At 34.5% G+C, this 140,474-nt stretch overlaps 17 protein-coding genes, 2 long non-coding RNA genes, 1 other non-coding gene and 4 pseudogenes across 43 annotated transcripts in view; 10 read left to right on the top strand and 14 right to left on the bottom strand.

Moving 5' to 3' along the window:
* Positions 1–2,125, top strand: part of LOC140972840 (uncharacterized) — a 3,897-nt pseudogene extending 1,772 nt beyond the window's left edge.
* A 7,202-nt stretch (positions 2,126–9,327) lies between these two features.
* On the bottom strand, positions 9,328–19,665 carry LOC140972837 (probable alpha-mannosidase At5g13980). Its single transcript, XM_073435289.1, has 29 exons — positions 19,192–19,665; positions 18,762–18,845; positions 18,577–18,665; positions 18,238–18,412; positions 17,892–18,011; positions 17,640–17,726; positions 17,482–17,553; positions 17,149–17,262; positions 16,194–16,294; positions 16,013–16,106; positions 15,763–15,930; positions 15,570–15,659; positions 15,262–15,327; positions 14,865–14,921; positions 14,383–14,599; positions 14,139–14,278; positions 13,876–13,941; positions 13,731–13,790; positions 13,572–13,643; positions 13,006–13,053; positions 12,793–12,912; positions 12,570–12,635; positions 11,338–11,450; positions 11,091–11,175; positions 10,776–10,886; positions 10,608–10,700; positions 10,462–10,509; positions 9,882–9,950; positions 9,328–9,787 (listed from the first exon to the last, which is right to left on the bottom strand). The coding sequence occupies exons 1-29, from the start codon at positions 19,393–19,395 to the stop codon at positions 9,569–9,571; spliced, it is 3,048 nt and encodes a 1,015-aa protein (XP_073291390.1). The 5' UTR covers positions 19,396–19,665; the 3' UTR covers positions 9,328–9,568.
* A 6,678-nt stretch (positions 19,666–26,343) lies between these two features.
* LOC140972838 (ADP-ribosylation factor GTPase-activating protein AGD3-like) lies at positions 26,344–40,925 on the bottom strand. Of its 4 annotated transcripts, XM_073435292.1 has the most exons (20): positions 40,539–40,920; positions 39,457–39,533; positions 38,429–38,529; positions 37,665–37,735; positions 36,639–36,701; positions 35,880–35,924; positions 34,786–34,851; positions 34,619–34,666; positions 34,414–34,509; positions 34,289–34,330; positions 33,237–33,452; positions 33,005–33,136; positions 32,684–32,917; positions 32,430–32,516; positions 32,036–32,350; positions 31,707–31,852; positions 31,540–31,630; positions 30,282–30,432; positions 29,954–30,191; positions 26,344–26,767 (listed from the first exon to the last, which is right to left on the bottom strand). In XM_073435292.1, exons 1-20 carry the CDS (start codon positions 40,581–40,583, stop codon positions 26,653–26,655), a joined length of 2,379 nt encoding a protein of 792 aa, XP_073291393.1. In that variant the 5' UTR covers positions 40,584–40,920; the 3' UTR covers positions 26,344–26,652. The 4 variants fall into 4 exon arrangements, with proteins under 4 accessions (XP_073291393.1, XP_073291392.1, XP_073291391.1 ...); XM_073435291.1 differs by having other exon boundaries at positions 29,954–30,432; positions 32,684–32,911; positions 40,539–40,925; XM_073435290.1 differs by having other exon boundaries at positions 29,954–30,432; positions 40,539–40,923.
* Positions 40,926–45,624: 4,699 nt separating this feature from the next.
* Positions 45,625–48,872, bottom strand: LOC140972836 (uncharacterized). Of its 7 annotated transcripts, none has more exons than XM_073435282.1 (7): positions 48,712–48,872; positions 48,392–48,435; positions 47,957–48,112; positions 47,711–47,869; positions 46,949–47,040; positions 46,227–46,582; positions 45,625–45,889 (listed from the first exon to the last, which is right to left on the bottom strand). In XM_073435282.1, the coding sequence occupies exons 1-6, from the start codon at positions 48,860–48,862 to the stop codon at positions 46,507–46,509; spliced, it is 678 nt and encodes a 225-aa protein (XP_073291383.1). In that variant the 5' UTR covers positions 48,863–48,872; the 3' UTR covers positions 45,625–45,889; positions 46,227–46,506. The 7 variants fall into 7 exon arrangements, with proteins under 7 accessions (XP_073291383.1, XP_073291385.1, XP_073291386.1 ...); XM_073435284.1 differs by having other exon boundaries at positions 45,625–45,728; positions 46,229–46,582; XM_073435285.1 differs by having other exon boundaries at positions 45,625–45,730; positions 46,234–46,582.
* Positions 48,873–54,495: 5,623 nt separating this feature from the next.
* LOC140972833 (uncharacterized) lies at positions 54,496–61,006 on the top strand. 2 transcript variants are annotated; one of them, XM_073435280.1, is made up of 8 exons: positions 54,727–54,867; positions 55,161–55,269; positions 56,466–56,985; positions 57,696–57,849; positions 59,252–59,296; positions 59,511–59,676; positions 59,839–60,209; positions 60,494–61,006. In XM_073435280.1, exons 3-8 carry the CDS (start codon positions 56,490–56,492, stop codon positions 60,813–60,815), a joined length of 1,554 nt encoding a protein of 517 aa, XP_073291381.1. In that variant the 5' UTR covers positions 54,727–54,867; positions 55,161–55,269; positions 56,466–56,489; the 3' UTR covers positions 60,816–61,006. The 2 variants fall into 2 exon arrangements, with proteins under 2 accessions (XP_073291380.1, XP_073291381.1); XM_073435279.1 differs by lacking the exon at positions 55,161–55,269 and having other exon boundaries at positions 54,496–54,867; positions 60,494–61,005.
* An 864-nt stretch (positions 61,007–61,870) lies between these two features.
* LOC140972835 (homeobox-leucine zipper protein HAT4-like) lies at positions 61,871–64,007 on the bottom strand (annotated as a pseudogene).
* Positions 64,008–65,977: 1,970 nt separating this feature from the next.
* Positions 65,978–67,051, bottom strand: LOC140972025 (uncharacterized). 5 transcript variants are annotated; one of them, XM_073434503.1, is made up of 2 exons: positions 66,947–67,051; positions 65,978–66,792 (listed from the first exon to the last, which is right to left on the bottom strand). In XM_073434503.1, the coding sequence occupies exon 2, from the start codon at positions 66,761–66,763 to the stop codon at positions 66,140–66,142; it is 624 nt and encodes a 207-aa protein (XP_073290604.1). In that variant the 5' UTR covers positions 66,764–66,792; positions 66,947–67,051; the 3' UTR covers positions 65,978–66,139. The 5 variants fall into 5 exon arrangements, with proteins under 5 accessions (XP_073290604.1, XP_073290602.1, XP_073290605.1 ...); XM_073434501.1 differs by having other exon boundaries at positions 65,978–66,804; positions 66,943–67,044; XM_073434504.1 differs by having other exon boundaries at positions 65,978–66,782; positions 66,947–67,044.
* A 3,023-nt stretch (positions 67,052–70,074) lies between these two features.
* Positions 70,075–71,047, top strand: LOC140972024 (protein VACUOLELESS GAMETOPHYTES-like). Its single transcript, XM_073434499.1, has one exon. The coding sequence runs from the start codon at positions 70,090–70,092 to the stop codon at positions 70,876–70,878; it is 789 nt and encodes a 262-aa protein (XP_073290600.1). The 5' UTR covers positions 70,075–70,089; the 3' UTR covers positions 70,879–71,047.
* A 3,411-nt stretch (positions 71,048–74,458) lies between these two features.
* LOC140972831 (citrate synthase, mitochondrial-like) lies at positions 74,459–81,995 on the bottom strand. The gene is made up of 20 exons (XM_073435278.1): positions 81,861–81,995; positions 81,219–81,292; positions 81,019–81,081; positions 80,193–80,234; positions 79,944–80,009; positions 79,779–79,844; positions 79,515–79,628; positions 79,212–79,275; positions 78,794–78,876; positions 78,187–78,236; positions 78,033–78,110; positions 77,799–77,927; positions 77,664–77,706; positions 77,420–77,506; positions 76,657–76,758; positions 75,741–75,848; positions 75,600–75,650; positions 74,990–75,063; positions 74,822–74,873; positions 74,459–74,722 (listed from the first exon to the last, which is right to left on the bottom strand). Exons 2-20 carry the CDS (start codon positions 81,267–81,269, stop codon positions 74,624–74,626), a joined length of 1,422 nt encoding a protein of 473 aa, XP_073291379.1. The 5' UTR covers positions 81,270–81,292; positions 81,861–81,995; the 3' UTR covers positions 74,459–74,623.
* Positions 81,996–82,966: 971 nt separating this feature from the next.
* LOC140972830 (uncharacterized) lies at positions 82,967–84,742 on the bottom strand. The gene is made up of 2 exons (XR_012174544.1): positions 83,501–84,742; positions 82,967–83,205 (listed from the first exon to the last, which is right to left on the bottom strand). It is a non-coding gene; the product is annotated as an uncharacterized lncRNA (long non-coding RNA).
* Positions 84,743–84,809: 67 nt separating this feature from the next.
* LOC140974625 (probable E3 ubiquitin-protein ligase RHC2A) lies at positions 84,810–85,616 on the bottom strand. The gene has a single exon (XM_073438177.1). It carries the CDS (start codon positions 85,614–85,616, stop codon positions 84,810–84,812), a length of 807 nt encoding a protein of 268 aa, XP_073294278.1.
* Positions 85,617–85,887: 271 nt separating this feature from the next.
* Positions 85,888–85,969, top strand: TRNAS-GCU (transfer RNA serine (anticodon GCU)). The gene has a single exon. It is a non-coding gene; the product is annotated as a tRNA-Ser (tRNA).
* Positions 85,970–88,905: 2,936 nt separating this feature from the next.
* Positions 88,906–93,006, top strand: LOC140972832 (uncharacterized; annotated as a pseudogene).
* Positions 93,007–93,361: 355 nt separating this feature from the next.
* On the top strand, positions 93,362–99,144 carry LOC140972829 (serine/threonine-protein phosphatase PP2A-2 catalytic subunit). The gene is made up of 11 exons (XM_073435277.1): positions 93,362–93,686; positions 94,598–94,654; positions 95,398–95,481; positions 96,166–96,237; positions 96,361–96,432; positions 96,852–96,892; positions 97,679–97,745; positions 97,998–98,189; positions 98,277–98,366; positions 98,465–98,572; positions 98,758–99,144. The coding sequence occupies exons 1-11, from the start codon at positions 93,594–93,596 to the stop codon at positions 98,821–98,823; spliced, it is 942 nt and encodes a 313-aa protein (XP_073291378.1). The 5' UTR covers positions 93,362–93,593; the 3' UTR covers positions 98,824–99,144.
* A 297-nt stretch (positions 99,145–99,441) lies between these two features.
* LOC140972023 (protein SOSEKI 1-like) lies at positions 99,442–102,206 on the bottom strand. Of its 5 annotated transcripts, XR_012174420.1 has the most exons (8): positions 102,071–102,206; positions 101,619–101,758; positions 101,435–101,504; positions 101,153–101,271; positions 100,342–100,987; positions 100,058–100,165; positions 99,693–99,901; positions 99,442–99,618 (listed from the first exon to the last, which is right to left on the bottom strand). XR_012174420.1 is itself a non-coding variant. In XM_073434495.1 (7 exons), exons 2-7 carry the CDS (start codon positions 101,749–101,751, stop codon positions 99,784–99,786), a joined length of 1,194 nt encoding a protein of 397 aa, XP_073290596.1. In that variant the 5' UTR covers positions 101,752–101,758; positions 102,071–102,206; the 3' UTR covers positions 99,642–99,783. The 5 variants fall into 5 exon arrangements, 4 of the variants coding, with proteins under 4 accessions (XP_073290596.1, XP_073290598.1, XP_073290597.1 ...); XM_073434495.1 differs by lacking the exon at positions 99,442–99,618 and having other exon boundaries at positions 99,642–99,901; XM_073434497.1 differs by lacking the exon at positions 99,442–99,618 and having other exon boundaries at positions 99,642–99,901; positions 101,619–101,755; positions 102,071–102,146.
* Positions 102,207–103,610: 1,404 nt separating this feature from the next.
* LOC140972022 (uncharacterized) lies at positions 103,611–104,573 on the bottom strand. The gene is made up of 3 exons (XR_012174419.1): positions 104,425–104,573; positions 104,240–104,341; positions 103,611–104,115 (listed from the first exon to the last, which is right to left on the bottom strand). It is a non-coding gene; the product is annotated as an uncharacterized lncRNA (long non-coding RNA).
* A 1,785-nt stretch (positions 104,574–106,358) lies between these two features.
* On the top strand, positions 106,359–108,254 carry LOC140974624 (beta-hexosaminidase 2-like; annotated as a pseudogene).
* An 817-nt stretch (positions 108,255–109,071) lies between these two features.
* Positions 109,072–109,431, top strand: LOC140974623 (non-specific lipid-transfer protein 8-like). Its single transcript, XM_073438176.1, has one exon. The coding sequence runs from the start codon at positions 109,072–109,074 to the stop codon at positions 109,429–109,431; it is 360 nt and encodes a 119-aa protein (XP_073294277.1).
* A 1,080-nt stretch (positions 109,432–110,511) lies between these two features.
* Positions 110,512–113,413, bottom strand: LOC140972828 (chromo domain protein LHP1-like). Its single transcript, XM_073435276.1, has 6 exons — positions 112,992–113,413; positions 112,842–112,867; positions 112,618–112,704; positions 111,667–112,446; positions 110,953–111,013; positions 110,512–110,785 (listed from the first exon to the last, which is right to left on the bottom strand). The coding sequence occupies exons 1-6, from the start codon at positions 113,334–113,336 to the stop codon at positions 110,738–110,740; spliced, it is 1,347 nt and encodes a 448-aa protein (XP_073291377.1). The 5' UTR covers positions 113,337–113,413; the 3' UTR covers positions 110,512–110,737.
* A 2,859-nt stretch (positions 113,414–116,272) lies between these two features.
* LOC140974622 (non-specific lipid-transfer protein 8-like) lies at positions 116,273–116,632 on the top strand. The gene has a single exon (XM_073438175.1). The coding sequence runs from the start codon at positions 116,273–116,275 to the stop codon at positions 116,630–116,632; it is 360 nt and encodes a 119-aa protein (XP_073294276.1).
* A 1,080-nt stretch (positions 116,633–117,712) lies between these two features.
* Positions 117,713–120,614, bottom strand: LOC140972827 (chromo domain protein LHP1-like). The gene is made up of 6 exons (XM_073435275.1): positions 120,193–120,614; positions 120,043–120,068; positions 119,819–119,905; positions 118,868–119,647; positions 118,154–118,214; positions 117,713–117,986 (listed from the first exon to the last, which is right to left on the bottom strand). Exons 1-6 carry the CDS (start codon positions 120,535–120,537, stop codon positions 117,939–117,941), a joined length of 1,347 nt encoding a protein of 448 aa, XP_073291376.1. The 5' UTR covers positions 120,538–120,614; the 3' UTR covers positions 117,713–117,938.
* Positions 120,615–126,303: 5,689 nt separating this feature from the next.
* Positions 126,304–129,346, bottom strand: LOC140972020 (uncharacterized). Of its 2 annotated transcripts, XM_073434493.1 has the most exons (3): positions 129,253–129,346; positions 126,555–127,400; positions 126,304–126,450 (listed from the first exon to the last, which is right to left on the bottom strand). In XM_073434493.1, exons 2-3 carry the CDS (start codon positions 127,177–127,179, stop codon positions 126,443–126,445), a joined length of 633 nt encoding a protein of 210 aa, XP_073290594.1. In that variant the 5' UTR covers positions 127,180–127,400; positions 129,253–129,346; the 3' UTR covers positions 126,304–126,442. The 2 variants fall into 2 exon arrangements, with proteins under 2 accessions (XP_073290594.1, XP_073290595.1); XM_073434494.1 differs by lacking the exon at positions 129,253–129,346 and having other exon boundaries at positions 126,555–128,150.
* Positions 129,347–131,536: 2,190 nt separating this feature from the next.
* On the bottom strand, positions 131,537–136,401 carry LOC140972826 (uncharacterized). 4 transcript variants are annotated; one of them, XM_073435271.1, is made up of 13 exons: positions 136,261–136,401; positions 135,994–136,180; positions 135,799–135,906; positions 135,486–135,575; positions 134,804–134,857; positions 134,494–134,639; positions 134,268–134,415; positions 134,029–134,166; positions 133,231–133,302; positions 133,084–133,157; positions 132,852–132,993; positions 132,662–132,740; positions 131,537–131,923 (listed from the first exon to the last, which is right to left on the bottom strand). In XM_073435271.1, the coding sequence occupies exons 2-13, from the start codon at positions 136,150–136,152 to the stop codon at positions 131,826–131,828; spliced, it is 1,308 nt and encodes a 435-aa protein (XP_073291372.1). In that variant the 5' UTR covers positions 136,153–136,180; positions 136,261–136,401; the 3' UTR covers positions 131,537–131,825. The 4 variants fall into 4 exon arrangements, with proteins under 4 accessions (XP_073291372.1, XP_073291374.1, XP_073291373.1 ...); XM_073435273.1 differs by having other exon boundaries at positions 136,257–136,297; XM_073435272.1 differs by having other exon boundaries at positions 136,253–136,271.
* Positions 136,402–138,775: 2,374 nt separating this feature from the next.
* Positions 138,776–140,474, top strand: part of LOC140972825 (AUGMIN subunit 7-like) — a 3,782-nt gene continuing 2,083 nt past the window's right edge. The window contains exons 1-5 of one of the 2 annotated variants that reach the window (XM_073435269.1): positions 138,776–139,011; positions 139,093–139,178; positions 139,703–139,764; positions 140,199–140,290; positions 140,396–140,474. The exon at positions 140,396–140,474 is cut by the window's right edge and continues 47 nt beyond it. In XM_073435269.1, coding sequence (XP_073291370.1) covers positions 138,878–139,011; positions 139,093–139,178; positions 139,703–139,764; positions 140,199–140,290; positions 140,396–140,474 — 453 coding nt within the window. In that variant the 5' untranslated portion in view covers positions 138,776–138,877. The remainder of the gene's footprint in view (positions 139,012–139,092; positions 139,179–139,702; positions 139,765–140,198; positions 140,291–140,395) is intronic. The other variant, XM_073435270.1, reaches the window with a different exon arrangement.

Raw genomic sequence — 140,474 nt, 5'->3', positions numbered from 1 at the left:
TTTATACGGCCATGATTGATGGTCTCTGCAAACATGGGAACACAACACTGGCCTTTTCTATATTTAGTCGTATGCTAGCACATCGATTGCTTCCAGATGTGCAACTATACAGTGTACTTATAAATGGTCTTTCAAAGAATGGGAAATTGATAGAAGCAATGAGAGTTTTTCCAAATTCTGCAACAACAGATTTGTGCCTGATGTTTGTACTTGTACATCCCTCATCTCTGGCTTCTGTAGGCAAGGTGATATGATTCAGGCTTTCAGGCTTCATGATGAAATGCATCAGAAGGGCATCAATCCTAACATTGTCACTTATAATGCCTTAATAGGTGGGTTGTTTAGATGGGGTGAGAGAAAGAGAGCTGAGGAAGTATTTGCTGGACTCTCTGATCTATGCTTAAAACCAAATGTGGTGACAAACGCCACAATGATAGATGGATACTGCAGTCTGGAAATTTGACAAAGCATTTCTACTATTGGAAGAAATATCGTCAACATGAGTTCAACCTGATGGTTTTGTTTACAATTCTCTTGTCAATGGGTGTTGCAAGCAAGGGGATATGGAGAATGCGTTGTTTGTGTTCGATTGGATGATGGAGAGGGGTATTGCATCTGTACTGACTTTCGACACTATGATTGACGAGTTTTGCAAGTCGGGAAACCTGAGTTGGTGAAAGTTATGGTTGATGAGAAAATCACGCCCAATCACATAACCTTCACAATAATAATTGATCATCATAGTAAGAAGGGCATGATGAAAGAAGCAGAGAAGCTTCTTCTAGAGATGCAAAACAGGAATATAATGCCCACAAATGTAATATACACATCCATTTTACATGGCTATGGAAAAATAGGGGATTGGCCAAGATGGTTGCTCTATTTAATGACTTGATGAAAAAGGGTATTCAGCCTGATTAGGTGGTGTGCCGATTGATTATCGATGCACAATATGAAGATGGAAATTCAGAAGAGGCATTTAAGGTTTTGAATGAACCTTTTGACAAGGGTGTATTGAAAGGAAAGGTAAGTGAGATATTGATGGGGGCCTGGTGTGGAAATGTAGACACTTCAGATTTGTTGGCATCTCTCGATAAAATGAGAGAGGAAGTGTACAAGCCCAGCACTGCCACATGCAGTACCTTGGTCTGCGGTTTGAAAAAAGCGGGTTATGGTGAAGAACTTGGTATAATTCTTGATGCTATGGTGAGCTTTGGGTGGGTACCGAATACCTTGAGTTTAGATGAGTTAATCAGACAATATCGAACAGGGGACTTTGATAACAATATAGACCTCTTTGGCCAGGCACCAATAGCAGTTACTTGTCAGATTTAAATTTAACGATCAAGAGGATGTACACAGCAGCAATTTCATGGAGGTAGATTTGTGAAGCTCTCTCAGTACCTGTACATATGTGGCATAACTCATGCCATCCCATGTCGCGAATATTCTCAAATGACACTTTCTGACTTTTTTAGGTTCAGGTAATAAGCTATTATCTCTATCTATCATTACACGTTTGGTGTGGTGGTGTCTAAGAACCTGATGGTATATATTTGGGCCTAACCAAGTGACAAGTCTAGCTGATATTGATCTCTTCTTTCTGTTAAAAAATGTACAACTTCATACTTACTTTTGCTTGTTATGACTTTCTTGGAGATAAATCTTTACTGAATGAAATGCACAGCGGCAAACACTTGTGTTCTGCTTGCCCTAATTTTCCTTTTTATGACTTCCAGATTCTGTACATTCTTTCCTTAAAATTGTTCTTATCAGGCCATTTGTTTAGGAAATTCAAGATTCCTTTACTTTTCAATTTCGTTGACAATTTAATTGTGAATTTGCCAGCATCAGGCTATTCAAAGAGCGCAAGATGTATTCTGCAAGAACCAATGAGAAATTGAGAATACAATGGTACTTCCCTGTTTCCTGTTAATTTATGAAATGGTATGTTAGGACATTAGCATGCCCGGATTGTTGATCAAGGGTGAGGTTTTCTAGTGACTTTTGATAGGGAGATCCAAATCTTGCTCTTTATTATTCTTCAAACATATTGTAATGTTGAAATCTTGTTCTTGGAGAATCTTGCACGTGAAATTTTATTTTTAGAGTATTTTGAAGTTAAGTTGTCTCCTTGTGTTAATCAATCGAACTCCTTTGAGAACCTGCTTTCTTTATTTTCTTTAGAATGTTGGTCAAGCTTAGAAAGGCATCTACTCTAGTGACTTTTTCCATTCTCTTGACTTGTAAAAATTATTTTGGCAAATGCATTTATGGTGGATTACAATCCGTGTTGTTGATCCCCACAAGTTTTCTTGCTCTTCCCGCAACCTCAGTTTCTGAAGTTTTGGCCAAAATTGAATTTCCACCAGGGTCATTTTTCGGCTTCAAGGAGCCCAAGATCATTGCATGTAATTTGTAAATGTCAAAAACTAGGAAAGAAAAGAGGTGGATCTTATCATGCTCATACTGGATTCTTTCACTACGCAATAACTAATAGAGTTTTCAAGATTTTCATGGTTTTGTTATTATGATTCGGCTTCGTGAACCTAAACAGTGATGATGCATACTCGAAGGTTGAAAAACTTTACGCTGCCTCAAATGGTAATCGAAATAAAAGAATGCGATGTTTTTTGGTGTAATACTTGAATGATCGTTCCTTTCATTGATGGCCATTTGAAATTCAGGTTGGGGGAAAAGAGCAAGAAAACTTGGGGAAGAATTGCCAGTATTTAGATTACAAAACTTCCTATTCTAAATATCTGCGACATCTTCAAGCATCAAGTAACTCAAAACAGGGCACATATTACTAAATGAGTAAATGGCCCGGGTCTTCCTCGTTGCATCTTCAAGGAGAAAAATAATTAGCTGCTCAACATCTCAGTCCAGAAAGATGGCAAGCAAAACTACAACAAACCATCTCCGATATTTTTGGATTCGATTTTCTTGCTAACATAAATATAACAAACAATGCTATCTATTTGCATGTTTTAAGAAAGCGAGAAGCTCAACATCATCGAGGGCCAATTCTGCAATGAGCTGAAAAGGAGTTTTACCTTCTTTGTCAATAGCTTCAGGATTTGCTCCCCTGCAGAAAAGGAAAATGTACCATAGTTAGAGAGATTATGAGCTCAAAACAATCTTAAACCGAGAATGTCCCAGATTCCTGTTGGAATCACATGTTAAAAAGTCAACATAAAAAACTATGAGAAAAGAAAATTTCACATAATTAATCCAGACAACCCTACCCTATAACATGATCTCAACAAAGAAATCCCAAACCAAGATCTTCCAAGGCTCCAACTTTCATCATGCTAGATCGAAGTTGTATTAAAAGTCAGGTAGCACTCAACTGTGAGCACTAGTGTTTGTCATGGTGCTGATCATTTTGAATTCTACAAATAACATCACACCTTCCTAAAGTAAAATAGAATAGTATTCCAATAATTGTGATAGAAAAGGGTTTTTGTGCGATCCATATATATTTTTGAGTCTACTCGTATCACCGAGCCCAACCTCAAGAAAGTAAAGAATCCAAATAATCGAACATACTAACATGATTTATCTACAAGTCTAATTATTACTTATTTATTAAACAAAAATAACATGTCATCAACAATTTAAAATTTAAGAAGGAATGATAAAATATAATCCAACACAATCTTATTTATCTAAAAAATTTATTTGTCTAATAATTGAGGTGTTATAGATTTCCCTTACAATTATACTAATTATAGTGAATTTCAAATCTATTATTGAAGTTATTTTAAATCCATTGAGATGTGTGTGATTACATTAGAAATCAGCAAAATATTAATTTGAGTTTCCTCGATTTAACTTGTCTAAAAATGAAAAAAAAATTCGTAAGTATTATAGATTTCAAATGTCTCAATCCATATACAGTATTTCCTTCTCCTCTTATTTTTATTTTATTTTATACATACAATTTGGTAAGATGAATGACTGTTGTGTAGAGACAAACAAGTAGCTAGTTATTTCTCGTATTTAGATCCACTCAAAGTCTCAAAACCAAACCCGAACAAAAGCGTATCGAACTAATCCACATACATATATATTTAAAAAAATAATCAAACATTTGAATTTAAATAAACCAATTATTTTGAAAAATAACGAATATTATTATTCATGGCTTCTTCGCCCGCGATATATGAGTACATATTAAAAAAATTGCTTTTAATGTTTTTTTTTAATTCGAAATATTATTTTAAAATTTAAAACTTTAAAAATATTTTTTATATTAAAATTTTATGTTATGAGTTATATAATTATTTAACTTAAATATTTTATTTTATTTACAAAAAATAATCTCTCCATATACTTGTTAAAAATTTTGATTTTTTTAATTAATCGGTTATATATATTGTGATGACTATTTTTTGGTGTATTCTTCCTATATATTGGATTTTTTATTTTATTTTTCTCCTAAGTTTTATGCATTAGATTTGTATGCTCAACATAATGATTTCAAACAATGTAGAGTTAATTGTACTGATTTCAACCATTGTTTATTCTAAAAGAACATATGAAGATTGTCATTATTTGTAGGAGCTATAATTTTTGTTGGTTCGATGACGAAATTACACGAAATAAATGCAATTGTTCGTAAAACAAACTTGGCAAAAAACTTGTGTGAGACGGTCTCACGGGTCATATTTTGTGAGACGAATCTCTTATTTGAGTCATTCATGAAAAAGTACTACTTTTTATGCTAAGCGTATTACTTTTTATTGTAAATATCGGTAGAGTTGACCCGTCTCACAGATAAAGATTCGTGAGACCGTCTGACAAGAGACCTACTCAACAAACTTTATATCAAGTACATTTGTTAGAAGGAAATTGAAATATTGATTTAAGATTTGTAGATGACAACGGATGAAAATAATTTCTTAAAAATATGAAAGAATCTTGAAATACAAGTTTGGTAACACGTGACTTAAATTGATGATTAATTGAATTCTAACAATAAGTAATAGACGTATTAATTTTAATAATATTAAGAATGAACCACTTTTAGGTTGATTTTCGATCTATCTTTCGTTCGTTAATTTCAAGTTTTCAAATTTCCGTAAAGAAAAACCTCACTAAAAGGACATTATAGTACAATGATCCTTGAATTTTGTTTTTAATTAACTAAATGCAATCTATTTAAAATTATATAATATTGTTTAAAATAGTGAATTATGTTTACTCATAGCCAAACATTGCCAACTTTCAGACACATTTAAAGTATAAGCAACACTCTCCTATAATAGAACACAAATTTCATAATAAAGTTTACAGTTTGAACTCAGTACTACAAGAACACTTTAGTAGAAATTAACATGGCACATCCATAGCTATTCACTCCCAACTTTTGTAAATTATCAACACCCTTGAAAATCACAGGAATTTGGACTCATAATTTGTTAGTCCAACCACCACCATGACGAACAACTGAGTTAATACTTCTCATCTTCTGAATCATCCTCGTCCTCAGAGCAGACATCGGGGGCATTTCGAACCGTTGTACATTTGACCAAAAAAAAAAAAAACCAATAAGAGAAGACAACACATGCAAGAAGGCAACACCCAAAAAATGTAAACATGTTTCATTTTAAAAAGAGATGTTAAACATGTAAACATTCATCCAACATCTAGGCAGCACAATCACAATCCCCATCACTGAAATTTGCAAACACGACACAACTTTTATGATTATTATCAACTGCGGTCAACGCATCCCTAACAACGGCTAGAATGTACGACTTTCCTGTTGGATCAATTTTATTAAGATGGACTTATATGTGAATAATTATGCGTTGTGGGTTGTCTATTAAGTTAAGTCTAAAATAAAGTGATCAACTAAGGTTTCGAGTTATTGGGCTTTAATGTATCTAATATGTTGTGGGTCTTTAATGTGTAGAGACATAAGTATAATTTCTATTTTTATGATGGGCTATAACAGAAATATCAGAAGATAATGATAAATATTATTTATATATATGAGTCACGGTACCCAGATCACGCGTTATCAAGTTTCCTATTCTCTTCTCCATTAAGAAAATAGTTCTGAAGAGAAAATTAAAGGTTTCTCTCAAGGAAAGAGCGCGTAGACATTGAAGATCACGACACGTTCTGAAGAATTCAAGATTATGGCTTCAGGTACGCTTCTGCTTAAGTTTTCAGTCAAATTATTAATGTTTCAGCATGATGGATTCTACGGTTTATGGATTTTCCTCAAAAGTGGTATCAGAGCTTTTAATGCTTGAATCATTGAGATTTGTATAAAGTTTTTGAATATAATTTGGTTCCAGATCTGGAAAAGAAAATTTTGTTTAAATTCTTTTATTATATGGTTTTAGATCTGTAAAATATTTTGGTTGAAAACCAAATCTTTTAAAGTTTCAGTTTTGGTAAAGAGATTTTGGTTGAAAATTTTAAATATTCGGAATAATACTTCGATTTTCCGTCTAGTTTTGTTCAACAAAAATTATTTTTGAGGAAATCGAAAATTTGAGTGAGAAAAAAAAAAACCGTTCAGATTCGGGTCGACCCGTACGGATTCGGGTCGGACCGTAGAGACTCAGGTCAACCCGTAAGGATTTTCGAAAAAAAATAAAAAGAAACTTGGATAAAAAAAACATTTTATAAGTAATTGTTCAAACATAAACTAAATATAAAAAGAAAAAGAGAGAGATAGAAAGTATGGACCACCAGTTGAAAGGTATCAGATATACAATTGTTTGTATAATTTTGCTTTTGTTTAGTTGAATTATCTTCTAATGATTAATATTAATTGTTATATTTATTGTAATATATATTTAAAGAACAACAATATTTACGCATGCATTAATTGAACTGACATGGATCAGCGTCTCCATATCTCATCACTACTTTTAACGAAATTATATTATAAATTCAGTCATCTCATGAGATTATGTTAATAATAATTATTTGATAGTGAGAAGCGTAAACATATCTTTTTTTTTTTTCAATCCTTTTGTAATTAAATGTTGATTTTCGTTTGTAAGAGCATGACTTTGTGTTCATGTTATTGATGAATATGGTTCTCCATTGTCTTTATTTCATTTGGGGTTTGACTAACGAGATTAGAACTGACGACCAACTTCGAAATTCACATCTTCTTTGATTTCTATAAGTTATATTTTTATTATTGTCACAAAATTGGTGTCAAACAACAATTGTTATATCCATAAAATTCAGAGCAAAAACATATTATACAATGAGTAATTTTATTTCATTTGCATATTCTGACGACTCCTTCACTAAATTTGTAGGGCAACATAACTAACATCTCAGGACATGTTTGGTAGAATGGAATGAAATGAGAATCGAATAGAAATTCTCAATGACATTCCATTCTTTTGCTTGGTATATCTTTTAGAATGGGAACACTCATTCCAATGGAAATCCTTATTCTCATGAACATTGGAATAGACATTTCTGCCATATTGGTTGGGTTTACCCATTCTCAATTTTCCAAATTTANCTATTTCATTTTATTCCATTTTTTTCTCATGTCAATTATAGGAATTGAATAAATATATCATTCAATTTCTATTTGTCATTCAATTCTAAAATACATTCTATTCATATCTTATTCCATTCAACCATACCAATTCTCATCTCATTCCCTATGTTCATACTTGGTAAGTCATTCCAATGAGAATGGTTATTCTCATATTCATTAGAATGATTGTCACATCCATTTTGTAGGGGAATGAGAATGATCGTTGTCACACTCAATTTTTTTCTATTTTATGAAAAGTTTACCGTATTTAGTTTAACTAATTTAAATACATATCTTCATCACAATGATAACAACAACAACAACAAGAATAAATAATTTATAATAATAAATAATATATATTATGATTATTATTTTTATAATAATTACAATAATAAATAAAAAAAAATGTGGGGAAGAAACATATTTAATCTCAATATCTATTTGTGGTCGGGGGAAGACCAACTCAGGAAATGGCTCAATGTTCGATTGACTACCGATGTTAGAGTGGAATGGAAACACATCTTCGTGGAACACGACATCCCTCGAGATAAAAACTTGATTGTTCTCAAGATCTAGAAGCCGATATGCCTTCATACCAGGTGGGTAACCAAGAAATATACATTGTCTGGCTCGAGGTGCAAACTTTGTGCGATGATGAGACAATGTGGATGCATATGCCAAGCACCCAAAGACTCGGAGGGAATCATAATCAACTGGTAGCTTGTGTAACCTTTCGAAAGGTGATTGGTTGTGTAGAAGACGAGGAGGAGTCCGATTGATCAAGAAGGTGGCTGTAAGAACACATTCTGTCCAGAATATTAGAGGAATGCGAGCTTGAAAAAATAAAGATCGTGCCACATTCAAAAGGTGCTGGTGTTTTCTCTCAACAACAGAGTTTTGTCGAGGACGTTCGATGCAGGATAGTTGATATGTAATGCTCTTTTGGTCAAAGAAAGCAGTGAGATTCAATTCCTTGGCATTATCCGACTGTATGATCTTGATGTTTGGCTTGAAATTGAGTGAGGTCCATATTATAAAACCGAGGAATAACATGAATAACGTCTGATTTATGCTTGACTAAGTAAACCCATTTGAATCGTGTTGCATCGTCAATAATTGTTAGAAAATATCGGTAGCCACTATGAGATATTGTAGCAAGCGGACTCCAAACATCACAATATATTAAATCAAAAGCATTTTGAGTCATGTGGTTGTGGGAAACAAACAGTAGCCTCTTTTGTTTTGCCAACGGACAAATGTAACAAGGAGTATGAACTTCAGTTTTTGGAGTATCAATATATAAAATCTGTTTTAGTACATCAAGTCTTTGATCAGACAAATGACCTAATCTGTTGTGCCAAAGGTGCACAGAAACTTCACTAATTACAGTATATGAAGTGTTTTGCACAGGTGACTTCAAAAGACTGCAGTCGAACACATATAAACCATCAATGCAACTACCCTTGCCAAGCATCCTCTTGTTGGTGACATCCTGAATTAATATTTGAAACCGTTCCAGTTCACATCGATAAATACTGTAACTATCTTGACTAATTAACTAACCAAATCTTGGATTTACTAGCTAATTCTGTATTTTAAAGGTCTGTTACTAATTTTTTAAGATATGATTCATTAATTTTTTTGGATGATCGATTTATTTCGTAAACATAGAATGTCTCGATTTTATACCAAAAGGGTAGTTGAGTTTTTTGACAGAGAAGACTACACCTATGCCATGCACGTATTTTCTCACAAACATGATAACTCTTATCTATACGAGTGGCCGTACCATAAAATAGAAAACATTTAATGTAATATAAACATACATAAAATACAAATAACACAACTTTTTTTCTCGGTTTTTATCACGAGATGTATGATTTCATGTCATTGTAGTCAATTTCAAACCACCTAATAGCACAGCACCGACTTTGAAAGTTTTATCATTGACAGCATTTCTGAAATATTTATCACAAAAACCAGCTTTTAGTGTTTCCAAATTGATGAGCAGATCTAAGTCAAATGCCTCTCAAACTCTCAGTACAAGAAAACTTTAGAATTGAAGTCGATAATAAAGGTTCGAATTTCCATTGGCGCAAGCTCCACCACCAATTCTGCGGGATGTACGGGGCCTCCTCTTGGCCCGGGAGATGCTTGTTTATTGGAGCCGCCTTCTACTTTCCAAGATAGTCTTTTCTTCTCCATTTCTTCTCTTTCTTGATTAGCAGATAGACTCATTTCATGAATATCGTATATCTGACAAGAGGACATTGCAAAATTACCAGCCATGGCAATTAAAGAAAGATATTAGGATAAATGGAAAGAAACATGTACTTAGTGTTAGTCTTACTTTCTTGTTTGGAAAAACTCTCTTTAATTCTACAGTGGTCATGACTGATAAGTCCTTGTCCTCGCCAACCTAATAAATATATAAATAAAATGCATGGACAACAATTAGCATGTCGGTTGTAATTTGTAAACCAAGAGGGAAATCCAATCCCAAAATATCAGCCTCCCAACAATTAATCACTGTCCAAGTTGTGAAACTGACGTCAGATCACACCATCAACCCGCGCACACTAAATAGGTCTCATTCACCTATCAGTATTCAGCACATCCACCTTAATCTTACCAGTAATGTGGTACGGGCTACATTACTAATAGTGATCAGATGGTAGCCCTTTTACAGACATCTATTCTTCTAGGTCGACTTTCAACAAGAGCATAAATGATAACCCATAAGCCCCAGAGACGAATCCATATAAAATAGAACAATTGCTTGCAAAGATAACAAAGAACGGTATGAACTCATGGCCCAAGATTGCATCTTTAAACAATCAACAAGTTTTGCATAAATAATTTCTATTGGAGAAACTTAAAAATATCTCGAGGAAAATTGGGAGAATAATGCAAAATTAAAGAATTCAAACCTCGAATAAATGAGCTAATCGGAGTAAAACGGTTTGATCTTCAAGTTCCTGAGGCATTAGAAGTGACCAATAGAATTAAATCATTAATAAGTACACCCAATGAGAAAAAACCTTGCAGCCACCATCAGTTTCTGAGCAGATAATACCTGTAGGGTTAGTATGACGACGCTATCAGGAAGACTATAAGAAGGATCCATTGCTGTAAAGGTTGGTACGGAGAAATTTGTAAACTCCTTATCCTGCAAGTAAGCACGCTGTCTGAGTTAAAGATATTTACCATATAGGCAACCAAGAAATACAAATGTACAAGATACCTGCTCAGAAAAGGCTAAAAGGAATGGTGAGTATATCTCCTGTCCAAATGATCGACGCCACTTGGATCCCTCTCCTAGCAGATCAAACCTAAGATAGTACTTCCCTTGGACCTGTGAGAAATTTAGCAAGTAATATGAACAGATTGCATGCCAGTAAGAGTGATAGAATATGGAAGTGTGTGTTAACGGGAATGGAAGAAAAGTCGATTACAGTTAAATGTTACTTTAAACATGTAATTCTTTCACATGAAACAGAACTTGTTGAATAGGACAAAGCTACTTGGGCAGATTGATCTAGGTAATCAAGATGCTTACAGTTAAACCCGCACACTTCTCAAGAATGCAGACTGTCTCATTTAAAGCCTCATCAACACCTTTACCATCATCATAAAGCAATCTCCTACAAAACAAGGGTTGGAGTTGATTTCTCGAAGTACAGTGTATAGATGACAATACATATTCTTTTTATTTTTGCAGGAACGTTATCATGGCAAAGAAAAGATATCAAAAGTTTATAGAGATAAATCAGTTTATTGAAGAAAAACAAGAGCATAACTACAACCTATGGAGCATCAACTCCAACTGCCCATCAGCAATACTCGATCCTCCAACTGATCTATCCACCAAGATTGAAAACTCGGTGGTTTTATCTTTGATGTAAATTCCGAGATTGATCTGCAAGAATGTCCAACTAAATAATGAAGCAAAAACAAAAAAACACGAAAAAAAGAAAGAAAAAGAATAACAACAATAACAACAAATGACCTGAGTTGAACTCCATAATATTATTTCTGTGACCAATTATAATGGTTAAAGGTAGGTGTGAGCAAAACCGGATAGGTTCGGTTTACAATAAAAACGCGAACTAAACCAATACTAGCGGTTTTGAAAAATTGCAAACCAAACCGAACCATTAATAATTAAAAACCAAACCTAGGTTTCGGTTCGGCTTGGTTTAGAAGACCAATTTTAAATTTTTGTTCAAATAATTTTTTGAATATTTTAAAACATAATTTAAAATTTATAAACTAGCTATTATATTATAAATAGATAAATATCAATATGCATACAAATATTAAACAATTTAACATCATAATGTATGAAAATGACATTACGAATTTCCTTTAAAAAATATAACTTCTCAAAATGATATAGTTTAGCTTTAAAAAAAAATCATCATCATCTGCCATTACACTTCAAAAAAGGAGAGTTTTATCTTCGATGCCCTTTCAACTTCAATTTAAATCATTGGCAAACTTAAAATTTATAAAAGTAACATCTATTATCAATTTTCCATGATATTAATGATATGATATAAACTAAAAAATAAATAATATATTTATATATAATTGAAAATATTATATGATTATACAATCGGTTTGGTTCGGTTTTGATGGGATAGTTTTAGTAAAAACTTTGAACCGAACCAATGTTTTTGGTTTTATTAATTTTAAAACAAATCCAAACCGTGATCGACTAAAAACCAATCCAAACCAGTGGTTTGGTTTGGTTCAATTTGGTTTCTGCTCACCCCTAGTTATGGATCTTATGCTATCTAGAAATTCTGAAATTTGAGAAATTTTCTGGGATTTTACAGATTCCTGGTTAACCCATGCACGATCATTTTAAGACACAAGAATAACATTTTTTGAGGTGATCAACACAGTTGTTACGTTGACACTTTCAGATATTCCTGTCCTCGAGATTTTAAAGTACTGGAAGTGCTTCGAAAAATTCATTTCAAATAAACTAAATGAATATTTTCTGGAAAGTACTGCTCTTGATAAAACATACAGGATAGTAGTTTCCAGCAATTGGTTGGTTCACTTGAAGGTCCCAATCAGCTCTGTAGTCTCTGATCTACAAAACAAGACAAAAGCTTTAGGTCTACGCATTACATTATAAATCCCAATAATTAATTTCCAAGCTGTGATGCTGATGAGATTTATACACAAACACATCATGCCATGGAAAAAAGATGATTTGCCCCTGGCAGAAATGAATGGATGCAACCCACCCGTTCAAGAAAATCACGCCCATTAGAGTCTGTATAAAATGTTTTGTTGTTTCCTACAGTTGACTTTATTTGAGTTACTATCTCCTTCCCAATCCCATCTTCAATGGGTATCGGACCAACCTGTGATGCCAGACATTATGGGTAGCTCGGACATTAGAAGTTTCAACTGTTTTTATTATGAACAGCTAAAAGAACATATGAAGGCTGACTTACCATGAATTCAACCTCAACATGTTCCTTTTCCTTGTACACTCTCGTGATCTGCAGATAAGTATGTTAACGACCGGTAACAAAGAAATGAAAAATGGGAGTTTTTTTGTTTCCAAGAAGGGTCAAGTCTCGGTTCCCTAATTCCTCACAGGCGACGAACAATGCACTGATATCCATTTCTAAGTTTGTATATGTTTCTTCCATTTAAGCTTTTGCATCACATAATTGATTTTTGCATAATTTCTCACAACTTCAACTTAATAACCATCGGAAAATACTTTCGAGATCCTAAATCAGTAAATTGTCAACACACATCGAGAAATTTTGTAATGTATGCATCAAAACATATATGACCCTCATAATTGACAAACATTCAATGATTCATTACTCATATATTGTTTTCCATACCTTGGGTCTAACTCAAACCCTAAATGAGATGAAGAGATACCCATGTGGAAGACATATAACAGGGGAACCTGATGGTTTTGGGGATTCTGGTTCTTTGGAGTGTGAATATCCTATTATATTTATATAATCTGAGTAGAATAATTAATGATTCTCGGACTAACATGAGATATCCATGAATTGAATGTCTGATGAACTTCATCAAACAGAGGTCCTCGAAAAACTGCAAGTGGAATCTGCAAAATAAGATAAACAATTCATTGTCTAACCGAGAAAACATAGATCATGCATTGAATGGTTGACTTTGAAGAGAATGTATGTACCTTTCCTTCAGGTTGTATTGGAAATGTGCCATTTGGGCGAAAGATATATGCTCCCGAGGCCTTTCGTAAGTAAATGAAATTTTCCATCATTCTCAACAAGTATCATTTTAGGAGAGAAAAATAAGGAACATATTGCTAATATTACCTGAGAATCTTTACTCCCATCATCTCCAGCATAATAACTGTATGATTGTTCCAGAGATATGTTCACCTATATCATAAAATATGACTCAAGAACATTTAAATTTGCAACAAAAGATTAAAAAAAGGAAGGTCAGCAGGCTGAAGTTCAGGCAAGGTTACATCGACGAAGACGAGTAATACAGCAGCATGCATTTGACCAAACATAATTAAAAGACAGAAAGATGTGAAAAGACAAGCCGATGTGGCCATTCCTATATGGCATACCGAGCTCCTGCTATTAATATATTGCATAAGCTTCCCATCAATTCCCGAGTATAAAAGCTTCAAGTTTCCTGAACCTACTTGAACATCACTGATTTGACTTCCATCAAAAGGGTAAGAAATTTGTTCTACAGAGGCTGGAGCTGCGTATGTAACAATGTAGCCAACGGAATAAATTGCAATTACACCCTGGATTAAGCAAACATCATTTACTAACTGATAAAAATCTAAAAATTCTGCTAAAGACCTGCCAACTTTCCACTTGATATCACATAAGTGCTGAAACCCAAAGGCTGAACAGTTGCTGTAAATGCGAGCCAATACACGGGAATGCTGGAGGATTTGCCCACATAAGCACTGGCATAGAATTTCCTAGTGTCTCTTGAGGAACCAACTAAAGGAATAATCTGTGACACAATCACTTGTCCAGCGGAATCATGAACAGTGACATTCTCATCAATAACCTGCATCGAGGTAATGAAGCAAGATGAGATCACACCCAGTTGACCATCTATATAAATGCAATATATATGCATTCATACACAAAAACAAATACTACACAGACACAGATGCATATAATTGAGAATTCAGTTAGAATGTTTTTTGAGGAATCATGAAATAATTAGCATCCAGAATAAACCATGTTTCATCAAGAAGAATGGATGAGTGAAATCTTTTAGATTGATCTGAGTTCACCTCATTAAAATGGAAAAAAACGCAACTACTCACAGGAATTCTCACAACATCTGTTCTTCTCCAACCAAGAGAGTTGTAGACAACCACCACCTGCGGAAAGTAAGATACTTTAATAAAATATTGAATTCTAACACCTCCGCCCCCTCATTAAGTCTACCATTTTCCTTTTCAGGATGTCTTAAATAATTTTTCAATTCCTAAAATGAAATTTTTCTTCATAACCAGCACTTTTAGTTGATAAATAAGCATTCTAAATCTTTTACTTCATTCTCATCTGAAAATCCAAGCCACAATTGTAAACTCAGACATGATGAATGGAATACTGCAGACAACTGTTAAAGGAGGCCTGGAAGATGATTCACGATTTCCCACAACTGAGAGTTAACTTCCTTCTTGCAAAAGGCAGATCATGAGAAATCATTTCACTTACTAGTTTTTTCCCAAGTGAAAGATCAACTTCTGTTGGAGGGCAATAACTTATGTTCAGAAGTGGGCACTGGAAAGAAGATAAGATATCAATTCCCATACATCTACATAGAAGATCACTTTAACATAAGCAAAGAAAGAAATCTTCAAACATTGAAGCGAGTAAAAAAACACAAACCGAATATGAAGAAAATGGATTTGATGCAAATTGAATGCAAAATGTTTTTAGCACGAAACTATGAACACTAATAAATGCTATTCCAAGTTTCACACAGAAAGAAAAGGGAATATGGAAAATGCTCAAGTGCCTGCCTGCAGGAAACTTGTGGTTGGACTTTTGCACCTGGAAGTTGACGAAGATTGTGTCAAACAACCAAGTGAATTTGCAACAACCTCCTCTGCCTGCAGGTATTGTAAATTGAACACATTAACTTGGATCATGATTCGTAAGTGAAGGGAGTCAACTTTGCTGACCACTAAGACAGTAATTTGAAAAGGGCTTCACCTCCTTGTAACCAATTGAAAGCCGTTTCGCATAGTCATTAGCCACGTGTTGCTTTTCAGTACCAGAAACTGCATCGTGATGTTGGGCAAGGGCCAATGCATCACCTAAAGAGTCGGTGTTGGGACCTGATTTATTTCTTCCTCTAAAAAATTCTAACTGTCTTGCTGCCTAATAAAGTATAAACGGTGAGATTTCAAATTCAAAATGATCCCATCAGTAAAGAACCTACACAATTACATTCATAACATACCAAATAGTAGCCACTCATCATTCTGACGTATCTTTTGATGGCAGGCCTGCTAGTGAAATATCCAGTCCAATAAGAATTTACACGGTCTGCGTATCTAATGCAAAAAAATGCATGAATCGTCAATCTCATGAAATGGTATAATTCCTTGGTGTGATAAGCATACCACGAAACTTAAACTCACGGTAAAAAGTCATCGATTTTAAGAGGCCAGGACTCATTTAGAGAATATTTGGCATCGGTATACAAAGATGGGGTTGAATAAAAAGCATTGACACGGCCATCCTGCAAGAAAGGTAAAAAAACGTTAGTCGCACGAACTAAAACAAAGACAGTTAGCAGATTCATCCAGGAAAATGGTATGGAAAAAAGTTTTAATTCTAAATTCCTCAAAATCATGCTCCATTGCCATTCAATTATGAAATGACTACAAGTTTGAAACAGATGAAACGTATTATTGACAAAGCTTTAAATGCTAAACCATAAAGAATGCCAAAACTACCAACTAAATATTTTCAAGTAATAAATATTCTTTGCTAGAATTATTAATGCCCAAATCATGAGATTGATTCTATCAAAGAGTGACCTGTTCAATTTACAGCTAGGAAAAAATTGTTTATGGGCATTAATCATGTCAGCAGCAACCAATTTCTAGCTGGCTAGTCTTAAAGCTTACCTCTCTGATCCCTGTTTATCCATCCTCATATGAAACATATCGCTTCCTATTCGATCTATATCTTTAGAATGCAACATGCTGCAACTTTTCTTTCACATTTTTTTTGCTTCAATTTGAACAATTGAATTCACACTTTCGCGTTCAACTTCAAGGAAAACCACAAAATCAAATAATGTATTCTTGAATTATATTTGGTGATATTATGGTATATATTTTAAATGATTTGTTACGACTCAATTGAGAAAGATTTTCTACGGAGTTTGTTTCCAAGATATTTTCACTTATACATAGAAGGTAGAAGGTGATACTCATGTCAAGGTAAGCATGATTAACCAGTGTTTTAGTCCTTTGTGCATGAAATAACGGACATAGGCCTTTATTAGCGATCATCAAAAAGTCCATTGTTGAGTTTCTTTCTCTCTTTCTTAATCCATCTCGTGATTAAATATTCAAAAATACTAACTTCATTGACATAATGAATGAGCTTATCCATGTTCCGAAACCATGTGGTAGCATATTGATACTTGAAATCTGTTCCCATTGTCCACATGACATGATTTGATCGAGTAACATTAGCCTGTGAATAAAACAATCAAAGATGGTAAGAATAGTTGTTTTCAGTGGTTCCATAATACAAAAGATCGCGACAGTCAATCTTGAATCATTCGAAAACATGAAGGGAAAAAAATATTGCATCTTTCAAGTATAATAATTTTTGCAATAACTGTCCCAGCATAGCTGTCCAATAAATAGCAAGTTTGTAAAGCAGGAAAAGAAAACTTCAGAATCATTTTACCTGTGCGAGTGCAGCAGCTACAAAATCATTTACACGCTCTTGGACATTGTAATCGAATAAATTGATGTCATCCTTCAGTCAGAGAAAAAATATTATATGCCATTACAATCCATGTGGACAAGTTTCAAGGCAGGCATTATATGCATTTATAGATGTACCTGGACAATAGGAGAATCGTCATTCACTTCAAAGTAGAAACCAGTTGGAGGCTCGTAATTCCCAGCATAGAAAGCACCTGCAAATATCTGAATATAAGACATAAGTTTGGAGACTTAATTTTCAGAGTGGTACATAAGATAATGAACAATCAAAAGAGAAAACTAAACATAAAACACCTAGGTATAAACACTAAAGCAAATATTAACTTACTAATAAATGGTACAGTAAAATTATTGGAAACTTTAAATTACCTGAGAGGATGAACCACGACTCTTGGAGCCATGCCAAATGACCTCGAGCGTCTTATCATCTCTTCGTTTAGCTCTATCTTGGTAGTCAATGCGACCAAAGAAAAGTGAGTCAAATCCAACCTAAACCAACAGGATGAATGAGGTCAGTACGATATAAGTAAGAAAATCAAGCACTGATTCTGCATCTATCAGGTATAATTACATCCCTTTCACTTGATGAATGTTTTATCAATGGCGCTGCAAAAGTTACCCAGTACAAAAGGTGATGGATAAAAGAAAAGGCTCGAATGATGATTCCGGAGTAATGGGAGGACCCTAGCCTAAGAGCACAAATTTATAACAGTACCTCTGCCCCTAAAAGGTACGCCTGCACAGCAGTATGTCCAAAGGGGTCAATTTGCCAACCGATTCTAGGAGCCACATCAAACTCTTCCTTTAAAAATCGATGGCCTAGTGTAGTCTGATCTATCATGTCAATGTAATGAGGAGCTGCCTCATCATGCATGCACATCCCACCATTTCTGAGTAAGTAAAATTCGCGGGGTGGGGTTGTTGAAATAAGAAACAGAATCACCTTCTGTGATATTCTTGGAACTAATAAGTAAGACGTTCTCTATAAATTCCATAGATCATGTTAACTCTTTATTCGTTTAAAGAACCAGTAAAGGTGCAAATTAGCCGGTACATGAATTCAAGTTGACCCGAGTTGACAAGCTTTTTAACTGTATCCTGCATTGTTTCGCTCTGCTCCCTCCACCAACGCTGGAAAAATGCCTGAACAATAGAAAAGGTATGACGGCAACGTTCATTTCAGGAACAATTACATAGAGATGATCAGATGAACAAACACAAAAGGGCAGAGAAAATTACCATTTCAACGTAAATAAATTTCCTGTTTTTATCAGCCAACAGTGCCGGGATTAGCGAATCCAAAACATTCTGTACACACGCTCCCTACACAACACATGCAACTACTTTCAACTCATGAAATCTCCAACATAAAAATCCACCCAAAGTCCAAATAAAGCAGCTTATCGGTGGTGAACAACTGTCCGAGGCATCTAGTGGAGTAGAGCGCCAGCGCAGGATGGCAAGATCGCGCGAATTGATGTATTTTGTTTCTAAGGTAAAACTCATATTTTAAATTTTTAATAAAATTTGAAAAAAAAAAATTCATTCGGCACAAATGTCATCTCGCCCCACTGGTCGGCCATGCATGTATCGCTTTGGAAAATGTAAGTTTCAAGTTTCCACATAAACAATAAGAGTTCAACTCTGAATTTACGCATAAGAAGAGAACCTGGATTGAATTATTCGATCCAACATAGTACTGATCCACAGTCTTCAACCAGCCGACATCGTCATGCGTATGAGGAACCAAATGAACATTAAGCTTTCCATCGACAATACCTTGCGAAGTGTTGTAAACCATGAATTTACAATCAACCAACGCAAGGAGTAAAACCACAGTCAAAACCCCGGAAAAAACTCGGAAATTCGCCATCGCTGGAACTGAAGCAGCCAAATACTGTTGTATCCAGCACCAACCAGTTCGAATAAATAGCCAGGAAAATATACCTAAATCAGACGAGGCCGAAACGGCGACAATCCCAATGAAGAGATTGATAATCCGATTTTGTTTGTTAACATTTGTCCATGGAATTTGATTTGGGTAAAGAACAAAGCTGAAGTTTTTGTAATCTGATGACGATGATCTGGAAATCTGTCTAATATGTTTGTGGGAATTGGAGTTGAACTTTTGGAGTGTGACTCAGGTCCTAGTGTCAAGTTTATCCATTTTGACGGGTACGAACCCGGGTCAATATTATCCGTTTTAGCATATCCGGGTTTTACATTTTTCATATAGGTAAGAATTCCGATGAGGGTAAAATTTGGGAGTCGAAAAAATAACTTTTTTAGGTTTATTTTCTATTTTCATATTTTTTAGGAAAACATTACTAACATTTAATTTTTTTTTCTTCTCCTTCTCTTAAAAACTCACAACAATCCAAGTTTTTTAAAAAAAACAAAAATTTCTTCCACCTTTTTTATTCCAAATCTCAACTTCCAAATTAAGTCTAAAGACAAGATATATTTTATAGGTCAATATTAGTTTTTTTGTAAATAAAAAAACGATATTTTAATTCAAACAAAAGCAAACGAACAAATACAATCGTCATTTAGAAAAAAAAACATTAAGCAGAACTAACATAAGAACAAATCACTGAGTCAAAGTATGAACAACCATGTCTATTTGTCGTCACAAAACAAATTTGAAAAGAAGATTTGCGAGAAATGATATCTCCGCGACTTTATATAATTGTTCCAAATTCTGTAACATTGCGTTTGGATATAAAAATTTCAATTTTATGGATTTTATGGTTAACAATAAAACAATATATCAAATTCTAAGTCCAATACTATTTATTTACACATTAGTTATATAAAATAAAATAAATTTTAGATGACTCCATTATTGGATGAATTTAAAATTCATCATAGTTAACATAAAATATTATATAAACATGAAAATAGCGGATTTGAAATTTATGGTGTACGATTTTAATCCTATATGTTCACATATGACCAAAATTCCAGAGTAACGAAATTACGGGACCAAAAATGCATTTGTTTCAAAAATAAAATACCATTAATGGTTATTTATTTTATTTTACGACGAATTATAACGTTTTCTATGCCTAATTATAATATTAAATTATTAGTGCAAAATTAACTATGTTACTATATATCAACTTATATACATCTTGTATATGAGAAATACACGTGTGATATATATTTTTCTCAATATGGAGGAGAATTTACGGAGAAATCGATGATGTTAACAAGGTTGATATCAGGCTCGGGCGTTCAAAAACTGTCGAGAATGCAATGAAAATGCTTCTGGTTGAGGGGCAGTCGAATGGGGTTACGGTTTGCGATGCTGGTGGGGAACGGGTTCGATGTCTATTCCGTTGGCCAAGGAGGGAGCCATTGTGTCAGCTTGTGATATTTCAGCTTCCATGGTTGCCGAGGCTGAGAAATCGGTAGAGTAGTTGTGATCTTTTGTGTTCTTTGGACTAAATTGATTGTGTCTTGAAATATCTTTGGTTGTTTTATGTGTTAATTCTGCATCCGGATACAAAAGAAAAAACAATGCTTGATTATCTTTGAAATTAGAAGTAAATAAAGTCCCAGCTGGAAAACTATTCCATGATCACTAGAACTAACAAGATTTGGTCAAATAATTGATATCTATAGCTGGCGAAATGATTTACTGGCTATTAAAATAGCTGTACTCACCATGTTCCCATTCTTATTGGCCGGAAAAAGGATTTGATTCTAAAGAAGTTAACTCATATAAGCGCTTCTACAAGTCGAGGATGAGATATCCCCAGGACCCTTATTACCGACTTTTCAAGCCAAGGATTTAGAGAGTGTGGATGGTAAGTATGATACAGTAATTTGCTTAGATGTTTTGATACACTATCCACAAAGCAAGGCTAATGCAATGATTGCTCACCTTGCTTCCTTGGCCGAGAATCGGTTGATTCTGAGCTTTGTTCCAAAGACATTTTATTATAGTCTTCTAAAAAGAGTTGGGGAACTATTCCCTGGGCCTTCCAAGGCAACAAGAGCATACCTCCATTCCGAGACCAATGCGAGCGGGCATTGCAAAAGGTTGGTTGGAGGATAAGAAAAAGAGGGTTTGATTACAACACAATTTTACTTTTCGACGCTTGTTGAGGCTGTTCCTGCATAGTGGTGCATATAGAGGTTAGGTATGTATAGTCATGCCTTGTTTTCTTCTCAAGTGGCTGGTATATAGGAATTATGGACAATTTTTTTGGAATTATTGCCCAGTTTTTCGAACTATTGATGTTTTTTCTTATTTAATTTGATGCATACCGTAGATTTGAGTTCTCTGATATTGATGTGCTTGGAGTTGCTTGTGTGTATTAGAACTCTAATGTTTTTATCCCAAACAATGCATAACTTTTGTGTATACCTATTAGTTTTGAGTCAAGATTCTTAGAATCGAGTTCTTTGAAATAAGGATTATACTGACTCTTTTGCATTTTTTAGAACTATCAATTGCCACATTCAGAAATCAGATGGGCACATAAGTTTGACCAAACAAATGTTAACCATTGTTATCTAAATAAGGTTAGATGCAATTCTTGGACATTATAAGATATCGCACGAAGTAGTTTAGGCATCTTTGGTTTCTTGATGTCGCAACTTGTCTCCAATTTTTTAAAGAGCATCTGTAAGCTTGGTCAGAGCTGCATCTAAAATGTTGTGACAGTCCTTTTGCTCCACTCTGTCCATTTGACTGATAATCTTTTGCTCTTCTAGCTTTGCAGTCAGCAGATAATCTTTTGCTCTTCTAGCTGTGCAGTCAGCATGCTAATACTTTTTTCAAGAGCTTTGATCAATTGGGTTTCCACATTGAAGTTTTGGCAAGCACCTGATGTGTGTCTTCTTCTCTTCGCTCCCTCGTGAAGCGTTGATCCTTGCCAAAATTGTGGGCCTGGTGTCTCTTGTTTTCTGTACCTTAACATCAAAATCATTAGGAATGTACATGTCTTGTCCCTGACCACCAAACAGGTTTTATTCCAGAACCAACGAACCTGAAAAAGATGGAATATTTTGTTAAACTAGGAATGTACACGTGCGATGCACGTAGGAGATTAATAATGAAAAATATAATCACGAGAATTAGATAATGTTTAAAGTCGTTTGAATAATATCATGTTTATAAGGATTTATCAATCTAAATATATCAAAACACAATAAATAAAAATACATCATGACAATAAATCATATATATTCACTTATTTATATGACATTTTTCAATCCGCGACATAATACAGCTCTCTTAAATGATAAATCAGCAAAAATAATTTTCATTCAAATATCATTCAAAATGAAAAAAACAATAAAAATAAAATTAACAGGATAGTGAATTTTACCAAAATCAAAACTAAAATTTACTTAGATAGAGTACACATAGACAAACGTCAAATAAAATTCTCTTAATTTACTAAATTATCATAATAATGTTAAAATAAAATCACAATTAAACACGAAGGCCAGGTTGCAAGGAGGTCTATTTAAGATGGAAAATTTTGCTTACCAAATAAGCACCACTGCATTTATTGGTGACGTATTCATCACCCAATATGCTAAAGATTTCGTCGTAAGAATGACCGAGAAGCAACACAATGTTATTTGAGTAACGGAAAAAAAATAACCGACACAAACATTGAATGAGCACATGTACGTTGCAGCTCCCCCGGAGATCTAATAAAGATGTATAAATTAGCTTACCAAATAAGTGCACTGCATTTATCGGTGACGTATTCATCACCCACTATGCTAAAGATTTCGTCGTAAAAATGACCGAGAAGAAACACAATGTTATCTGAGTAAGGGGAAAAAAAAATTAGCCGACACAAACATTGAATGAGCACATGTACGTTGCACCTTTACTGCAGATAGCATGACCTATCTCCTGGACTTGTAACTGATATGAAAGGTATTCAAAAGGCTTACATTTTCCAAGTTTTCCAAGTTAAATGATAACTGGCATTAAGTGACAAAAATTCATATTTAATAAGGGCGTCAAAGTAAATTCACAATTGAAGTGACATATATGTTATCTGAGTAAGGGAAAAAAAATAACCGACACAAACATTGAATGAGCACATGTACGTTGCACCTTTACTGCAGATAGCATGGCCTATCTCCTGGACTTGTAACTGATATGAAAGGTATTCAAAAGGCCTACATTTTCCAAGTTTTCCAAGTTAAATGATAAATGTCATTAAGTGACAAAAATTCATAATGATAATATGTAGAAAAACGGAAAAATTATTTTTTATGTATATAATTTCATCATATACAATGAGAAATTAATTAATAGGTTGAAAATAACAAACAAGACAACAAATCAATACACACACACACACAAAAGAGTTTCACAAATTTATAGATATTAATTAATAAAAATAATTTAAATTGAATATATAAAAATTATAAAATTCATAAAAAATAATATAACGTATTTATAATAGTATGAAAAAACTGAAAAATAGAGTTGAAGAACACACAAATTTTATTAATTATATTTTAAAAAGTAAAACAATCATTAAAAAAATATTATAGTTATTGTGAAATAAAATCGATGGGCCATTAATGTGTATTATCAATGACACATTATGATTTAAATTTTCTATGCATATAATATTTCCAACAATGTTAAATAAAAACAATAAGCACAAAAACACCCGCAAATATTAAAAATATATATGAGAAAAAAATAGTGTTACAAAAACAAAATGACATATTTAAATTAAATAAAAAAAGTATGATGTTTCTTAGTTCATATTTAAAAATCAACTTATTATTAAAGTGATATATTTATATGTTAAATAAAAGAAAAGACAAGATAGAAACATTAAATATTTATTAGTAACCATATAAAAATCAACTCATTTTAGCAACCAATTTTAGTAGCAACAAAGAAAAATCATTAGTAAATTGATGAATTCAATATGCATTAATGTCCAAATTCATTTAAGATGGACAATGAATTACAAAAGAACTCATTAAAAAACTATTGATTTAATTTGCTAACTTAAATGAATAAGGGTATATTAGAAAATTCACAATTAGAAGTCATATATTTATATGTATGTTAGATAATTTATGTGCCAATCAAAAGTGGAATTGATCGATGATAAGTTTTTGAACAAATAAATAAGAATTTCGATTTGGGAGTGACTTCTTCCCCTCTAATTGCAGCAGTTCTATAATCACTTCCTCCCAGCAAAGAAGCAAAAAATAATAGTGAAATGACATTTGTGAAATTTTGTACCAACTATTGTCTTCGGTGAAGATACTTTATACTCTGTCAATATATGCTTGTGAAATGCTCAAGTCCTTTGCCTTTCATGGTTGAAAATCATCATAAACAATATATATGGTGCTAACCTGGATTTATGTATGCCTGGTGATGATTGATACCTCATCTCCGCCAACAGTACAAGTAGTATCAGCATCACAAATCACGCGGGCATCATTTTTGAATTTGTTAGAATATCTGATACAATAAATTTAGGTAACATTTACATGATGTAAGGTTGAACATCGTCTATGGTACCTGAAATAGGCTCTGGAGAAGGAATTGTATCTGCTTTATCATCCTCCGGAATGCTTTCTTTTTCTCTGCTTCTCCCAATTTCAAAATCTTGATGCGAACCATGTTAGAGTAGGTGTCCAACAAGCAGCTCGTGGTTTGAAGGTTATTGACTCTTATGTAAAAATTATCTTTATTTTAATTATATTTTACGGTTTTATCTAATTATGACATCAACTTTATCTATATAATCATGCAAACTACATAGATAAAGTCATTGAATATACAAATAGATATCACGAAGTCTGCCCTTCAACGTAAGATCATGAAACTCATTAAGAAGTGTACCATATATTCTAAATTAGTTCTTAGTCGATTCAGCCACCTAAAATGAGGATAAATGTTGCTCAAGCTTTAGACTAGCATCTATGATGTAAACGTCATGTTTTATTTGTAAGAGCATGGAGATGTTCAGTCATATAGATGTATGCTCATTTGATGAGGCACTGAACAACCTTCCATCGACTTTTGTAAGTAGTTATCACTTATCGAATGAAATAGTCAGCGGTTATGATTATACACTGTTAGCCCTTAGATCCGGGACAACATAAATACTCTGCGTACTAGAAAGTATACAAAATCCATAAAGGATTAAAAGTTAGCAAAAACACAATTGAATTAAACTTTATAACAATTTTAGTGGTTTTATTTTAACAATAATATGCTAATTTTGGTTAATAAAGAGAATTTTTTTATTATGACTTATAATTTTGTGTGCTTCATTTAAGTATACTGTGATTTGGGCCATAATAAAATTCATTACTCTATTAATTTATTTTTATTGTTTTTCTTTTATGAATGGTATTTGGATGAAAATTTTTTTTTCTGGTTTGACAAAGTTGTTATTATGTCATAATCACGTTGATTTAAAAATTTGTCATATGAACAAGTGAAAATATATGTTTATGGTCAAAGATGCTATTCTATCTATTGTGTTTTGATCTATTTAGATTGACAAATACTCTTAAACATAATTTTATTAAAACGATTTTAGACATTATCTAAATTTCATAATTATATTTCGATCGTTTATCAACCACGTGTAACGCACGTGTACTTTCCTAGTGGTAATCGAAATATAACAAAAAATGCGATGTTTTTTGGTGTAATACTTGATGATCGTTCCTTTCATTGATGTCCATTTGAAAATCAGGTTGGGGGAAAATAGCAAGAAAACTTGGGGAAGAATTGCAAGTATTTAGATTACAAAACTTCCTATTATAAATATATGCGACATCTTCAAGCATCAAGTAACTCAAAACAGGGCACATATTACTAAATGAGTAAATGGCCCGGGTCTTCCTCTTTACATCAACATAACATCGATAGTAAAAATTACAATCCTGTATTTACGGGAGAAAATAGCAATATTGTATATCCTGGTAACAAGATTAAAAAAAAAAAAACATACTCCTCCATGCATCTTCAAGGAGAAAAATAATTAGGTGCTCAACATCTCAATCCAGAAAGATGGCAAGCAAAGCTACAACAAACCATCCCCGATATTTTTGGATTGGATTGGATTGGATTTTCTTGCTAACATAAATATAACAAACAATGCTATCTATTTGCATGTTTTAAGAAAGCGAGAAGCTCAACATCATCGAGGGCCGATTCTGCAACGAGCTGAAAAGGAGTTTTACCTTCTTTGTCAACAGCTTCAGGATTTGCTCCCCTGCAGAAAAGGAAAATGTACCATAGTTAGAGAGATTATGAGCTCAAAACAATCTTAAACCGAGAATGTCCCAGATTCCTGTTGGAATCACATGTTAAAAAGTCAACATAAAAAACTATGAGAAAAGAAAATTTCACATAATTAATCCAGACAACCCTACCCTATAACATGATCTCAACAAAGAAATCCCAAACCAAGATCTTCCAAGGCTCCAACTTTCATCATGCTAGATCGAAGTTGTATTAAAAGTCAGGTAGCACTCAACTGTGAGCACTAGTGTTTGTCATGGTGCTGATCATTTTGAATTCTACAAATAACATCACACCTTCCTAAAGTATTATCTACAATTACCATGATGTGGACTAACAGATTGGAAAGGGAGGATGGATCGATTACAAGTAATGAGGATGAAATTGTATCCATTGTTTTGAAGTTTTTCGAGGAGTTGTATGGTAAGACAAATGTGACGAGTTGGGGGGTTGAAGGTGTAAAGTGGTGCCCCATTGATGAAGTTTTGAGCCGAGAATTAGAGAAACAGTTTTCAGATGATGAAATAAAGAAAGCCGTTTTCGAGTGTGATGGTGGAAAAAGTCCAGGGGCTGACGGATTTACTTTGGCTTTTTTCCAGGAATGTTGGGATATAGTTAAGGGAGATATTAAGATAGTTTTTGATTAATTTTATCAAACGGGAATAATAAATGGTATTACCAACGAAACTTATATTTGCTTGATACGGAAGAAAACAGAATCTATCAAAGTTAAGGATTTCAGACCGATAAGCCTCACAACAAGATTTAATAAGATAATAGCAAAAGTTTTAACTACAAGGATCAGGAATGTTATATCAGATACAATAACAGAATCCCAAAATGCTTTCATCGAAGGAAGACAGATACTCGATTGTGGTCTTATAGCGAATGAATTGCTTGAAGAAGGAAGGAGAAAAAAGAAGAAAGGGTGGGTGTTTAAGGTGGATTTCGAAAAGGCTCACGACAATGTGAATTGGGACTTCCTAGATTTTGTGCTGATGAAAAAGGGGTTCGGAGAGAGATGGAGAAAGTGGATCAAAGGATGTGTGTCGAATGTTTCTTTTTCGGTAATGATTAACGGGAGGCCAAGAGGAAAAATTAGGGCGCATAAAGGGTTTAGACAGGGAGATCCATTGTCTCCATTATTGTTTAATTTGGTAGTGGATGTTTTGGGAAGATTGATTGATAAGGCTAAGGAAACAAATATGATAAAAGGAATTGAGGTGGGTAGAGACAAGATAGAGATTTCTCATATTCAGTTTGCGGACGACACACTTTTCTTTGTGAAGAATGAGGATCATATTAGATTTTTAGTTCGAGTTGTGAGATCATTTGGTATTATGTCTGGATTAAAAGTTAATTTGGAAAAAAGTGCATTGTTGGGAATCAACTGTGAACCAAGTGAGGTTGAATTGTTGGCTCAAGAGATTGGATGTGGGAAGGAGAATTGGCCTATTACATATTTGGGAATGCCTTTAGGTGGAAATCCATTAAAAGCGACGTTTTGGGAACCCATTGTGGCTAAGGTGTCCAAAAAACTAGCAAGTTGGAAAAAAGCTTTTTTGTCTAGAGGGGGAAGATTAACTTTGATATCATCAGTTTTGAACTCTATTCCGATATATTACTTGTCTCTTTTTAGAGTGCCTAAATCTATTGCGGAGATGATTGAGAAGATTTCAAGAGATTTTTTTTGGGATGGAGCGGACGGAGATGTGCATAGCCACTTGGTCGCGTGGAAACATGTGTGCAAACCAAAGGACAAGGGGAGGCTAGGTGTTGGGAATATCATATTGAGAAACAAGTCCATGTTGGGAAGTGGTGGTGGATATTTTATACCGAAGATGGAACACTTTGGAAGAAAATTGTTGTCAGCATGTACGGGTTACAAGAAAATGGGTGGGATGCGGGTTTGGCGAGAAATGTCACGTTCAAGTGCCCTTGGAAGTTTATTTCCCGAATCTACTCGACGTTTCAGCGGCGTGTGTCATTAGAGGTGAGAGGAGGTAATAAAGTTAGATTTTGGGAAGATAGGTGGTTGGGGGATTCTTCTTTCAAAGATCTTTTTCCTGCTTTATTTCAGTTATCAACAGTTCATAATATGCCAATCCCTCACTATGTCTTTTTCAATGATGACTTGTCTACTCCATCTTGAGACTTTCACTTTAGGAGGGCATTCAGAGATGATGAACTCATTCAGTTGTCCGAGTTATTAGGGGTGATAGAGAGGGTTAGGTTGATTGAGGGGTAGACGATTTCCGAGTGTGGCGAGGGTCTAATTCATCTGGGGTTTTTACAGTCAAATCATTCTTCGAGTCTTTTTCCAAAGTTCTACCTTTCAACTTTTTCCTCTACTTGATCAAATTTGGAAGGTTCCGGTCCCGAAAAAAATTCAGGTATTCTCATGGATAGCTGCGCAGGGTAAGCTACCGACCTCGGAGGCGATGCAAATAAAGTGGCCCTCAATTGCTATTTGTCCAAGTTGGTGTGTTTTGTGTCGAAATGACTCAGAGAGTCAGGATCATACGCTCATCCATTATCCATTCACGAGAGGTTTGTGGGCTAAGGCATTGAAAGAACTTGAGTTGATATGGGTGATGCCGGAATCAACAAGTGATTTATTTGCTATGGATCTAGGACAACTGACAGGCACCAGGGGAAGAACTTTTTGGCGTGTCGTGGTTCAGTGCATTTGTTGGTTTGTATGGCTGGAAAGAAATAGAAGAATTTTTGAAAACAAGGAAGAAACAAGAGAACAATGTTGGGAAAGAATAAAGATATCGGTGGCCATGTGAATCGGCACTCATGAAGATTTCAAGAATGTCTCCATATTTGATACAATGCGAGATTGGGCTTTTGTTTATCATTAAAATGTAACGTGTCGTGTACTTCTCCATATAGTGGATCACTAGTCCACTAATGTAATTTGACACAATATTAATAATAAAAATATTGTTTCTTATAAAAAAAAAAATAGCAGCAGCAGTCATAAGTCATAACCTTAAGTTTTCGAATGAGGGAATTTGTGAAACTCAACTACAAAAGAATTTTTTTGGTTTGCATGGAAACTGCATATTGTTATCCCTTCAAATTATTGTTTCATAGATGACATGACACACACACACACACATAACATAGCAGAGAACGCAAAGCATATCACCTGGCAAGCAGCAGTTTTGCGATTCCAATTCTTCCCCTAATAATACTATGATGCAGTGGAGTATGAGCTCTTAGATCACAAGCATTTATGTTTGCCCCGTGCTGCAGGAGCAGTTCTACCATGCCAATATCGGCAGTTTGACAGGCAAGATGAAGCAAGGAACATCCATCAAAAAGATCACCAATGAATCTGTTTTCATCTTCTACTTGTGGTTCTGGAGATCTTGAAGTACCATCATCTACAGCATGAAAATTCTGATCTGGATTTGTATGCTCATATAATCTCATTACATTGGCTAAAGTAAAAGATGTCAGGGGTGAGGCCTGACCATGAATTGAATTGACATCTGCTTCCCATGTGACAATAAGGTGGTATACTGCTTTCTTGTCGTTGGCACGTACACCGCCCCACAACTGTTCGGCAACTGAAAGAAGACGCTGGCTGTCCTTTACCTTGTGAATGTAACGCTTTTCTACATACTGCAATCAAAGAGGCAATATGCTTTAGGTTAGATATGAAACATAAAAATTAATTCGAGAACTATATATAGCCTTCTTATACCACCAACTTCTTCCATGTTCAATATTTCAGCAACCGATGATTAACATTTACAGTGAATTCTTGATCATGATTAATATTTCTAGTGAGTTCTTGATCATAGTTAATTATAAAATAAACAGCAACCATGTTATGTTATCATTTTACTTTGCAAGGATTAACACACAACTAGAAACAAATCAAATATAGTACTACTAGGGCTATCTGTAAATTCTAGGACTATAACATAAGGTTCATGATATATTAAGTTTAGTGCAATCCCAATCTCTGGGAAGTCAGTTGTATCAACGTCTACAGATACATTTTTGAAATGACCATTGAACACCACAAATACGTTAAATTCCACAGGCTTAGCTAAAGAATTTCAACCATAAACTTATGCCTTTTTGTTTTCTGCGAACCTAACACAAATTATACATTGCTAGAGAAAACCTTTTTGGTGGCACCAGAGAAATGAAAGTTTGTGTAAGTATGTTTGCACATAAATGCTTGATGGAAATGTAACAATTCAGCTTTCGCGCACAAAAAGCCAGAATAAACATAAGTTTGAACATTTAAAAGACTGAAAAGTCGTGGTCTTCACAAGAAACGGTTGCTACTAGGATAATGGACAACTACTAATATCTATTATGGCTGATAGTGCTCATTCTTCAACTCTATTTTAGGACTGGCTTAGCTTATTGAGAAAAATGATTGCACTACTTCCTATGTGAAATAAGTCCCATGGAAATCTGAATGTTAGTCATTGAAAACAAAGGCAGGAAGTTTGGCATTAATGCCATTTCCAGAAAGAAAAGCTTTAAGGTCTCGATCAAAGGGCAATCGCTCGCTCCACACATTCCTTGGAAAAAAGTTTTCTCGTTTATAGTAGTTCGTGTCATATCACTATGCCTTCTAAGCTGCTTAAATTCTGAAGATATATAGAGATTGCCACATTTACCTATCGATTACTGCTCAGGCATCACTATTCCTAATAGGATTGAAAGCAAAACCACAAAAAACTGAATATTAATCAAATGAGGTGATACCTTTGCATGAATGAACTTCTCTTTCACTGATATATGATCGCTATGCTTTGGTTTGCTATAAAACTTTTTGTGTTTGTCAGATTCAAAAGACCTGTGGTATAAATATCATACTCGTTATAAACAAATATGAAGAACATGACAATAATGTTGATTGCGGAAAACTTTACCTTCTTGGTATTTCATCTGCCTGAACAGTTCTACTTGCTTGCAACAATCCCTCCCATATTGAGTTGACAAAGAAGTTGCCAAGTGCTTGAAACAAAGTAATGACAGAAGGTTCCCAAACTTTCACATCAAGTGTTAAGGATCTTACCTGCATTAAAAGTTTGGAAAGCCATGAGATGAGTGTATAGATGTCAAATATTTTTTGGCTCATGATTAACATCCTCGGTAGAAATCAAACACTCCCTTGGACTTACATCAACATCAAAATAGAAAACAATTGAATTCGTGGACAAAATTATTTAGGCGCAATGAGGAAGCTATGTCAACTTGCCTTGGATATATGCACACCAAGATTGCGATGAACGCCAGAGCATTCAATACATATAAGAATGCCAAGATTCAAGGAAGCCCAATCTGGTTCAGGTGCACCACAATCGGCACATTTATCATTTCCAGGCAACTTTTTCAATGCATTGACTGGCTTTTCATTTTTTGAGCTGCTGGGTATTTGGACTGAACTTTTGGATACTCGCATAATATTTCGTGATGAAAGATCTTTTTCCGATGCATATTCTTCAATGGTCCTCGCATCATGGTCAGGACTTCCAATGGGACTGCTTTCACTAACTGGACTACAACAGAAATGCTGAGATACAAATGAATTATGATTACAACAATGAGAATACAAATGAAAGAAACTGCCCATTCAATCACAATTTGTTTACCCTCTCAGGAGTCTGTGAACTCAGCAAAGAAGTAATAACTCCAGTTATTTTTTCAATCCAGTCCATTTGGTCTGCTGCATTTTCTGCCTGTATCAAACAAGGAATTGCCAATTATCATATCCTTATGTCCACGGAGATATATACTGTTGAAAAGTATGTGCAGCACAGAAACTAAACCTCGGACATATCAGCCACTTTAGAGTTTTTGTGAAAGAGATAAAACTCAGAATTCTATCTGATGCAAAAAAGTTAACCTGTAAAGTGTAATTTTTTGTCGGGGAAATAATCCTGAAGCAAAATCTTAGTTCAGATTGCTCTGCGTCAACTTTTATTGTTGATGTCAGCAGGTTCACAGTGTGACGTGCAACAGATTTTTCATCATGCACACCACCATGGTAATGAGATGAAAGCCACCGGCTTAACAGTCCAGAACCAGGTTCAGAGGGAGAACTTCTGTGTATGGGAATAGGACCGTTAGAACCCTGAAACTGAGTGCCAAATGATCAAGTTAGCAAAAAGTATCATAAACTGAAACAACATGCAGGGCACAGTGAGTTTGTTATTCCATGACTCACAGTTGGCCTGCTCCATTGTTTGCGATAATAGAATAGCCTTCCCCGGCTGTCAAGAACAAAAAATCTTCTCTTCCAATCGCCTCTCAAATTGGAGGATCGTTTCGAGAGATATCCTTGTTTAATGGTTTGTACCTACACTATTGAAGTCTTAGTTACAGAAATGACATCTCTAAAAGAAATAGAAGTCTAGAAAGAGAATATTAGAAATGCAAAGGCAGTATCAGAAAACAACCTTTCCCTCAGAAGCAGAGCGCATCACTGCATCTATCATTTTATGGGAGTTTCTGGAAAAAGACTGTATACCATCCGTACTTGTGGGACCATAAGATCCACTAAAAGACCGTCTGTTTTCTTGATCAACTTGTCTTTGATATTCTTGCATACGATCATTGAGTGCTGCTTGCTCATAGTTAGAATTTTGTCTTGCTTGTTGGGCATAAGCCAATACCTGTAGTATAGTAGCAAAATGAACAAAGAGCGGGTGCATGTTGAGATGAAAACATTATATACAGGAGCAGCTAAGAGTACCACAAATCGAAAAAAAATTCCTAAACCGTGAACACTAAATCATATACTTGGATAACAATTATCTATAAATGCAAATCAACTCAAATCAAGAGGCATTTGTCATAGCTTTGAGTAACTACATCAGTCAACAAATTCAATCCTTGCAAATAACTACATTGTAAAGGATGAATAATTGCTGCCAAAACCAAAAGGTTGTGTAAAAATTTAACGGACTATCCTCCCCAAATATAATCTTGATGAGGAAGATCTAGATATTAAATATCTACATAAAGCCTCCAAACCAGGTTTGATAAAAAAAAATTAAATTTTCTTAACTCATCCTCATTTTAAGGGAAAAACTATCTGCTGGAGTACAAATTGTCCTTTGCGGGGAAAAATAAACTGCATCGTCTAGTATATAATCATTTGATTTTGAATTCATGCTAGTTCCTATTCCGTTATCATGGCAGGACCATTCCTTGTCATACTTATTTTCTCTTGCCATTTTCAGTACTTTCTACTGCTAGTTGTTCAATATCAAATTAAGAAATTCCTCTGTACATAGAATCTAAAGGAAATCAAAAAATTCAGATAGGCATTGCTGTTGCTTTTTCCTTGACAACAATCATCTTTCTTTAATTTTTCCCATATATTGGGTAAATCAACTGCAAATCTATTCTTTTTTAAAAGAAAAGTACAATCTACACACGAAAAATAAGAAAAGATATAAAGAAATGAGGGTACAACAGAAAAATACTGATACAAAAACAAATACACCTGATTAATATAAGGCTCCATTTGGTGCAACAGTTCGTACCCCTAGCATAGAGAGGAACTTCAGAATAAGTAAACAAACAACAATGCACACCATAAGAATGACAATTTCTCATTATGCCACAAACCTGTTTAAAGTAACGAAGATGAGCATCCATTGTACCGCCAACAGCCTCTAAAAATTCAAACCTCTTCTTTGCTTCTACAGCCGAGAGGGCACGGACCTGAATTTGAAAGGGTGCTCAAAATCTTCCCCTTCCCAACTGAATCCTTCAGCATTGCTATGTGATATAGAAAATTTGAAACTAGATGACTTGGAAGAGATTATCAAACCAGATTGAAGCGCGTTTGTTCAAAAGTTGATCTTGCATTGTGGAGTTCCTGGAAAATCTTGATGAATTAGAATTCAACAGATTATGGTTACCCATGGCAACTATCTGATAGTTACAGCCACAGGAATAAAGTGATACTGAATTAGATAGGTATTCATGGTCAGATACCTCCTCTAGGGCAGTAGCTATGTCTATCCTTGCACTTTTCCTGAGCGATAAAAACTTTTCACGAACCTGAAACACGACAGGGATATGCATTCCAGTATATCAAGTACCAGTCTATGTCACAGAAGTGAAACAAACCAACACTGTTTTTTTCTTGTTTCAAATATGTAGGAACTAGACTGCTAAAGGATGGTTGGATTTTATTCAAGTCTATCTTATAATAGTTGCATAGAGCGAAGCATACCATTTCACTGTCCAGATATAAAAGGGAAGCAGTTTATGCTGGATTTAATTTCTACTGAGCGAAACAACACCAAAATGGTACTAACAGAGAGATATTCGCTATCTTCCTTTGTATCGTTCCCTACAAAGGATAAGTAGCTGTTCCTATCTTTTATTGAGGAATTTTAATTATTAAGTTGATCCTTGTAATAACTCTTATGAACTTGCACATGAAGTGTTAAATTCGGTGAGAAAAGAGAATACCATAAAATCAATATCAACTCCAAGTTCACAACAAAACAAGCCTTCTGTTATGTAGAATTGTCAAGGTTTAATTTATCTGCCCCATATAAACGTCTCCTATCAATGCAATCACTTTGAGTCTTCCTTTTTTACTCACCTTTTGATGGAAAAGTAAAAAGGCAATAATGGAAGGACTAAGGAATGGAGATGACTTCAATCAGAAAGAGTTTTGGATAAGTAAGTGATAGTAGTTCTTCTGTTTTGACGCTCATCTACAGTGCAGTATGTGGTCACTTCCCTATTTTGCAAATAATAAATCTACGACACAATGTGCATTTGAAGTAATTCCATTTGGACATTTTCGCTTCTGAGACACCATAGCCACCCTGCAGGTGTTTTTGTCATTCTTCTGAGTTACTCATATATCCTTCAGATTCATATCCTTGATATAGTATGCTTGTGTCTTTTATGCTAGTATCTTTAGCACAACTTAGGCCCCCCACACCGCCCACTTCATGCTAATCAAGTAACAAAAGATTAAGGACAATTAAAAGACACCAAACATCAAATTCAGAGAAAAATCACACTTGAAGTTATAATATTGACTTCAGAAATAATGACTCGATCCACACCTGGTCATAAATTGCATTGGCTTTGTCAAAGCGCTTGCGGGCTTCCTGTGTTTGATCAAATAACAACAATGTAAGATACAAAATTCCTAGGAATTACGTGAGAGGTGGGGAAAACTGCAAAAATAGTAGAAATTTTTTAGGTGCATGACAGAGGTGTAAATGTAGGTAGCCACATCCTCCCAAATTTTGATACAGCAGAAATTAACATCCTTGAGCTCAGTACAAAATCTTCATTTTCTTCGACAGATGGTCCACGAAAAGGTCAGGTTAAAAAAGGAAGAGCTACAGATGGTATGTACAATATCCCAGGCTCAACCAAGTACATATCTAATCTATTGTTTGAAACTAAGCAAATATGTAAAAATTCAACTTTGCTGCAAGTTCATGACAGTTGAAGAGTAATAATGACTTATTCATCAAAAAGCATTTATAAAAATATGTGAATGAGTTTTCACATAGAATCACTGTATTTTTATTTCTTAGGATGATCCGTCATGTTCTTCATCCATAGCTTTTTACTACACCCCATCATCTGGATACTAGTCATTAGCTTATATCTAATTGCGTATCTTAGCAGAATTTAGCAGTTGCTGGAAAATGCACGCTTGCAATCTAAACTCACATGACAATAAAATGAATGCATTAGTACGATGATGTTTTCTAGTGATTAATGCTGTCCTAAAATCAGGGCCCGCCAATAAAATATAAGGACCAGCAAAACATAAAATATGTGTAACACAATTGTGAAATAGGGCATACCTTGACATCTTGAAGATCAACATTAGCAAAGTGCAGAAGTTTGTCATTCAGCACGTGCTCTACCTAAAAGGGACAAGTGAAGAATGTCAGCAAGAAGCCACAGAAGGATAGAAGTCGTTTCACATACTTAATGTCAAAAAGATATTTTCAGAGCCAAACATCTTGATAAGGAAAGTGCACAGGGACGATACAAGCTCAGAGGACAATGATTACATTGAGGCCCCATAAGATTTCTATCATTACTCACTATTTATTCAAAGATTCCTGCTCACAAGTGCTAAAAACCAATATATTTCCACTTATCAATAACATCGATGGGTGACTAGGAGTAACTGTAGGGGACAAGAACCAAATTGAAGAAACACTGAAGAACGCTAAAGTCTCTCCAAGAAGTTTAAGATATGGATCATAAAAGGGGAAGATAAGCACACTTATGACAAAATATTGCTTCTGATTTCTAGTGATGGTATAAAGTATGGCCTGCAGACTACCATAGGTCCAATTCATGGGGTTGTAAAGCCTTCATTGTTCGCCAAACATGTAGCCATCCGAAGTACAACACTTCGAGAGATCACAACTCAAATTTGCAGTGGAAGTCGATTAACATCTAAATTTGAAGCCTAGAAACCCCGCAAATGATTAATACGGAGCATAATTCTAGAAACTCCTTGGGCATTAAAGTAAACATGAGAACATCAAATTTTTTTTGGAAAACATAATATATGAAGGGGATAAGACTAGAATCAGTTCCTTCTATGAAGATCTAACGTGGTCTCCTATATTTGATCTGTGATTCTTGATTCCAAGGTGCCTTGGACTTTTCCTTCTTAACTAATTAGCCTAAACTCATCAGCCCCTATCCATGCGCACCCGACACCTATTTTTTCAATAAGCACACATATATCACATATCCTGAGACATTGACAGAGCATATTAGTAGTAAATCACCAAGTTATCCAGCTATTGCGCTAAATTGTTTACCAACAGCATGAGCTATAATAACATAAGAAAGAGAAAAGTTTCCACCTGTGACCGAAGAATTTCCTTGTAAGTTCCAATTTCTCTGAGTGCAATTGCAAATTTTTCCATATCTGGGCCTGAAATATAACTAGACTTAAACCAACATCACGAAGACTTGAATATACAGAATTAATAACAAAGAATACGCAACAATTATTTATGACATATTTTTTATGGGTTAAATGTGGTGCCATTTGATTTTTTTTTCTAGGATCTTCTCATAGTCGAATCTTAGCAGTTCAGAGATGTCCATGTCTAGCCACTAAAGTGATCGGATGGCTTAGTTATTGTATATATAAATCTATAGCTACCAATTCAGCTTCGGCCCATAAGGCCTCTTATTATGATGCCTAGCCCGACCGAAATCAGAAATCACAACTCAAAAACTTTGACTTGAAGTTTCGTTGAGCACAATATTGATTAATCCGTTGCTGTCAAGCCAAGCCATCTAATAATTTATAGAATGTGAGCAGCTAAAAACAATTTTTATAATTTCTTGACTTTTTCTCTCCATCCTCTGTCTGGCAAGCCAGTCATATCCAGCCAAAACATTCCTGCTATAGATTTCTTCTTCTTTACGACAAAAATTTGTACAAGAATAAGAAACAAAAACAACTAGCAAGCCCAACTCTCTGTCACTGCCTTATTTTATCTCTTCTTACTTTTGGGGTGAGGAAGATTGAGAAATGTGGGCAGTTGACGAACTTTGCCTCCTGATTTCCATTCATGAGCATGGAAGAGTATCTGTATTTAGAAAATTAAAAATATACCTCCAAATGCTACCGCTATTGGATCATTATGTCCTCCAGAAAAACTTTCAAGGGAGCTTGCGAAAGCAATGTCCATATCATATGCTTCTCCAAGTCCGTCTCTATGTATCCAATAAAAAAAAAAGGCTAGTGACAATAAAGGAAAAGTTTTGCAAAACAGCATGTAATTGAAAATTTATTACATGATAGAAAAAGTTAGAGAACAGAGAAATGAAGAAAAAATCTCGCATTTTCATCTGCCAAAACAAAACAAAACAAAACAAAACAAAACAAACGCTATTATCTATTTTATCCTCTTCCCCCATTTCCCACCTTGTCAATCCGCCCAACATAATCATTAATTTTAAATAATTTTTTCTCACTTCTAAAAAATATGCTATTGTTTATTATATTATAAATTCAAAACATTAAATTTTCAATTTAAAATAATATATCCAATAATTTTTTACATAAATTAGCATCCACGGCAACAATTCATTTTTCTCAAAACCAAACATGAATTTTATTTCCCCGAGATTTTCCCCCAAAACTCCAAAAAAAAAAAGAACCAAACAACCATCCATGTTTCATCAATGCTCCATTTTACCCCAAAAAAAAAATCATGAAACAGATGACCATATGCTAAATTTGACAAGATTTCATCAATTAGAAAATGAAGATAACAAACCGATCTACTTGAACCAAAGTTAACGATGTCCCAGAGTAAATATGTGAAACAGAAAAGAGCAAATCGGTCAAGCAAAGAAGGAAAGAAGATGTTTAAGATATCAAGTATAATTTTATCCATCTATCCACGTATTCATAAGTGACACAAGCTGCATCCAACACATATATTCACGACCACAACAGAAAAGTCATCCAGAATTTCGCACCAAACAACTGTTTTTGCACAATATGTTTAACTGTGCTAAATAATGCACATACGATACTTAAAAGATATCGTTAAAATAAAATTTGATGCATAAGCTGATGACTATTGGTAATAAATTATCGAAGATGTGAAAAAAAATGCGTAGCTCGTAAGTTACATGTACTTCCGACATCCTTTATGAAACTTAAGACTTCTATCTCGTAATGTCTCAGCAGTGTCTTCCAGCAACTGGATCTGCATGGTCAACAAAGACTATGTGTCCATAAAGTTCAGACATAAAAATATACGTGATCTCTGTACGTTAGATTGGGTATTTCAATGAAATATAAGAGATGAAACAAGTTTGTGTTTTATGTTCGAAAAAGAGAGAGAGATGAACCCCTAGAGCTATTGAAAAAAAGTGCTACGAATAGTTAGAAATATTGCTGATTTTTTAATCAATACCATAGTTAATGACATGATTATTATCATGGTACACTTGCACCCAATCGGCTGAAGCCAGGAATCAATGACTACTGTCATGCCCATATCTTAGGATGCATGTCTCTAATAGAAACTACACTAAAATTTTCCATTAGACACATGAGCTTGTATATCAAAAGTAAAAGGCAGTGGGTCCTTTTCAATCTTTGTCTGTAGATTCTTAATGCGAAGCCGGTCATCGATAGCCAAACCACTCCTCTCCTTTAAGTCGAGCTACAACCCGGCCTTGCTGTCTTTCCAAGTAGGCCCAGACGGGAAGTTTTATAAGATTTTCATGTTGAAGGAACCTCAAGAAACTGTTTAGAGTTTAATCAGAGACTAGCTTACTGCAGATACTAGTATGTAATAGAAACTGCCACTAAAATTTTCCATTATACTACTTTTTCCCTTTCTTCTTTTTTCTCCAACTTTGGTCTTGAAAATTAAAAACCCTGCCAAAATGCCTATTGCCCCAATTAAATTTCACTTTCAACATTTTGTAACAAAGTGTATCTAATAAACCCCAATACTGTAACGCGGCCAATATTCATTCACTACAACACTGCTCTCTAATTACAACCGATTTCTAAAGGTTACCAAAGTAACTCTGCACTAGTTATTATTCTTCAAAAATAGGCATTGAATAAAATGATAAAAAGTAAACAACCCCCTCCAGTAACCCACACAATGTAGAGAATTGAAACTCTAAAGGAAAGTCTTGAATGTCTGGGGAGTACACTTGATACATACAAAAAGAAAACAAGACATGAAAATAACCTGTTGCCGAAACATAGGCGAATCATCTAGCCTGGTGAAATACATATTTGTCTCCTGCGCGTAATCCAACGTATGACAGCCTATTTTACGTCATTAATTGATCCCATTAAACCGTTTAAGGGAAAAGACACAAAATCCTAGATGATATCCGAGCAAACCACATGCCCACAACGCAATCGAGGAGTCAGCGATCAAAAGATCATATCTTGATGCAAATTATCGGAGTCAAACCTGTCTGGAAGAAGGAATTCAATAATATATTGAAAAAAGAGAGAAATAAATGATGGGTTTGATTCAGGAGAGGTGAAAATGGAGGAAGAATTGGGAAAGGGGGACCATCTTTTGCGGTATTTCATGGCTGTCACAAAAGAGAGCTTTTTTTTATGTATATGTTCTCCACTTTTACATATTGTTGGTTTAAATTAATATATATTACTATGCCTTTCGTTTCAACTCAGAGCGCGCCAATTTCTATTCCTGTTTGTTGGCATGCGCAAGCTCTGTCTGCCATCGGCTCACGGACAACATATATTCGAGGTAGGATTGCTTTTTGTTTCTGTTGGAAAACAGTTCATTATTGTATTTTATGTCAAAATTTTTATATAAATTCTGTTATTTAGAAAAACGATCAAATGAAATGGATGGTGAAGTGAAATTTGTGTTTTTTTCGATGTTTTTTAAAATGTCAACTGATACCTCATCAAGCCCCCACTATCCATTGCTCATCTCTAGCCCAAATGGAAGACAGAACCAAGTATTTTCCTATAAATATCAGGTTTGAGTGTCTAATTCATTTAGATTCACTATATTGTTTTCAGCAGCACAATTATCTGCTCTCCCTTTATATCCCCAGTCTCTAACTTGAACGTTGGAGAGGCTACACCGGGACACCATCCCGGCCCTCTTCTAACGGTTTTCTTCATGATTTCAGGCTCAGTGCAAATTCAAAGCATGCGTCTGGACTAGTGTTACTTGCTGGAATCGACCCTAAATTTTCAGCGAGTATCACCAACTGTGTGTTGTTAATTTAAAATATGATTCATTAAATTTTATTTTTTTAATTTAATTAAAGAAGGGTGTCAAATCTAACAACGAAAGTGCATATGGATGTGTGATCCATTTATGAGTTTAGTCTTGTAATTTGTCAAAGTTTGATTTTCATCCAATAACTTTGCTTTTTTTGTTTTGGTCATTTTTCACTGGAAGTCATTAAATCTATTAAAAATATTGTTTCTTTGGCACTAATTCTTTCTTACATGGCTTAGATATGGTGCAAATAAAACTATTGTTATACACATTAAACTTATGTTCACCACGACAACATATTAAAAAAAAATTTCACTGGAAGTCATAAAATCTATTCACCATGACAACATATGATATTTTAAAATGTGAGGGAAAAAACTTGTTATTTTGCTTAGTAGATTTTAATATAGGTTTTATTATTATCGGATTAGTTACTTAAAAGAATATCGATGTCAAATTAACATGATTCATTGAATTCTGAGTAGTTTCGTGTAAAAAATACTAAAAACCAAGTTATTTGATGAAAATTAAACTTAGACAAGTTACAGTACGAAAATCCAAAATACACCAACTTACATAACAAAAATATTAATTTTCTCGTCAATAATATTACTCTAATTTATATAGTACGTTTTTTTATTATTATTCATATTATATTTTATACATAAAATAATAATGAATTTCAATGAATTTATCCACAAAAATAATACATTTGGCTCCGTTTGGACAAGTATTTATAAAACGTTTTTATAAAATTAATTTTTTATAAAATATTTTAAAAATTATTTTAAAAATAAATATGTGTTTGAAAAACTATTCTATTAAAACATTTTAACATTTTAAAAGTAATGTGTTTTGATTTTTATTTTTGTCTTCCATTTTAAAAACATCTAAAAACAATTCTCAATTTTTCTTTAAAAACTATACTTGGAGAACACTTTTTTAAAAATATTTTCAAAAATATTTTACAACAATTTTATAAAACACATATGATGTAACCAAAATTTACCATCTTCGAATCTTCAAATATTTGAGTCGGATAGGTAAAAAGGGGTCTGCAAAGACGAAAATAAGGTTAGGGGCGTCTGAGATGTTTTCGACGTGATCTTCTGATGTTTAAGTCAGAGCTCCGATCATGAATGCAGGGAACAAGGAATATAATAGTATTAAGAAAGCAAGAGAGCGAAAGGAAGTAAATGTGTAAAGACACAACAAATACCTAGTATTTATAGGAGCATGATGAGTTGATTAACCTGCTGAAGTTGAATCCTTGTTGAGGTAGAATTTTGCCCAAGATAGGAGACCTCTAAGTGTAGGATACAGTTGTTACGTGGTAGGACTCTTATCAGATTTGGTGGATTTGGCCTTATCACGTGTTTATTGGGATTTCTTCCCCATCATTAGAGATTTCCAAGTGTTTTCCATATTCGTGAGATACAACAAATCTAGGGTTGCATTTAGTTAATGGGCTTGGGTCGGCCTTTCTTCTTGGTATAACTGGGCTCGGCCACAAGCCCATGTTCATGGGCTCTGTTCTGACTCTTGAGCTTGCTTTTTCCTGTGCTCGACCCGAACTCTTGGGCTCGGCTCTTTCACTTGGCCCACATGGGCTCATTTACATATTCATCTTTATGGGCTCAGACCATCTTTAAGACTAGTGCAAGGTTTAGAACTTTACGAGATAGGGTCAAATCGAGTTTATTAAGGGGAATGGCCTCGGATTAGTCCAAACTCAATAATTTTAGGGGCTATCAATAGTACTCATTTTTTTTTTATCTAAAAGAAATATGAAGTTTACACCAAGAGTTTGGCCGGATCCCGATCCATGGCTAGCGTCTCTTGTGTTTGTTATGTGCTTGTTCTGCAGGTTGACATGGCTCGACGGATGACCAGGATTTGATCCGAGTGGCTGTTCCACATGGTCATGAATGAAGGGCCAAGATCATGCCAGAGCGGAAACGTTTCATGCAGATTGTTGGTTCACTCCCTGTGGAATGAACTGGAAATGATATGAAAAGTAAAAAAACATGAACTAGAAACTTGAAATTTGCAGTGTTTGCAATTGTTGGTGTTGTTTGTGATGTTCTTTCTCTGCCCGTTGATCCTTTTTTTTTTTTTAATTCAAACTCTAGCAAGTTAATTTTCTTCAATCCCCACTTTCACTTTTCATGATCTTTTTTACCCACGATCATTTTGTGTTTGCCCGCTATTAATCCATTCAAATTTCTTTGCATAACTAATGGGCTTTTCTTCACTATTTCTTGTTTAATTATTTTATCGGGCTTGGACTTTTTCAAAAATATTGGATCTAATATTATTTTTTCAAAAAGGGTTTTTGTGCGATCCATATATATTTTTGAGTCGTATCACCGAGCCCAACCCCAAGATAGTTAAGAATCCAAATAATTGAACGTACTAACAGGATTTATCTATAAGTCTCATTATTACTTATTTATTAAACAAAAATAACATGTCATCCACAATTTAAAATTTAAGAAGGAATGATAAAATATAATCCAACACAATCTTATTTATCTAAAAAATTTATTTGTCTAATAATTGAGGTGTTATAGATTTCCCTTACAATTATACTAATTATAGTGAATTTCAAATCTATTATTGAAGTTATTTTAAATCCATTGAGATGTGTGTGATTACATTAGAAATTAGCAGAATATTAATTTGAGTTTCCTCGATTTAACTTATCTAAAAATGAAATAAATTCGTAATTATAGATTTCAAATGTTTCAATCTATATACAGTACTTCCTTCTCCTCTTATTTTTATTTTATTTTATACATACAATTTGATAAGATGAATATTGTTGTGTAGAGACAAACGAGTAGCTAGTTATTTCTCGTATTTAAATCCACTCAAAGTCTCAAAACCAAACCCGATCAAAAGCATATCGAACTAATCCACATACATATATATTTACAAAAATAACCAAACATTTGAATTTAAATAAACCAATTATTTTGAAAAATAACGCATATTATTATACATGGCTTCTTCGCCCGCGATATACGAGTACATATTAAAAAAAAATTTGTTTTAAATATTATTTTTGAATTCGAAATATTATTTTAAAATTTAAAACTTTAAAATTATTTTTTATATTAAATTATTAAATTTTTATGTTATGAGTTATATAATTATTTAAATTAAATACTTTATTTTATTTAACAAAAAAAATCTCTCGATATACTTGTTAAAAATTTTGATTTTTTTAATTTTAATTAATCGATTATATATATTGTGATGAATATTTTTTGGTGTATTCTCCCTCTATATTGGATTTTTTTTTTATTTTTTCCTAAGTTTTATGCATTAGATTCGTATGCTTAACATAATCACTTCAAACAATATAAAGTTAATTGTACTAATTTCAACCACTGTTTATTCTCAAAAAAAATATGAAGATTGTCATTATTTGTAGTAGCCATAATTTTTATTGGTTCGATGACGAAATTACATGAAATAAATGCAACTGTACGTAAAACAAACTTTATATCAAGTATATTTGTTGAAAGAACTTGAAATATTGATTTAAGATTTCGTAGATGACAATGGATGAAGATAATTTATTAAAAATATGAAAGAATCTTGAAATACATGTTTGGTAACACGTGACTTAAATTGATGATTAATTGAATTCTAACAATAAGTGGCATAAATTGATGATTAATTGAATTCTAACAATAAGTGGCAGACGTATTAATTTGAAGAATATTAAGAATGAACAACTTTTAGGTTGCTTTCGATCTATCTTTCGTTCGTTAATTTCAAGTTTGAAGCTGTGAAAGTATCGTTAATCTCAAGTTTGAAGACCGTGAAAGAAGATACTGCTGACATGAAGAAGAAAAACCTCACTAAAAGGACATTACAGTACAATGATGTTTGAATGTTGTTTTTAATTAAATAAATACAATCTATTTAAAATTATATAATATTGTTTAAAATAGTGAATTATGTTTATTCATAACCAAGCTAACTTTCAGACAGATTTAAAGTGTGTTGACTTTCACACAGATTTAAAGTATAAGCAACACACTGCCCATAATATAACACAAATTTCATAATAAAGTTTCCAGTTCGAACTCAGTACTACAAGAACACTGAAGTAGAAATTAACATGGTGCATACATAGCTATTCACTCCCAACTCTCGTAAATTATCAACACCCTTGAAAATCACAGGAATTTGGAGTCCTAATTTGTTAGTCCAACCACCACCATGACGAGCAGCTGAGTTAATACTTCTCATCTTCTGAATCATCCTCATCATCCTCGTCTTCAGAGCAGACATCGGGGGCATTTAGATAGCTTGTACATTTGACCCAAAAAAAAACCAATAAGAGAAGACAACACCCAAAAAATGTAAACATGTTTCATTTTATAAAGAGATTTTAAACATGCAAACATTCATCCAACATCTGAGCTCGCGCACTACCGAGGCACTTCACCTAAGTAAAATAACTAGCCAGCACAATCACAATCCCCATCACTGAAATTTGCAAACACGACACAGCTTTTAAGATTATTATCAACTGTGGTCAACGCATCCCTAGCAACGACTAGAATGTACGACTTTCCAATTAAGACAAACTTAAAGCAAGAATGTATAAATTCCCATCCAATGACAAAAGAATAAAAGAGTTACACATCACGGTGCCATTCGTAAAGAGGGTCATCTGTCCCAATTGCTAATGGACCAGGTACACCATCTACGTGGCCAGCTGGAATCGTAATTTCACAATCGCCATCCTAAAAACGATAACAAGATTAACTTCCAAACTTCATATGCAAATAAAAAGATAAATAAAGATAAAAAGTAAGCCTTTGAGGATGCATTTATATTCCTCTTTCGCCTATTCAAGCCCTACTCCAAAATTATGGCGAGAGATATTAGTTTCAAACTTGGTCGCAGGCTCCACTTATGCTTAGGGCGAAGTCTCATCTTCTGAATCATCCTCATCATCCTCGTCCTCAGAGCAGACATCGGGGGCATTTAGATACCTTGTACATATGACCAAAAAAAAAACCAATAAGAGAAGACAACACATGCAAGAAGACAACACCCAAAAAATGTAAACATGTTTCATTTTAAAAAGAGATGTTAAACATGCAAACATTCATCCAACATCTGAGCTCGCGCACTACCGAGGCACTCCACCTAAGTAAAATAACTAGCCAGCACAATCACAATCCCCATCACTGAAATTTGCAAACACGACACAACTTTTAAGATCATTGTCAGCTGCAATCAACGCATCCCTAGTAACTACTAGAATGTACGACTTTCCAACCAAGACATACTTAAAGCAAGAATGTATAAATTCCCATCCAATTACAAAAGAATAAAAGAGTTGCACATCAAGGTACCATTCGTAAAGAGGGTGATCTGTCCCAATTGGAGATGGACCAGGTAAACCATCTACGTGGCCAGCTGGAATCGTAATTTCACAATCGCCATCCTAAAAATGCATAACAAGATTAACTTCCAAACTTCATGTGCCAATAAAAGGATAAATAAAGATAAAAAGTAAGCCTTTGAGGATGCATTTATATTCCTCTTTCGCCTATTCAAGCCCTACTCCAAAATTATGGCGAGAGATATTAGTTTCAAACTTGGTCGCAGGCTCCACTTATGCTTAGGGCGAAGCCTCGCTCTAGCATCAGACAACATCAATCCGTAGCGAAGAGAATCTTCACATATTTAATCAAAAGCACCCTGCCAAATCACCCGGCCGCAAGAATACCACCACATTTTAAAACAATATTTAGATCGTATTGACCTACATATTCCTGCTTTGTCATCTATGTCAACTCTCTGCAGTTTCATCTCTTATAGTTAATTGCTTGAACATGTGATTTATAAATTCACAGAGCTCTCGTTCAATTAACAAAAGTAACGAGCACCTGTTTTGAAGAGCTAAAAAATTAGTTAAATCCAAATCCATAATGAACACACGGGGTTTTATTTCATTCGATCTTTGTTCGAATTTCGTGCCCGACACTAGTGGCACTGGAGATTGGTATTTCAAGATTGTAAACCAGGAAATTTCGGCCATCGCCATCAACACAAGACATATCATTGAACATTCAAATAAACCAGGAACAATGATAAAATGGCGAGGATGGTACCTTGATCTCACATAGCAATACATTACCCCGACAATAAACACCTCGAAAAAGACGGCACTCATCATTTTCGTCCCTCTTTGCCCAAAATGTCAAGCAGAAAATAGCACCACCAGATACACGGTTAACCTTGACAACCTTATCGAGAACGAAATTCTTTCGCTGTAACCAACCAAAAAATACGCAAACAAAACCATTACCAGTATTAAGCAAACAAGACTATTAACAACATCAAATAATTTCTCTAACTCTTTTCTTATTGTAGAAGTTTAAGGCCGTTTCCGCTTTGTCCTTGATATGAGCTAAACCACCGACATGAAACAGCGTCGTCCCTCCACCGCATATAGCTTTTCTTGGATCTCCACAGCATATAGATTTTCTTGGATCAAAATATTCATCACATAGCTGTCAACAAATTTAAACAAAGTTTAGTTTCCGACATTCATGTCTAAAGATGGGGTGTGCGTGTAAATTAAAGACGATACGGAGTGTTAATCACAAATAACTGTCAAATAATAATACAGTAAAAGACTCAAGTGTAAACTATTGTATATACTCATAGCCTAGTAAAAGAATACTATAAATTCGTCTTTCCCCAATTCATGTGCATGTGCATCTTCACCGGGAAAGCTAAAAGATCCAAAGGATCGAATCACATGGATTAGAAAGCAACGAACAACTTACATCACGTAGCCTTGAGTATGACAGCGATCCCATTGGATGAAGCCCTGCAAAATGAGGAACCCATTAATTTGAATCCACTCTCTTTGATTCTCCACGCTTTATATGCACACAAATCCAATTTTTTTGTTGGGGCCCTAGGTCTCGTAAGGAAATTTGGATGAAAAAGTTTTCAAACATTTACAAAAGCAAATTGAACACATCAGAAACTCAAATTGTATTTTCTATTCTATCCTTTCGGCTAGCGTAGCATAAATTCCACACAGAGTGGGTTAAAAAAAACAAAAATAAAACAAAGAAGGAGAAGAAAACCAAACATTTACCGCCAACTATCACCGGCTTTGGCCTGCGAAGCGGAAATACGAAGAGATCGAAGGGGAGATACGATCCCGATGGGCGCCCTAATCCTCCACGCGTTCTGTTCTCCAGGTCTTTTAATAGAAGACGTGGGCCGGATTTGGGGCAATGGGCCATAACAGATGGACTCGCTGGGGAAATGGGGAAAAAGGGAGCGTAGTACGTGTTTATTCAATAAAAGGGAGTGGAGAGGAATTTACTTTTTTATCCTCTACTTAAAATCTAATTTTTTTAATTAGTAGTGGGTCGAGACTTGATATTTTGGGTTGAGTCTCGACCCAATTTTTTATTATAACACAAAACAAATTTTTTTTTTTACAGACTTATCCCTCTCTTCTTCGCGACCCACTCTTTTTCACCTCAACCCAAGATTTTGTTTTCCTCATCTGCTGCTGCTGCACACTCAAACCATCTTCCATCTTGCATCATTGTTCTGGTTTTTTGCTAAGAATTAACGATGAGTCTAGAAAATATTCATCTGCAAGAAATCCAACGAGAAATTTTAGGCATTATTGTTGTTGTTGTATTTGGGATAAATTATGGTCGTTGGATTAAAACATTTATATGATAGTTGGATTAAAACATTTATATGATACTTTATATTGATTTTTAGTTAATTTATGTGATATTTTATTACTACATTCGATCTAATAACGATCTCATACAAAAAATATATTTAGAGAATGATTCATCAATTGATCAATTATATAACACCATAAAAAATGAAAGCAAGTTGTGATTTGAATTGTATTAGGATTATTGTTTCTAGTCACACAAATTGTAGCTCTTTGGCTCGACCCACTCTACCCAATTTGGGTTGAGTGGGTCGCGCCACACATATATTGTGTGGCGCAACCCACTCAACCCAATATTTGTGTGGCGCGACCCACTCAACCCAAAATTGGGTTGAGTGGGTCGCGCCANTGACCCACTCAACCCAAAATTGGGTTGAGTCTCGCCACACAATATACTCAATTTTTTGGTAGAGTAGTTTAATTTGAGTCGAGTCTTACATGTTATGAGTTTTTTAGGTTCTATTATTATGAAATTTGTTAAATATTTTATTGGAATTAAAAAATTTGTTAAGAATTTTAGTCGAGCATAAATTCAACCCGATAAGAGATACATTCGTCTAATATTGTTATGATTTTTTTAACCAACACACTTAAATTATAATACATAACTCATATTAAAATGTTTACACAATTAAATTTTTTTTATATATTTACGTTCTAATCATGTATAGAATGACTTATGTATTATGAAATGATCAAAATTCAAAATCTCTCTGCCACTCGACCCAAACTCGTCCCAAACTCGACCCAAACCCTAAACCCTAAACAAAACTCTAAATCAAACCCCAAACACCACCACTCTACCCACTCGACCCAACAATTTACCACCCACTCGACCCAAACATGTTCCTCGACTGTAAATACTCACACAAACTCCACTCACAAAAATTCAAAAAAAAAAAAATCAGAACTAAACTGAAACAAATATAGCAATACAGAGCATTCGAGTATATACTAACTTGTCTACAAATCTTCAAATTTTCAAATGATTTTTGATTATTTTGTCGTGAAGAACACAGAAATAACGGGAATAAATGAAAACTCAAATCGGAGAGGGATATATCAATTAAAAAAAATATTTTTTAAAAAAGTAAAATCTAACTAACTAATTAATGACCTAATAAATTAACTCACCTAACTAACAGCAGTCAACTCCCTTTTTTCGATTTAAAAAAGTCAAAATCACTTTTATTTAATTAAATTTAAAATGAGTCGTATATTTTTTATTGTCCCTGGACTCGCTCCTATTACTATTTATTTTTATTTTTTATGGAAACCTAAATTCATCTTTATTTATTTTTTTTAGAAAAATAGATTCATTTATATTATATTTATTTGTATTTGTATTTAGCGCACATAATTAAATTTTTTAACTTAAAATTTTTTATTTTATATAGATATCATAGCTTTTTGTTTTTTGTATTTTTCTTAAATGAACTCGATTTATAATAGGATCATATTCATATAAAATATTATTTAAGAGTAAAGTTCGAATTGATATGGTTTTCAAAATTTTGATTTTTTTATTAATCGGTTATATATGTTGTGACGAATCTTTTTGGGTGTATTCTCCCTCTATATTGGATTTTTTGTTTTAATTTTTTTCCTATATTTTATGCATTAGATTCGTATGCTTAACATAATCACTTCAAACAATGTAAAGTTAATTGTACTGATTTCAACCATTGTTTATTCTCAAAGAAAATATGAAGATTGTCATTATTTGTAGTAGCCATAATTTTTGTTGGTTCGATGACAAAATTACATGAAATAAATGCAATTGTTCGTAAAACAAACTTTATATCAAGTATATTTGTTGAAAAAAATTGAAATATTGATTTAAGATTTCGTAGGTGACAATGGATGAAGATAATTTATTAAAAATATGAAAGAATCTTGAAATACATGTTTGGTAACACGTGACTTAAATTGATGATTAATTGAATTCTAACAATAAGTGGCAGACGTATTAATTTGAAGAATATTAAGAATGAACAACTTTTAGGTTGCTTTCGATCTATCTTTCGTTCGTTAATTTCAAGTTTGAAGACGATGAAAGAAGATACTGCTGACATGAAGAAGAAAAACCTCACTAAAAGGACATTACAATACAATGATGCTTGAATGTTGTTTTTAATTAAATAAATACAATCTATTTAAAATTATATAATATTGTTTAAAATAGTGAATTATGTTTATTCATAGCCAAGCCAACTTTCAGACAGATTTAAAGTATAAGCAACACACTGCCCATAATATAACACAAATTTCATAAAAAGTTTCCGGTTCGAACTCAGTACTACAAGAACACTGAAGTAGAAATTAACATGGTGCATGCATAGCTATTCACTCCCAACTCTTGTAAATTATCGACACCCTTGAAAATCACAGGAATTTGGAGTCATAATTTGTTAGTCCAATCACCACCATGACGAGCAGCTGAGTTAATACTTCTCATCTTCTGAATCATCCTCATCATCCTTGTGTTCAGAGCAGACGTCAATGGCATTTAGATAGCTTGTACATTTGACCAAAAAATAACCAATAAGAGAAGACAACACCCAAAAAATGTAAACATGTTTCATTTTAGAAAGAGATTTTAAACATGCAAACATTCATCCAACATCTGAGCTCGCGCACTACCGAGGCACTTCACCTAAGTAAAATAACTAGCCAGCACAATCACAATCCCCATCACTGAAATTTGCAAACACGACACAGCTTTTAAGATTATTATCAACTGTGGTCAACGCATCCTCAAATTCAAGACTATCAGCCCATTACAATGCTAATGCTTCAGGTTTTCGAATGTCAAGTAGTTTATTTTCCATTGCACATTCTACACACCATAAAACTGGCCATGAGAGTCACAAATAATTGATCCAAACAAAAAAGTGAATGGTAAATCTATATGATATTTTAAGAACAATAAAGAAATAAACCAAAGTCCAGAGAGATTAAATAGTTATTTTATGTGTTTTCTATAAAAATAAATAAATAAATAATAGAGATTATTAATTATGACTTTAAAAAAAAAATACATCCTAGAAACCAGGTTGATTTAGCTCAACTATGTTAATTCGAGATGTTAACTAAGGATAGTTTTTTTTTAACGTGAATCGGATCAAACCTACAACAAAGCATCTTATTTGATCTTTTATATATTTGTTTTTGTAAGATTTTAGTCCTATATGTTCACAGATGACCAAATTAAATTTCCAGAGTAACAAAATTACATGACCAAAAATACATTTGTTTCAAAAATAAAATACGAGTAAATGTTATTTATTTTGTTTTACGACTAGTTATAACGTTTTCTATGGCTAATTATAATATTAATTAGTATAAAATTAACTATGTTACTATATATCGACTTATATGCATCTTGTGTATGAGAGATCGATACACGTGTGATATGTATTTTTCTCAATATGGAGGAGAATTTACGGATCGGAGAAATCGATGATGTTAGCAAGGTGCAGCTTGATATCAGGCTCGGGCATTCAAAAACTGTCGAGAATGCAATGAAAATGCTTCTGGATGAGGGGGCTGTTCAATGGGGTAATTAACGTTCAAATGAGTGGAAATTTTGGTTCAGAAGCTAAAACTTTTCCCGACTTAGTTATCAAAGGATTAGAAGAAAGATAAGTATTGATACATATGAATTCCGTTTTACATCTGAGAATCTCTCTATTCACACAAGTCTATGTTGACTTCATAAGTTGATCAAATAGGATCATCAGCTTCACTAATTTATTTCAGTAATGGGTTAACGTACACCATGCTTCTTGAAAATCAGAACAGTTGGCAAAAGACCTTGAATTATTTTCTCAGCATGGCACTCACAAGTCAGCGAGCACGAAAGATGTCATTCTTTCTGGTAAGATTCTGATAAGTCATATGAAGTGTTTTGCAATAAAATTCAAATTAATCAACTTTGTTTTACAATATTTTTTTATGTGCTCATATCTTTGCTGTGATTGTAGATTAATTTAATCATATAACTCTACATGGTCTGAAGCCTTGTATACTTCCATGGCTAGAAATTAACCAAACTGTTCGATTAGATTATTTATGTCGACTCACCCTCAGTTATGATATTTGTATTTAGAATTCTTGAAATTGCTTACATTTGTTTCAGCGCATCGTAATGATCATCTTGCTGCATTCCTAAGGTCCTTTTGCTATGATTTGAAACAAATAACACCTCAATCTGAGAAGAAGAGAAGGAAGATCACGAAAAAAGAGGACAAATCAGCTGCAGAAGTTCTCCATATTGCAGATCTCTAGCTCAAAAACACAGGAGCATTGTCCTTGGTCCCAACATTTTCTCGAATAGTATATACTGCTTAATTAAGACATGTGTATTCTAGTTAAATATTGTTATTGTAATTTGTGAATTGGTGAACCGGTTGTATATATTTTTAAAAAATGTTTTTAAATGTATGGTATAATAAACTCATAGAAAATATGCTAAAGTGAAAATTTTATCAACTATATATAACTCAACAAATAATTTAATTTCTTTACTCAAAATATATTTTAATTGCTAAAATACACAAATACGAAAAAAAACAATAAAAATCTTAAAATAAAATGATTATTTTATAATTATTATTGAGTATTTGAACTGGTCGAAGTTATTTGTATATATGATAAAGAAGTAGAAATCTGGTTGTAAATTCTATCAATTTCATGTTAAGAAAATATCCTCGAGCTAACAACTTGAATCAACATAATCAAGCCGGTGTCTAGGATTGCGTTTTCAAATTTCTTGGTTTCAATTTGCACTCGTACTTCCAAATGTCCAATGGATCATAATTAGTAATTTCTCATATTTTTATAGAAAACTTTTTATAGAATAACTATTTAGATCTTTTGGACGTTGTTTTATTTTTTTTCTTGCGTTTGAATGAAATGATTTAAAGTTATAAATTTCAAATATATTTGATTACTTAGATGAATTTATGTTGATTGATAATTTGTACTGACGAAATAGTTTCATCCAAACAAACCTTATCATTTTTAAAAAAGTATATACATTTACATTCAATTTTTTTCATGACACTCCACTTTATGTATAAAATTTATATGCAAAATGGTGTGATAAATAAAAAGTGGAGTTCAAATATATAGAAAAATTATCTTTTATATTTTACTTGTTTGTTTTGTTTAATTTCTTTTTTTATGACGCCAAGTAGCGGGCTCGGGTCGGGTCTTTATGCCCGCGAGGGTTCGAAAACCGGCTTTCTGAAAAAACTTATCGTGCTTCCCGCCGCCTCCTCCAGTTAGTTGCGTATCAGTCCACCAAATTCACGGCAGAACGCGAGGAATCTTTTTTGAAGGAAGAAAATGAGAGGGCCACCGTTTCCGAAGAAGCCCAAAATCGAAATTGTGAAATTAGAAGACGAAGAAGAAGAATATGGAGATGGAACAACGGAGGAACGGAGTTGGAAAGACCTAGAAGCAGCACTAGAAGTCCTTGTTGAACTACGTACCAAAGAAGTGGAGCAGCTTCGTGAGCGCGTTGCTTATTACAAGTTCCAGGTTTTATTTTCTTCTCAATGTAACACTTTCGAGTACGATTTTTTATTCTTTTGTTGGATTCGAGGTTTTTTGGGGGATATTTGAACTTGTGCTTGTTTTTGTTGTTTTTCTTGTTGTTTTATTAATGTACGCTGTAAAGTGAGTTGCGGGTGTCTTTCTTCTTTTTGCTGTATTTACAAACATTTATTCGTGGGGTGTCACCACTCGTTGGACATGATTTACATTGTGATTTTATCATTCAGATTACAGCAACTCCAAAGTACTAATGCCCTCCTGTGTAATGCTTGATAAAGTTATAGGTAAGTGCAATGCAGGTGCAGCGATTTCAATATTGAGATTCTTTTGTTCCTTGACTAGTGAATGCTGCAACATCGTGACGGTTAAGTATCCAACATTTTAAGGGTAATTATTGGTGGACCAAATGTTATAGGAAAGTGTGGGATATGATCTTGTTTTTCTGGATTCAATTATTGTATTATGAGTACATCTTGTTAGCTCTAGCGTCCCATGTTATATCCGTGTAAAATCAAATGGTCCATGAAAAGTTGAACTAAAAACTTAATGAATGAGAACTGTTGTGAATATTCTCAGGTCATCACTAATCAAGTACCCACTTCAATGTTTTTAGGGTCAATAAAGGAGATTTTACCCTGAAGTTTGAGAAAACAAATGTCTTTCTTTTTTTAAATGTTATTTTCGCATATTGGTGTCTAAATGATTGGAGGAATACTTTTAAATCAGTTCTCTCGGTTTTTCTAATTTTCTATCTTCTTTTTTTAATTACTTATTTTCCTGATTTTAGTCGGTACCAGTGTTAGGCTCAAGCTCTAGTTATTCAGAGAAGGCAAGAGATATTCTTTGTATATAACAGTGTCGGTTTAGTACAGAACAAAGAGAATAGAAAAGTGAAATTAGTCTATCCCGTGATGCACCATAAGCCTCATATGTTGCAAGCATCTGATGAGATGCAGGGACCTCATTTTTGTCTGTTTTGAAACATTCAGCGGCTTTTTATTTTATTCTCCTTTGAAGATAGTCACATGCATCTGCACTAATTTCTCTTACATAATTCACCTATGGAGCCTAAAGTTTCGATCATGCCACACGAGTAAGCAAGGAGCTCAACCATTCCCAATCATTACCCTCTTTTTTGGAAAAAGAATTTGCATTCGTGCAAATAAGTCAAAGAAGTGTGAATCAAACAGTAAACCTACGAAAAATCAACAACTCTATCGTGGGGCTATTGGTGGCCATCCGTAATTATTACCCTGATTGGTGCTGTGCTTTAACACCTTGAATTTTTGTAGAGTAACTTTACCTGGAGCATGTGCATGAAGTTGGTTACAATCATTATAATATGTAGCATGGTGCAAGATTATTTTTGTTTTGATTGTTGAGTTCCAAGTTATGCCTCTGCCCTCTTGATACTTTTCCTAAAAGTAAATTTTCTCAAAATAATAATACATTCACTTGACAAAATAATAATTGTTAGGGTGAGATGAGGTAGGAGGTAGGCCTCATGGTTTCTGCACTCACATGGTCAGTACCATTTTCATCAATGAGAAACCATGGATTTATGACTTAATGTTTGGTTGCAGCTTGATGAAGCATTAACAAGGTTGATGGATACACAAACTGAATTGTCTCGTCATCGTGGCCAGGAAACTCCAATGGCTTCAGAAACTTTAAGAAACTGTATAAGAAAGGTAAATTCGGAAAGTTCAGCGAATCCTGCCAATGCGAGTGGTGATTGTACTCAAAACCAGTTTCAGTACAAACCACAGCTGTTTGGTGTGGATTTGATTAAGTTATCAAGAGATGATCATGGAATTGAAGGAATATCAGCTAGTGTTGTACGTAAACATAGAGATTCTTCTCGAGAAAAATATCACTCTAAACCACAGCTTGTGATTCCTTCTGTGAATCCAAGCACGTCACATTCAATGACCATGAAAGAATCTGGAAATGAAGTTAGTGGCAATTCTGGTGCATTTCTTCCTGCTTCAATAGCCACTCAAATCAATAGCAATGGATGGCAAAATGGAGGCAAAGCTCGTAAAACATCTTCGGAGCAAGAAAACATGGAATCTCAACCTAAAGGAACGAAAAAGAAGCATGGTAATTGCTATGTAACTTTGCATATCAGGCATCATTCGGGTTATACTCTATTTCATTCTATGCATCACCAAAAGCACTTATTGTACCATATATGCGAGGCATATGCAGAAGGCTGCTCTTGTGAGGAAAAACAAAAAAAATAAAGAATAAATAAAGACATGGATACACATAATTTATGTGAACCTTACATATTTCAAAAGGACAAATAGCGGCTGCGGCAAAACTGTCTTTAGTATTAATGAAAATTGAGGGTGAAAAAAATGCTTATGCATGTAGCATACTCTCGTGCCACAAAATATGCTCATTTTTGTAAAATCTTTCGGTGCTGCTAAGAATTTATTCACTCCGTCCCTAACTGATTACTTGTATTATTTTTTGCTGTATTCACCAAAATTTTTATGTTTCCTCCCATATAAAGCTCAAAAGTTCATAAAACAATAACACTAACTTACAACCTCTATTGTTGAGGGTAACAATGTGAAATTATCATAATCTTCATTATTTGAACTCATATTTAAGTTTTCTGCCCATTCAGATGTAACATTTGAGCTGGATTTGTGGGTTTTATTTAAACTATTGGACTTGCATCCTTGTTCTGTGATAATCATAATTGAGGAGTGTAATCTGGTAGTCTTTTAAAGTTTCACATTTTTGCATGATATTATGGCTAGTAAATAATATTATCCATGATCATATCTTTGTGAATACAGAGAAGAAAGAAGATAAAGACTTGGTTCCGTTGATAGGAAGCATGGCTTCATCACAAAGATTCCATTGCGAGGCTGTTCTTATATCTAGTCAACACAAAAGAAGGCTGAGAAGCCTTGAGCTTTGTCCGACTAGTGATAATTTATTTGTGACCAGGTGATTTGATCATTCCTGATTTCTCACAGGAATAACAAAAATTATAATTGATGGAGATTGTGGCGCTCTTGAGCTCATGATACAAACTAGGATGTTGTGATGTTGGTTGCTCTGCGAGAAAGAAAAGAAAAAGATCAAGGCACAAATTTAATTTTTTTTAGTTTTATTTTTGTTATTATGCATAATATCAGTTGCTTTGCATGCCACTGGTTCAATAATCTACACATTACCTGGAATGCATATCAATAGCTCTCTCAGTACATATGAAAGGTTTGAGCCATAAGGAAACTTTGCTCTTTGTTACAATTCATCTTGTTGGAAACTTCAATAATCAACAGTTCTCTCCACTTCAGAATTAATGATGTTTGCTAAATGTATAAATTGTGTTCAAACAAAGTTGAGAGTGTTACTTTTACTAATGTATCGGTTGAGTTCACGACAAAGTTGAGGATCAAAACTATATTATTTTGAAAGAGGTGAAATCTTGAAGCTTAATGTTGTATATTGTACCTATCTTCTTTTAATAGTTTTCTATTGGCAGCATGGTAAAGTTGTCCATCAATCACGTACTTCTAATGCTTCTTTCAGGTCAAATATTAACATTATGATTGAACTGTAGCACAAAAATAAGCACAACCAGTTGGTGATATCTTCATCATGTTTAAAGGGCTCTCTTCGTTTTTCTCAGGGATTTTTTGTGGCTTTCTGGTTCAACTGTCAGTTTATGTTTTCACAATACTATCAAATGATTTAAATCCAAAATTCTTGCTCTTTTGGCAGACCTAATATAAATTTAAAATATACTGTGTAATTTTGTTCTCCACTTTTGGCAACTGGATAAGTTGGATTGGTGGACATGGTGGTGACATGCATGATATCTCAACAAAGCTATACACTTTATGGCATGTTTAGTTTTGTCATCTTTTTCTTTGATAATGTATGTTTCAAACATGTCTATGTTTTACATGTTAATCAGAGATTGAATGCTCAATTTTCTTTGTCAGTATTGCCATGCTTTGTTGATTTTATTATTTATCTTCGTCTATAGTATAATTTTGAATGTGGCATTTAATTAAGAAAGTCTGAAAATATGTTTCAGTCACAAATGATCAGAAAGAGAATGCAATTGCACCCATTGCATTTGGCCATGTCTTGATTTCAACATCGGATTATAATTTTTCTTTTACTTTTTGACTTATCCTCTTAAACATAAGTTATTTACAGATTACCATGCACTGGCCAACAGTATTAGATTCGGTTTTGCCATTTGCATTTTTAAAAAATCTTATCTTTTGTTAGCATTGCAGATTTTCAATTACATTTGACTAAAACCTTTTGATCTTAAACTGCCTCATAACTCTCTTGATGGGATTTCCACTTGATAAGTTTGACTGATTTGCAGTGCATTGGATGGAGTGGTTAATCTGTGGCAAATCCAGGGGAAAGGGTAAGTATTATTGGAAGCAAATTTAGTCGCATCAGATCTCTTTGATCTCATACTTTTGTTCCTTTATGATGCTTTCAGTATGCACATTTCAATCATAGCTTGGATACTAACATACGTTTCGGACTTGTATTGTTTGGCACATGTTTTTCAGTTATTACTTGGCAAGTGATGTAGGTTTATAACTTGAACTGAACTCTTAATATAAAAAGTGCAGTGCTGGTGTCGATCTTCTAAGTATTTCTGAATGTCAATCCAACAAGCAAAGGAGATGGCCAGAAGATATAGCTTGGCATCCACAGGCAAATAGACTTTTTTCGGTTTATACTGCTGATGGTGGGGATTCTCAGATATCAATTCTGGAACTGAATGAAGGAGATGATGTAAGGATCTCAAGTCACGGCGCTATTATCTTGTAATGCTGTTATTGTGAAATGTATATGTGCGTGCTGTGATTTAGTGGCAATTGAGTCAGTTTTTTATGCACTTTATTTTTAGTTACCACCTCTGTGAAGTCGACCTCAGTTTCAGTTTTGGTTTCATAGAGAACACGTGTAAGCTTTCTTGAAGACAAGCCTCACGTTAAAGGCATAATCAACAGCATAAATTTCATGCCATGGGACAAAACATGCTTCGTTACTGGTGGCAGCGATCATGATGTAGTTCTTTGGACCGAACATGACAAGGAAGGCTCATGGAAACCTAATTCATTACACAGAAGTATCCATACCAGTGCTGTAATGGGGGTTGCTGGATTGCAGGATAAGAATGTTGTAATGTCTGCTGGTGCAGACAAAAGAATAATTGGATTTGATACGACATCTGGGACAGTTGTTTACAAGTATCAGACTGAAAGCAAATGCATGAGTGTTCTAACTAATCCATGCGACTTCAACCTCTTTATGGTTCAGACAGGGTAAGTTTTCTCAAAGTTCTTATTAATAGGCCATTTATTATCTTTTTTTTTTCTCTGCCAAGCATATATTACTGTACTCCAGACAGACCACCTGCCGACTCATTCAAAATATCTTGAGATTTGTTTTGACAACGATGGTTGAGTCAAGATTGGGTAGTAAATTCAGCCAAGTTCAACTAGTTTTTATTCAATGAGTAACTTGTGAAGCTAGGCCAACTTTTTTTTTTGGTTACCATCTGAAGTTGTAAACCAAATTCAACAGGATGTAATGTCTGTGCTTGCAGGACCCCAGGGCGGCAGCTTAAACTAATTGATTTCAGAGCGAAGGCCCAGGAGATCCATAGTCTCGGGTGGAACCAAGAGAGTGGTGAATCACAGTCGGCTCTCATCAGTCAGGCGTGGTCTCCGGATGGTGTATGCATAAGTTCTGGCTCAGGGGATCCCCTAATTCACATCTTTGACATCAGACATAATGCTCAGAAACCATTGGAGTCACTAAGAGCCCATCATAAACGAGTCCTTAAAGCTGTATGGCACAACACTCTCCCTCTCCTCATTTCAATTTCTTCCGACTTGAACATTGGACTGCACACACTGATCAAATAATCTTGAACCCGCCTGCCCGTTGATGCTGGCATATGCTAGCTTTGTGGGCATGAAATTGTTTCGAATTTAATGTTGCATAAATTTATACAGATTTTTAACTAATAGTGTTATCATGAAATTAATTAATTGAACCTAAGATTCAAAGGGTCGTGATTAGCAAACTCAAAAAGGCTAAAAAAATAGTTTTATATAAACACGATACTTCTGATATTTACAGATGTTAGATGTTTCTCAAAAAAATAAAAATATTAGAGAACAGACACGTGTGTTGTCCGATATATAAATTTATGTATTGCAATAAGCCCCTCAACGAACTGATTATTCACGGGCCCCCACCATTACATATCCGTAAAGGCTAATTTTTTTGTTCGAATTTTACTGTTTCTACTTTCTACCGGTTAATCACACATTATCTTGGGGCTAGGAGAATGCGTTGTTTTTTGTACACCTATTTACCAATTAAAATTATATTCTTTTCCAAACACAAATAGAAGGATAATTGAGTCACTTATTTCTACATTAAAACAAAACACAATGAAATATAAAAAATAAAATAAAATGGAAGTTCACATACATGAATAATGAGGGGATGTATTTAATTGGTTAAATGACAATAATAATCGACAATGACGATGAAGGGAAGCCTAACTTTTAGCAGACACAATCATGCATATACCACTTTTGTCCAAGAAACTTCCACCTATCATGCTTCTCTATCCCACTTTTTATTTTTCTTTTTTACTCTTTTTCCCAAAATCTTACATCCTATATTGGTTTGTTTGAAAATATATATACTCTCTTTTCTTTGTTACATTATGTCAAAATATGATAGTAGATATAGATATCGTCTCACAATTAAAAATATATAAAATCGTCTCACATAAACTTACTTTTAAAGTTTTATGACATTATATCAGTTTTAATACAGATTTAGCGAAAATATACTTTCTAAATTCACATGAAACTTGAGCGATCAGGAAACAAATATTGATGTAGCATGAATATTCTCACTTTCTAGCCAATTAATCCCCCATTGATCTTGTCAACAAACCTGATAATTTAGAGACAACTTTATTAATTCTTGACTAATCCATTTCATAAACATAGAATTCAAAGTAAACATCTTGACTTCAATAAAAGTAAAACACGTTTTCGAGATCTTTATACGATAGCTAATCACAACTATATCATATCTCAAAAATGTTAACACTAAATTACAATTAGTGTTTGATCAAATCTAACGTCAAATACGTTCCAAGAAAAATAATGGAGAAAGAAGGATCCATACAAATCCAAGCACTTTATTTTCTTTTTGGTCTTTTTCTTTTTCTCCTTTTCCAATCTGTTTTCTCTATCGGTATCAAACTCCCCCAAAGTTCACAAAAGATGGGCTAAAAAATTTGCCCAAGCTCAAGAATCCCACAAATCAACATCAGACAATCCCTCATTCCAATACCAAAACGCAAACTTAAAAACCTTCCCATGCATATACACACATATATGGTGATGAAAGTCCAATCTACTAATTAGTTTCTCAAAGGGTAAAATCTGGGTGTCGACAAAGGAAATGGAGTAGGGTTTGGGGTGGTTGGGGTGGAATCTATGTTAGTGAGCTTGCCGCCATTCTGGGGTGCGGAGGCGAGTCGTTGGCGTTCGCAAGACGGGCATATGGTGAGGGTGGTGGTCATGTAGAATGGGTTGGAGTTAGGAGTCTTGAGAGCTCTCAAATCTTGCAACTCTTTGTGGAGCCTTGCGTTTTCTTCGCTCAGAGTCTTGCAACATCTCTTCAAGTACTCGCAATCCACCTCGTTTTGCTTCAACTTGGTCCTGCATATTGTGCCACACGTGTTCATTAGTGCGTGTTTACGTGACATGAAATACATGCAACGAATGAATGAATGATAAGAGGATCGATATCCATTCACAAACCTCGCCCTTCTGTTCTGAAACCATACTTCTACCTGTCGAGGCCTCAGATTAAGCTGATTTGCTAGAGCAAGCTTTTGCTTCTGCAACACAAAAATTAAAAATTGGAAGACCTTAATTATATGCATAGAATATTACAAAGGGAATAAGATGAGTTATTTTCGAAGAAAAATCTAATCTTTTTTATTTTTATTTTTTAGCATGTATGTATAATGCTTGGTGTGTGTATATTGACTCACAGGATTGAGTGTAGGGTGTTCTTTAAAGCTTTGTTCAAGAAAAACAGACTGTTGTTTGGAAAGTCTGAGTTTTTTTCTTGTGTTGCCATCATCGTCATCACTTGCTCTAAACGATTCTCTCTCATTTCCCGTGGCTTCAAAATCTCTCTTGTTACCAAAATCCATCTGGAACAGTGACCCTTCGCTGTTCGCCGTCGAGACTTCTTCTGCGGCAGCCGGTAGTCTGTTCACGTCCAAACGCCTCGTCGCCGGTGGCTCTTGTTCCTCGAAGAATCATTTTCGGAGCTCCCTGGAAAAACCCACAAAGAATATTTATTCTAAAAGAAATAAATATAAAAGGAATAAATATTGTTCATCACAAAAAATAAATAGTACTGTTCTTAGTCAAAAAGAATAACCGGAACTTCAGAGATTACAGCATAAAATACACAGTAATCACATAAAAACCACTAATACCAGTATCAAATTTCAGCCATCAGACGAATTATTAAAATACCATTATCGGATGACCAAGGTAATTCAACATGCGTCAAAATCTCGCGAGGAACAGGAGAAAAAAAGGAGAAGATTAAGATGAAGCGATGCCTCCCCTTGATCACCATCACTGCCAACTCCTTCTGATAAATGATCATCTTCATTTTCACCATTTTCTTCATCAATTCCTCGACTTTTCTACATTTCTTGAATGAGTCTCAAATCGATGCCCAAGTTTAATCCACCAGTTGATCTCTTGATTTTGGTAAATGCTCTCTGCGCCTCTTGAGTGCTGTTTTCTTGCAAGAACTTCATGGGTTCCGATGCATCTCCTAAGCGTAAGCCTAATTCCATAGCTCATAACACAAATCAATGGAGAAATGAATTAGAGAGAGCTGGGTTAAGGAGAAGAAGAATAAGAAGAAGAAAAGGTTTTTGGATTGAATGAGTACTGGAAAGAGTCTTTATACATAAGTTATAATTCCATGAAATTATTTAATTGCAAACAAAGAAATAGAGAACAAGGAGCAGGAGTAGACCAAACATGCACAGACTTGTTCCTTTTCCAAATTAATTGAAGTTTTATGTCTATATTTTCCAATCTAAATTTCTAATTAGGTGCATGACACATGTTCAAAATTGTGCATCCAATAGGTGAATGACACCTCATCGGTGCTCACATAAGTATGCACGGTAAGTGTACGGCATATCAAAACTCACTTACCATACATATTTATGTGAACATCGATGAAGTGTCACTCGATGAAATATATACGGTTGTTTGACCGAAAGAACACACATGAAAGTCTACAATTTTTATGTGGTTCCAATAATTACAAGATTTTGGGGGACCCTTGCCTATTTCTCATTCAAACCTAATTATTATTTTTGTATATTAAATTAAAAATTTCGAAAAATTAAAAAAATCGAGAACTTTGCTGCTAAACGAAATTGTATATATATAAGATCATATGTGTTAGGAGTAATTTTCGGATTGAAAAAAGGGTTTCACCAAAATTTAGTTAAGTATTAAGGTCTCTCCCTTAATTAATAGTAGAGTAGGTCTCTTATGAAACGGTCTCACGAATCTTTATCTGTGAGACGGGACAACCTTACCGATATTAGTAATAAAAAGTAATACTCTTAACATAAAAATTAATACTTTTTCAGGATAACCCAAATAAAATATCCGTCTCACAAAATACGATCTGTGAGACCGCCTCACACAAATTTTTGCTTTAATAGTATAGATTACAATTAGTGATACAAATACAACTAAAAAATATTTAAAATATACACCAGCTCAAACACAAACATTCATTGCAACGAAGAGGAGCTCAAGCTTACCCCAAATCGGATTATTCTATGCTTTAGCTGGAGTATTTTTATCTCTATGATGTGGTCAAATGTTAATCATTTGATCATCAATATATATATCAACTTTCATAAAAATGTGTGAGAGAAGCCCAAATCATTGTCTAGCACACCGTGATTTTCATGCTTTCTCGCATCATCATTCACTCTCTATTTTATTTTATTATTCTAAAAATGAAAAATAATGGCTTTTGATCGCAATTAATATAAATAATAATTCAAAAAGCATCACATTTTCTGCGTTGAACATGGTTTCATGACTTAATAATAAATAAATGTTTTGATCTAAAAAATAATTACATGCATAACTTGACCTAGAACTACCCTGAAAAGAGGATAGAAAAAGAAGAAATAAAGATACTAGATTTAGGGATGTTTTTAATAATTAAAAAATGTGCCATTCGTTTAAAAATTACTTATAAAATCTCATTGTTTTTAAATAAAAAGGGTTATACATTATCATCTTAATTATGAAAATTGTTATAATTGAAAGTGCTGTCCTCTTGTATATGCAACAATTGTAGCAGTGATCTTGTGCTTTAATTTATTTTTGATGTCACACAATCCACGGCCCGTGGTCAAAACTTGGCAGAGATGGTGAGAATAGATCGATCCGTTCGAAAACTTTGAGGTTTTTTTTTTATAAGTATTTTGCTATAATAATAATAATAATAATAATAATAATAATAATAATTTGGGCTGACATTGTTTGGGTTTTGATAGTTGAAAACATTAAACGTTATATGTTGGGTTGAATTCAGGTAAAGATCTGCTTCATATGATCCAATTGTAGTCGTCACTATTTTCTTGGGATGACCTTTCACATCAACCCAAAACATATTTTTTCAAGAAAATCCAAATTACATCGGACGAGTGCACCAAATTATATGACTCAATATGTACTCCATAAATAAATATCTTTGAAAAAATGAGCAGAGGATAAATTAATAAATTCCACAGCTATGCCCTTATTTAAACAATCCAAAACTTTTGGATTTGGTTTTGGCTGAAAACACAGTATCAAGTGTTGAATTTTTTTACACGAGATGATAGTTGATCATCTGGACCTCACACAATGTCATGTAAATTTTAAAATTGTCAACGAATCGAAATCTCGTGTAAAAAGAGTACCGCTGGTGCTGCATCCAAATCCAAAACTTTGACTGCAAATAGTATGAGTATAGAACGGAAGAGTACAAACAAGAGTAAGATCCTCCACTTAATCTGTCTCTTAACAATTTTCTAATTCTATAACATTCATTACATGAAAATGGAAGCAAGGAAGATATAGAGAGAGCCTGATGGCCTAACTCACTCCGCCATTGCACCAATACCAATCCTAATCCGCCTGAGCGCCTCCGCAACAGGAACGTCATCCAAACCACGCCTCTGCTGCCTAACACTCTCCACTCTCCTGGCTTTGGGTCTCGGCGGGGTCTTCACACTGGATTCCAACTCGCACGCAACATCCCCATTCCCGTACACGGGAATCACCGACTCGTCCGACACCTCTCCCTCGCAGACCGGGCACTCCTTAGACGTCGAATCCACGTAATTCATATGATAAAAGCAAGCCCAGCAAAAAAGGTGTCCGCAGCAAGTCACCACAGGACTCCTCGCCGTCTCCGAGCATATATTGCAAGCATAGAAACATACTTCCTCATCAGGCACACAAACGTTGTTAGCCCCGTCATCCATCTCCAACGCCTTGGCCACCAAATGGGAACTCTCACTTTTCCAACATTTCCCTCTCTCAGCCATGTCATGATCGCTTGGTTGCTGGTCATGCCGACGCCGTTGAATGGCACGACCGGTCACAGCCTGCAGAAAACGAATTCTATCGCCTATTCTGCTATTACAAATTTCCGGTTCATTTAACGACGACCCCAAACGTAATGGTGATTCCGGCGACTGTTGGTTAAGATCAAGATCCATGACATCGTCCCAGTAAATCCTTGAGTTTCCTACCAAGAATCCTGCTTTAATTGGCAAAAGAAATAACCCAACAACCAATAATCGAAATTGAACATTAATTAAATCAACAAGATCAGGGTTTATAAGCCCAGAAATCAAACAAAGAAAATCAAAACGATGATGAAAAAGAACAGAACCACATACAATTTCTTGCCCGTTTGGTGACTGAACTGTAGAGTTTCGATAAAATTTCTTTTCAAGAGAAATTGCGAGGGAGGCGGTAAGGTAGCTAATACTTTTTTTTTTTTTTTAATTAAAATCCAAATTGCATTTATACTATTTGAGTTTCCTAAAAAAAAAAAAAAAGTAGTATCAAGAAATCGCCTCATCCGTTCGATTTGGATCCCACAACAAAAAGAGGTGGGTCCACTTGATTCGAGGAAGTGTATCTTCTCTTATATTGTATAATAAAAATTATTTCAAATATATAGATATTAAATATATTTGATTGTGTTGATTAAGGTATGTTTGTTGGATTTCAAATGTATATCTATTTAATCTATTTAGATGTAATGATAATTATAAAAAATTTAAAATATTTTCAAAATATTTGTCATTTTACATTTATAATCAAATTTCTGCTCAAATCAAATCATTTGACCAAATGTAACTTAAGTTTATGTTTGGATTCAAGATTTCTTTTCAGAAACCCGAAACTTCGAAATTCCAAATTTAAGTGTTCTCGAATTTTGGGATAAATTGACTTGGGGTAATTCTGAGATGAGTGAAACCTGAAAATTTTCACAAGTTGCATGCGAATGAAAACATAATTACTAGCACGTTGTGAAAAGACTCATGTTGAGTACAGTGAAAACAATCGTCGAATCGTGACATTATAGATACAACAGATTTAGAATCAAATCCATTAAAATTCTTTAATTCAAATGCAACATGAGGTTTCAAATGAAATCTTTGAAGCTAAGGATTTTAAGCACATAATGATAAATCAATTGGTTTGTTTGGGTAAATTTACTGACAATGGATTATAAATCTTCAAGTTATTTTGTGAATTTCAAATTTATGTCAATATAAATTCATTTTTAATCATTCTTTCAAATACTATATAAAATATAAATCCTCAAATATAATTCAAAAGCAACCTAATGGTTTTTTCGCACCCATCTCCCTTGTATTTAACGAATTTAACGCTTACTTTCTTTATTTATTATAATTTTTATACTTGATAAATTGATAAGTGAGATAAATGTCAAACAATGAATCAAATAAAATTTTAAAAACTCAATAACCAATCTTATAATTGGCTGCATGCAACAATACGTCGTGACAGATGAAATGTGTGAAAAATTATACGAATTCTTTGTGGATAATTTCTCAACAAGTCTTGCACACCTTCGACTTAGATTTGCTTAGTCATCTGCCAAGAAATTCATAGACTTTGTCCAAGAAAAAGGACAAAACTTTTCGATATTAAAAAAAAAAACATGTTGATTTAGTTTATTAATGAACTCCAAATTGCAAATCTCTGTCAATACTAACCAAGGAGGCAATATGTTAAATTATGCAATTTTGAAGTGAAATTTCAATGTATCTTTTGATTTTTTTATTATATAATTTTAATCATTTTTCATAAGGAGTAATGATATAACATCATACAACTTCAATGGCAGCGTTTCGTCAACATCACGTATGAAAATGACTAGAATTCAGGCTTTGGGTCGGTGGAATCTAGGAGTGAATATTGATCAGGATCAGGTTTTTTTTGCTGTCATCGTTGGTTTCTTGCTAGTGGTGGGTGATTCTATCCATGAGAGATTTCGAGACAAGGGAGTTGCAAAAAGAAGAGTGGTATTATGAGCATAAAATAACTTGTTCACATTCTTATCCTAAACACGATAAACCAACCAAACACAAAATCATCTTGTCTCAAACACTAAAAATTCAGAGTAGGTCTCTTGTGAGACGGTTTCACGAATCTTTATTTGTGAAACGTGTCAACTCTACCGATATTCACAATAAAAAAGTAATACTTTTAGTATAAAAAGTAATAATTTTTCATGGATGACCCAAATAAGAGATCCGTTTCACAAAATACGACTTGTGAGACCGTCTCACACAAGTTTTTGCCCTTATCTCACACAAGTTTTTGCCCTTATCCTAAACACAATAAACCAACCAAACAGAGTCTCAAACACTAAAAATTCTTACATAAAAATTACGTATCACTCATATAATTTTTACAGTAATAATTTCGTCCTACATACTAAGCGGCCCCTTGATTCATTATTACATTTTTTTCCATACTTTATGCAGCTTCGGTGGCTAGGAATTAAGATATAATGCAACAANAGTCTTCTGAACAAAACAAAACAAATAATTATTGTGTCTAATCCAATCTTATACATGTTGCTAGTATACTTTTTTTTTTTTTTTTTTTAAATCTCGCGATAAAAATAGGTTAATCAAATGGTTACGAAAAAATAGTCAAGTCAAGAGTTTGACTTTTTTTCTTAAAACGATATTGCACCGGTGCTCACGGTTGTTGGTAATTTGTTTCTCAAGATACATAACTACAAATTTTAAAGTCACACGAACTTGAAAATGTTTAGAACGCTATCAAGATGGTATCCAAACTTTTCAATTTCAAATTCTAAGCGAACTTAAAAATATAATTTCAAGAGTTTAAATCTTGCAAAATTTAGATTTAAGGGCAAATGTTTAAAAAACTCAAAAATAAATGACAAACTCTCGAATTTAATTACAAAGTTCGAATTTAAGCATATAAGATTAGAAAATCAAAACTCAAGATTTTATATCTTGAAAATTTGAATTTTAAGCGTTAGCTTAAAAATTCGCATATATAACTAAACTTTCAGAAAAAGGAGAAGAAGAGAAATTGATGTCTTGAATGCAAATGGATGAAATCTTATTTATTGAAAACGAAAAACCTTAACCAAGAGTCATACATCTTCGTGAAAAAATACGATGTTCCACTTAATTCATTGACTTGGCCATTGCACCTCTTCAACCACAAACAATTGCCGTGTGATTTCAACCTCTTTTTTATTATTAGTTTTTATTATATATATTATAATATTATATAATATATACATAATCTTTTTTATTAATTCGATGAACTCAATTAATTTTTCATTTATCCTAATTGATAATCGAAAAATAATTTTGTTCTTCGCGTAACTTTTTAATTATTTTGTCGATCATAAATGAGTAAAAAACTGATTTTTATAACAATATATAATATTCCTTTATTTGTAGGCTATATATTGTAGGTCAACTCGATCGGCAACGAATGATCTATTTATATATGCATGGGAATCTTCAGATCTGCGTGCACTCACAGCCATTGGCAACAAATGAAGAAGCACTTCAGCCACCCTCATCCCCTCAAACTCTCTGTTCCAGCACTCCATAAAGATGATGAATATGAAGCTGATGATGTCTGCTCAGGCTGTGAGCAAGCCCTGATTCCAGCCGATCCGGTCTACACTTGCTCCCAACGCGATTGCGAGTTCTTCCTCCACAAATCGTGTTCTGAACTACCCCGCCATACGGAACACAAATCCCACCAGGAACACGAGCTCACGCTCCTCTCGGATCCCCCAGAGCACAGCCTTTACTACGACTGCAACGCTTGTGGTGACCTGATCAATGGGTTTTCCTTCCATTGCAACAAATGTGAAGACTTCAGGCTCCACGTGAAATGCGCTTTCTTGGCTGAATCCGTGGATTCGAAAGCGCATAAACACACTCTTTCTGTTGAATACTCGTCCAGACAGAAACCTGAGGAGGGTGGTTCCGGGGATAATATGGTTCTGTGTGATGTCTGCGACTGTTGCCTTACAGAGGGGTACTGGTTTTACGGTTGTAAAGAATGCGATTTCCGTACTCATTTAGTGTGCGCGATCTCTGCTGAGGGGCCTCCGGATGAATCCAAAGAAGAAGAAGAAGAAGAAGAAGAAGATTTAGAGGGATTATCTGATGAACAAAGATTGATGCTTGCAAGTATAAAGGCGAAGGATCAGATGGTGAAGCTTCAGTTTCAAATGCAAATGGCTCAACTCAATGCCCAAACAATTTCCAATCTCTGTCGTTTTTGATTCCATTGTTCTTGGTTTTTCAACAACTGCTATCTATATATGCTTTATGTCAAATAATTACTTCCCTTTCTTGGAAGAGGGATTCTATTTGTTGTCTTTGTTTTGATTTTATGTTGTTTCATCTGTATTAATCGATCGATGAGATTTTTCAACACAAGTTGTTCCTAAATTGTTCCTCGTTAAATTCTTAGATATGTATGTAAAATTTGCAAACAAAAACAATCGGAAACGATTGTACGAAGTGAACCTCATCTTTTGTAAACTCTGATCTACAATATGTTCAATTGCAAGAATAATTTTTTTTTGGGAAAATAAAAATAAAACAAGACACTTTTGAATAAAGTAACCTGACCAAGCGCGTCAAATGGGAATATGCCCAATCACATGGTATCGAGCAATAAGCTTAAAAACTTGACTTTCAAATTTAATCTTTTTTCACCCAATAAATCAAACTTCTAAACAATGGGTCAAATTTATTGTATTTTAGTAGGAAATTTCCATATTTAACCAAACTTTCTTCATCCCATCACAAAATTAAAAGTCAAGGAAATCATATTTTCACCATCCAAATTCCAAAATTCATATATATAACAACATTAATATATGTTAATCACATGCACGCATATATTCATATAATATCAAGATTCAAGAAATCCTATAATTAATTAACAATGGAGCACCAAAACAAGCGACACTTCAGCAACCCCCATCGAATATGATCCTCACATGCAGTCCGCGTGCTTCTTGCCTCACGCTAGACACGTCGAAAACCATCCTCGTGAACTCAAGTTGGTGTACAAATTACCTGAAAACAAGCAGGTCTTGGGTTCATGTAATGTAACTAATGTGGTCATGTGATCGATAGGAATATGTGGTTGTATCACTGCGAAATTTGTGGTGTTCCATGGGGTGCATTTATACTGCGGGGTGTCGGCGAAGGGAGATTCGAGATGAAAGTGAAGAAGGTGAGAGGGGGAACTGAGACAAGTGGTGATCGGATGGAAGAAATTATGAAGGCCACGGCACGGATGATATGGCGATCAGCACTGAATGAAGATATCAGATTCCATTTGTGCTCGAATATCCATTGCTACAATCCCAAGAGATCCCAACTCCTCGTCTGTTTCGTTTATAGCCTTGACTGCTTAAGAAGAATAGGTAAAAACACACATCTTTGAAGTCAAATTTGACACAAAAATCCATGCCAAATCTAATCGCTGATAATTCCGATCCACTCCTTTTACCGAACCCAAATCTCTACTGAGGTCGCTGCTGCACCCCAAACTTTGCCAACTGAGTCCCTCACCACTGCCCCAAGGCTATATCTGTGTCGAAGAACATCAAACATATTGTAACATCAAACATATTGTTTGGGGCTATATCTGTGTCGAAGAACATCAAACATATTGTTTGGGATCGGTGGTTTCCAAACACTTTCCGAAGCCGACTGTGTTACCTTATGATTGACTGAGCAAACTGCATTGGTATGGCGAAACGAATCCAGCAAAGCATACACCCAATCAATATTGAAAGTAGTCATGTTCCCTACTGAATCATAGGTTCTTTTGCAAGTTTCATTCCAAACAGCCCATCTAAAAATGACCAACAACTCAAAATCTTCAACTTTCAGCAATTTTGACAAAGCTAATGCACAATCAAGGAACGGTAAATCACGCAACTTCTTCAAATGGACCCAGAAAATTGTCTTTTTCCACACACAACGCAGAACCGGCAAAACCAAAATGCATGACTAGTGGAAGAGAAATTAATCTTACATAGATCACAAATGCCCTTGATGGAACATGATGTTGCAATGAGTTCATAGAAGTAGTCAAATCATTCCAAGAGGCACGCCACCAAACAATACATACCTTAGGCGGTATTAGTTGCCTCCAAGAACGTAGACGCTGTGATGATTGAGATGTTGGGGGGCTGCACAATTATTCTCCACAAAATACCCTGCCTTGACAGAATACTTCCATCCTTGCTTCCAACCTAAAATCTAGTATCAATACTTCCCCTTCGGGTCAAAGGGATATCAAGGATTCCTTCCACTCCATGCATGGGAAAATTTAGCCTTAGTTCCTGTTCATTCCGCGCTCCCCTATCCTTAATGAACCTAGCCACTGATGTCTCCTGTCCTGAATACAATTATAGGCAGCTTTTGAACATTGATGTCCCTGGAACCCAAGGGTCCCGGAAAGCTTTAATGGTTTGACCATTCCCCACTCTCCAACACAAGCCTTTCTTCAATAAATTTCTACCCCAAATCAAATATCTCCAAATATAATTAAGAAGGATTGAATTCTACCTCCGCATCCATAATGTCTTTATGCCGAAAGTATCTTCCTTTAAGTACCCTAGCCATAAGTGAATTGGGCGATTGAATAATTCGCCACACTTGTTTAAGATTTTGTCGAAAGCAATGAGATTTTGAAAGCCAAGCCCTCCCGCTGATTTAGACTTACAAAGTTTATCCCATCTCGCCCAATGCATATCTTTTTTCCCAGCAGTATCATTCCACCAGAATTAGGCAAAAATCTGCTCTATTCTCTGACAAAGAAACACAGGGAGCTTAAAACAAGACATCGCATACGACTGAATTGCTATGCAAGACTGATTTAATTGGGAATTATGTTGTGATTACTGGTTTCCAAATTGGCGTAAAGCTAGAGTAGAGCATGTTGTGTGGGCTTCCATGTATGTCTGATGGTGCCATGTCCCTTTAAGATATGAGACTCGTCCCAAATATGCAGTCAATGTAACTGATATCCTTGCGTTACAGAAAATTTGAAACGATCAAAGTTTTAGTTGTCTTCCATGCATGACATGTGATGCAAACTTAGTTTATGGATTTGGTTTGCAAAATGAAGTTGAAATGAGTTTTATGGCTTCTTGAACTTTTCAAGGAACTTGTTTACGTATAGAAATAGGTCCATTATTCTTATCAATCTTATGTATTGTGCTCTGTTTGTAATTAAAAACACTAATCCATCTCCAGTTAACTTAAGTCAGCTTCAGTAGTTTCCGACGAATCCAAATCAGGCCCTCTCTTTCCCTTTGGAATCTATTTTTCGCATCTCACGTGTTCTTTTCTCTTATATATGCGTGTGAAATTTTAACTCGGTCATTTTTCCTATCCACCTTAATATTTTCTAGGTAGAATCATTAACCAATCAGGAAGAAGGCACGTGATAGTCGTTATTCAATCTGGGATTTACTATCTTGTCCATTCAGATGGAGATGGCAGAGGAGTTGGACAAATTATCAGCGAAACTAGACGACGTGGATGAGATGATATCCTCAGCATTGGCTTCAGACCCACAAGTCAAGAATCTCTTAAGCAGCACAGCAGATGTTTGGATTCCAGTTATTACTGCAACATCTGATGAAAGGCGTAATTTTACTTCCACGATCGGAGAAGAAAACATTAACGAGGGCCAAGGGAAAGGTTCTGCGTAGCAATTGATCCTATGGCAATGGATTAATTCCTCCCTTGCAAGTTGTGTCGAGGATACTCATACAGAAATGTCGAATCTCAGTATATTACTTTTGATATCGAGTTGGTTAAATTAAGAGTTCAAGTATGCTCTATCGTTTATATGATTATGCGAACAGAATTAACGTTCTTAAGGTTGTGTACAAAGTACACAGAAATAACCTGTTACATTTCCGACAAAAAAATATGCTTTTCCCAAGCATTCATTATTAGAATTGTTCTAATTCCGCATAGTTCTGTAAAACTTCAAGCAGAAGCTGCTTTCTTGGAGTAACTTTCAATCCATTCCATAGTAACACTCTTCGGCCTCTCTAGGGGCAATCCCAGGGCTCGATCCCATATAAGCTAAACAACATAAAACAGTAATAAAAACAATCTCAGTTTAATTTTCACATGGAATATAAAGAAATACTAATAAGAAGAAGACTGATATGGAAACAGAACCTGTGCACAAATGCCAATAGCTCTTGACACACCAAAGAGAACGGTGTAATATCTGTCATAATAGAAAGATGGTTACATGGATAATCCGTCTCTTTTTTTACTTTGGGTAATTATTAAAACGGATAAGGATAGAGAGTTATTCTTTATCGGAGAATATGACATTTGTACCTTGCTTCCGTTAGGCCATAATAATTAAGTAACACTCCACTATGGGCGTCTACATTGGGCCAAGGATTTTTTACCTACAAAAGTCGGATGAGAGAAAGGTGAACATCAGGACAAGGCCCGCAAAACTGAGAGGTTCGTTCAGAGTATGGTTCAACCTTATAATGCAAGAACGAGCAAACTATTCCAGAGTTACATCGAGTATTAAACATAAATATAGTCATTTTGCAGCGCTGTGAGATGGAATAGAGGTTGTGTTCAAAACCAAGTCCACACGAATAACCTGACAAGATGAACATGTGAACAGGAGATTGGCCTAGTTTTGTAATGAAAAGTGAAAAATAGAAAAGAGTTGGTTTTCACAATTCATCATGTTGCAACTTCCACCGTTTTAGACAGGAATCACCTTTTTACTTGAATCAACGGGACCTAATTTTGATATTGTAATCCGTTCAAGTTGTTGTAATCCGTTCAAGTTGAAACTCTACTTCATCAGCTGTAATTAATTTGACTTCTAATCTATTTTGAGGTTATATAAAGAAACTCAATCACATGCCCAGATGGTTATCACTGCATACAAGAAATTTCCTATTGCAGAATAGTCACCACTTACCTTGCCTAGCTCCAACAGTATAGGGGGCACTACTTCATAAAGATGTGAAACCTACATTGTAAATAAATGAAGGTTACTCAAAAGAACGAACAATTTCGAGCCTCAAAAGACAACTATATGTTTTTAAGCCTAAAGATAAACCAGTTTAAATAGTGGATCATCAGGTAAGTGCTTCAGAGCAAATTCTCTCTGGCATGTGTATCTTGGATCTGTCTTGCGTAGAACTCCGTGCCCAAATCCAGGAACAACCTTCAATATCAATATGAGATGAGAAAGTCACATTAAAGATAATAAAATTAGGAGATCGAAGCTTTTTCATCATTCCTATATTATTTGCTCTCCAGCTCGCTGCTACCGTCCACCCAAAATAGAGCAGATATAAAAGAAAGAAGCCAAAAAATGATAAACAAAATAAGCACCGCAGGTATGATGAAATTCGAAATAGAACTTAGTATTAAGGAACAAAAGACCCGTGAAATTCTTAAACCGCGAGGAAAAAAGGCACACTAAAGTTTTCACTGTACATAGGTGTATATGTTTCACTTACATGTGTTTAAAACTAAGACAGGAGACTCCTTTGGTTTACAAGACTATTTGACCAGCTTCAACGCTGGTTTCAATTTTTGTTAATAGTACATCATGTTGATTTTAATCGAGATAAGATAGGATAAGGTTTGTATATCGTATTTCTCTTCCCCCAAACAGTCAAGGTAATAAGAGTTCAAATGAAAGAATTTTTTCCCTTAGAAAATTCAAGTTCGTCACTGCAAAGGCTAATAATGGAGATTCTGTTAGTAATTCATAAATAAGATCACTCGAGCTTCAGCTACTTTTGAGCTAAAATGGCAAGGTAAAGAAAAAACGTGTCTACAGATGGGAAATTTCAGCTATTTTTAATTCAAGTAAACAACAATGACGAATGAAAAGAAATTCAAGATAAAACGGATCTACATTTAGTTATAAAATACGAAGCAATTTCTGACAAACAGGAAGCTTGCTAGAATGCGCATTCTCACAGAAAACGAGATTAACAATTTCAAGAGTATTCACACACTACCTTGCCACTGTTCAATGTTTTCCATACATAGTCTTTCAAATTTTCTTTGCTAACATTCTCCCCACACTCTTCTACGACAGATTTAATCCATATTAACACCTCCTGCAATAACCAAAGAGAGCAGCCAATGAGATATAAGAAACTCTGCTTGCTACCAGAAAAAAGGAGTCCACAATGTTGACAATTTTTAAGAAATGCAATTTTTAAGTTTTTATATACAAGAAAATATTATCTACGTTTTACCCATGCCCATAATAGAAGGAGAAACAAACTTAGTCTTTGAAAAAGGACAATGCTTTCTAAGTTCAACTGTACTGATGTATAAACATTTTAGAGTAAAAGGAGAAACCAATTGTAATAAGACAACATGTTTCTGGAGTCTGCCTCCTAAAATTCTACGAGATAAAGACTGACTAGTTAACAAGCAGAAGTCAACATAGCACAGCATCACCGTAAGTCCAACTTTTACATTATCTATAATTGTTCTTTGATGGTATTGATCCTTTTAGGCACCAATAGAAACAAAGGTTAAAATTCAGTTGGACAAATCAGTTTCATAATTAATACGTAATGTATTCAAATCAATTTGATGGTCAGACAGCAAGCAGAATTTTTTTTTTTAGAAGTCTCTCTTTACAAAATCATCGCAAGAAGAATTTAATGAAGTGCATAGATCACTTCACCATCATAACTGACAATTAAGCAATGCATGCCGCACCCACAAAAAGAAAAGATATGCATGGGAACAGAAACATTTTAGCACCTGATTAGCCAAGCCATGAAGTGGACCAGCTAGACCATTTAATGCAGCAGCAAATGATAGATATGGATCTGAGAGGGCACTCGCAACCTGCAATGATAAGATAATTTATCGAGCAGTAAACAAATTCAAGGGCACAAAGGTAATTGCACCAAATTTAAGTCCTAAATGTCAGAAAAGGATTGAAAATATCATGAGTTCGCTAAAATCATTTACATATGAATCATAGGTAGCGAAAACCACTAACCAGATGACCAGTATGGGCACTAACATTCCCACCTTCATGATCACTGAACAAAACAAATATTGTTGTATGTAATTGTAAGCTGATTCAGAATCACTATGCAAAAATGCATGTCAGGGTATAAATCACTTAACACACCTATGAATGGTGACATAAAGCCTCATAAGCTCTAGCATGGCCGGATCATCAAAGCCTAACATGTGGGCGAAATTTCCACCATAGTCAAGGGAGTCATCCATTGGTATAACTTCTCCATTCTTATACATCCTTATAATTTCAAACATTTACATGAATGAAGCATACAATTACCCCAAAAAAATTGATCTAGATTAATGAGTTCAATCACCCCAGGTTAAGTTCCAACTGCCAAACCTGCGGTAGACATATGAAGCTACAAGGGGAACTTGAGCAATCAAACTAAGGGAGTCCTCAAATGCTGGTTCCCAATACCTGATGGTCAAACCAGTAGCATCAGAATACAAAATGAAGCTAAAATAGGAACACAAAATCTTAGGAAAAAACTCACTTAGATTTGTGGATCCCTTTCTCATATGCCTTCTGAAATTCACTTTGAACCTTCATGAAGAATGTGAAAGTGAATTTTCAGTCAATAACTTCTTAAATAAAATCAAGCATCACGAAATGTTTCCATAATTGATGCGACATAATCAAGAAATATAATCATAAGTTGTACTCAATTAAAATAGATTGAAATTAAAAAAAATATATGATTTAAAACACATCATACAGAACAAGCCCAATAGAGAGCATTAAAACACTAAATCTATGAGCCATCTTGTTAATGGAAGAAGAAACAATCAGCATTTAATCAAGAATTAAAGTTTATCCAAGAAATCACTGCTAAATACTTTCTGTACTCATACATCACTACAAGACAGGAATTATGTATCATACATATCCGAGTGTCTCATTACTCCCTTAAGGAAACTCCAGACCAGCTACTTTACAACAAACCTGCTACTTTTCTTTCGCTCTCTCAGTTAGAACTATTATCAGTATTACCAAATCAAAAAAAAAAAAAAAAAAAAAAAAANGGCTATCAAGACCAGCTATGAAACATCACTCATTGCCAAATAAATGACCCAAATAAATACAGCAATTCATCAATCCACCTGAAGAGCCATGACACCAGTTGCAAACTGAGTCATCGGATGAGCAGTAATGGGTAAGGTGTCAATAGTTTTGTACACATGATCTGCAATCAAGTATGAGAATTCAAAGATGGAATAATTTTCCTGGCACATATAAACACGATAAACTTGCATGAAAACAGACACGAAAACTTCAAAGACAAAAAAAGAATACGGTGAATAAAAATAACACAACATATTAAGTGAAGGAGCTTTCTTCTCATTGAAAAATCAATTTGCATAAACAAAAAATTTGATTGGATTTAATGAAATGATTAGGCATCTCACATCATAAACGGATTTTAGAGTTTGATGCATACAAAAGGGAGGTTTGTTTGAATCCTGTCTTATGTGAAATCATAGGATAAGCAGTTTGAGGTAAATTTGTGGATTTAGGAACCTGGGACAATAGCACGACTTCTCAGATCCTTTGACAGCAAACTCACTTGTTCTTCTGTTGGAACCTAAATGAGGTTAGGAAAGAAACAAATTGATTAACTTTTAAACATATCAAAAGAGCATAGAGGAAACAGAAAAGCACAACAAGTCAATCAGAACGTCAACAGCAAACCAACTTCTAAGCAGTCGAGAAAACGAAACTAGTAGCTAACTCAACATACAAATTAAGTAGAAAATACTTGTACTTTCCAGGAAAATATAACAGAGATAAAAAAAAATGCACCGAGAGAGTTTAGCAGCCAACCTTCCCTGTTAAAAGTAGCCAGAAGAGACCCTCAGGCAATGGTTCTCCACCAGGCTTTGCAGCAGGTAACAACTTTTGACATTCAGGAATAGACAAACCCCGAAAACGAATTCCCTGAATGAATAGTTTGAACAGTAATACACATTTGCAATTAAACAGTAAACAACCTACTTCACAAGGAGTTACTAATTCTGCAAGCCACGATCCTTACATATCTAGAACTGCATGGATATTTTACAATCTTAAATCAAGTCAGTAATTTACCTCTTCTGGGTCAAGCAACGAGGTTTCCCACAATAATCCAGTCATTCCCCTCATCCCACCAAGTACCTTTGTAAATTTACAAACAACTCAATTTTTACATGCTGTCAACTTCGCTATCACCATTAAATAACTGGAGGAGAAAATAACTGCAACAAACAGACAGACCATATCAACTGTGATGTTTCCCAGATGAACCTTTCCGTGTTCAGACTTAAGTTTTTTTAGGCGTTCCTGTGGAAATGGAGGGTACAGTTAACATCATCACACCAAAATCCCTTCAGACATCAGACATCGGTAGTTTGACCAATTCATCAAATAAAAAAGAAAACTATCAAACAAGTGTGCAAGTGCATGGTCAGATATCTGTCCATCCGTTTTCAGTTATCTTAATTAACATACTACTGGTAAAAGTACCTGCTGCTCTGGAATCAACTCCTTCAGCTGAGAATGGAGATCCTAGAAAAATTCGATAGCAAAAATAGCATGAGTACCACCAATTAATTTAGTTTTCAACATGAAAACAAAACAAGGCGAGAACTAAAACTCTTGGTAATGAGTGGAACTCAAAATAATATTATGCAATTCCCGACTACTTTTAAGCCCAGTTTCACCCCGGATCACATAACACCAAATTTTAGGCATGGTCTTTCCCTCTGCAGTAGCGCTATTTCTATTCCAGTGTTCATATCATACCACTAGTTTGGAAGAATTTATCATCTTAAAAAGTAACCCACATTGACTAACATCCCCAAATCACTCTAGGATTCTTCCTAGCAAGGAAATGATCTATACATCAACAGTTTTAAACACCGAGGATTCACAATATCATCATGGCTCTTGACTGTACATGTTGAGCTATAGATAAATGAGCTCCATAATATATCCACTTAAAAACCTGCCCTTTTCCTCCTAATTATACCTATTGGGCATAGTAAGCATAGGAAAAAACAAATTCAAATTTTAATCTTTTCTTTCTTACATTAGCAAATAAAAGCTTCAAATCACATATGACCACAATAGATTATAAGAAACAAATTAAATTTTTATTTTATCCTAAATTGTTTCTTATAATTCTACTGCTGAAATTGAAGCAACAGATGCCTGAATGCCACTGAGCAGCCAAAAAATGACTGATATCTGTGACAAATCAATAAAATATCCACTACAGAAGATCATCTCATGTTCACTGATCCAAGGGGGAACTACAAATTAAATAACTGATTTCTAACAGAATGCTTACAACATCAGAGGAGGTTTGGACTTGAAGCCAGCGAACAGAAGCGCTGAGACCTGGCTGCTGAATCTGTTGTTTATACGACATATAAACACATCAATTTTATCATATAAAATCAATCATTCCACCACATCTTCTGTACTTCGTGCATGAACACAACTGCAAAAAAAAATATAGACAACAGCCAAGTCTCTGAAAGCACTTACGGTTCGTGAATGCAGCCTGGATAATAGAGAAATGCTTTTATAGAACACCATTGCACACCGACACCAAAATTGTACTGCATCAGATAAGTTATTACCAAAAGAATCAATTACTTTACACAAAAATGGCTCAAAACTAGCACATATAATTTCAAACAGACCACTATAAAGCTTCAAAGATTCATTGTGAAAATTGAATTTACATAGGTTTTCATAAGATGAACCGAGCAAAAGATAGAAATAGAAGATATTAAACATAAAACTGTCCGACACTGACTAAAAAAACAAATAATAAATCACCACATCTGAGCAGATATTACAACGCATGAACCACGGTAAAGCTTCTAAATATTCATTTTGGAATAAGAATGTTCAGAAATATTTCAGCAGATCAGCGGACCAAACATAAAAATTTGAAACTATTAGCCTGAAAATTCCACATGATACCTCGAAAAGTGATGAAATTCAAATGCCGCTACTTCAAATTATAAAGCAATCTGCAATGTGACTAAAAGAATAAGATATTAGAGCAAAATAACCATGTGAAGCTTCTAAACCTTAGTTTCAAAAACATGGGATTTACCAATACGATCAGAAGATCAGCTCAACGAATACGAACAACTAAAAATTCGACCAGATGCTTACCCGAAAGGTGAAGAAATTCAACGTTCAACACATCGAAATAGCGACTAAAATTAAAAATAAATGACAATTTAATCCAGAAAGTAAAGTAATAGGCTGGACAATGACGAAAAAGCAAGAGAAGTGACTGAAATGAGTACTATATTGGCCAAATCGTGTGAGGTATGGACGAACGAACGAGTAAAGGTATGCGCAAGGCCTTCCTTGATGATGATCAACGGCTGGCGATTCCAGAGTAGTGTAACCTCTTAAATCAAGTGATAATGGATTTTTTTAAAATAAATTAAACTATGTAAAACATATTAATGTTTTTAACATTAAAAGCAATTTTTTATAATAGCCTTATTTTTTATATATAAAAATATATATAAGATATATATTTAAGATATTTGAGCATCAAATTGGTTTAAATCTAGCATAATAAATAATATTTTGAGTATAAATTTTTTATTAATATCAACACTTGTAATACATATTTAAGTATTAAACAGTTGGTACTCGAATATGATATTTTTATTATTTTATACTAATTTTCATCAGCTAAAAGACAAATATATCATTAATGTTAATATTTGTTATACATATTAAATACTCAAAAATATATATTAATTTTATATTCAAATATCATGTATATTAATAATATAGTTTCAACATGTTTTACCAATTTTCAATTGAGAAAAAACATTTGAACCCACCCAAGGAGTGTGAAACATTTTTTTGTGAATCAAAGAGTATAAAAATATATTTTTTTCTTGCAAAGTTAAGTTTAAATTTGGAGATTTAAAACAAATTTGCCCTATTAACATAGGTCAGGATAGATAATAGAAAATAAAAATTAATTCAAATAAAAAATTAAAATTAAAAGTAAATATATGTAGCTATTAATTTTATGAAAGATGTTAAAATGAATCTCTGATAATTAACGTGCCATATTTAAATTTTAAACTATCCTGAAATTGGAGCGGTGTTGCTATAAAATTATTATATTAAAAATAGTTTCACAAAGTGTGCATGTACACTTGGCCGGGTTTTGACTTTTAAGGCAGGAAAATGCAGTGCAACTGCAGGGTAAATTACTGAAGATAGGTCAACAGTGCAGAATGTCGAGAGGCATCAAACATTTTTGGTTATTAATTATGACCAAAATTTGCAGCACAAAGTTTTCGAATGCAATTACAAGAATTATTTACTCTTCATGCTACACGAAAAAGTACAGTGGAGGGAAAGGGAGATGAGAGAAGGCAAGATCCACAATTTTAGGTCACTAAACAGAACAGTCATCCACACACTTCACAAGACCATTATTGGTGATGGGATACCTCAGGCCGCTTTAAAAGATGTACATTACCTGAAAACAAAATGAAAGTGATTTTTTTTCAGGTATGAGTAATTTCATATGCTATTCCCTATTGACACCCCAAACCAAATAGAAAACAACAAGAAACCACAATAGCTATTTCATTTTTCGCCAGAAAACACAGCGCATGTGTTAGGTTCTAATTATGCTGTCCAAGAATATGAGCCCTCACTACTTCATGTTCTTTTAAATTATAGTGCCGATACATCTAAATTTTAGAAAGACAATATGGTTGAAAACGTTATCGAGAAAGAATGGGAGATTTGAGAAAACGAAGCAGAGAGACCTCATCACAAATGAGACCATATTGACTCTCACTCACTTATTCCCAGATAGATAGTGGTGTAGATATGATACTCTCTGATCTCGTCAAGAAAGCATATACCGGCCACCCAAAGAAATATGTATCAACTACGATGAAAATATAAAAATAGTCATAGCCAGCGTGCAATTACCACAATTAGTTTATCAAGTTCCAAAGACAGGCTCATAACACCAAACTAATATTTCTAGTCCCAGCTGTGTAATTCAGGCGGCAGAAAAAAGGGAACATTTCACAACCCTAGTGCCCTGACCAATATCTTTCTGGTTAGTGACAATTAGTGAGGGGTAATAGGTATTTAGTTTATAACTACGAGTGACAACTGCTGACAAATAGTCCAAGCAGTCAATAGATCAAACGTATGGCATTACATGAGACATTTCGGTATCCAAAACATGAAGACATAAACAACTTCAAATCAACTCATTTTAACATTGTTCACACAAATAATTGAGAAAGATTAGAAGGGAGTGGAAGCATTCATGTAAACCCTCACCATCGCCACCACTAAATTTTGGCACGAGGATTTACAATTTAGAATGATTTTATGTCAAACTCGCAACTCAAATCCATCATGTACGGTCAACTTAAGTTCTACGGTGCATTTAGATGAGGGGATTTGATTTCAAAACCATCATATACTATTGGCACAATTGGTCCAATACTTTCTTTATTTGATTTAATCCACTCCTCAGTCTAGTTATTTGAAATCTATGTACTTCAAATACTATGATTTGAAATCTCCTCACACCCAATTGCACACCTATGTATTTCAAATTTCACTATGCAATCCAACATAATCTTCCCACTGTTTTCAACGGATTTCCAAATACCAGGACCTAATGTGTTTAAATCATAGCTGGCCACCATAATCCAACTTAATTGTGCCTTGAACATCTAGTGAAGACTACTCTCCTAAGTTCTTGTACATGCAAACAATCTTATTTAGTTTGCTCCTTTATCTTCATCATTCGGAGCTATTATATCACTGATTAGCACTATGTGCTGTAAACTAAAAACAATGGCTACAATCTACATCACAATTTAATCCATTCTTATGCATTGCACCTCACAACCGTGAGGATGAATTGATTCTGAAAGATTCTGATAACTCCTTTTATTGACACCTAAATATTAATTAATATCTTACCAAAACTGTGAACAAAACATCTCAGGCAAAACAACATATTGGCGAAAATCAAAAGAAGAAGCATATTGTACCGCTAATCTATGCCGGAACATAATGACATCAAATAGAAGCTCCGATTGAACTTCAAGTTCTTGCAGATGCACCGCCATCACCATTCCCTCCCCCATCCTCATCCACTTGCCACCTTGGCCAACTCGACACTGTCTCCACACTATTTTCCCTCTCTAAAACCTCATCTCCTCTCTCCACCGCCCCAACCTGTGTCGGCGAGAACAAATTCTCCTCGCTCCCACTGCCAACGTTTCCCTCCTCACTCCACCCCTGCCTTCTCACAATATGCCGAAGCGTATTCCTAAACCCATATAAATCCACCTCGTCATCTACAAATTCCTCAAGCCTCATAAACCGCACATCCTCCCTACCGATCTCCGCTCCTTTCTCCTGGCATGTGGGTAGCTTATACCGGCACACGGGGCAAGAGTTATTTATCTCAAGCCACGGAACGATGCACTCTGAATGATACGAGTGTTTGCAAGGCATCAATTTCGCGACAGAGTTTATAACAAACGGGTCCTTGCATACCGGGCAAAGCAAAGTAGGGTCATTGTCGAGGGTAATCGTGATTTCCTCTAATGAATCGATGGACGTTTTCGGGGCGGGGTTCGAACGTGGGTTCTCGACGTCAGCAGCGGTGGTGGTAAGGTGGTGGATGAGGCGGTGGAGGTAGGGGCTGTTGAGAAGGAAATTGTCATCGGAAGGGGTTAAGGTCAAGGAGGTGGCGTTGTTGGGGTCCATGGAGAAGGGGTTTCGGGAGGCGGGGGAAGGTGGGGCAAGAGAATCTTCCAAATCCATCTGTTCGAGGGAGTCACGATGGCAGTGCGGGCAGAGAAGGGCGGTGGGTGTGGGAGAGGGCGGAAGGCCGATGCTCATGTCGCAGGAGTGGCACCAGAAGGCGGGGTGGTAGAAGAGGCGGGGAGGGGTGGTGGTCGACGGGGTGGATGACATGGTGTGGCGGTGGCAGTGGCGGAGGAGGGATCGTTAGGTGGTTGGGTGATTTTGGAGTTGGGTAGAGGGGAATGAATGCAATTGCTTTGGAGTTTGGTTTGATGAAGAAAGTTGTGAAGTGAGGTTGGGTCCCAACGTTTTGGTGGCTGGTGAAACACGGAATAAAGAAAATTAAAACGGATCTAATTGTCAAGTCGTCGCTTTGGCCGAGTGGTTAAGGCGTGTGCCTGCTAAGTACATGGGGTTTCCCCGCGAGAGTTCGAATCTCTCAGGCGACGATCGTTTGTTTTATTTTAAGCTTTGTTTGTTTGTCTTACCGCTTTAGATTAGATAAACGATTTTGCACATAATAAATTTACTAAAATTTTAATAAACACAAAATATTTCACGACTTAATTTTATAAAACAAATATTTTATTTAAACTATTTATAAAAAAATATTATTTTTTATTACAAATATCATAAAACTTTTAAAAATATATTTTTAAAAAAATCCTTATTACAACGTGTTTTACAAATGACTACAATATATGTGTATACATATATGTATGTATGTATGTATGAAGCAATCTACAAAGCATATAATTGGAAAATACAACCATTTCATGTATCAATGCACTCTCCTACTTCTCCACCATGGGGTTGCCCACTCCAAGTACTTAGAAATCAACTAATTTTATTTGTAACTTGATGTGCTCGTGATTTGGTATGGTTATTTCTCTTAAGATGCTATAATTTGGGGGAAATGAGTTGAATATGCGTTTCAGAAGTAGAGATGTCAATTGGGCGGGTATGGGGCGGGTATGGCTAAACCCAAGACCCGCCCCATGAAGAAAACTTTGACCGATTACCCGTCCCACCTCGGTTAAATATTCTTCGGACCCACCCCACCCCAAATACGAAATGGGGTCGGGTAGACCCGCGAGACCCGTTAGACCAGAATTTTTTTTAAATGAAACTGTAATCTTCTGATCACATTACTGAATTATGAAACAAACAAGTCTCTAAATAAAACACAATATAAAACTAATTCATGTCTTCGACCACACTTAATAATAACAAACAAAGTATTTTCACGACGTAATGAATTACATTAAAAAAAAGTTACTAGCTCTCCAAAAAAAGTCTTGTCATCCCCAAAATAACTCATCAGAACTTAAACAGATCAATGTAAAATCAACGAGTAAGCAATATTTTAGACACATTCTTCATGATCATCTTCCTCTTCATCAAGAATGGTACGACAAGTTGGTAAATTACTTGAAGAATTACCTACAAAATTAAATAGAGAAAATACATTGAAAAAATAAAATTGTAATTTAAAACCGTAAAAAAATGTAATTTAAAGAGAGAAAGTATAGTAACAAAATTAAAATGAAAGTACAATAACAAAATAAAACTGTGATTTATTTACTTTCCACCCCACCCCACCCCACAACCATCTTCGCGAGCATATCAATTTATATCCACATATATGGGGAGTGTACGGGGCGGATATTATAGGACCCATGACCCGCCCTATACCCAGATGGGTCTGAAAAATTAGACCCGAGACCCGCCCCATGACCCATTTAGTATGCCCAAACCCGCCCCAGACGGGGTGGGTCCATTGTGGGTCTGGGTAAAACCCGGACCCATTGACATCCCTATTCAGAAGCTTTAAGGGAAGATGAGCTTTTTATCTGTTAGTTTTTAACCTGGAGATGACGGTGGTCGTCAATTTGGAAAATATTACAAAATATTATGATCAATTTGGCTACCCGAAAAAAATAAACTATTTTAAGAAAAAATATAAACATTAGGACCAAAATGGATATTATGCTTATGCTTTTGATTGCTGGCTTATTGTTTATGGAGATTTGCCAAGACCAGAAAAAAACTTCCCCAGACACGTCCATCGCCGTAGCCCATCAAATAGAAATAGACAAAAATTCAATGACAACATTTTTGGTTTGGAAAGTCTCTGCCCCATTTACACTGAGCAGGTTTTTCCCCCTTAGACTATTTTTTTTCCCTTATAATTGTCATATATTCTTCTCTCAAATTGAATTATAACCCATCAATAACGTGATATTTATTTTGATATAAATCTGATAAATTAAAAAAGACGATCAAAATATGCTGAACACGCACGCGTCACTTTGACCAACAGACAAATAATAACACGAGTAAGTTGCATGGTGTTGCCCACTCCGAGTACTTAGAAATCAATCAATTTTATTTGTAACTTGGTTTGCTCGTAACTTTGTGTGTTTATTTCCTCTTAGGATTCTATAATTTAGGAGAAACGAGTTGAATATGTGTTTCAGAAGCTTTAAGAGGATATGAGTTTTTTATCTGTTAGTTTTTAACGTAGAGATAACGGTAGTCATCAATTTGGAAAACATTACAAAATATTAGGATGAATTTGGCGACATGAAAAAAAAAGACGTTTCTAATAAAAACTATAAACAAGAGGAAATAGATTGTATGAGAAATAGAAATAGATTGCACTTTTTTTTTTTTACTCAAATGATATTAGAAATACACAGTAAGTATACTAATGTTTGAGTAAAACTTAAACGCTCGGGAAAAGGTTATCATAAATTGTAGTATTATAATATAATACTTGAAATATTAAGGGAAAATAATTTTTTTTTTATTAAATTGTTTTATTTTGAGTTTTGGTTTATTAAATTTTAAAAGTTAAATTTGTTTTGATATACTTAACAAATCAGTATTTTTCAATGTCATATCAATATTTTTAGATAATATAACATAATAGTCGAAAATTGAAAATTAATGTTTCAAAATTGAAATTTGAGCAAAAACACAAAATTAGACAATTTAGTGGACCTACAAAATTAAGGGAGCAGAAATAAAACATAATTTTATCAACCTATGAATTTATTTCTTCGATATTGATTTTTGATTTGGGTAAGTAAGTTTATATTGATTTTCGTTCCTTCGGATTATATGTTGTATTTGACATTATCTTTTATAAGCATTTCTCAATTAATAATTAGCCATAGATTATGTAGTTAATTGATTTAAAAATTAGGAGATCTACTAAATAATAAATTTTTTTTAAAAAAAAAGAAAAAAGTAAGACGAATGACAAAATTAATAATACTAATAGATGGAAAATCATTGTGTAATTGATTGGGATTAATGTTCGCACCATTGATTGGGATTAATGTACGAATATAAATATGCATTGTAATGAATTCAGTAATGGACAACAAAGGAAGCTGACCGACCCCAATTTCCTCAGAAAATTCTTCATTTTCAAGCTTGTTCTCGCTCGGAGAAAGTGTTTTGTGCCGCAAAAGTTGTTGGGCTTTGTGTAAATCACGCACGGAGGCAATAATTTCCATTTTGGTTTGCGCACGATGGAAAATGACTGGGTTCAAAGTGTTTGTTTTGTGTTCTGGTTTGGATTGTCCTTCTTTTGGTTTTATCCAGTATATGGTTGATTTCTGCTTGATGATAAAATATTGCAACGGATGACATTTGAAATCTCTCAAGTTATTTTGCGCAAAGAATTAACATTTGACATCATACTATTTTAGGCCGATAGTCGCATTACATTGTATCTTACTTATGTCGTTTTGTGCGGCGGAGGAAAAAAGAAACTGAAAGTACAAACTACCACTTCCAGTTCCTGAATAAACGAATCCATCTTCGTAAATTTGCCTGTACTTTTAAAGTTGAATAAATATATAACAAGAATTGTTTCCGTTTTTGTTGAAATGACAAGAATCGTTTTGTAGGATCTCTCTGGTTCGGAATATTCTTGCAGTCGTGAAACAGTATGGCGGGGGGAACCACTGAGGAGGATTCTTGCAAAGTTGCACCACCAAGCCCCTTGGAAGGTGCTCTATCTTCTATTACGGGGTGGGACATATGCTGAATGATATAACAGCTGCCTGTTGGTTTACATATCTCTTGGTATTTTTGACTGATATTGGATTGCCTCCAAGGTTTGTACTGTATCGGCTTGATCTCTGCTTCAATATAATAACCGTTGTATAATATGACAAAAAAATTATTTTCTTTCGATTCTATAGTCCAGGAAATGAGATATATAATACGGAGAAGTCCTTTTAATTCATCAAATGGTTTAAGTAATACTGTTATTGATTTGGAAACTGAAGCTCGCGATACTTATAAGTTCTTTTATAATGTGGTCACTCAAGCTTTTTCATGAGATGTAATCGGGTTGTTTCCTGTCAATTTATGCTCCATGCGTCATGCGTCGCCTCTTTTCAACAGTGATGCTGCAATTGTCATGCTTTTGGGCCAAATTGCCGATGGATTCACAGCCATATTTGCAGGTGATCTGGTAAGTTTAGACAAAGTGAAAAATGTGCTCTAGAGAAAGTAACACAATAAATGGTTTGGCGACCATATGCATGGTGTACCCTACATAGCCCTCAGTATGTGATATACATTCTTAATTACTAGAGTTCGTTAGAGTATCATATTATTACTACTAAACTTTGGTAGTCGATGGAATCTGCTCTGGAGAGGCATCACTGAATCACTTCCATAGTTGGGTTTAAGGGTCCTAGAAACCATATCTAGGAATCAATATCCAATGTATAACCGAGAAATAGACATAGTTGCTTTCATTTGGGAAACTACAAACACGTTACTTCCTTGTGTGAAGTGGCCATTGCATTGTTTCTTTACAACTTTTAAAATATAACTATGAGCCAAAATATGTCATTTGGTAATTATAATTTTGGTTTCATTCTTTCATTATTATTTATTTTTGGGGGTTGGGGTGGGGAACTGGGCCAGCGGGGTAGTGTAATGAGAAAGGCGGCATGCAAGTTTTCCATTACTGCAGGTAAAAGCACATCTATGTTGCGAAAGGGTGTGGTTGATTGTGTGTTGGTATAAATTATTACAATTGTAAGAGAATGATCAAGCTTGGAAATCTTTTCTCAACTGATTGAGGTGTCAGATACTACTGCAAATATGACTTCCTTCTCCTTTTTTGACAGATAGACAGATATGGCCATTTTAAGCTATGGCATTGTGCAGGATCAATTTTGGTAGCTGTCTCATTTTCTTCAGTCTTTGGTGGTTGTTTACCTTGCAAAATTATCGGGTCCAATTCATTATATGTTGAAACCATGAGTTATAGCTTCTTTGCTGCAATCTTCAATGTCGGCTGGGCAGCTACGCAAGTATCTCACATGTAATGAAAGTCTTTGATCAGTCGATATTTCTTCTGTCATGAAAAATATGAGACCAACAATTTCCATCTTGTTACTCATCAAGAAATGTGCTTCATATAATTTTTTGTAACGTGTCCCATTGACTCATTATACAATTCAAGCTAAAAGTGAACTTCGGATGCAATTGTTTTGGCTCAATGGTAAATCAAGTCAGAATGAAATGATTCGTGAGTTTAAATGCGCAAAAAGTTATAACTTCCATTGACTTCTTTCTCCCTCAATTTGCAGAACAGTTCTAAATTTTTTAAAGCCAGTAATTATGCAGCTTACTTTTGTTTTAGGTCGATGGTGAACTGCATCACTCTGAATTCTACAAGCAGAGCAGTTTTGGCGAGCTGTCGCAATGCTTTTACAATGGTTAATAGTTCTTTTGTTTTGCTTTATTTTGCTCTCTTGTTGTGTATTTGTGAAGTAACTTCTATTGAGTATCATTCCCATTCTTGAAGTTTAATTTTCCTGAAGCTTGCCAACCTTTGTCTATATGCTCTTGCCTTTGTTGTTTTCAACATCGACACCATAAGGTCAGGTATCAATGTTGAATTTCAGGTATGTTACACTATAGGTGTGATTTTGGTCTTTGGAGATTTCTGTTTGGGTGCTTACTAACTTGACTGTTAATTTTTTCCAGTATCGCTGGATAGCATTTTTATCAATCTTCATTGGATGCTGTTTCGTGGGTATATTTCATTTTGGAACTGAAGAGCCAAGGTTGGTAACCGGTGTTGTGATTTTATCACACTAGCAGTAGATATCGAATCTCATTTTTATTTGTACCTCTACTTCATGCTATGTGACGGGAAATATGATTGCCGAGCTTCGATATTTTTCACTCCTTTCTTCCAGATTGAAAAGAGAAGCAGGTGAAAAAGGTCATGCCAGAGTTTCTCGGGCGTACTGGTTTAACAAAGTGTTGTATTACCAAGTGGCCCTTGTTTATGTGCTAACTAGATTTGTTACAATTGTTTCCCAGGTTATGACACATTTATCGAAAAACTTTCCTGACATTTTGATCAGTAGTTTCAAAAAGGAGTTTTCCAGATTAGAGATTTCTAACATTTACTTTTAATTGCTTCATTTACTTGATGGCACAGGCATTTCTAGCTTTCTATGTCATAAATGATCTGAAAATGATCCAATCCTCAAAAGCTGTGGTACACATTTGATTTTACATCATGACTTCCATTTATATAAGATTATTCGGGAAAAGGATATAAATTTTGATAGCTAGTTATCATGTGTTCAATATTCGTGCCTAGGTTCCTGCTGTCATCTACATTAGCAGCTTCCTCGTATCAGTCCTCCTACAGGTTTATATATCGGAAAATTTTATTTGCTTTATTTATTTTTTGAAAATTTCCCATCTTGTAGTGATATTGACATGTACTCGTCACACAGGAGATAACCTGAACAGGTCAACGTTCGAAGGTGCTATATTCTGCTGGAGGGTTTCTTTGGATGATTTCTGGTGCAGAGATCCTCTTTCTTCGAAGTAGCATGAGTTGTTTTATGTATATTTTATCCATTGTGATTGGAGTTGCAAATGCTTTGATGATGGTATGGACCAAGTTTCCCTCTCTAAGTACTTTTCTCATGTGGATCAGAGAATATATGATTACATTTCCACGCGATGTCTCTCTTTGTATTGGTAATATTCTGTCACTTTCTTGCAGGCTCTACTATCATCACCCAAGTTTCCATTTCTCTGTCACGAGATACGGACTAGGCCTTGTTCCCGCAATATGTTCTCTTCTCGGGGTGTTAGTAACACTAAGCATGAAGCTCCCGGATCCCAGTTTTACGCCTTTGTCGGATACGCTACTGGCATAAGAGCAAGTGGTGAAACTACCCTCTCTCAAAACATCGAGTTCTGGTTCACCGGCAGATGTTGATGGTCGCCGCCGAATGAATCAAGGAATCTGCAAACCTTATATGCAGATACTGGAGCAATTGATCGAGATTAGTTTGTTTACTTACATATACATATTACGATATAGATTTTTTTTTTGTGTGTGTCTCTGCCAAGTGTAGGCCGAGGTCTTGATAGCATGATTCATCATCTTCGAACACTTTCTTTAATAATATTTAAAGCCTTGTAACTTTACGAAGCAATTCTATAGTTTTTAAACTTATACATACGAAGAAATTATATGAGAATAACAATGATGAAATTCCATTTTAGGGTCGATTTATCTCTCTAATTTGGATCATCCATGAAAAAACATTATTTTTTATTGTGAATATGAGTAGGGTTGATCCGTCTCACAAATTAATATCCGTGAGACAGTCTCACATGAAACCCACTCTTTTTGTATAAAAATGAACACGTAACACTTGGACGCCGTGGAAAAAAGCAAATTTAAATAAAAATTGAATGATGGCCATATATATTATATATATAAATATTTTCAATCAGTGATATTACTATTGATATATGAATTCATTTACAACATAACATGAAATAAAAGCAGATCGACGAATTTGGCTCCTCCATCTCCCTCGGTTTCACCATCTGCTCTCAGCCGAGCTTTCTTTCTCTCTCTCATCCCCCGTACACGCACAATTCCTCAAATCAATCCTCCGAAGATCACCTGTACCCTGAATCTTGGCCCAGGGTTAAAGAATTTCTTCCCCGGTTGCCTTATTTTTGATACAGAATATTGGAACATAGAACAAGATGAGCGCGGATCTGGCAGCTGCGAGCACGCATGGAAATCTGGACGAACAGATTGATCAGCTTATGCAGTGCAAGCCTTTGTCTGAGCCCGAGGTTTTCTTTCATCCCTTTTAATTTATTAAATTTTCTATTTTGTTTTCGTCGTCGTCTTTTTACAGATCTGGTGCGTGTTGTAGACTTGAATATGTTGAGGGGTGGAGGATTTTTGGCTCTTCGTTCTGCACGTTTATGATGTTGAAAATATTATTCGGTTTTCAGATGTTAGATTTCGTTCTCATCGATGTGATTTCTTTTTATGTTCAGTGAGAGAAGTCAATAGGAATTTGATTGATTTTCAATCTTTTGTCAAGAAATTTCTAGACGAGATCATTAGGGTCTTCTGGGACTGACTGATGGATGCATTGAATTTTTATCTTTGAAGTTATATTTATCTGAGAAACTATGGAAAAATCTTGAAAATTTTGATCTTGTTTTTGTAAGCTGTGGCAGTTGGAGATGGTTTCTCAACATCATTTATATATGCCAGAAAATTCAGATGGATTCTGAAAGTGGAATAGGTGTGGAGTGAGAAAGGAAATGGCAGTTGTAGAATGAAAACAATGTTTTTATTTTTATTTTTCTGCCATAAAATTTATTTGTAACATTGCTAATTATTGGTTTCTTCCCCAAACGTGCCCAAGATTCGCATGAATTTCCGTTGTCCGGTCTTACTATTTGGTAACTTCTGCATTGTAGAGATCCACAGGACGTTAGAAATTTGTTGAAACTATACTTGGCCTTCTATGCTTTCCTCTAAGTGGTCGATTTTTAGAAATTGGCCTTTTGCTTCTAGTGTGATTTAAACACAAAGGAATAGCGATGGCTTTATGCTTCATTTAGCTGATGAGTTGACCTTGTAGTTTGATCTCTTCTTGTTTCCTTTTTCAAATTGTTGTTCCCATAATATTCATTCATAACATGAAACAGGATGTAGAATATGAGGGTACCTCATTTTTTAATTTCAGGTTAGGACCTTATGCGATAAGGCTAAAGAGATACTAATGACAGAAAGCAATGTCCAGGTATGGCAACATTTCCCTGTTTAGTGCTACTATCTATATTAGTTTAGGTTATTGTTGAAACTTGAAGTATTCTTATTGGCCTGGAAGATAACAGTTTACTTTTTTTCCCATTATCAACGAATTGACATAGTAAAGCCTCCTGTGTGGTTGCTAGTGTTCGTTGTGATGTACTAAGGCTGAGCTATCTAAAAGATGGTACCTTTGATTAGTATGAATTGGAACTTGACATCCACCACCTATTTGACACAAGCTAGCTGTCTTTGTGCAATATTCCATGCCTTTGTGCGATACATTATATGGAAGGAATTGGTTTAATTGCAATTCATTCTATTAGTTCATTATTTTGTAATTGAACTAAACTTATTTGAGAACAGATTCAGTAAAGAAAATAGGTTAGTTTTACAGATTGTTTGCTGCCATAAGGTCTCTGAGGGGAAAATTTTCTGATTGACTTACTGATTATTTTCCTGAGCCTACCTTTTTATTGTCTTAATCATATATAAATATTGGATACTGATGCCTCGAGAATGTCTTCTGAATGTGTTGTTAAAGCTGTATTTTTTTAAAAAAATTGGCTCTTTTTGATGTTTTCTTAGTTAATCATATTTTTTTGGTTTAGCATTTCTGAGGTGTTTCATCATACAATCCTAATTAACACATGTATGGACACTCACGCAAGTGTCAGTGACTAACGTTCACTTGTCAGTGGATAATATGTTGATTTATTTGTTGCTCTTATGCAGCCTGTAAAAAGCCCTGTGACAATTTGTGGTGATATTCATGGACAATTTCATGATCTTGCTGAACTCTTCCGAATCGGAGGGAAGGTATTGTAGTTTTCTACGACACTTATCCTTTTGTCTTGAGCTGGTTAATAGATCTTTGGCTGAAATATCAAAGAATTTGAGTGTAACTTGGAGATTTCTTGTATATGATAACCAGTCGAATTGATTTTTTTGTCACCCTGGGTCTTAGTATATTGCTTTTCTTTTTAAAAATGAAAGATATATTGCTTGGTATTCTGTTTATTTCTGTCTCTATAGATGTTCTTTTTACAGGTTTCTTTTTCTGATCATGTTTCACTTGTGTTGTATTAACTGCACTTGATGATTCTGTTTGTGATGCCTGCTTTACCACATATTTTTATCTAGTTGGCCACGATCAAAGACAGTGACTGTTGACAAATTAGACCTATCGTCGTGATCATTATTAAAAAAAGTTACAGGTAATAGGGAATGGTATACGTTTGTGTTTCTATGTGGGGTTTGTGGGTGTGCTTAAATTTGGTAACGTGCCTGTACTGTCATTTTATATGGATTATGTTGGTTCTTGTTACTCTCCTTTAACTGTGAGTCAGTCTGATAAATGGGTGGGGCATGGGTTGTTCTTGGTATGATGCTATTAACTTGTTGAGGTTATTATTCTCAACCTCTTCTACTTTACACCTCAGTTAATTGATGTGTACAGGTGCATTTTGAGTATCTAATATGGGTTAATCTACTCGTTGACAGTGCCCGGACACAAATTATCTGTTTATGGGAGATTATGTTGATCGGGGCTACTATTCGGTTGAAACTGTAACTGTAAGTACTAGCTAAATGACTATACATTCGAAACAGAATATTGGTTGCCCAGTTTTCCTTTCATTTTGTTTTGAAACAGAAGTATCGAAACTTGAGAGACATTTGTCCGCTTGTTTCCTGCAGCTTCTAGTAGCACTAAAAGTGCGTTATCCAGAACGGATCACAATTCTCAGAGGAAATCATGAAAGTAGACAGGTATTAATTTACGTTACTAATTCACGCTAGTTCTTGATTTAATTTTATCTGAAAGGTGTTATTATGTATGGCCTGGTTCTGATTAATTGCAAATAACTAAAGCACTACTTTTAGCTTTGCTTATGATAAAAACCGATTCAATCCACTGCAGAATTGCTATTTTGTGTGTGGATAAATGTGGTGTGGTATTGCTGTTTTACCATCCTCTCATTTATTCTGCCACTTCTATTGTTGAGATACATTCAAACTTTGTGACATGTAAGCTAAATATTTTAACTTAAAACCTTTTGTATTCAAGTTGACTGTGTTTTTTTTACCAAGTCTTGATATATTGAATCTAATTGGCATCTTGATGTGTTTTCATACTATTAGACTTTTTTGTGCTGAATGTTTGGTAAAACAATTATTTGTTTTTGCAGATAACTCAAGTCTACGGGTTTTATGATGAATGCCTGCGAAAGTGAGTTCATTCTGTTCCCATATTATTTGCTTCACGCTATGTTCAAAGTTTTGTATCATGTACTACAGTACTAATGTTTAATAGTCTAAAGATATGGTGAAAAATGTTTGCTCGTAGGATTGATATGGTCTGGTGGTCACAATAATGTCCTTTTGCATGCTTACTACTGAAATTATGTTACATGGTCTCCAGTGAGTTGTTTTGAGTAGTTGAAAGACACTTTATAAAAACAACAGTTGTAGATGCAATTGTTTCTTCAGTTTTTCACCAGATTGTGCATTCTTAGGTAACTGAAGCAGATGCCAAGTTATGATGGAGCACCATAGAGATTTATGAGTTTAAAGATTTGCTGGCAGTAGTTTGTGTGTATTTATTTTGGTGTCATATTCCTACTTGTTCATTTGAATGTTTTGAATAGTTTTAAGACAAATTGATTTTTTGAAGAGGAAATTGGTAAAGCTATAAGAAATAAGATTAAGCATGGGAGAATGAGAAATGACACAAGAGGGGTAATGGATGAAGCTCTTGAATAAGTCAGTGCCTCAGAGCATGCTGCGATCCTCATCCCTCCCAGCAGCATATCGAGTTCCATGAGAACGTTACAAACTTGACCTGTACGTTTGACAAGGTTGCATCTCATTTAGAATATTAGTTTGTTAATATAAAAATGAAGAAAAAGTATCTGAATGACCAATTGTTTTACATTCGTACCTGTTTTTCATCTCATTTCCTCTTTTTTCATCCCATATCAATGCAAAAATATTGATATTTTCATTTGGATTATAGATATGGGAATGCTAATGTATGGAAGACATTCACGGATCTGTTTGATTATTTCCCTCTGACTGCCTTGGTTAGTAAATTTACTTGTCTACTTTTGTTCCTTCTATTTTTTCTGACCTGTTTATTGTTACATATGTGAAAAGCTAGTCCGTAGTCCTGCAGTGAATTTTTCCTTGTGTACCCATTGTAAATGAACGTGAACAAAATTGTAGTTATCGTATGCAGCTAGAAGTTTTGAGGCCCTTGTTATGTATTTTTTTAGAAAAAAATTTGGGTGTATCAAGGCATTGGGCATTCAAATCGATTTGTAATCTTTGCATAGGTTGAATCAGAAATATTTTGTCTGCATGGTGGACTATCTCCCTCTATCGAAACCCTTGATAATATAAGAAACTTTGATCGTGTTCAAGAAGTACCACATGAAGGTCCAATGTGTGATTTGTTGTGGTCTGATCCTGATGATCGCTGTGGTTGGGGCATCTCCCCTCGCGGTGCTGGATACACTTTTGGCCAGGTAAATATCAACCATCGAACAACTAACCAGACATTCTTGTTTTCATTTATCCTATCATTTTATTAATCATGTATTAAATTCTTACAGGACATATCAGAGCAATTCAATCACACCAATAATTTGAAGCTTATTGCTAGAGCTCATCAGCTAGTTATGGAGGGGTACAATTGGGCCCATGTAATCAATAAAATCATAATTCTTGAGCACATATTTTTTAATTACCTTTCTGAGGACGGGATGCTTGTTATGAATTAATCTTTTAACCCCCATCTCAGGAACAAAAGGTCGTCACTATTTTTAGTGCTCCAAATTATTGTTATCGTTGCGGAAATATGGCGTCCATTTTGGAAGTTGATGATGGCAGAGAGCACACATTTATCCAGGTTTCACTAACCCGTCTTTTAATTTTTATGCCAGTCATGTTCGTTGTCAAGCGTTGCGATAGTTTTTGAACTATCTGTAATGTAATGTTATTGTCAATTGTGATTCAAGCATTATGCTTTCTGTTCCCGTGCCTGTTAGTGATCTTTAGTTGATATCAACTCACTCTGTGTTTAATTTATTTCAGTTTGAGCCAGCTCCTAGGAGAGGAGAGCCTGACGTAACTCGAAGAACACCAGATTATTTCTTGTGAGGATGAAGTTACTGACACTGATGTTCGCATGAATCGATCATTTTGTGGTGCTTAAATGTCTCCTCCGGCAAGATTCGAGCTTCAAGTTAGATGAGGTGGTGCGAGTACAAATAAGCATCTGAAATATGAAAGTCCCTCTGTCCAGTTATATTCTAACGTAGCAAGTGTGGGAAAGTTTGTTGGGGATGGTCATTTGTACGTTGGTTTGTAATTTTCTATTGTTCTGTTTCTGCCCCCTTTTACACAAATAATTATTATTTTATATTTGTCCTTTTTTTTCATTTTATAAGTGACTGACATGCAGTGGACTGTTTTGTAGAAGTGGTGAAGTTCTTGATTCATTTCATCTTAGTACGTTAAAAATATTTGTGTGCTGAGCTATAATGAAGGATAATTCCCAAAAAGCCCAGAGTTTTGTAGATGCCATCCAAATTTCCCTTATGTGTCATTTTATAGATTTAAAATGCGAACCATATTTTTCTGGAGTTTTCCGAACTGGGGAAAAAATGGGTAAAAGGTAAATTGTTGTCCATGGTTCACAATGCATATAACACTAAGATATGAAGCTTGGAAGGTGGTCTCAAAATTGAGATCCAATCATAACACGTCTCTCGTCCAACTTTTTATTTTTTAATACAAACTGTTGAATTGTGTGTCCCTGAGTCTTAGATTGAAAACATTGAAGTGAAACCAGGAAGTTACATTGAAGTGAGATCAAGAAGTCCATGGGTTCATCATGTGTTTGTAGCCGTCGATCAGTGCAAAGTTCATTTTTTTTCCCCAAGAGGTACCGACCTGAGTATTTTTTTCATGAATGAAAATGATTTAACTTCGGGTAAAACTTATTAAAGAATAAAGTTTAAACGAACCTTTTTTGCCACCAAGAAAGATTTATTTCTACTAAGCTAATTCTTGGTCACAAAGATTGTCACAATAAATGAGGTAAAAATCTTCGATACACTAAATCTTGATCTTCGAAGCAGGAGAGTTTGCAGCTTCCTTGGAGTTTGATTTGATAGCCCTGCAAGATTTCATGTGCACATGAAGCTTTTCTGGCTTGAAAGGCTTCCCACATTGCCTGCCAATTTTTTTTTAATACGTAAGCAATAACTAGTTTATGAAATCCTACAATCACCATCAAATCAAAGTTAAGAATACAATTAGGTGTCTTGAAAATAAAGTTCTCAGTTAGCAATTTATATAGAAAAACTCAATTAATGGAGAAAGCACTTACGAGCAATTTGGCCAATTAATAGGTTTGAAATTAGCAGCACAAGGCACCCTTTGATCTTTGAATTCAATCTTGTTCTTTGTTGAATCCATCACCCCATCGCAACTCTTCCTGTATTATCCAACAATTATAACTAAATAATCACCCCGATATTTTGAGATGAGCGAGGAAGTTTGTTACAGTTGGGTACTGGTAAGGGAAGAACTATAATTCATCGTCAATAAAGTCTGACATGTTAAAAAGATATTGATGATTTTTTTCCGGATGAATGGTTCGACTTGAGATACCTGCCGCTCCATTGGGATTGAGTCAATTTAGGAGTCCCATAGATCCTATGAGAGTCTCCAAGCTTATCCCTTTTGCATATTTGTGATGAATCAACATTTCTTTGATCACTAGAACACATATTCAATAAAGGGTAATTTTTTTGCTTATTGATCATCACCACTGCTGAATCATTAGTACTCGAAGCACCGCAACTCATCAAGTTCCGAAAGATGTTTGATGCACCAGTAGAGTAGCTCTTGCTTTTCGTAAAACGAGCCTTGGAGGAATTGTTGGATGAATCAGCTGGTGTGGCACTAATCTTTTCACTGATCTTAACTCTATTGCTTCTGCTCTTGTCTTTCTTGTTGATCTTGAGCTTGTAGTCGTCGGAAGTCAATGAAGTCTCCAGTGTTTCGGGTTTTTTCACTTGTTGCTTGTGTACTGCTGTGTCTGAGTTCTTCTCCATTTCAAGTTTTGTAGAGTCATCCGTCAATGTGGATGTCTCGGAGCCAAAGAAGAGGGATTCTTCTTCGATTTCGGATGAAGATCTTCTTGGGACATGTGACGAAGTTTCTGATGAATGGCTTTGGTTTTCGTCTGTTTTTTGATCTTTTGCTGGTTGTTTATCTTTTTGAATTGCAGATTTTTTCTGAGTGCATGCAAAGTCTGCCAGAGTTTCACGAAAGAAACGACTCATCAGATAGCGGAATAAACATATATAATAGCTTTCTGTCGTTTTTTGCCTATTTTGAGTTCGAAATTTTTTAGAAACTACTTGTTTAATTTCATGTCGGAATCAAATTTTAGTAGACTGATCTAAAATTAGTTCACCTCTGTTGATAATAGCTGAAGAAATCTCTGATCCTTTGACAACATATTCATTGTCTGAGATTGGAGTAATAAGATCATCATCAAATAAATCTTGCCACACATAGCCGGTCTTATATCTCCTGTCAAATTATGTCAAAAATTTAAAAAAAGAATAATTTCCCCTAAGAATTTGATCAAGAAAATAATAGCTGAAGAGAAAAGATTGGCCCATTCAAATGACAAAAACTTGAGACAAAAGTACCAAGTATACATTTATATTATGAAAGTACACACAGTACATACCTCTTGTATGACCAAGAAAAAGATTCTGGCATGTCTTTTCCACGCAAATCTCCCAGCCATCTCTTAACGTCTAATTCATATAAAAAACCCCATATATCAGATACGAGCGTAATTCATTTCGAATTTCAAACAGATTCACTCAAATTAATAAAATTAAAATTGTTTGCATCGTTAGCACACGGACCTCGCAACCGAACCCCATTTCTTGAAAGATGATGGATTCGAATGAGATGAGGGTGTTCGATACGCCCCTTTCGGCTAAGAAAGTAGACAACATCGAGCCGCCTCACTTCCGCCCCGATCCCTTGTGTCTCCATTAGTCTTCTGTCAAAGAAGAAATCACATGTCACATATTAAGGATACAACCCTCTTGACTATCTTTTCAGGCTAAAGAAATTCAAAAAAGTAGTTCTCTTTTGTTTTCAAATAAAAGAAGTTCCCAAGACAGAATTCTTGGTTATGTGCCGGCCTGCAATAACAAAAGGCGAAAGGGTGGTCGAAATAAAGACTTTTCTAGTGTATTTCAACGATTAAAAAATCAGTGTAACATGCATGGATTTTTGCACGCAGGCCCCATGAAAACAAACATACTTCTGTGTTGGTAATAGAAAAGCATGGAAACAAGAAAATTCTCACTCGGATCGAGATGATCATTGGACTGGGAGAGTAATGTCAGTTGTTTAATCGCAAATGCGATTAATTTTTATATATTAAGATTAGATTTAGATCTGTAAAACTAAGCTATATATGAAAAGGGAAAACCTGGTCTCGTTCAGGAAGTTGTCTGATTTCCCGCGATATTGTTATGCATTTTTGGCAGCTTTTGACTCTCTCTTTTGCCCGCATTAAAGAAACTTTCTTCTTGCATGCATTATTTAACAATGATCCACTTTTACGTAATTATATGAATAAAATATTGATTTTTGATTGTATGAAGTTTTTTAATATCTTGCGCCTTTTTATGGCAAATATACAATTCATGATTATGAAATTTTTTTAAAATTCTTTGAATGTTTCTTTATAAATTCCATAACGAAGAGAGGGAAGCAATTGCAAATGGAGTAAGTTTCGGGGAGAAAAATATTGAAATAGCCATATTATTGTAATAATACATTGAGCCAATTTGAAATTTAGATTAGTTTCAAATTATTAGTTTAATAAATTTGGTCATTTTTTTTCAATTATTCAATTTGGGAGCATGGGAAACATGATATATATTTTTACAAAAATTCTTTAGGTTTTCACATAATAATAATTACTTATTATTATAAATATGGTCTTGTCGATAAAAATTGGTGAGACCGTCTCAGAAGATAATTACTATAATATTAATGAATAGGTGGAGGTTTTAGGTATATTGTTCATTTTTGCATACTTTTTGCGTTTTGTTTATTATTACAGATTTATATATAGCAAATTAAATTATGTTAAACGAAAAAAGAATTATATTATTTTAGTGATGTAAATATTATTTTGGTTAACATTAATAGTTATTAAAAAGAATTTAAATTTTGTTGTATTAACAAGGTAACCAAGTATTTTTCGTCGACACTATTGGGCAATCAGGAGTAAATAACATAGAAGAGAACCCCATTATCAATGTTATCAACATATCATGCTCGAATTCATGGGTTTTGTCCATTATTGTTTGCTTCTTTACAATTTTGGTCATTTGCATATCAAATTTTAGTTTTAGTCAGCTATTTTTGGTTTTTTTTTTCTGTGATTTAAATAATTTTTCGAGATGACGTTGATGTATGTAATGTCACATCAAGAATCATGATGAAAAATTATTAAAATTGTCAAAAAATTAAAAAATACGAAACTAACACTACAAAAAAACACAGGTTTCTACTTTAGATACCGACTAATTAAAGTCAGTCTCTAATATAGAGACTGATTCATTATTCAGTCGCTATATGAGTGACCGATGCAACACAATCAGTCTCTAAGTTAGAGACTGAATTTAAGAAATCGATCTCTAAATTAGATATTGTTTTTCCCGCTCCAGCTTCTGTTATTTACACCAATCCAAACACAACACAATATGCATAATCAATCAATATAACCATCCAAAAAACACAACACAGTATTAACATCAATACAATTAATCCAAGCCACAACTTATCAACACCAAAATCAACACAAATATTTATACCAACTATTCAAGTGTCAAATATCCAAAACAAATTAATGTCAATTCATTCTACAAAATGTTCAACCACTTCCAAACATTTGCATGTCAATCCAATCGAAATTGAAACTTTAACTACTAGGACGGTGTCTAAGGAGCTTGAGTCTCATCAGAATCTATAATAGGTGAAGAAAAGTCTGGAAAAGCAGAAGGAGGTTCTAGCGTTTGCGAAAACACCATACGAGCCATGAATTCACGCATATTTTCCTCCAATTCAGTAACTCGAGTCTTCAAATCTGCATTCTCTGCCCTCAACTCTTGTATCTCAACACATGAGCTACTTGGACGAACCCTTCCTGTAGAAGCAGACGTCGCATGAGGAAAGACAACTTTTGCTCTAGAAGCCAAGTCCATAAATGCATCTTTTCTTCATCCCTCCAACAACCTCATAATATATGTCGTTTATGGCATCCTGTGATGGAGTATGTGGCTCCTCCCTCTCTGTAGTAGCTTGAGATATCTCGGAAATTCTTGTGGTCATATTATCCTATGTCAAAGAAAAAAATTTCAGCAAGTAAAATTAAATACAACAGAAAAAAGATGAGTTTTTAGCACTCAAGCATTGAAAATGGTAGAACTATATTATTTACTAATAACTTTTTAATACTTACATCTATAGCTTGAGATCGTGCATCGACAAATATTCCATCCTTGTAACGATGTGTAATTCGAAACACCTCCCAACAATCAATTTTTCGCTTTAAATCCGCTTCCTGCACAAACAAGTTCAAATATGCTAAGTTTGTAATATTAAGTTTGTAATATTAATGAATGAAATATATTATTTGAAACTCACCAATTTCAAAGTATGCTCAATTATAGAGCGTGATCCGGTCGTGTGCTTAGTAACTCCAGTGCCTGTGCCAGCAACCTCTCTATTTCTATTATTTGTAGCTATCTCTGATTTTTTTTTTCCATTTTACCCCGCTCCAAACTTAGAGACCTAAATAAAAATCCGGTCTCCAATTTGTGAGTAGAATAAAAAATCGAGATAAAAAAAAATAATATTAAATAAAAAAGTGAAGAAAATAAATTTAGCGACCGATATTACAAAATTCGAGACCGAAATAAAAGTCGGTCTCTAATTCGGTTACAAATCTCCGTTTCTTTTGTAGTGTAAGATTGAAATTTGATGACATTCATGAAAATCAAAATTGCAAAGAGATTTATTTGAGTTGAAGAAATAGCAACCATATATTTGCTTCTTTTTTTTCAATGGTCCACAAAATAAATAAATGACAATATAATATACAAGAAGGTTGGCAGCTGACCTTTTCATTATTCTTTGGTTTTGCATTAATTCAAAGCTTCTTAAATTTCTCCTCCTCCTCTCGCAGCATTAGAAAACTAAAACTCTTGCCTGGTGATCAGTCGGAAGCAGGTTCAGGACAGAACACGAGACGGATCGAACAAAATACGGACCGGCCAAAACTAAGCTTTTGATGGTGGATAATTGTCCGATTGTCTCTACTCGCCAAATACGAACTATGCATATAATATATAGATATGAAAAGACAAAAGATCGAGAAGCTAAAACAAAAGTGGTACGTACGTAGGTTCAATCATAATGGAGGGTTACAACTTACATATAATATCTGGGGAATTCATTTGATTTTGAAATCTTGACAGAAACATGATCCGGATCCGTGCGTGCCGTTTCAGGCTCTGGAAAAATATTACTTGTATGATCAGAATATAAATGAAAAAAGCACATTTTTATTTTGCAAATCAAGGCAGCAAAAAAAATGTTATTCTGGTCGTTTATTTTAGAATTTAGAGGAAGAAGATGGATTAAAACAACGAGTTGACGGAGATTGATAGTAACAGATTAGCAGTTCTGGGAAGGTGAGCTATATAACTCGATGTATACGCAATTTAATAATACATATAATATATAGATACACATATATGATCTGTCGGAATATATAGGAGGGTCTTGGTTTATGTTAATGATTGGTTGAGACTAATTCTTTACGTGTGATAATGTAGGAAATTACACCTTCCATGTCACATACCTTGCATGTTTTTCATTTTTTGCATGTTGTCGATCATTTTACGGTCTTATATTTTATTACTTTGTATTTTTCCGATTTTAGTTATTTTTATTTGAGTGTGCACCGAAAAAATGATGACGTGTCGACAAATATTATCGAAGTGCCTGATACCACAATTTGAAAAAAAGAAGAAGAAAAAATTAGTAGACTAATAAAATGAATGATCCCTATAACAACAATAAAAATATAAATTATGTAAGTTTGATAACAAAAGTGCATGTTTTTCTCTTCGTATGATACATATATGTGGTCAAATATGGCTATTTTTAGTATTTTTGTTTTAATAATATAATAATATTATATTTATTAAATTTTTTAGAGGTGAGTGAGGATTTTAAAATTTTAAAGTGTACTATATTATATGAATTTGATATAGTAATACACTTTTTATATAAAATATTGTCATAAAAATAAATTTATTAGTGATTGTACAACTTAACCTAATTTAAATAAATATATAAAATAACATTTCTTTTTCTTTTCCTTTTCACTTGTCTCAATTATATATTTCATATTTTCTTTCTATTCAAACGTGAGGGAATTAAAAATTAATTAAATTTTGTGGCATTAAAAAAATAATAAAATCCGAAATACCTTAAAAAAAAAAAAACTATTCAGACAAACTATTTATGAGCAATTGTGATTTGAAATGCAAAATCAATTGAACCAAATAATGATGACGCACACAATCTTCTCCATATGGATCTGTACTTTAATATTGAACCTTCCTCGAATCTCAGCCGTTGGAAGTTATCCACTCAACATCTGGCCGAGGCCCACTATATTCCAGTGGACCCAACCGCAGGCTATCTTACTCTCTCCCGATTTTAATATCTCCGCACCCGCTCACCGCTACCTCTCCCCCGCCGTCCAACGCTACCTCCGCCTGGTCTTGACGGAGCACCACCGACCTCTCGTCACCCCACTACTAACAATGATTCATCGTTGCAAAGGGTAGTGAGACCAGAACTTTACAATGAAACAGTAAAGTAAATGTTATGCTCGATCATTAAGAGAAAGGTGGTGAAACCCAATAACCGGAGCAAGGTACCAATTTAGATAAGAGGGTGAGATGACAACATCAATCTCACTTACTAAATCAAAGTACTATTATGCATACACAAAGACGGCACGTGATATGACTTTACTGGAAAGGGACCGTATTAAGTCTATAAAATGAATGCCGCCCGTTGCTTAAATCAGCTTAGGTAACCTCACTTCATCGGCGCCGCTAAAGACCCTGGTCATCACGATTTCTGACCCTTTCGCCATCTTGACCCACGGCGTCAACGAGTCGTACGCACTCACCATATCGTCAACTGGAGATGACACCGTGTTGACGGCGGGAACAGCATGGGGGGAAATGCGTCAGCTGGAGTCGTTCTCCCAGCTCGTGTTCTCGAATCCTTCGAGAGTTGCTTGCGGGCTATACATTTCCGACGCGCCGCTGTTTGTGCACAGGGGAGTGATGGTCGACACTTCCAGGAATTACTATGGCGATGAAATCACTCCCAACTGCTGGAAAATTGATCCTTTAATACAGTCTTTCCTCGCTAAAAATGGAACCTTGAGTCAGATTCTTGAAATGTTTGTTAATTCCACTTTACCCTACATCACTGCTCTGAATCGAACAGTGGTCTATTGGGAGGATGTTTTATTGGACGCTAATGTCAAAGTGAACCCTTCTTTGCTTCCACCCGAAAACATTATTCTACAATCGTGGAATAATGGGCCAAACAACACAAAAAGGATTGTCCAATCTGGTTATCTTGCTATTGTTTCATCTTCAGATTTTAATTACTTGGATTGTGGGCATGGAGACTTTTTGGGGAACAACAGTCAGTATGATCTGCCGCCTGGTACTGATCAAGGTAATGGATCGGAGGATCATGGTGCGGACCGTTTAAAACATGGCAAACCATATACAACTACGACAAAACTTACGGACTGACTGAGGCAGAGTCAGAGCTGGTAATAGGACGGGAAGTGGCATTATGGTCAGAGCAAGCAGATCCGACTGTTATGGATCCACGGATTTGGCCTCGAGCTTCAGCGATGGCTGAAACTTTATGGTCAGGGAATCGAGATGAAACAGGAAACAAAAGATCTGTAGAGGCTACGGATAGGTTGAATGAGTGGACACCACTCGGGGAATTGGTGCAGAACCGATTCAACCACTATGGTGTATCAAGAATCCAGGCATGAGTAACACTGTTCATCCGATGTAAATACTCTTCAAGAACTTAGTTTTCTTTTATTTATTTGGACATCGTTGTCGGTATTTGTCTGGTTTGAATATTTTGAGGATTTGATGTCATTGAGATATTTGTATCAAGAACGTTGAAATTCAATTTTTCTGATGCTAATCTTTTCAGGTTGTCGTTTGCAAACATTAGCTCGTGTGCAACTAAAAAACATCGATCCCTGAATTTTGATTAGACGTACACCAAGTTATTCAAGCTTAACCTCGTAAATATCGATTTTTTGGAGCCTATTCGAATTTGAGGTTGGAACATTTAAAGATTAATAAAATGCCGTTCCATCTTTCCAAGATTTATTGCAGAATAAATAAGTCATTAAAAAAATTAAGATAACATAGTAATCTAATTAATATTTTTAAAAATTCAAAAAATAAATTCCACAACATGAGTTCTAGAGATTTAATGAGTAGATAAACAAAATAGTTGACTTGGGGTTTGATCTAGAAATGAAACCACTTGAGAACCGTCACGGTCGAGCTCTAGCCAATCTTTGCCATCAACAGTGAGTGGATGTTCTATCACAATGTCAGCCATAAAGTTTTGCACACGAAGAAACCCAATATCGGTGGACTTCTCTAAGTTACTTCCACGGTGTTAGCTTAGTGTTTTGGTCATTGTCCCAACAGTATAATATTAACAAACACCTTGTTCTACTTTGTTAAAAGCGGCAAGAAACGTGTTTGTCGAGTGAAACTCAAGTCAACAAATCAAACGACAGTGTTATTTGTCAAACAGCTGGGAAATTTTTGTGATAGAATAGAGAAATCTCTCCGTACGATTTTATAGATTTGTTTGTAGCTCGATGCTGTAGTTTCTTTGTCAAAATATGTGCGTGAAACAACTAATTGCTTCCCATATCTGCTTTTTCTTTTATCAAACAATGAATATTTTGCGGAACATGCATGGAGTAGGTTTATGTTTAATTCTGCAAGTTATGTATTAACTAGAAAATATTTAACCATTTTTCTTGTCCTCAAGTGCACTATATACTCCGACTTTCGGATCATTTACACACTTTCTTGCACTCAATCACAAACCCAGGCTTTTTTTTTTCACGAATTCCCCGGATCTTGGCCTATAAATCCAGTAGTTTTGGCACCTGATTTTTTAAAACTCCTCATTTTAGTCATGGAACAATCTTCAATACCGATAGTTCCTTCCCTAGCCGCAGCTTTCTTGATCATACTCTATGTTGTACTTCCATCTTCCGAAGCTGCGATTTCGTGCAGTGACGTGATAATGGACATGCAGCCCTGTGTCAACTACTTGATTAGTGGCATCGGACCGCCACCGGCCCCTTGCTGTGCAGGCGTATCGAATCTTGCTTCAACTGCCACAACCACAACAGATAAGCAGACTGCTTGTACCTGTCTTAAGAATGCTTCCAGGAACATTAATCTGAAGCCCGAGCTTGCTAAATCCCTTCCAGAGAATTGCGGGATTTCGTTGCCATTTGCTGTTTCGCCAGATGTTGATTGCTCCGAGTAATGATTCAATGCTTTCCATTCTATTATATGCAAATCTTTTCTTGATTTCTTAAAGAACTAATTAAGTAATATTACATATATATCTTTTTGCAGGATTGGTTAAACAACGAGTGAACTTGCTGAAATTATTGTGTTGTGGTATTTTTACATGCTGGATTCATGGAGGAAGATTAATCTATTATGAACTTGAATCTTTAACTGTTACCTGTTTTTTGTTATGCTATTTCGTGTTGAATAAATGAGTGTCTCTTATCTGGAGATAAAATCTGAGTTGTTGTGTATGAAATTTCACCGCTTTAAAATTTGAGTTGTTGTGCATGGAATTTCGTTCTGCTGGTCTTCCAAGCTGTCATGAAGGCAACCAAGGTCGAGAAATATTATCCGTAAACCTAAGTTTTTTGATTTATTTTGTTCGTAGACAAGCAAACGAAATTGCTCATGTGTTAATTAAGTATTCATGTTTTATGTTAGTCTTTTTGTTTGCTTGAAAACACCAATATTAATTAGTCATCTTTTGAGTATGTACTATGTTATTTATATTTCTGAATTAATGAATGTTTTAAGTTTTTTTTTAAAAAAAAAAAAACCAAATTGGGTATTTTTTCGGGGAGATATATAAAAACGTTTCTAGAGGAAATAAAGAGGGGCGAATGGTTTTTATTTTTTTCGAGATATTTATTTTTTGGCTGTAAATATAATGCTAGGGAAGAAGATGTAGGATAATTTGCCTCTTTAAACACCATTTGTTAGGTTATTTCGATATGATTTTCCATGAGCTTTTTAAATAAATCATACCTGAATATAAAAACTTTTACGCGACTAGATTTTTTTGAATATTTCAATTTGATTAGTAAGAGGTTAAATCATAATATTTGTATCTAATAAAATGAGACTATGATATAACCAAAGTCACCCAGGTGCGGTAATATAAATATTTCTTCTAGTGACAAAAATATCTCTAGCGAAGTTTAAATTCACGTTAAAACAAAAACAGCAACAAATGCGCTAAACAGTGGAAAAAAATCCCAAAAAATAATATGTCGAATTAAAAGACGTGAATAATTAAAATGACAGATGAAAATAAGTATCACTTCGACAATAATTTCGACTGCATGAAGGGGTAAATTGATGCAATAGAGCATATCGGTGCTGTTATACATTCCAGCTCGACTTTATCGACCACGCCGTCTATGGATATTGTGCTTGCATGGTCTGCACTAGTCTTTGGTACAAAATGTTACAACTATATACATATAGGAATAATATATGACTCTATTGTTGCTGCGCTTTAACCGGCTAACCAGATTTCATCGTGTTGGACTATACCTCAAATGTTTCTCATAAAAGTCTATCAGCTGCAGAAGATAAAACAATGGTTATATGATTGAAAGATAAAAGTCTGCCCGTGAAAATTCAAAAGTTAGTATCGATGATTCATGTCATAAAGGGGGCGGGTTTGTAAAGAAATACAATTTTATGGTCAAAGCACACAAAGTAAACAATTAAGGATTATGAGGCTTACCAAGAGGGGATTGTTGGCTTTCAAAAATTTGTTATCCACAGTAACTTTAGATCCATCAGACCTACAGGCAGCATGGCAATCGAGGATCATGAAGAAGCAAACGAATTATGAGTACACACTGATCGATGATTCAATACGTTCAAAACTACATAAATTGTAAAACACACGTCAGACAGCATCCCATGCAAAAAGGTTGCAGACGTTTAAGGTGCAGTTTCGCTACTTGGCTAGGTTCGGTCAGGCTTTTGAGTTTCAAAGTCCAGCTCAAGTTTTGGATAAAATTTCCAATCTTTTTCCTGGCCTCTCAGTCAACTCGTCGTTCGAAAAATCAAATGTTTAAACTCAATTATGATAAAAATATATATTTTATTCTTTCTACTTTTTCCAAACCATCATTTCGCTAAATCACCTTGACCAAATAATGCATGCAATAATTAATAAAACCACATTCTAGAGCACAATTAACTCTAAGATGGAAAAATCAGATAGTTTTTGAGACCCTTTCAGACAAATAAAAACAAATGTGGAAGAGAATCCCCCTTCAAAGGTCCGATGATCAATAAATTGATACGTGACAATCTTATTCTTCCAATTTGGTGCATCCTCTTAATAAAAAAAAAAAACTTAATTTCATGTTGGAGCTTCAATTATCAACATATCATATAAATCATCAGATAATGATGAACCAAGAAAATTAGAAGTTCGATCACAAACCTCATTGCCTCAAAGGCTACCAAGACTTCTTGGATGTTGTTTGATATGGAAGCTTTGTAGCTTATGGGTTTGATAATCTGAGCAATGGAGCATGTTGTTTTGGAATCAGCATACTTATTCTGGCAATTTGTATAACTCCCCAGAAAATCTGAATGTTGAACAACCATAGGTTCTATTGCAGCACATATTGCTACTGCATTCTGTGCACCATTCATGGAGTATGATGTTAGATCTTGCTTGAACCTCTTGACTGAACCAGATTTCCTCTTTTTGGCCCCGGTACAACGACCTGATTGGTAAGTGTCCACAGCATCAGCTTTACTCGATCCATTTGGCAGTATATCTCCTCCTTTCGGTTGACCTTCCTCAGGAGTAATAGCAATCCTCTTAGCGTCTTCCATGCTGATGGTCGTTGCTCCCTTCAGTTCACAAAGCTTCAAATTCAACTCATTTAGCTCCTTTTCTTCTCCTCTCTCAACAGAAACTATTCTCGCACCATTCTCATTTATTCCCTTGGACACTTCAATGCTGTTTCCACTGCTTACATATGTCTCCCAACTATTATGTATGCTGCTAAAGTCATTCAGCCTGGTGAAGGAAATAGGATCCTCAGAGATCCTGACAACATGAGAAGGCACATTATAAGTGGCGGCTGCAGGGGATTGCTGCCGCTTCGGCAACTTCTGCTTCGGAAAATGCTGCTTTTTCTTAATCTGAGCATGAGTAATGCCAGTTTGGCGCTTCCTCTTGCGTGTTGGCCTACTTTTTCCGGTTTTCAAACTTGAAATACAACAAAACCACAAAGAATCCAACATAAATATAAACTATAAGACAAATCAGCAATAATAATTTGCTTAAATGGCACTACAATTATAAGTTTACAAGCAGATCAAAGAGTTCATTAGCACAAAATGGTACAAGATACAGCAAGAACCGAAGAAGATAAAAAACCTTTCTTCATATGCATCAATAATATCTGAACATTGCAACAAGTTATCCAGAGGTTCCCATGTATTTGCTGCCTCCGACCAGCCTCGCCTTCCCAAAGACACATTGAAAATCAATTAGCAACAAACCATATCCAGGTCATGGACACGAAAAAAAACCACCCCCATTCTGACCATGTAAAAATGGGATTTTCACAACATGTTACATTCGTGTTGAAAATTACTCACCATTTAATGAGATACTGAACTTGACCCTTCATTTTTCGGTATTCCAAATCAGCCCCAACGTTAAACAGAAAATCCAAAATCAAAATCAAACACAATAACCTCCAGAAAAATAATCGACATCATCTAAAAAGTAAAATCCAAAAATTTTACCTTCCGGACGCGCTTTCTGCGGACGCTCTCAATCTCATAGTATCCCTCAGCAAGCTTCACCCTATCACCCTCGGCCTCCTCCGTGTCCACCTCTGCAATATAAAAGGTTTCCGACGGTTCGTAATCTTTCTCAGCTCCCGAATCCTCGTCTTCTCCTTCTCTCTCTTCGAGAGCTTCTTCAGCAGCTTCGAATTTGTCGCTCCCCTCTTCACTACGGGGACCCTCTTTCTCCTCCACCACCTCAGTCGCATCGCCACCGTCGCTGAAGTCGGTTGGGGTGGGAGGTGAGGGTGGGTAGGGGGATTGTACGGGGTCAGCACTGCTGCTCCTTTTCCCACCTTTCATTTTCTCTCTCTAAAATGTTTCGACTTCTCTCTCTAGACTATAGGATACAGTAACAAGTCAACCCTACAACTGGGTATTTCCAAAGGGAAATTGGACTTCACTCTTCAGCCGCCATTTTTTTTTTGTGTTCAGTCCTTGGGTACTTTTTTAGTACCAGATTTCCACATGAAGTGTACCACATTTCCACATGAAGTATACCACAATTTGTATGACATAGTACCACAATTTTGTGGGTAGGGAGTGAACCCAAATAAATGTTTTGATTGGGGATTTTTCACCAACTTCCCCTATTTCCAACGATTTCGCCATATATATGTATATACAAATGTGATTTCTGAAACCGTGAATTATATTATATTTTATCTGATATTTTAATAATTAATTTTTTTAGAAATGAATTGCATTACTCTTTAATATCATATCAGAAAGTACAAATTCTTGTTCAAAAAAAATTATCACCTAACCAAAAAACAAGACGATGACACACAAATTTTGCAAGAAGTGAACAGATTGTATTATTTGACGTCTCGAATCATCAACATCCAACATTAACTGCGCATGTTAGAGTTTGATCCATTTAAGTTACACCTCCTTACCTGGAATAAGATTGGGAGAAGGGGAAGCCTGAAAAACAATAAGAAATTATGCCTGCAAAGTTGGAGCTCAGGAGATTGAAATAGTCTGTTGGTCCACATTAACATCATGTTTTCCTCTGCACATTTCAGTCCAAACTGCCCAACACAATCAGACAAAAAGTCCCAACTCATCCTCATTCACACAGTTCGAGATATCAAATATATATCAGGTGATTTTCTTAAAAGATTCCAGAAAGCCCAGCTTTCCATATGGGACGACTCAGTTTACGGAAGAACACTGCATGACTAGTTGTAGCCAAAGATAAGTTCCACATAATACACATATCTGAGCGGTGACTAGCCAAGTTGAACTCCGTAGGTATAAAGTGTTGTAAATTATATAGCCTTCGAAACAATTTCGGCTAAAAAATTATTTTCGATCAAATCGAAACACAGCGGAAGCGATTACATAATTTCATAAATTATAATCGAACATATGAATATAAATTAATTATGAATAAAAAAATTTACTAGAAAACTAACCTCTTGTAGTTTTTTCTTTTTCGCGAATCCGAGATGCGTAGAAACCACAGCCTTCCAGTACGATCTTTCCTATCGACGGTAGTGTGTGGGCACTCAAAAAAACGCAAATGCTAGAAATCAAAATTTTTTATTTTGTTCTCCACTTTATTTTCAACTCATGAAAAAGTAGAGAAAAAATATTAATTCTTACTTTTAGAGACCGCCTAGGATCCTATTTATATTAATTCAAAACCAAGAGTCCAAATCTTATCCCAATTTGGACTCCAAAAAATCGACCATCACATCTAGGATAGGCCAAGATTTTATGTGGTTTGAATAATATATTTTATGCATCTTAAAACTATTTTAAAAGCCATAAGATTTCTAAAATCTTATAAAAATAAATTAGAATCTTATTCTAACTTATTTAGATGCTAAATAATATCTAAATTTTATTCACAATAAATTAAAGATATTAAATAGGATTTCTAGGATCTTATCAAAATAAATTAGAATCTTATTCTAACTTATTTAGATATAATATCTAAATTTTATTCATAATAAATTAAAGATATTAAATAGGATTTCTAGGATCTTATCAAAATAAATTAGAATCTTATTCTAACTTATTTTTAGATATTAAATAATATCTATAATTTATTCACAATAAATTAAAGATATTATAATCAACTTTTGGATATTATCATAATAATCTAAATATATAATTATCTCATAATTATAATTTAATATAATTAATATCTCATAATCAATTATATTTATCTCCAAACTCTTGGAGTTATGGAAACATTTTTCCATATCCACACATGATTTCTAAATTGCATTTTTTAATCCGTCATTAATTTGAAAGGCGTACCGAGGACCATGGACTCATAATTAGAAGCTCCAATAAATTAAATAAATAATTAAACTCTTTAATTAATTTATCTAATTTATTAATTCCATAATTACTCCACTAAAAATATGGAATTGCACTCTTCTTCATTATGAAATATCTTACTCTACTAAATTGAGCAGTCCATTGATATAATCATTACATATGGATTAATCCTCCATAGACAATTCGTAATTGAAGCTAGGAATTTTCCGTTTACCTCTTCAATTACTTCTTATCCTCATTTACTATTAATTCACTAGTGAGTGGTTTAATTTATAACTTAATTATAAATTAGTTGGGCCCATCACTCAGTTCCAGAATTAACAAATGAGAGAATCGTCTTTCTACTTCTCGCAAGAAGGAATGGATTCCATGTCTGTGAATTCATATTCCCAGCCATTTATTTCAAATATAAATCTAAAATGCAAGTAATGAAAAAATTGCACAATTGCAAATTTTAAACAAGCAAATTAAGAATCATATTGAAATGAACAGGAGTTTATAATCACATCAGGATTAAGATTTGTCCATATATGATCATCTTATGATTTAAATAGAATTTCATATTAACAACGGAATTTATTATGAAATATTTAATTAAATCGGTCCTAGTCCTACATAATCTCATTATATATAAATGCCCCCATCTAGATGTCTCTACATCGACGTTCCGGATAAGACAGTCACATTCATAATGTTCATGGGCCGCATTAGTGATGTTTTAATTAAAGATCTCATACTTTAATTAATTTCATCACGGACTAAATTTAAGTTTATTATTCATAATTTTAATCCTCGTGTATATATAACTTTTATATATACTAAAATCATGGTTACATCCAATAAACTAGGGATTTTACTATGATATTCATGACAATAATATTTCATNGCCTATAAATCCAGTAGTTTTGGCACCTGATTTTTTAAAACTCCTCATTTTAGTCATGGAACAATCTTCAATACCGATAGTTCCTTCCCTAGCCGCAGCTTTCTTGATCATACTCTATGTTGTACTTCCATCTTCCGAAGCTGCGATTTCGTGCAGTGACGTGATAATGGACATGCAGCCCTGTGTCAACTACTTGATTAGTGGCATCGGACCGCCACCGGCCCCTTGCTGTGCAGGCGTATCGAATCTTGCTTCAACTGCCACAACCACAACAGATAAGCAGACTGCTTGTACCTGTCTTAAGAATGCTTCCAGGAACATTAATCTGAAGCCCGAGCTTGCTAAATCCCTTCCAGAGAATTGCGGGATTTCGTTGCCATTTGCTGTTTCGCCAGATGTTGATTGCTCCGAGTAATGATTCAATGCTTTCCATTCTATTATATGCAAATCTTTTCTTGATTTCTTAAAGAACTAATTAAGTAATATTACATATATATCTTTTTGCAGGATTGGTTAAACAACGAGTGAACTTGCTGAAATTATTGTGTTGTGGTATTTTTACATGCTGGATTCATGGAGGAAGATTAATCTATTATGAACTTGAATCTTTAACTGTTACCTGTTTTTTGTTATGCTATTTCGTGTTGAATAAATGAGTGTCTCTTATCTGGAGATAAAATCTGAGTTGTTGTGTATGAAATTTCACCGCTTTAAAATTTGAGTTGTTGTGCATGGAATTTCGTTCTGCTGGTCTTCCAAGCTGTCATGAAGGCAACCAAGGTCGAGAAATATTATCCGTAAACCTAAGTTTTTTGATTTATTTTGTTCGTAGACAAGCAAACGAAATTGCTCATGTGTTAATTAAGTATTCATGTTTTATGTTAGTCTTTTTGTTTGCTTGAAAACACCAATATTAATTAGTCATCTTTTGAGTATGTACTATGTTATTTATATTTCTGAATTAATGAATGTTTTAAGTTTTTTTTTAAAAAAAAAAAAACCAAATTGGGTATTTTTTCGGGGAGATATATAAAAACGTTTCTAGAGGAAATAAAGAGGGGCGAATGGTTTTTATTTTTTTCGAGATATTTATTTTTTGGCTGTAAATATAATGCTAGGGAAGAAGATGTAGGATAATTTGCCTCTTTAAACACCATTTGTTAGGTTATTTCGATATGATTTTCCATGAGCTTTTTAAATAAATCATACCTGAATATAAAAACTTTTACGCGACTAGATTTTTTTGAATATTTCAATTTGATTAGTAAGAGGTTAAATCATAATATTTGTATCTAATAAAATGAGACTATGATATAACCAAAGTCACCCAGGTGCGGTAATATAAATATTTCTTCTAGTGACAAAAATATCTCTAGCGAAGTTTAAATTCACGTTAAAACAAAAACAGCAACAAATGCGCTAAACAGTGGAAAAAAATCCCAAAAAATAATATGTCGAATTAAAAGACGTGAATAATTAAAATGACAGATGAAAATAAGTATCACTTCGACAATAATTTCGACTGCATGAAGGGGTAAATTGATGCAATAGAGCATATCGGTGCTGTTATACATTCCAGCTCGACTTTATCGACCACGCCGTCTATGGATATTGTGCTTGCATGGTCTGCACTAGTCTTTGGTACAAAATGTTACAACTATATACATATAGGAATAATATATGACTCTATTGTTGCTGCGCTTTAACCGGCTAACCAGATTTCATCGTGTTGGACTATACCTCAAATGTTTCTCATAAAAGTCTATCAGCTGCAGAAGATAAAACAATGGTTATATGATTGAAAGATAAAAGTCTGCCCGTGAAAATTCAAAAGTTAGTATCGATGATTCATGTCATAAAGGGGGCGGGTTTGTAAAGAAATACAATTTTATGGTCAAAGCACACAAAGTAAACAATTAAGGATTATGAGGCTTACCAAGAGGGGATTGTTGGCTTTCAAAAATTTGTTATCCACAGTAACTTTAGATCCATCAGACCTACAGGCAGCATGGCAATCGAGGATCATGAAGAAGCAAACGAATTATGAGTACACACTGATCGATGATTCAATACGTTCAAAACTACATAAATTGTAAAACACACGTCAGACAGCATCCCATGCAAAAAGGTTGCAGACGTTTAAGGTGCAGTTTCGCTACTTGGCTAGGTTCGGTCAGGCTTTTGAGTTTCAAAGTCCAGCTCAAGTTTTGGATAAAATTTCCAATCTTTTTCCTGGCCTCTCAGTCAACTCGTCGTTCGAAAAATCAAATGTTTAAACTCAATTATGATAAAAATATATATTTTATTCTTTCTACTTTTTCCAAACCATCATTTCGCTAAATCACCTTGACCAAATAATGCATGCAATAATTAATAAAACCACATTCTAGAGCACAATTAACTCTAAGATGGAAAAATCAGATAGTTTTTGAGACCCTTTCAGACAAATAAAAACAAATGTGGAAGAGAATCCCCCTTCAAAGGTCCGATGATCAATAAATTGATACGTGACAATCTTATTCTTCCAATTTGGTGCATCCTCTTAATAAAAAAAAAAAACTTAATTTCATGTTGGAGCTTCAATTATCAACATATCATATAAATCATCAGATAATGATGAACCAAGAAAATTAGAAGTTCGATCACAAACCTCATTGCCTCAAAGGCTACCAAGACTTCTTGGATGTTGTTTGATATGGAAGCTTTGTAGCTTATGGGTTTGATAATCTGAGCAATGGAGCATGTTGTTTTGGAATCAGCATACTTATTCTGGCAATTTGTATAACTCCCCAGAAAATCTGAATGTTGAACAACCATAGGTTCTATTGCAGCACATATTGCTACTGCATTCTGTGCACCATTCATGGAGTATGATGTTAGATCTTGCTTGAACCTCTTGACTGAACCAGATTTCCTCTTTTTGGCCCCGGTACAACGACCTGATTGGTAAGTGTCCACAGCATCAGCTTTACTCGATCCATTTGGCAGTATATCTCCTCCTTTCGGTTGACCTTCCTCAGGAGTAATAGCAATCCTCTTAGCGTCTTCCATGCTGATGGTCGTTGCTCCCTTCAGTTCACAAAGCTTCAAATTCAACTCATTTAGCTCCTTTTCTTCTCCTCTCTCAACAGAAACTATTCTCGCACCATTCTCATTTATTCCCTTGGACACTTCAATGCTGTTTCCACTGCTTACATATGTCTCCCAACTATTATGTATGCTGCTAAAGTCATTCAGCCTGGTGAAGGAAATAGGATCCTCAGAGATCCTGACAACATGAGAAGGCACATTATAAGTGGCGGCTGCAGGGGATTGCTGCCGCTTCGGCAACTTCTGCTTCGGAAAATGCTGCTTTTTCTTAATCTGAGCATGAGTAATGCCAGTTTGGCGCTTCCTCTTGCGTGTTGGCCTACTTTTTCCGGTTTTCAAACTTGAAATACAACAAAACCACAAAGAATCCAACATAAATATAAACTATAAGACAAATCAGCAATAATAATTTGCTTAAATGGCACTACAATTATAAGTTTACAAGCAGATCAAAGAGTTCATTAGCACAAAATGGTACAAGATACAGCAAGAACCGAAGAAGATAAAAAACCTTTCTTCATATGCATCAATAATATCTGAACATTGCAACAAGTTATCCAGAGGTTCCCATGTATTTGCTGCCTCCGACCAGCCTCGCCTTCCCAAAGACACATTGAAAATCAATTAGCAACAAACCATATCCAGGTCATGGACACGAAAAAAAACCACCCCCATTCTGACCATGTAAAAATGGGATTTTCACAACATGTTACATTCGTGTTGAAAATTACTCACCATTTAATGAGATACTGAACTTGACCCTTCATTTTTCGGTATTCCAAATCAGCCCCAACGTTAAACAGAAAATCCAAAATCAAAATCAAACACAATAACCTCCAGAAAAATAATCGACATCATCTAAAAAGTAAAATCCAAAAATTTTACCTTCCGGACGCGCTTTCTGCGGACGCTCTCAATCTCATAGTATCCCTCAGCAAGCTTCACCCTATCACCCTCGGCCTCCTCCGTGTCCACCTCTGCAATATAAAAGGTTTCCGACGGTTCGTAATCTTTCTCAGCTCCCGAATCCTCGTCTTCTCCTTCTCTCTCTTCGAGAGCTTCTTCAGCAGCTTCGAATTTGTCGCTCCCCTCTTCACTACGGGGACCCTCTTTCTCCTCCACCACCTCAGTCGCATCGCCACCGTCGCTGAAGTCGGTTGGGGTGGGAGGTGAGGGTGGGTAGGGGGATTGTACGGGGTCAGCACTGCTGCTCCTTTTCCCACCTTTCATTTTCTCTCTCTAAAATGTTTCGACTTCTCTCTCTAGACTATAGGATACAGTAACAAGTCAACCCTACAACTGGGTATTTCCAAAGGGAAATTGGACTTCACTCTTCAGCCGCCATTTTTTTTTTGTGTTCAGTCCTTGGGTACTTTTTTAGTACCAGATTTCCACATGAAGTGTACCACATTTCCACATGAAGTATACCACAATTTGTATGACATAGTACCACAATTTTGTGGGTAGGGAGTGAACCCAAATAAATGTTTTGATTGGGGATTTTTCACCAACTTCCCCTATTTCCAACGATTTCGCCATATATATGTATATACAAATGTGATTTCTGAAACCGTGAATTATATTATATTTTATCTGATATTTTAATAATTAATTTTTTTAGAAATGAATTGCATTACTCTTTAATATCATATCAGAAAGTACAAATTCTTGTTCAAAAAAAATTATCACCTAACCAAAAAACAAGACGATGACACACAAATTTTGCAAGAAGTGAACAGATTGTATTATTTGACGTCTCGAATCATCAACATCCAACATTAACTGCGCATGTTAGAGTTTGATCCATTTAAGTTACACCTCCTTACCTGGAATAAGATTGGGAGAAGGGGAAGCCTGAAAAACAATAAGAAATTATGCCTGCAAAGTTGGAGCTCAGGAGATTGAAATAGTCTGTTGGTCCACATTAACATCATGTTTTCCTCTGCACATTTCAGTCCAAACTGCCCAACACAATCAGACAAAAAGTCCCAACTCATCCTCATTCACACAGTTCGAGATATCAAATATATATCAGGTGATTTTCTTAAAAGATTCCAGAAAGCCCAGCTTTCCATATGGGACGACTCAGTTTACGGAAGAACACTGCATGACTAGTTGTAGCCAAAGATAAGTTCCACATAATACACATATCTGAGCGGTGACTAGCCAAGTTGAACTCCGTAGGTATAAAGTGTTGTAAATTATATAGCCTTCGAAACAATTTCGGCTAAAAAATTATTTTCGATCAAATCGAAACACAGCGGAAGCGATTACATAATTTCATAAATTATAATCGAACATATGAATATAAATTAATTATGAATAAAAAAATTTACTAGAAAACTAACCTCTTGTAGTTTTTTCTTTTTCGCGAATCCGAGATGCGTAGAAACCACAGCCTTCCAGTACGATCTTTCCTATCGACGGTAGTGTGTGGGCACTCAAAAAAACGCAAATGCTAGAAATCAAAATTTTTTATTTTGTTCTCCACTTTATTTTCAACTCATGAAAAAGTAGAGAAAAAATATTAATTCTTACTTTTAGAGACCGCCTAGGATCCTATTTATATTAATTCAAAACCAAGAGTCCAAATCTTATCCCAATTTGGACTCCAAAAAATCGACCATCACATCTAGGATAGGCCAAGATTTTATGTGGTTTGAATAATATATTTTATGCATCTTAAAACTATTTTAAAAGCCATAAGATTTCTAAAATCTTATAAAAATAAATTAGACTCTTATTCTAACTTATTTAGATGCTAAATAATATCTAAATTTTATTCACAATAAATTAAAGATATTAAATAGGATTTCTAGGATCTTATCAAAATAAATTAGAATCTTATTCTAACTTATTTTTAGATATTAAATAATATCTATAATTTATTCACAATAAATTAACGATATTTTAATCAACTTTTGGATATTATCATAATAATCTAAATATATAATTATCTCATAATTATAATTTAATATAATTAATATCTCATAATCAATTATATTTATCTCCAAACTCTTGGAGTTATGGAAACATTTTTCCATATCCACACATGATTTCTAAATTGTATTTTTTAATCCGTCATTAATTTGAAAGGCGTACCGAGGACCATGGACTCATAATTAGAAGCTCCAATAAATTAAATAAATAATTAAACTCTTTAATTAATTTATCTAATTTATTAATTCCATAATTACTCCACTAAAAATATGGAATTGCACTCTTCTTCATTATGAAATATCTTACTCTACTAAATTGAGCAGTCCATTGATATAATCATTACATATGGATTAATCCTCCATAGACAATTCGTAATTGAAGCTAGAAATTTTCCGTTTACCTCTTCAATTACTTCTTATCCTCATTTACTATTAATTCACTAGTGAGTGGTTTAATTTATAACTTAATTATAAATTAGTTGGGCCCATCACTAAGTTCCAAAATTAACAAATGAGAGAATCGTCTTTCTACTTCTCGCAAGAAGGAATGGATTCCATGTCTGTGAACTCATATTCCCAGCCATTTATTTCAAATATAAATCTAAAATGCAAGTAATGAAAAATTTGCACAATTGCAAATTTTAAACAAGCAAATTAAGAATCATATTGAAATGAACATGAGTTTATAATCACATCAGGATTAAGATTTGTCCATATATGATCATCTTATGATTTAAATAGAATTTCATATTAACAACGGAATTTATTATGAAATATCTAATTAAATCGGTCTTAGTCCTACATAATCTCATTATATATAAATGCCCCCATCTATATGTCTCCACATCGACGTTCCGGATAAGACAGTCACATTCATAATGTTCATGGGCCGCATTAGTGATGTTTTAATTAAAGATCCCATACTTTAATTAATTTCATCACGGACTAAATTTAAGTTTATTATTCATAATTTTAATCCTCGTGTATATATAACTTTTATATATACTAAAATCATGGTTACATCCAATAAACTAGGGATTTTACTATGATATTCATGACAATAATATTTCATGCAAATATGTTCAATAATAACTGTCGTTTTTATTAATAATAAAAACATAATATTAATATCCAATGCTTTAAGGGCACTATCCCCAACAATCTCCCACTTGCACTAAAGCATGTGAGACATGTCTCTAAGTCCTAGATTTAGCATATGCCTCTCAAACACTTTTGTAGGCAGTGTCTTGGTGAATGGATCAGCGAGGTTTTCAGCAGACACAATCTTGAGAATTGAAACGTCACCTCTTTGCACTATCTCTCGGATCAAGTGGTACTTCCTTTCTATATGCTTTGATCTCTTGTGACTACGAGGTTCCTTTGAATTAGCCACTGCACCACTGTTGTCACACCACAAAGTGAGTGGATTATTCATATTTGGAACAATTTCCAAATCAGATAGGAATTTCTTAAGCCACACAGCCTCTTTAGCAGCTTCGGAAGCAGCTATGTATTCGGCCTCCATGGTCGAGTCGGCTGTGCTGGATTGCTTGATGCTTCTCCAGACTATGGCACCGCCACCAAGAGTAAACACTGATCCAGACGTCGATTTTCGAGTATCTCTATCTGATTGAAAATCAGAATCAGTGTAACCGTCTATTTTAAGGTCTCCACCTGAATAGACAAGCATATAATTTCTCGTTCTTCGAAGATACTTGAGAATATTCTTTACCGCTATCCAATGATCCAAACCAGGATTTGACTGAAAACGACTGACTATCCCCACAGCATAACATATGTCTGGCCTAGTGCACATCATTGCGTACATAAGGCTGCCTACTGCAGAGGCATAGGGAACACGTCTCATGTCCTCGACTTCTTGCGGTGTCTTAGGACACTGCTCCTTAGAGAGGACGATTCCATGTCGGGTTGGTAGATAACCTTTTTTGGAATCTTGCATTCTATAACGCAATAACATCTTATCAATATAAGTAGCTTGAGACAATGCCAACAATTTGTTCTTACGATCTCGAACGATTCGAATTCCAAGAATATAATTTGCTTCTCCCAAATCTTTCATTTGGAATTGCTTGGCTAGCCACCCCTTTACTGTAGACAATTTTTCAACATTATTCCCAATAAGAAGAATGTCATCTACGTAAAGCACTATGAATACCACTTTTCCATCTTTGATGTTCTTGTATACACAAGGCTCATCAACACTTTGATCAAAGCCATAAGATTTGATTGTTTCATCAAATCTATGGTTCCATGATCGTGAGGCTTGCTTTAGTCCATAAATGGCACTAAGCAATTTGCAAACTTTTTGCTCTTGGCCTTGGACTATAAAACCCTCTTTTTGCTTCATGTAGATTTCCTCGTCTAGATGACCATTCAGAAAGGCCGTCTTGACATCCATCTGTCATATCTCATAGTCAAAATGAGCAGCAATTGAAAGTAAGATGCGTATAGATTTAAGCATGGCTACAGGCGAGAAAGTCTCTTCATAATCGACTCCCTCTCTTTGGGTATAACCCTTTGCAACCAATCTTGCTTTGAAAGTCTCTACTTTCCCATCTACACCTCTCTTTCTCTTATAGATCCATTTACACCCAATAGGTCTAACCTCTTCAGGTGTATCTACAAGAATCCAGACAGAATTAGAGTACATCGACTCCATTTCTTGGTTCATAGCTTCAAGCCACCTTTCTTTGTCAGGATCTTCCATTGCATGTTGAAATGACAATGGATCATCTTCCACCCCATCGGTGACAGCAACATTTGCCTCTTCAGCTTGACGATAGCGGAGGGGTGGTTTAACTACCCTCCCACTACGTCGAGGTGGTATGATATCTTGACTTGGTTCAATGGTATCATTAATGGTTTCCTTAATAACTTTAGTTGGACTTCGAATGATCTCATCATTGAGTAACTCCTCGAGTACTGTCTTACTTCGAGGCTTGAAGTTAGTCATATAATCATCTTCAAGAAAGATGGCATTTGTTGATACAATTACCTTTTTATCTTGAGGATCATAAAACCAACATCCTCTCGTTCCCTTGGCGTATCCCACGAACAAACACACTTTTGAACGTGGATGCAATTTTCCAGTCTTTCCTTCCAGAACATGTGCTGGGCATCCCCATATGCGAAAATGAGATAAACTAGGTTTTCTCCCATTCCACAACTCTAGAGGTGTTTTAAGGATTGACTTCGATGGCACTGCATTCAAAATGTAAGTGGCCGTCTCTATTGCATAACCCCAAAACGAGATTGGCAGTGATGAGTAGCTCATCATCGATCTTACCATATCAAGCAAAGTGCGATTTCTCCTTTCAGCAATACCATTTTGCTGAGGGGTACTAGGTGCAGTGAGTTGGTATAAAATACCATGCTCTAACAAATAATCTTTGAACTCGGTATCAAGATACTCGCCTCGATCTGATCGAAGACACTTTAAAGATTTACCTAGTTGCCTTTCGGCTTGCGCATGAAATTCTTTGAACTTTCCAAAAGTCTCGGATTTTCTATGCATGAGATAAATATATCCATACCTTGAGTAATCATCAATAAAAGTAACGAAGTACTCATAACCACCTCTAGCTTGCGTAGTCATGGGACCACATACATCACTATGTATAAGCTCTAGTGGTTCCTTGGCCCTATTGCCCTTTGCGGAGAAAGGTCTCTTAGTCATTTTTCCTTCTAGACAAGATTCACAAACTGGAAGAGTGCCAACAATTAGCTCTCTTAGAGGACCATCCTTTACAAGTCTCTTTAATCTTTCTAAGGAAATATGCCCTAACCTTAGGTGCCATATATATGTTTTATCTTCATGAGAAACCTTTTGCTTTTTAGGTTTGGGATGTTCTACTTTAACCATTTCGACATTAAGCAGTGGTTGTTCATTTGGTCTTAGAATATATAGTCCATTTTCGATTAAAGCAGTACAAATCATACGCCCATTTCTCAAAATAACAATCTCATTATTATCAAAATAAAGCGAATAAAATTGTTCATGCAACTTTGAAACAGAAATCAAATTTCTACGAAAACCAGGAATAAAATAAACATTGTTCAAAACAAAATGTCTATTATTAAATCTAAGTTTAATGACTCCCACTGCTCTTGCCGAAACTACTGCACCATTGCCTACTCTCATCGTGAAGGACCCATCGGCAAGCTCTTCATAAGAACTAAGTAGCTGCAAAGAAGAACAAACGTGATTAGTAGCTCCCGAATCAACTATCCATATAGAATAATCAATAGTTACTAAACAAGATTCTAGAACAAGTAAATCATATTTACCTTTCTTCTTCTCTTTTAGGTCAGCGAGATATTTGGGACAATTTCTCTTCCAATGACCATCAATCCCACAGTGAAAACATTTTCCTTTGGGCTTTGCAGTGTCACCCTTCTTGTTGCCATTGGAACCATTCCAATTCTTTTGTCTTTTGGGAGCTCCTTTCCCTTTCACCTTATTCTTCCTTTTCAAACTAGCTTTGGAGGAAGACGACTTTTCCTTGACAACATTTGCCTCACCTTCTTGGACTTTTCCAATGGAAATGGCCTCAAAGGTTTGCAACTCGTTGAGCAGTTGTGTCATGTTATAATCAAGCTTATTCATGACATAGTTGCTCTTGAATTGCAGGAAAGTTGGAGGCAATGATTCCAAAATCATGCTCACTTGCGTACCATCATCTATGGTTGCACCATGGGTTTCAGCCTCAATGAAGTAGTTAATCATGTTCAAAACATGTGCTCCAACTGATTGCCCTTTTTTCATTCTTGCATTCATGGCATTCTTAATGGCCTCATGCTTAGATTGACTAGATTGCTGACCAAACATAGTTTGCAGAGAATCCATTATCTCATAAGCATTCTCCACATGCTCGTGCTTAAGCCTAAGCACATCGTTCATTCCGGCTAACATGTAGCCTTTAGCTTTATTGTTTGCCGCAATCCATCGATCATATATTTCTCATACACTACGAGAAGCATTCAAAGGGGGCTCGGGAGGACACACCTCCGTCAAGACAAATTTGAGGTTCTCACAGACGAGTGCAATGTTAATGTTACTCTTCCATTTCAAAAAGTTTTCACCGACCAACTTTTCATTAAGTAAAGCAAGAACGGGACCAGAAGACATTATTGCTGAAATTAATATATAAAACGACATTTAATAAATTGAACAAATATCATAGATAACAAATCAATTTAGGAATCATAAATATGATGCATGATACATAATTATTTATTCTACCAATTCCAAGGAAATTTAATCTCACATTTAATAAGCCGCCTTAGGGTCGGACGAATTAAATGACGATTAAATCGAGACTATCTCTATTAATAAATAAAACACTAAGATATCTCATATCTTCAATTTTATTATTAATTACCTTTTAATTCAACCTAGATGCATTTAAACTATTCAATTGCATCCTTATGAGTGTGATCCACTATTTTGGATTTTAAATTACAATCCATAATTGCCGCCTTAGGGTAGGTAAATTATGAATCATACTAAAAAATCTTATCCTTTCGGAAACTAAGCCTTGAATTTTGATTTAAATGAAAACCTTCCTTAGGGAGGACGTCCTATGCGTCACTAGGCGCCAATTAAACCTCACGTTGCTTTTGTTAATAGTGGAGGTTGTAGGATTTATTGTCATATATCCTTCTCCCACTCATTATTATAAAATAATTAAAGTTTCTCAAACTTTTAATTATTTAATTAAAACATCTTATGATTTAATTATAAAAAATCCAATCTTATTGGTCTCTATAAAATGATATGAGCAATATAATGAACATCATGAAATTTAAATCTAATTTAAACAAGATACAAGACATATATAAAATACACACATTTAAATCAAATTTAAACATGATGAGTGGCATAAATAAAATGAGAGTGAGATATTGTTGAAAGTTGTAATTTTCAATCGTGTCATTCTAATCACAATTTTGATTGAAAAATAAAATTAACAAATCAAATAAAACAATTTTATTTAATTTCAAATTAATTTTATAAATCAAATTGTAAAATCAATATTTTACACTCAACAAATTAAAACTTATTTTTAATATTAAGTTAAATTGGGCTAAACAATTTTTTTTTTTTTTAAAAAAAAACTAGGTTTGTCATACAAATCCAAAAATAAATTTTTTTATTATTATTATTTCATGGTACCGGTCCAATTCAAAAATTGGGCCAGATTAAAAAAAATCTGATTTAAATATGTGCTGACCCAGTTCGAAACTAGGCTGGGCTGGGCTATATTTAAATATGTCGGGCCAGTTCGAAACTGGTCTAGATTTTAAATATGCGCTGGCCCAATTCGAAACTGGGCTATATTTAAATATGTTGGGCCAGTTCGAAACGGATCTATGATTTTAAATATGTGCTGGCCCAAATCGAAACTGGGCTATATTTAAATATGTTGGGCCAGTTCGAAACTGATCTATGATTTTAAATATGTGCTGGCCCAATTCGAAACTGGGCCAATGTAAATAAAATGCCATTTCATAAATGGGTCACTCAGATTTTTTTTTTTTGTTTGTTTGGCCCAACTTAAAAATTTGGGCTATGAAATATCCTAGCCAAAAAAAAAAACGCCTCCCTTCCTCCCTTGAAGTGAACGGTGGATTTCACAAATCAACACAAATCCAACAATTTAAGGACACGGCCGAAAATTATTTTATTTTTTTTTAATAGGATGTACAGTGGCCCAAGAAAATTTACAATACACAAAATTAACTTTCAACAATTAATTCACTCCCATAAATTTAAATTCACATAATTTATATTCATATGAAAAAAAAAACAATGGCTCTGATACCATTTGTTGTAAATTATATAGCCTTCGAAACAATTTCGGCTAAAAAATTATTTTCGATCAAATCGAAACACAGCGGAAGCGATTACATAATTTCATAAATTATAATCGAACATATGAATATAAATTAATTATGAATAAAAAAAATTTACTAGAAAACTAACCTCTTGTAGTTTTTTCTTTTTCGCGAATCCGAGATGCGTAGAAACCACAGCCTTCCAGTACGATCCTTCCTATCGACGGTAGTGTGTGGGCACTCAAAAAAACGCAAATGCTAGAAATCAAAATTTTTTATTTTGTTCTCCACTTTATTTTCAACTCATGAAAAAGTAGAGAAAAAATATTAATTCTTACTTTTAGAGACCGCCTAGGATCCTATTTATATTAATTCAAAACCAAGAGTCCAAATCTTATCCCAATTTGGACTCCAAAAAATCGACCATCACATCTAGGATAGGCCAAGATTTTATGTGGTTTGAATAATATATTTTATGCATCTTAAAACTATTTTAAAAGCCATAAGATTTCTAAAATCTTATAAAAATAAATTAGAATCTTATTCTAACTTATTTAGATGCTAAATAATATCTAAATTTTATTCACAATAAATTAAAGATATTAAATAGGATTTCTAGGATCTTATCAAAATAAATTAGAATCTTATTCTAACTTATTTAGATATAATATCTAAATTTTATTCATAATAAATTAAAGATATTAAATAGGATTTCTAGGATCTTATCAAAATAAATTAGAATCTTATTCTAACTTATTTTTAGATATTAAATAATATCTATAATTTATTCACAATAAATTAAAGATATTATAATCAACTTTTGGATATTATCATAATAATCTAAATATATAATTATCTCATAATTATAATTTAATATAATTAATATCTCATAATCAATTATATTTATCTCCAAACTCTTGGAGTTATGGAAACATTTTTCCATATCCACACATGATTTCTAAATTGCATTTTTTAATCCGTCATTAATTTGAAAGGCGTACCGAGGACCATGGACTCATAATTAGAAGCTCCAATAAATTAAATAAATAATTAAACTCTTTAATTAATTTATCTAATTTATTAATTCCATAATTACTCCACTAAAAATATGGAATTGCACTCTTCTTCATTATGAAATATCTTACTCTACTAAATTGAGCAGTCCATTGATATAATCATTACATATGGATTAATCCTCCATAGACAATTCGTAATTGAAGCTAGGAATTTTCCGTTTACCTCTTCAATTACTTCTTATCCTCATTTACTATTAATTCACTAGTGAGTGGTTTAATTTATAACTTAATTATAAATTAGTTGGGCCCATCACTCAGTTCCAGAATTAACAAATGAGAGAATCGTCTTTCTACTTCTCGCAAGAAGGAATGGATTCCATGTCTGTGAATTCATATTCCCAGCCATTTATTTCAAATATAAATCTAAAATGCAAGTAATGAAAAAATTGCACAATTGCAAATTTTAAACAAGCAAATTAAGAATCATATTGAAATGAACAGGAGTTTATAATCACATCAGGATTAAGATTTGTCCATATATGATCATCTTATGATTTAAATAGAATTTCATATTAACAACGGAATTTATTATGAAATATTTAATTAAATCGGTCCTAGTCCTACATAATCTCATTATATATAAATGCCCCCATCTAGATGTCTCTACATCGACGTTCCGGATAAGACAGTCACATTCATAATGTTCATGGGCCGCATTAGTGATGTTTTAATTAAAGATCTCATACTTTAATTAATTTCATCACGGACTAAATTTAAGTTTATTATTCATAATTTTAATCCTCGTGTATATATAACTTTTATATATACTAAAATCATGGTTACATCCAATAAACTAGGGATTTTACTATGATATTCATGACAATAATATTTCATGCAAATATGTTCAATAATAACTGTCGTTTTTATTAATAATAAAAACATAATATTAATATCCAATGCTTTAAGGACACTATCCCCAACATAAAGTTGGAAATAGCTCTCCCTATTTTCACTTTGAGAGGAATTTTCAGATTCCAAAACATGTTCCACCGTTATTTAAGATGTTGAGATATATGGTTTGGATGTGGATCGAAAGATCCATTTCCGCTCTATTATCTCGATTTTACTAAAATATTTTCTTTTCCATATGCAATATCTTGTATTCTTATTATTGATTGTATTGATAGGAATATTCAATATTTTCTTCGACCTCAAAGGTGAGAAATGAGTGGCGTAGACCTTCTTCATTCCAAGGTCATGCTCGATGTCGTTGCTTTCAATATGATTGCGTGCACGGTAACTATAAAGTTCAAGATGGACTTTCAAGTCAAATGACTTGGTAAAACGTAGAATCTCGTACAAATATAAAATATGAGCTACCATTACCCAACCTTGTCGCTTGTCGGCCAACTATGGTACAGATCATACCGTGATTCAAGAGGAATCGAGACCGAAAAAAAGTTTGCCAACACTAGTCACTTGTCTTGTCCCTATAAACACCTAATTCTTGAACCAAAGTTTGCTTATTAACACACAACTGGTTAGGGGTTCGAGTCACCTTAACCGTGAGTAGGCTAAAATCCTCCTTTAGCATAGAAAAGAAAAAAAAATCACACCTAGTTGTAGAGAAACAAGACGATATACAGATAACCGATGCATTAAAATGTTGAAAAACGGGCTGGAGAAGATTGATATAAATAGTCATCTACTCCAAAGTTTTGAGAAGCCTGAATAATCCCGCTGCTTCTCTTATCCGGGAGAACTCGATGCAGAATGCTTGCACTTCAATGAATATGTCATGAACTGCAAACAACAAAATTATTATAGTAACAAGCCCATAACCAGGCAATATCAAGACATGCCATACTAAATTCGTAAAAAGTAACCACATCGAGCATGACCTTGGCACACATGAATACAACGGCAATTATTCATGACAATTCCACCAACTTGTATAATTTCAACCACAATGTTGCATCCAGTTTCGTATGATATAGGGTGGTTATTGATGAAGCATAAGATCAGTTGATTTTAAAATTCGTAAAAAATGTAATGGAGTAGGAAAATTAGTAATTCGATCTGAAATGCTTAAGAAAAAAGTTAGCACTTAACAGGAAAAACACAGCAATAAGAACCTTTGGATTTTCCAATCACGTCTTAAAAAGAAAATATAGCTATCAAGCATAGAAAAAATTCTTGTTCAAAAACAAAAATAGTAGATCATTTAACCAATCAAATACTCTATGATCTCCTCTAAAACCCAGTTTCCACTGAGCATCAAATAATACTGGAGTTGAAACCAGTGAAACATTCATCTTTTGTATTCTGATTCTAAAGATTTAATGTTCTCCATAAATACACAGAAACAAATTTCTTGAATATGCTCATATATGACTTGTTTGATGTTGTCAATATCTACCAACAATACAAGGTTAATTATCTCATTTTCTCCGAGAATCAAGCAATACACAGTTTCCGAAAAAAGGGAAAAGCATCTGATAGCCATCAAATTCACTGAAAACCAAGTTTTAAATTGCTTACCATTGATTATTTTGTTTCGAATCAGACTTTGCAGGAAAACACAAACCAATCTCACAAGTCTATTCTGCATATATCTATCCTGGAAAAGAAGATGGAGCAAAGGGCAAGGATTATTCCAACACGAATCGACAAAGACAATGAGTTGATTAATATGGAAAACTAATAAGGGAATAAAGATGCAGATGCTAACCTTTATACCCTGGCAAGCACCTATACAGTTTGAAATGTAAGTGTGTAAGAATTCGGTGGGAAGTTCAATTGTAGTAGTCAGCCTATTCACTACTTCCATGGAATGAAGACTCATCTCCATGTTAACAAGAACCGTAAAGTATCTGTCAATTACAAAGATATCTGCAAAATAAGGGTAAAAATAATGCTTGGTTCCATAACCAAAAGTCAAAACTAAATACACAAGATCATACTCTGATATTTCAGGTGAACTGATCAACTTAATGAGAATTTCAACCGCAATCATAGGATTATTCTCCACTAGTTCCTGACACCATCGATATAGATTAGGAAAAAAACTTTCCACAAATTTCTAACAATAAAGTAGGAAGTCAACATACTGGAAGCTTTTTTGGGGTCAGTCCACAGTGATATACCAGCTTCGGATCATTTGCCAATTCCACCAAAACTCTCTGTAGATGTGAACAAGCTAAGAACGTTATGAATACCAGTAGAATGAATTTTGATACTCAACCAAAATATCAATGTTCAGAAACCAGAGTAGCGATACATTTACACAACATAAAAGTGTAAATGCAAGTGTCAATAATTATCTCAGTCATGCATGGTAAAGTAACCTTTCTTTCTTTTTTTTTCAATTTAAAAAGATCTCATAACAATGGTTCAGTTCAATATACGACACCAAAGAGTAACCGAGTTGTCTAAAAGTCCACCATTAACCCACCAGATCTTCTATGACAACCCAAACCTGAATTGTAATCAAGCAAAAATATATTTCGGAAATTACGGATAGTCCTGCAAGCTGAAATATTTCTGTGAACAATAGTTTCCATCAATTCAGCCTCACAAAAGAAAAGTGTAAAGCATTGACTCTTTCCTATCTCACATCTTTATATAACCTAAGTGCCAAGATTGGTACATCCACAATCCACCAAACACATGGATCTTTAGAAGCTTATGCTGCCTGATTAGAAATCTTAAAAGTTTCAAATCCATATCTCAGATAGAATCATCAAGGGTCAGCATTTTTTTCTCTTTCCCCCTTCTGCCATCACATTGACTCCTGGAGGGATTTACCATCCCAACTACATGGTGCAATTAAGAGTGTTCATTCTATACATAAAATTCCTTGGTGGAAATCCATACCGTAGTAACTAAGGACCAACAAAAAATGCTACCTCTTGTTGAGCAGGAACAAGCGCACCCTTTAAAGCTTTTGCAATTAAATCTCTAACTGCTGCCCCTCTACTTGTATCGGCACACATCCCATAGTCCCATAAAAGTTCATGGTTGAAATCCGGGTTCAGCCAACATAGCTGTTAAACATTGGAGATATTTGTTGGAACATAAATCACACACCTGATAGCTTCCAATGTCTATTCATTGGCTAATTACAGTTAGTTCTTGCATGCATTACCTCTCCATCCGTTATGGGGAGCCTTGGTGGGAAGGGCCTGATCCATTGTGGAGTAAATCCCTCCAATGATATAGAGGGCAGTAACCCAGCAATAGTTTCATCCCTATTCCCAGATCCAATTTTAGATGTAACTCCAGGTCCATCAAACCTGAAATTCAATTTCCGGTTTCAGAGAAGAGAATGGCAAAATTGTTAAAGAGGACTTTAATGCAAAGATAACACATACTCTGATGAATTGCTATTACATCCATGGGGCACGTCAGGATCAGGTATCACATTGTTCACGGAGTTGTCTTTGAATGAACATTTCAATGGTTCTGGCTGAATTTTGGCACAGTACTGTTGCTGCATATGCTCACGTTGTGGAAAAGACTGGAAGGTCACAACAAGAATGATCACTTCAAGCACACAAGTGACAGAAAAAATTGAAGTATATTTTTGGGCCAATAAAACACAGGGTTAGCAAAAAGCCAGTTAGAAAATGCAAGCAATTACCATTTGTACATGTAAGAAAATTCAAAATATGAAAAACTCACATGTAATGAAATGTCAAAAGTTTTCACGAAATCTGCTGCAGAGTGATTGAGAAGCTGCAGGAAAGAAGATACCATCACCAGAAATTATGATTGACAAAAAAACACTGGGGAAAGAAAAGAGGTAAGCGGCCACCATCAAACATTCGATGAACTGTAGAAACATGTGAGCTTGAGCTAACATTTTGGTTGATTTTATACAATACAGTTATAAAATTAGACTTAAGGCGGGAAGTCGGGAAATAGACAAAATAGCCCAAAATCAAGCATGTATTATTCAAACCATTCATGGCTTCACCTGGATAGGGAGCCAAGATTACACCGCAGCAAGTATTTTGTAATGATTAATCGCGTAAAACTACTAAAAGCGGCATATCAATAAATTCTAGGCTTTCTGCAAAGAAGTCGAACTTGGATTCATGCTCAAATATAAACAGCTTTATTGTTCAGGTGAAACCTCAATCGAAGAAAAAAGTAGAATAAGCTCAAGTATTTTCCCATTAAAGGACATTATGAGCCATCAGATGTGTTCATAATTTTTCAAGCATAAGCATGCCATTACTTTTTCAGACAAGTGCCATCTCATAGAACAAATATTTGGTAGTATTAGATGCTTGCCATCCAGTATTAGAAACGAACGGTTGATCCTAACCGGGAACAAGAGAAACAGAAAAGCGAATGAAACCTCTCTGCTATTTTTCACGGTTGTGGAAGAGCCTAACAAATGAAGAACAAATGCCCGTTCAAACTTCTCTGCTTGTTCATCACAAGCTGCCTACAAATAACGAAGGGGAAAAAAAGTAAACGCAAAACCAAACATAAGAATTGAAACGTAATCCGAATGTCGAACACTTCGCAAGTAAATGAGCAAACGAAAAAAAAATCATATGCATTCAATAAAAAAGCAAGTTTTTTTAACCACGTCGTTGCTAAATCAAAGCTGTAAAAACTATAAACCGTAAAATGGCATCACAAAATGCAACGAACTATGTGCTTACATCCACAAGCTTAGTGATGAAAGGATTCAAAGAAGGCTGCTGAGACGCATATGCATGATAAATAATTGCAAAAGCAACCAACCGTTGAGTTGGACTAAGAAATTTCTCCTGCAGTAACGTCGATTGAAAACACTGTTTCAATGGCAATATTCTCAACAGAGAAAATTGAGATCATAAAGGACAAAAAACCCTAACCTTGGGGTCTGACAACAAAAATTCGAGGGCGGAGCAGGCATATAAGTGGAGAGAGCGGGGAAATTTGGAGTTGAAATCCGTCACGATCTGTTCCAAGGTCCTTTCTTCTCCGCCATTCAGCAGTCCCAATAGCTTCCCGGAATCCTCAAACCCTAACATCCCGAAGATTTTCTCTCTTCTTCAACTCCTAGAAAACAAGAAAAAGGTACAGAGAATCAGAAGCAACCGCTTTATAGCTTCGTTATCTGGAAGTGTATACAGACTTACGACTTCACTTCGTAGTTCGTACAGCTGATGCTACCGCTTCAGTGGTAAATCCAGTGCAAATAATCTTCCTTCATAACAGCGTAAATTACTCTTTGGTACAAAATTTTCAGAAGTGTTTCAAATTGGTGCATGAATTTTGCCGGCCATCAAAATTTTACCATAATTTGTTGTTAATTAAAAATACTAATCTGAATCGGTTGTTTTAATTCTAATTAATTTGATCATTTCGCACTCGATATTTTCAAAATTGAATTATTGGAGATCATATTAAATTTTAAATATATTTCATAAATTTAATAACATTAGGACTATAGATTTTATTAATAAAAAAAGTATTCATAAATTAATAAATTTTTATTTTAAAAAATATTTTTGATCCACGAATAAAGATTTTATTACTTGTATTTATTAATTTCCATGTCATTTTTCTTGAATTAATATAAAAATAAAATTTATTGTACATATGTATTTATAAAAACAAATAAATGATATTTTAAAATAAGTAAAAAATATTTATTGTATGGACAAATCGAATAAATTTTATTGCATAATGTGAATATAATTCAATTGCACATATGGTTCAACGAGCAAAATTATTATTTCATATAGTATTAATTTGTAGATGTTTTATTATATTTAGTGTGAAAAACTACTTCTTTTTTTCATTTGTGTGGATTTATGTTGGGTTGCGAAAATGTTAACGATCTTAATTTTGATGATAACAAAATTTGTTATTGTGTTTTTAACATATTTACTCAAATGTGAGTTGTTACATCGAGTTGAAAGATGAAACTCGATTTTTGCAAACGGCTAGACTCTGGTGAGTTTCAGTATTTCAATTATATCTAATAACTCAGTAATCTAACTGACCAACAGGCAAGACGACTGAATAGAAAATTCAATTTTCTAAAGATCATTTTTCAAATTGGTCGGGTTAGTTCGGATATTATATAGGCGAAATAGTAGTTTCAAAATCAAGCTGGAAGTTGCGGATACAACAAATGGCTGGACTTGACCAACTCTCATATTTTGCTCATATCTCACAAACCATTTATTCAAATGACCAAAGAACAAAACTGTGGGACAGTCAACTCAGTTATTTATAAGTCATATTTCAGGCTGGTCGGGTTAGTTTAGATATTATCTATGCTAACCAGTCGCCGTAATGTCCAATTGGAAGTTGCGGATACAACAAACAACTAGATATGAACAGTGCTAGTACGTCGAGCATATATCTCTCTTAAATACTTGGATTTTATGATATGCAAAGCCAAGATAAAAGCACTTTGCCCAGACATTAACGAATCAAGAGTTATAATCACTGGATGAGGCACGAAATTTCCAATCGCTCATCAGACTGGTTTTTTAGCAGTTCAAATATTTCAAGCATATTTATCTCATATGAAATCGAAATTGATTGATTCTTGATTTGTGAAAATTAAGAAAAAATGAAACAACTCGACGAATCAAAATTTATAACCAATAAAATAAACCAGATAGACTTTAGTCAAAATCCAGCAGCTCGAAGTCAAGCTGTTCAAATCCGACCGGACAGCTCCAAAATTCCAGCCGCTTAAATCTGAACTGACCGCTCTGAAAGTCCAGCCACTAGTCCGATGTCAAAAAGGGGTCAGAAAGTCAAATATGACTGTTTCAATGTTAGAAACAGTACATAACTTTTTCAGACGGTCATATTCTTGTTTCAAACGTACATATCATTCTTGGATGCCATAAAAACAATTTGAAAATCAAGCAACAAGCTTTGATGCAGATTCTAAGCATGTGCATCATATATAAAATAAATGATGATTCATTTGAGTGTGTATGTACTGTAATACATTAATTTTCCCACACATACAATCACTTACACAAAAAGAGAGTTAAGCTTCAAGAATAGTTGAATGATAATATTCACACAAAGATATTAAAGATTACATTTGTAGTTTTGATATAAGAAACATTAAACTATTATGCTAATTGTGAGGTTGCGGCCTACATCAAGAGTATGCTAAGAGTTTCGATTATGCAATTGATAAGTCTTAAATCGAAATTGTACAAAAGGTTGTATAAATCAGAGTCTTCTAGTGAATCCTTCATAAATTGAAGAAACGATAACATATGAGTTTTATCTTCGAGCATCTATAAACAAATTAACGTCTCTTATTTTATTGTATTTAGTTAATGCTATTATTTTTAAGATGTATAGTTGAAACATTTTATATGTCTCAAATACTAAAATATTACATACAAAGTGTTTGATAAAATGTTTCAACTAAACCATTTTTATTATTTCAACTTGATATTTTTAAATGCTTTACAAAATGATTAATCAATTTTTTGAGAGATTATTTTGAATTTTTTTATTTTTAATTTTAATTTTAAAATCAAATTTGATTTAATATATGAATATTCAGTTTATTTGAAAATTCAAGAACAAGAATAAATTATTGTAGTTTTTTTAATCACAAAATATTTTTAAGTGTAATCGCTTAATTTTCAGTGTAATGCTCCGAATCGATTACCGACAAACAATTCAAATAATCACTGCATGTAAAAATTCATAAAAATTAAGCCCTAAAAACTGCGGTAATTGAATTAGTCGGATTTGCACAAGAGAATGGCGTCGAAGCAAATGGAAGAAGTACAGAGAAAACTAGCGATGCTGAATTACTTCAGAGCCAATGCCCCCGCGCAGTCACTCCTTTTCGCTGGCATGGAACGCTATGCTCTACTTGAATGGCTATTCTTCAAGTAAAATGTGGTCCTTTTTTTATATGTCTCTGTAAAAGCTGGTATATGAATGGTTGTTTAATCTTTTTGCCTATTTTGCAGATTGTTAGGAGATAAGTCTCCATTTTCACAGCAAAATCTAAAAGGGGATGCCGTGGATCGGGACGAAGAAACCTCTCGTATACAATGTAGTTCCTACTTTTGACTTCGTGTTACCTTTCTCCTTGTGTTATGTCTTAAAGATTAATTATGTGGTATGATATGTGTCCAATTTAGTTGGCTTTGACATTTTTGTTTTGCTCGATACTAAAATTGGAACGTTCTGTTGTGAGAATATGGCTTGTTTGTTACAAGCTTTGGGTAGAACTTACCCTCAAAAGCTCAAAAGCTAGCTATTGAGGTGAGGTTGCCCAAGAGTTTATAGACGCACAAGGCAGACTTTTCACATGCGACGTTGGACGAACCATGTCATATCACATTGTTGGAACTCTCTGCGGGCATTTTCTGTACAGTGTATAAAATGTAGCCTTAGTGTATAAAACCTTTTGTTGTGAGAATGTGGCTTCTTGAAACTCTCTGCGGCTTTTTCTGTTTTACTTATTGTATAAAATGTCGCATTTACGGGTTATACAGTGACTACAAGCGACCTTTTGATTTGGGTTCTGAATGGATTATGTGAAATAGTTATAAAGTGGTTCTATGAATTTTGCAGATTTGGCAGAAATAGCAAAGTTTCTGGGTATTACCACCACTATAGACACTGAAGCCATCCAAGTGAGTTTATATTATGGAATCATATCATCAAATCGTTTCCAATCGTAAAAAAATGCTATATTTAATTATGTGTAGTGCCAATTAGTATGCTTTTCAAAAGTTTAAACTTCAGTGACATGAACCTCCATTGTCATGGCCATGCTTTTGAATTTCCTTTTCTGAAGGAAGAAATAAATAAACCATCCTTGAATTTTTTTTCCCAGAGATTTATAAATTTTAAATTAAATGAAAAGGACCAAAAATTTCGCCACATATAAAGGCACTGTGATTATTGTTTTCTCAATGCACTATTACCCTGTCGTGGAGATTATTTTTTATGTTACGAAATCTCAACCAGCCAGGCTAAGAGCAAGGGCTGAGTCTTGTTGTAACTTGGGCCTACATACATGCTTTGTGAGATTTTAATAACTAGATGCTATACCTTTTCATTGCAGGGTCGGGGAAGCTACGAAGATCGGACGGAAATGTTGCGTCTTATCGTGGATTTGGTGGAGGCAAGCATCTATGCCGATAACCCTGAGTGGAGGTGCTTACACTTTAGAAAAATGTCAATAACAAATTCATTTGATCAATCTACTGTATCTTTAAAAATATCTAATCGACTGCATAAAATGTTTGCTACCTTTTTTAGTATAGATGTGCAAGTGGCTAGAGACATACAATTAATAGATGCCATTGCTGAAAAACAAGCTCAAATTTTCTCTGAAGAG

Source organism: Primulina huaijiensis, chromosome 3 (assembly GCF_012295235.1).
Source record: "Primulina huaijiensis isolate GDHJ02 chromosome 3, ASM1229523v2, whole genome shotgun sequence".
NCBI classification, from domain to species: Eukaryota; Viridiplantae; Streptophyta; class Magnoliopsida; order Lamiales; family Gesneriaceae; genus Primulina; species Primulina huaijiensis.
Note: the sequence above shows the minus strand (reverse complement) of the source record. Positions and strands in the feature narration are given on the sequence as shown.

Coding starts and splice junctions, on each gene's coding strand:
- LOC140972827 (XM_073435275.1), bottom strand. CDS start 120,537: ATGAAAGGTGGGAAAAGGAGCAGCAGTGCTGACCCCGTACAATCCCCC. Junction 119,906..120,042: donor GTTCAGTATCTCATTAAATG/GTGAGTAATTTT, acceptor GTCTTTGGGAAG/GCGAGGCTGGTCGGAGGCAG. Junction 118,215..118,867: donor GTAGCCTTTGAGGCAATGAG/GTTTGTGATCGA, acceptor TGCTGCCTGTAG/GTCTGATGGATCTAAAGTTA.
- LOC140972837 (XM_073435289.1), bottom strand. CDS start 19,395: ATGGCGAATTTCCGAGTTTTTTCCGGGGTTTTGACTGTGGTTTTACTC. Junction 15,931..16,012: donor TGATGAGTGGCTACTATTTG/GTATGTTATGAA, acceptor ATACTTTATTAG/GCAGCAAGACAGTTAGAATT. Junction 15,328..15,569: donor CAACCACAAGTTTCCTGCAG/GCAGGCACTTGA, acceptor TCTTCTTTCCAG/TGCCCACTTCTGAACATAAG.
- LOC140972020 (XM_073434493.1), bottom strand. CDS start 127,179: ATGTTAGCCGGAATGAACGATGTGCTTAGGCTTAAGCACGAGCATGTG.
- LOC140974622 (XM_073438175.1), top strand. CDS start 116,273: ATGGAACAATCTTCAATACCGATAGTTCCTTCCCTAGCCGCAGCTTTC.
- LOC140972023 (XM_073434495.1), bottom strand. CDS start 101,751: ATGGAGACACAAGGGATCGGGGCGGAAGTGAGGCGGCTCGATGTTGTC. Junction 101,505..101,618: donor AAATGGGGTTCGGTTGCGAG/GTCCGTGTGCTA, acceptor TATATGAATTAG/ACGTTAAGAGATGGCTGGGA. Junction 99,902..100,057: donor ATTAATTGGCCAAATTGCTC/GTAAGTGCTTTC, acceptor AAAAATTGGCAG/GCAATGTGGGAAGCCTTTCA.
- LOC140972826 (XM_073435271.1), bottom strand. CDS start 136,152: ATGTTAGGGTTTGAGGATTCCGGGAAGCTATTGGGACTGCTGAATGGC. Junction 134,858..135,485: donor CCGTGAAAAATAGCAGAGAG/GTTTCATTCGCT, acceptor TCTTTCCTGCAG/CTTCTCAATCACTCTGCAGC. Junction 131,924..132,661: donor TCGAAACAAAATAATCAATG/GTAAGCAATTTA, acceptor TGTTGTTTGCAG/TTCATGACATATTCATTGAA.
- LOC140972836 (XM_073435281.1), bottom strand. CDS start 48,862: ATGGCCCATTGCCCCAAATCCGGCCCACGTCTTCTATTAAAAGACCTG. Junction 48,113..48,391: donor CATACTCAAGGCTACGTGAT/GTAAGTTGTTCG, acceptor ATTTGTTGACAG/CTATGTGATGAATATTTTGA. Junction 47,870..47,956: donor ACTTCTACAATAAGAAAAGA/GTTAGAGAAATT, acceptor GGTTGGTTACAG/CGAAAGAATTTCGTTCTCGA.
- LOC140974623 (XM_073438176.1), top strand. CDS start 109,072: ATGGAACAATCTTCAATACCGATAGTTCCTTCCCTAGCCGCAGCTTTC.
- LOC140972024 (XM_073434499.1), top strand. CDS start 70,090: ATGGGAATCTTCAGATCTGCGTGCACTCACAGCCATTGGCAACAAATG.
- LOC140972025 (XM_073434503.1), bottom strand. CDS start 66,763: ATGGATCTTGATCTTAACCAACAGTCGCCGGAATCACCATTACGTTTG.
- LOC140972831 (XM_073435278.1), bottom strand. CDS start 81,269: ATGGTGTTCTATAAAAGCATTTCTCTATTATCCAGGCTGCATTCACGA. Junction 75,849..76,656: donor AAACATTGAACAGTGGCAAG/GTAGTGTGTGAA, acceptor TTGATATTGAAG/GTTGTTCCTGGATTTGGGCA. Junction 75,064..75,599: donor TACTGTTGGAGCTAGGCAAG/GTAAGTGGTGAC, acceptor CGACTTTTGTAG/GTAAAAAATCCTTGGCCCAA.
- LOC140972828 (XM_073435276.1), bottom strand. CDS start 113,336: ATGAAAGGTGGGAAAAGGAGCAGCAGTGCTGACCCCGTACAATCCCCC. Junction 112,868..112,991: donor GCAGAAAGCGCGTCCGGAAG/GTAAAATTTTTG, acceptor CGAAAAATGAAG/GGTCAAGTTCAGTATCTCAT. Junction 112,447..112,617: donor ATTGATGCATATGAAGAAAG/GTTTTTTATCTT, acceptor TTGTATTTCAAG/TTTGAAAACCGGAAAAAGTA.
- LOC140972833 (XM_073435279.1), top strand. CDS start 54,673: ATGAGAGGGCCACCGTTTCCGAAGAAGCCCAAAATCGAAATTGTGAAA. Junction 56,986..57,695: donor AGGAACGAAAAAGAAGCATG/GTAATTGCTATG, acceptor TTGTGAATACAG/AGAAGAAAGAAGATAAAGAC. Junction 60,210..60,493: donor CTCTTTATGGTTCAGACAGG/GTAAGTTTTCTC, acceptor CTGTGCTTGCAG/GACCCCAGGGCGGCAGCTTA.
- LOC140972829 (XM_073435277.1), top strand. CDS start 93,594: ATGAGCGCGGATCTGGCAGCTGCGAGCACGCATGGAAATCTGGACGAA. Junction 93,687..94,597: donor AGCCTTTGTCTGAGCCCGAG/GTTTTCTTTCAT, acceptor TTTTAATTTCAG/GTTAGGACCTTATGCGATAA. Junction 96,433..96,851: donor GAAATCATGAAAGTAGACAG/GTATTAATTTAC, acceptor TTGTTTTTGCAG/ATAACTCAAGTCTACGGGTT.
- LOC140972838 (XM_073435290.1), bottom strand. CDS start 40,583: ATGTATTTCACCAGGCTAGATGATTCGCCTATGTTTCGGCAACAG. Junction 32,517..32,683: donor CAAAAAATTACACTTTACAG/GTTAACTTTTTT, acceptor TGTTTGATACAG/GCAGAAAATGCAGCAGACCA. Junction 26,768..29,953: donor GCAAAACTGCTGCTTGCCAG/GTGATATGCTTT, acceptor CCTTTTCTGCAG/GGGAGCAAATCCTGAAGCTG.
- LOC140974625 (XM_073438177.1), bottom strand. CDS start 85,616: ATGAGCATCGGCCTTCCGCCCTCTCCCACACCCACCGCCCTTCTCTGC.